This window comes from Malus domestica, chromosome 09 (assembly GCF_042453785.1).
Source record: "Malus domestica chromosome 09, GDT2T_hap1".
NCBI lineage: Eukaryota > Viridiplantae > Streptophyta > Magnoliopsida > Rosales > Rosaceae > Malus > Malus domestica.
This window is the reverse complement of record NC_091669.1, coordinates 29140396-29284574: the sequence shown is the minus strand read 5'-3', so window position 1 is coordinate 29284574 and position 144179 is coordinate 29140396. Positions and strand designations below refer to the sequence as shown.

General features: G+C 38.9%; 5 protein-coding genes, 1 long non-coding RNA gene and 2 pseudogenes across 8 annotated transcripts; 3 read left to right on the top strand and 5 right to left on the bottom strand.

Annotated features, from left to right (window-relative positions):
• The first annotated feature begins 16658 nt into the window (after positions 1 to 16658).
• On the top strand, positions 16659 to 21659 carry LOC103411731 (ketol-acid reductoisomerase, chloroplastic-like). The gene is made up of 10 exons (XM_029108488.2): positions 16659 to 17046; positions 17419 to 17511; positions 18197 to 18262; positions 18395 to 18535; positions 19172 to 19399; positions 19487 to 19604; positions 19704 to 19843; positions 19942 to 20109; positions 20263 to 20418; positions 21082 to 21659. The coding sequence occupies exons 1-10, from the start codon at positions 16759 to 16761 to the stop codon at positions 21445 to 21447; spliced, it is 1764 nt and encodes a 587-aa protein (XP_028964321.2). The 5' UTR covers positions 16659 to 16758; the 3' UTR covers positions 21448 to 21659.
• Positions 21660 to 22429: 770 nt separating this feature from the next.
• LOC103411732 (senescence-specific cysteine protease SAG39-like) lies at positions 22430 to 23551 on the bottom strand. Its single transcript, XM_008350364.4, has 2 exons — positions 23110 to 23551; positions 22430 to 23024 (listed from the first exon to the last, which is right to left on the bottom strand). The coding sequence occupies exons 1-2, from the start codon at positions 23549 to 23551 to the stop codon at positions 22432 to 22434; spliced, it is 1035 nt and encodes a 344-aa protein (XP_008348586.3). The 3' UTR covers positions 22430 to 22431.
• Positions 23552 to 59981: 36430 nt separating this feature from the next.
• LOC103444839 (senescence-specific cysteine protease SAG39-like) lies at positions 59982 to 61293 on the bottom strand. The gene is made up of 2 exons (XM_008383785.4): positions 60783 to 61293; positions 59982 to 60682 (listed from the first exon to the last, which is right to left on the bottom strand). Exons 1-2 carry the CDS (start codon positions 61219 to 61221, stop codon positions 60090 to 60092), a joined length of 1032 nt encoding a protein of 343 aa, XP_008382007.1. The 5' UTR covers positions 61222 to 61293; the 3' UTR covers positions 59982 to 60089.
• A 4666-nt stretch (positions 61294 to 65959) lies between these two features.
• LOC139187625 (senescence-specific cysteine protease SAG39-like) lies at positions 65960 to 70474 on the bottom strand (annotated as a pseudogene).
• Positions 70475 to 91556: 21082 nt separating this feature from the next.
• Positions 91557 to 92811, bottom strand: LOC103442059 (senescence-specific cysteine protease SAG39-like; annotated as a pseudogene). Its single transcript, XR_011571541.1, has 2 exons — positions 92389 to 92811; positions 91557 to 92294 (listed from the first exon to the last, which is right to left on the bottom strand). The product of XR_011571541.1 is annotated as a senescence-specific cysteine protease SAG39-like (transcript).
• Positions 92812 to 94299: 1488 nt separating this feature from the next.
• On the bottom strand, positions 94300 to 98698 carry LOC139198530 (uncharacterized). Its single transcript, XR_011584073.1, has 2 exons — positions 98522 to 98698; positions 94300 to 94658 (listed from the first exon to the last, which is right to left on the bottom strand). It is a non-coding gene; the product is annotated as an uncharacterized lncRNA (long non-coding RNA).
• Positions 98699 to 101054: 2356 nt separating this feature from the next.
• On the top strand, positions 101055 to 105017 carry LOC103442061 (inactive TPR repeat-containing thioredoxin TTL3-like). Its single transcript, XM_008380800.4, has 7 exons — positions 101055 to 102459; positions 103093 to 103288; positions 103379 to 103560; positions 103643 to 103976; positions 104082 to 104286; positions 104366 to 104472; positions 104618 to 105017. Exons 1-7 carry the CDS (start codon positions 101468 to 101470, stop codon positions 104768 to 104770), a joined length of 2169 nt encoding a protein of 722 aa, XP_008379022.3. The 5' UTR covers positions 101055 to 101467; the 3' UTR covers positions 104771 to 105017.
• Positions 105018 to 106432: 1415 nt separating this feature from the next.
• On the top strand, positions 106433 to 108065 carry LOC103442060 (uncharacterized). Of its 2 annotated transcripts, none has more exons than XM_029108487.2 (4): positions 106433 to 106699; positions 106827 to 106871; positions 107271 to 107701; positions 107839 to 108065. In XM_029108487.2, the coding sequence occupies exons 1-3, from the start codon at positions 106559 to 106561 to the stop codon at positions 107691 to 107693; spliced, it is 609 nt and encodes a 202-aa protein (XP_028964320.2). In that variant the 5' UTR covers positions 106433 to 106558; the 3' UTR covers positions 107694 to 107701; positions 107839 to 108065. The 2 variants fall into 2 exon arrangements, with proteins under 2 accessions (XP_028964320.2, XP_008379021.4); XM_008380799.4 differs by having other exon boundaries at positions 107836 to 108065.
• Positions 108066 to 144179: the final 36114 nt, after the last annotated feature.

Below are 144179 nucleotides of genomic sequence, written 5' to 3'. Positions count from 1 at the left end.
ATAGAAGAACATCATTTTCAGATTCGGCATTCCCAATGCGATAGTCACTGACAACGGGCGACAGTTTGACAATAATAAGTTCAGGATGTTCTGCTCTAAGTTCAACATCAACTTATGTTTTGCCTCCCCAGCTCATCCCCAGTCTAATGGACAAGTTGAAGTCATCAACAAAATAATCAAGCGAACTTTGAAAACCAGCTTGGACAAGGCTAAAGGTTGTTGGCCAGAATTTGTACCCCAAGTTCTTTGGTCATACCGCACTTCGTATCAGACATCAATAGGAGAAACCCCATTCTCATTTGCCTTTGGTACAGAGGCAGTTGTCCCAGTTGAGCTTGAGCAAGCAACGTTCCGAGTCCAGAACTACGTGCAAAGCAAAAATGACAAACAACTTACCCTCAACTTAGATCTAGTCGAGGAACACAGAAACCAGGCTCACTTGAGGAATGTCGCCTACAAGCAGCACATTTCCAACTACTATGACTCAAGGGTCAGACCTCGTTAAAGTGGGGGACTGGGTATTGAAGAAAAGATTACTCTGTGACAGAGTCCTAAGTGAAGGTACACTTAGTTCAAACTAGGATGGATCGTTTGAAGTTGTTGGCATCAGTGGCCCTGACTCCTATAAGCTTGGAAGCTCTGATGGCAAGACCCTTGGCCATCCATGGAATGCTGATCACTTGAAGTACTATTACAAGTAAAGTCACATTGTACAAGTGTTAAGCTTCAGCCGTTCGCTATCCTATGTAACGAAGACTATTTGGCATGAATTCAATAAAGAGGTGATTTAGACAACTCGATCCTAATCCTCTTACATTCCTAGCAATGAAACACTCGGGTTCAAAGCTTTAACATGAATGCTTCCAACATGAAACAAAGTCTAAGTATATGTCAACAAGACTATACAAATAAACGAACAGCTTCACAGTATATTCGTTCAATCATACATTCCAACACATTCGTACATAAGCCAACTGTGCTTTGAAAGGGTTCAACATATTTTGTGTCATTCGACACTTGCTACAATGTGCCTAGACACCTTGCCCTTATTCTCACCAACCAGGTGATGAAATGTGAATAAGGAACTCATCTTCATGCCACCAACCAGGTGATGAAATGTACAACCTGTACTTTCCTTCATGCCACCAACCAGGTGATGACATGTACAACCCTTACTCTAATATCATTTGGCAACTTGCCACTCATGCCACCAACCAGGTGAAGAAAGAACTCATTTTCATGCCACCAACCAAGTGATGAAATGTACAACCCGTACTCTCCTTCATGCCACCAACCAGGTGAAGAAGGAACTCATCTTCATGCCACCAACCAGGTGATGAAATGTACAACCCGTTCTCTCCTTCATGCCACCAACCAGGCGATGAAATGTACAACCCGTACTCTAATATCATTTGGCAACTTGCCATTCATGCCACCAACCAGGTAATGAAATGTACAACCCATACTCTCATTCATGCCACAAACCAGGTGATGAAATGTAGAACCCGTACTCTAATATCATTTGGCAACTTGCCACTCATGCCACCAACCAGGTGAAGAAGGAACTCATCTTCATGCCACCAACCAGGTGATGAAATGTACAACCTGTACTCTCTTTCATGCCACCAACCAGGTGATGAAATGTACAACCCGTACTCTAATATCATTTGGCAACTTGCCATTCATGCCACCAACCAGGGGAAGAAGGAACTCACCTTCGTACCACCAACCAAGTGATGAAAACAACTCACCATTCATTCCACCTACCAGAAGACGAGTGGTACAACTTGTACATGTGAACTCCTAGCATTCACAAATAATAAAAAACCCTCAAGTTTGACAACTTAACTAGAGGAGCACTTATGCCCAACAAGAGTTATAATCACCAACAAAGTCTTATTGCAAGCCAACAATAACTTCAGTGCATGGCATACGAAGATCAAGCTATTCATCCTTCTTGCATCTGCTTCAAACATTTCCCCTCTGTAACAATGCAAACACTACAACTCGTAGAAAGCTTCACACACTCTTGATCAAAACAGTGTGAAGCAAAACCAATTTATGGTGCCAACAAGAGCTTCATCAATAGAGGGCAACCACAATTCTCAAAAGCTTCACAAACTCTTGATCAAGATAGTGTTAGGCAAAACCAATTTATGGTGTCAACAAAAGCTTCATCAATGGAGGGCAACTGCAATTCTCAAACCTTCGAAGTAAATTCAATTTATATGGTTCATCAAAACTTCGACTACTACAAGGCGTGGCTTGCATCACGATCTCTTGCTCAACAGTGTGGAAGCAAATTTGTATATGTTGTCTCTCCCACATTTTCAAATTTCTAGTTTCCCAAAAAAAAAAAAAAAAAGGAAATTCAACAAAGCTTCATCAATGGAGGACAACTACAAATTCTCAAAAGCTTCACACTATCTTGATCAAGATAGTGTGAAGCAAAATCAATTCATGGTACCCAAAAAAAGCTTCAACTCCAAAGCTTCACCTACAAAGCTTCAACACAAAAGCTTCACCAACAAAAACTTCATCAATTCTCAAAAGCTTCACACTATCTTGATCAAGATAGTGTGAAGCAAAATCAATTCATGGTACCCAACAAAAGCTTTAACTCCAAAGCTTCACCTACAAAGCTTCAACTCCAAAGCTTCACCTACAAAAGCTTGACCCACAAAAGCTTGACCCACAAAAGGTTCAACTACAAAAGCTTGACCCACAAAAGCTTCACCTACAAAAGCTTGACCCACAAAAGCTTGACCCCACAAAACTTCACCCACAAAAGCTTCACCTACAAAACTTCAACACAAAAGCTTCACCCACAAAAGCTTGACCCATAAAAGCTTGACCCACAAAAGCTTGACCTACAAAAGCTTGACCCACAAAAGCTTCACTTACAAAAGCTTGACCCACAAAAGCTTCACCTACAAAACTTCAACACAAAAGCTTCACCTACAAAAGCTTCACACTGTCTTGATCAAAATAGTGTGAAGCAAAATCAATTCATGGTGCCCAACAAAGCTTCACCTACAAAGCTTCAACACCAAAACTTCACCTACAAAGCTTTAAAATATATATATATATTTTTTTTTTTTTTCGGAAATTCGAAAATTCAAAAATTCAAAAATTTGGAAATTCGAAAATTCAAAAATTCGAAAAATCGAAAAAAAAAAATCGAAAAAAAAATTTCGAAAAAAAAAAATGCCTAGGTCTCCTCTTCTTTGGGCCTAACAACTTTCATAACAAATATATATGAAGAAGGAGTTTTGGGCTACCACTTAGAAAGGAAATGCCTCATTCGTCAACTCGACCGACCAGAGACTTGGGGGACTCCTACCATATGCTACTGCACCTTGATACTCGAAAGTCTCACGACCACTTAGTGACTTGGATTTTTCAAGTCTCCAAACGAGAAGTTTTCTTCACTCGGGAAATTAAGGGAGCACAACCTCAACCTACATGCTTCACTCACAAAGCTTCAACATACAAGCTTCAACAAAAGGAAAAATTCAAAGAACTTAGTGAAGAGGGCCTTGGTGTATTTAACACAATACTTTGAAATGAAGCAAAGCTTGTTTATTGATATCTCCGATAAGTTACAAATATGTACATATACATGAATCAAAATAAACAAACAAGAGGGAGCCTTCACAAAGGTTGCTCAAGAGAAGTTTCCGCAATCGGCAGATGGTAGGAATAAAAGCACACCACAAAGTAGCACACAAATATCCTATTAATTTTCCTTATTAACACTAAAATTTGTCGATTGTAGCATATGAAAATAAGGGTCTTTCCCGCAGAAGATTGTTTTATCAAAATACTTAAAATGTCACAAAAACGGGGTGGCTGTCTCCACTGACCAGCCACCGAACAATAATTATTAGACTAACTTACACTTATCCAAATGCAACGAAATTTTATACACATAAACTAGACACACCAAGCTATGCTCACACAAATTTTTGGGATTTTTGGAGTTGATTAGCTATTTAAATTAAATCGGACAAAACAGGACCTCAACAAGTTTTAAATAATACCAATAGATTTTAATTCACAAGTTAAGAAAACGAGTTAGGGGGAATTGTTATCCACCACCAAATAATCATGCAAACATGTTATGTTTCATTCAAATTCCTTTTATTTCCGGATGAAGATGCTCAAGTTGGCTCAATGTTAGAACACAACCTATTACTCTTTCTTACGTAGTATGTTAAGAGAATGGCGTTTTCAACTTAACTTAGTTCCTAACATGCAATCTAGAATGGCGTGTTCATAGATTTAACAAGTAGAAATCATTAAGAATAAAAAGAGTTTAAGTCATCACAAGGCATCGTAAGTACTGGCGTTGTCTTACTTATCCTAAAAATCGGTTCACATGTTAACCACAATTAACAAGTGCTACTCTAGAACATATGTAGGTCCTCATTCAACAAGGGCAGGTAAACATATATTCATAGCATTAAAATCCTAGATATGCTCACTATGTATGCATCCATAGAAACACATAAAGAATTTATCAATGACATAAGTAGTGAAACAATTTTCATCCTTTCATAAAAGTCATTCAAACAAAATATCACAACAAACTTACAATCATATTCGGGGCTTCAAAACAGCCCCTAACCACTAAAAATTAGTTACACATTATTCTCAAATTAAACCAAAAGTAAAACATGGGTTTGAGAAGATAAAACCAAGAAAAGAAGATCTACCGTGCTTTTGTGTTTCTGCGCCCGTCAGCTCTCTGTCCCGTCTGCTCTCCTGCCTCTTCTTTCCCTCCGCACTCCTTTATTTTCTGCTCAGTCTCTCCCTATTAATTCTTCGCCTGGTTCCTGCACTCCTGACTTCCTTTTTTTCTCCTCCCTGTTTTTCTGCTTCTGTCGGTACGCCCTTCTCTGTCTCCCTGCTTCTCTGCCGTTTAGTTTTCTTATTATTCTTTGTTTTCTGCTCCCTGTCCTCCACTCTTTTTTTCTCTCTTATTTCCCTCTGTCAGTCCCTCACTCCTCTCTCTTTATTCCCCTGTCAGTCTCTCTTTTGGCATTTTTCTATTATTTTCTTTTTAGTCCTCCCTCCACTGTTTTTTTCTTTTATTATTTCTTTTGTTTTCCACTAAACCCGTGTGCCTTGAACAAATCATGCCATCCTCTTATTTTATTCCCTTATTCTTTTCTTTTGTTCCACTTCCTCTCTGTTTTCTTTATGCCGTGTCTCCCATTGTTTAGTGCTCATTTTATTCCTTTTCTTATTCCTGCTGTCCGTGTCTTTCTCTTTACCGTCCCATTTATTTCTGTTGCTCAGTGTCTCCCCCATTTTTGCTTGAAATTTATCCTAAAACAAATTTAACTGCACATTAACACAAGGTAAGGTAAAATGCCACAATTTTAACACAAAAACATCACAAAGATTTTAGAAATGGATGGTATAAATGCATGAAATATATGAGTGATCAGCAGAGCCTAGAAAGAGGAAGCACCAGAGGGTGATTATTCGAAGCCTCAGTACTAGGCAGAACCCCAAAAGGAGGAGGCACCGAAGGTTGGTCATTTGGAGCTTCATTACGCGGTACAGCCCCAGAAGACGAAGGCAATAAATGTCTTTGGAACAAACCCACAAACCTCTGATGATCAAGTAAAATCTGACCATCAGATTCCTGCAGCTGGTCGAGCTTCCTCTTCATGTTTGTAGCATAGCCATGTGCGAGCCTGTGCAACTGTTTATTCTCATGCTTGCGCCCTCTAATCTCCTGTTTGAGACTTATCACTTCAGCCGCCAATGATTCAACTTGGCAGGTTCGAGCAAATAGGCGTTGGACCATATTAGACACACAACCTGCACACTGAACATTGAGAGCCAGAGAATCCTTAACAACCAACCCATCAGACCGTTTGGAAAGTAGTCTGTTATCTTTAAGAGTGAGAAGGTTCCTGGCCACCACCGCAACGGTCATATCATTCTTTATCACAGAGTCCCCAACGGTAAGAGGACCAGTAAGAGATAAGAAGGATAGACGCCATATGTTGTCTTGAGAAGGCATTACTGCATCTTCACCAAAGTTCAAGTCAAAACGACGGTCGGATGGGCCAGACATTCTCAGAAATGATGAAGGAGAAATGAGGTGCAATAAATCTCTGAAGTAAGGGGAAAATTCCTACAAGCAATAACTCTCTGAATGTACTTCTTGCACACAATTGGTGCCCTTATAAAAGAAAGGGCAACAGGGTTGTTGGTTCAAAAATCGAAAAGGCACCATTCTCCAGATTTCGAAGAGGCACCACTTTCCACACGCAACATTAGCTCATCGGGTACCACAAATAACTTTGCCAAAGATCTCTGATAAAGTTTAAACACATAAATTTTGAAGATCCAGCTACCCTACTATTACCCACAAGGGTAAAGGAACAACACCTCTGCTTGATAACTAGAAAGTCTCAATGTGTGTCAACCTCCATGCTCTGTGGCAAGGCAGACTGGCAAAAATGCCTAACCTTTACTCACATTCGAGAAAACACTCTCAACAAGATTGCTTGCTTAAAAATCGAAGAGGCACCATTCTCCGAAACTCGAGAGCCAGACTCCCAACATGATTACTTTCTCAAAAATCGAAGAGACACTGTTATCCAAATCTCAAGAGTCAGACTCCCAACAGGATTGCTTTCTAAAAAATTGAAGAGGCACCGTTCTCTGAATCTCGAGAGCCAAATCCCCGACAGGATTGCTTGTTCGAAAACCGAAGATGCACAACTCTCCGAACTTCGAGAGCCAGATTTCCTTGGATAAAGCTTGTCTGCAATCTTCACAAACAACATCAGCTTTCCAGATACCACATACCACTTTTTCAAAGCGCTCTGACAAAGTTAAAACATGTGAAACTTGCAGCTCCCACTACATTGCTATAACCAAGAAGGGTAAAGGAATAGCATTATTACTTGCTCAAAAATCAAAGAGGCACCGCCCTCCGAATCTCGAAAGCCAGACTCCCAACAAGATTACTTTCTTAAAAATCGAAGAGGCACCGCTCTCCGAATCTCAAGAGCCAGACTCTCAACAAGATTGCTTTCTCAAAAATCGAAGAGGCATCATTTTTCGAATCTCGAGAGTTAGATCCCCGACAAGATTGCTTGTTCGAAAACCGAAGAGGCATCGCTTTCCGAACTTTGAGAGCCAGATTTCCTTAGATAAAGCTTGTCTGCAATCTTCACACGCAACATCAGCTTTCCAGATACCACATACCATTTTTCAAAGTGCTCTGACTAAGTTAAAACATGTGAAGCTTGCAGCTCCTACTACATTGCTACGACCAAGAAGGGTAAAGGAATAACATTACTACTTGTTGTTAGAGAGACTCTTATATATGTCGACCTCCATCCTCCACGGACAGGCAGACCTGCAAAAATGCTCAACCCTTCCTCATATCTGAGAGGGCACTCCCAACGAAGTCTATCAAAATACTCAGCTTCTTTTCCTCCCGATAATACCTTTGCAAACAAGCCACACTAGAGCAAGAGTATCTCATATCATCAGGGTTAAAAGCAAGAGTATCCCATATCATGCTTTTTCCCTGTCTTTTCCTTTGGCCTTATTCTTACATGCAAGACAAGGAGAAAGATAGCAATTAGTCAGCACTTGGAATAAAGCTTACAGTCAGAAGCTGACTGCCTGGAATCCCTTACCTGATTACTTACCTGGCATTGCTCTCGAGTACTCATCTTCAACATCTTATGCTTCTAGAGAAGATACCACATCTGCCTGAGGAATAGATAGGGCAAGTGAGAAGGATACAATGAAGCATGTGGAGACAAGCGTAACAGAACACGTGCCGATACATCCACTACTTTGTCAACATCAAAAGTATCCCATATCATCAGGGTCGAACGTACTTTAGATTTGATGGACTTGTTTTGATCCTCAAATTCTTGAGTCGGCCTTATCCTTTGGAGGAAACCAGAAAACCCTCCAGCCCAGTTCAAGAATAAGCCTGTGGAAAGTTACTTCTTCAAAAGCAAAAGTATCTCATATCATCTCTTCTCCATTTGCTTCTCCTTATCCTTGGTGCTATTTACGACACAAGGAGAAGGAGAACAATCAACCGGAAGCCAAAGTCGAACCTCCGATCTAGGTTACTTGCTTGGAAGTCTGATTACTTACCTTGTCTGTTACGTCTTTCGGCAAATCTCCTAGCTCGGCGACTTAGGGGACTTCTACTATAGGGTTTTGTATAGCACTTGACCAAGCCCGAAACTACAAGTAAGCTTCAAGTGAAATTGATACATTACCTTGTGCATCTTCATCGGTTAAAGATACCACTCCTGGATAGAGGAAAAGTACTTCCAGAGAAGATGTCACATCTACGTATGAGACAGATAAGGCAAGTGAAAATGATACCACACTTCGATACTTAGAAGTTTCGTGATTACTCAATGGCTTGGATCTTGCAAGTCCCCAACCGAGGAGCTTCCCTCACTCGGGAACTTAGGGGAGCACTGTTTGTACCATACTTGACCAATCCCGAAACTACTAAGCACCGTTCAACGTTATACCGTCAAGGACCCAGAAGAGTTTCCCTCAAACCAGGAGGCCAATCACAGCGCGACACGTGTCGACATCAGAAGCCAATCATAGCGCGACACGTGTCAACACCAAAAGCCAATCATAACACGACACGTGTCAATGTCAGAATGAAACTAGAAACTCTCTTCTATAAATAGAGATCATTCTCTCACAATATTTCCTAATGTCATTTGTACTAAATCATTTACTAGTACTCACAAAAGGAGAGCTTGAACCTATGTATTTATGTAAACCCTTCACAATTAATGAGAACTCCTCTACTCCGTGGACGTAGCCAATCTGGGTGAACCACGTACATATTGTGTTTGCTTCCCTTTCTCTATCCATTTACATACTTATCCACACTAGTGACCAGAGCAATCTAGCGAAGGTCACAAACTTAACATTTTCTGTTGTACCAAAGTCCTCACTGATTTTGTGCATCAACATATTTATTTTTTGCAGTGTAAAGGATACCCCCAAAATCCCTAATAACATACAGTTTTGAAACTTTGCATAATTACAAGTCTAAAAATTCAAAGTGATAGTGTTAGAAAAGTCTCCTTTACCCATTCTATAGTGATCAGTTAGCAGATTGGAAGGTTCGAGCCTTATTAAGTGCAGTTACGACAGACAGGCTATAGACACAGGGACATGGCCCCATAATCCGAAAATCTAATGAACCAATCGACTTCTAGAAAGCTTATGCAATTTAAGGGTTGTGGTTTATGAAATTCAAACCTGAGCTTTACGTCATTCAAGGGAATAATCAAAAGGGCGATCCAGAAATAAGCCGAGGGGTGGCTATGAACTCTGACCCTAAGTATGATTAATTCCATCATCAACCAACGTACTTAGTTAAGTACGTTTTGTGATACCATGTGTTTATGCAAGTTCGAATGAGGCATCCAGACTAGGAATCCTCAAGATGAGTTTTGTTCCAAATGAGCTTTGATACATAGAAATGCCTTAGCCAAGTTAACTAAATATAATTCGATCAGAAACGCTTAGGTCCGACGCATTGGGTTTGACAAAAGTATTTCGAACATATTTCTAATTCATATGTGAGCGACCAAGTCCCTAAAGTTCGTCTAAGAGTCATTAAGGATGAACCCACAATTTAGGCTAGAAGGAAAGCCCATTCCTAGTGACACTTTGCGATCTTTTAGTGAACGAATAAATAAAGAATGTTTATTTGAAGAGAAAGGAACTTATCAAAGTCAAAAAGTCGGAGGCCTTTCTAGACAAATTCCTTCACTTTCTTATCCTTAAACCGACCGATGCATAGTTCGGAGTAAAAGATTCTCATGGGCTTTGTACCCGATGTCGAAATAAGGTGGTATTCTATCACAATGATAATCTTTACAAGCACCAAGTTTGGGAGCTAATATTTCTTTGAAAATCAACGTTACCTAAGAAGCTTCGAGCTCTGTTCTGAGCCTACAAATCGTGTTTCACTCCGTCACTCATTACTATGAAGTTAAATTACTTTAGAAAGATTTGTCGGATTAAAGTCTTATTTTGTGATTAAGAAGCAAATGATGAAAAGTTTCAAGTGTTTTTTGTTATCAAAGTCCCATGATTAGGTCAAAACGAGTACAGTTTTTGGGGAAGACATGCCTTCATCTCTAGCATAATTGTTTTTTTCTTCTAAGGATGCTACTTTCTACTAGTAGTGGTACTTGTTTCAACTTGTTTGGCTCACTTTGAGAGAACACCAGGAGGGTTCCAATGAAGAAGAACTTGCCTAAAGACCTCAACATTTTCCTCCAGTTAAACTCATATGTAAAGATTGCGATGATGATCTCGCTTTTTGTTACGAAGCAAAATGTGGAGGCTAAGAAACCTATTAAAGGAAGCACGGTTTACTATTGAAAGGTTATGACTTATCCCTACTGCATTTGATATTTCTTGACATAGGTAAATAGAGGTGTGGAGATTAGGCATGAAAGCTGAAGCATGAAAGAAACAAGAAGGATCCATGCTGCAACTCAGAGGAAAGGATTTGAAAAAATAGGGCCAAGTTTGAGGTATTTAGAGAGGAGGTGCTAAGTGATCTCATTGTTGAATTTGGAACACCTCACCTTGAGATTTGTTTCTGCAGCCGATAGTGCAAAAGAGATGTCCCTTCTTTATTGTGCACAAGTAACATGACATCCCTCATCATTGCTATCTTCGTGCTGTAGTTTTTAAGACCACATGCCTGACAGACCATTTCTAAGATTAGGTAGAAAAATACACGATGCTCATGTTGGGTCATTAGTTCAATGGTGGATGCAGATGTAAAGCCATCAAAATCATATTGTTACTTAGCACAATAAGTTGGAGGGGTTGAAAATGTTGGATTCACAAAGAAAGATTGTCAAAATTTTTTGTATAGAAAGAAATCTGAAACTATAGAAGAAGCAATTGCACACAGTTTGTTTAATCATTTGGAGATGCCTTAAGCTTCGATACTACATTTTGAATTAACAATTACAATTTGATTTGTGCTGTATTTGTTGGAGTTAATCATCATTGGATGAATGTGATACTTAATTGTGCTTTTTTGTTATATGAAAACACTAAATCATTTGTTTGGTTATTTAAGACATTCTTAGAGTTGATGGGTAATAAACAATTGAAGAACATTTTCATTGATGAAGAACAAGCAATGGCAAATGCAATTGAGCAAGTGTTTACAGAGACGTGTCATCAGTTGTGTATTTGGCACATCGCACATACTGCTATAAAAAATATTTCTAGCCTTTATGCCAGTCCGAAGTTCAGAACACATTTCAACAAGGTGTTTGGTGGTTGCTAGAGTGTGCCATAATTTCAAGCTGATGAGATACTTTCTTTGCAAAAATGAAATCCACTCAAAGAGTTTAGAGTACAAAAATAATGTTTTCCATAAAATGTGTACAAAGACAACAAGTATTACTGAGTTTGTGCATCACTATGAAAAAAAAGCTAGAAGACATGCGTTTGACAGAGTTACAAGAAGATTTTCGCTGTAAACAAAGTATGCCTCGTCTCAAAGTAATGAGTGGAATTTTGTATCATGTAGATGAGATATACTAGGATTCATATAACTGACCCCACTTAGTGGGAAAAGGCTTTGTTGTTGTTGTAGATGAGGTGTACACTAATAAAATATTCAAGTTCTTGGAAATTGAGTACATGAGTTGTTTAACAATAAGGTTGAGAGAAGTTAGTAATGAAGACTGGGTTACCAGGGCCGACCCTGAGATTTCGGAGCTGCGAAATTTGAATTAAGACTAAGACCTTTAATAAGAAAAAGAGGACTCGAGCCAGTGACGAGATTTGAACCCACAACCTCACGTGAAATGGAACAAAGAAACACCACTCATTCTAAGATCAAACTTTGTTATATTAGTGCACAACATCATATATAACTTATATGTCTTGTATCACGTTAAAAAATTCAGGCACTTCAAAATTAAAGGCCCTGTGCGGTGCACCTTCTACACTCCCTCAGGGCCGGTCTCGGGATTACTGTCTATGAAGCAACCTAAGAAAGTCATAGAAGAGTGAACACAATTAAGTGTATCTCTCATACTTCCATGGTTTCATGCTCATGAAAAAATGTTTGAAGTTAAGGGTATATTGTGCCGTTATGCTTTGAGAGTTGTTTGATTCGAAATATTACATATCAACTCAATATGTATTAAAGAGATGGACCAAAACGGTCAAGGAAGGGGTGGTGTTGAGTAGTGACAGATGATTCGTCACCACAGAGAAATCTGAAATCTGCTCATTCATTATGTCTCAATCAATTGATGCATAAGGGAAATATTCTTTTCAGCTTAGCGTTAATGAGTGATTGGGCTGCTCATGTTGTTGATGAAAATTTATTAGAAGTAATGAAGTTGGTTGAAAAAGACATGAAAGCAAAGAAAGTCTCAAATAAGCTTAACAAAAAAAAAAAATAGCCTCTCTACTTTTGGAGAGCTAAAGTGGTAACCAAAAAGAGATTGAAGAGTGCTTTGGAAAAATTGAAGAAAGTGGCAAAAGTTAGACATACCTCTTAAGTGTCGCCACCTAATACTATAGTTTCTGGTAATACTCCTTCTATATGGCACACTTAATACTTTTTATCATGATTATGTTATATTATTATGTAATGAATATATGTACATAATAAAAAATCTACCACTATTAAAGAAGGAGATCTTGTCAAGCGCACTGAATCCATTGTGAATGTTCTATCAATGCTTCATCAAATATGACAACCTCATATCCATCGTTTCATGACTTCTATAATCAATTTTGTATTGAAACTTATATTTGGGGTTCTAAGTCACATTTTGTTTATTTGATTTATGTTAATGGCAGTGGACATCTTGAATAACACAACTTTAGCTCTTCTACTTCAAGCATGCTTAAAAAAATTGAGCAAATGCTGGAAACATAAAGTTCATTGGTTGAAGATGTATGAATTGAATGTATGATCCGGGATTTTTGCTTCTTATTTATATGATCTGGCTTGTTGACAATTAGTCAAAATAACTTTTAAATTCACTTTGGATATCAAGTTCGTTTAATAAATTTTGTTTCTCACAAGTTTAATTTCAAAAGTATTATCTATTGGTTCCAAACTCTTATTTCTCTTAGTTGGATCAAGAACTCTACAAGTTAAAGAAGGCAGCCATGCCATGCAACATAAATTGGAGGGAATATTTGGAAGAGAAAAAAAAGGGGGGAAATGCATAATAAAAAAGCCATTAGATTTAGGGATAACAATTCTAACCATTAAATCAAATAACCGTGGAAAATTGCCATAATAAATTAGATTTGGGTATGAAAATTTGGGTATATTTTGGATATGAGAAAAAACAGTGAATATTTTCGGTTATAGTTTTGGATATGGTTATAGGAGTCCGTAATCTGTATCCATCCCCGATATATAATATAATTTATCTATAATATAATAGTATTATATCTATATATGTGGACTCATTATTCACCAAACCCATTACCTTGAGAATACAAAAGTTGCATTGTGTGAGTTGCATTTTGTGGGAAAGTTCAAAAGTTTTGAATCAAAATTAATGAGAATTCAATGGTACCTAAAGGAGATATCAAATTTTAGCTAATATCATCAATGTTTAGCTTTAATTTTTATACTCCAAAGATTTGTTCTTTGAATCATTTTATATATCAAATATTTAACGACAAAATTAATATTTACTAAATTATAAAGCGTCAATTGAAGGAATATATTTTTTGTATTGACAAAGATGAATATATTCGTTTATCGATGGGGAATCAGTTACCCGATGAGTATGGTTATGGATAATATCCAATGATTAATTTGCATTTATGGATATAGTTAATTTACGTGGTTATGGGATGAATATAACATTCCGTCCCCGAACCGAACCGTTGACATCCCTAATTAGATTGATGTATATTAATTAGTGGGAATCTTAAATATAACAAAATAGGAAAAATTATATTTAAGACTTTCCACATTGCGATTTTTGAATGGATTGTAGTGCCACTCAGCAAAATCCAATGGCAAACCAAGATCCACACAAGTTTTTCTCACGAAGGAGAGGCAAGTGAGAGCATCCCCAATGGGGGCTTTATCCTCATTGAGGCTACCACATTTGTAGCTAAAATGAAAATTTTCATTCCTAATGAGTTGAAAAATGGGGCTACATCCACCACATAGGCTAGTAGCTTCAATCCTTAGGTAGCAAAAAGTTAGGCTATATTTAGCCCCAAAAAGTAGGGGACCCACACCAAATTGAGGGACCAATCTTGGTTTTTGGTTTGTTTTTAGTTTAGAAATGGGTGACCCCATTTTTAATTCCAAAATGTGATTTTAACGGTTTATTTTCAACAGTTTGTTTGATTAAGAAAACATATACAAACAATGACTATTTTTTGTGTGATTGATTAGAAAAAAAAAACGTAGTGCTTTGTATTTAATTTTCTAGATTAAAAAGTTCATAAAAAAGTGATGAAATTTAACATTGATAGTTTAGAGACCTAAACTGAATATATAAACAAAAAATATAACTAAATTGTGATAAGCTAATCCAATCCAATAGTTATTATGAAATGAAAATCTTGTTTGATTTCGGAGAGTGTGTTAATTAGAGAAATAAACCAACAGATAAGATTGAGATAAGATAATCAAATCCAATAGTTGTTATGAAATGAATTCTTATTTTGTATGATTTCATAGAAACAAACCAACGAATGAGATTGAGATAAGAGAGCTTACAATAATGCATAAGTGATGAAATCTTTGTCAGAATTTGAATTTTTTTAGGTTAAAAAGTTCATAAATTAAAATTTAAGATAACACGTCCAAAAATCAAGTTAAGAAAAATTAAGACAAAAATAAATTTACTGTAATCAAATTACTATATAAATAAGGGGTAAAAGACTGTTTACTACCCTCATGTTTCGTGGTTTTCAACATTTAGTACATCAAGTTTTTTTCGTCTCAGAGTCATACCTAAAGTGTAAATTTTGGGACAGTCTCATACATCCGTTAGTCAAACTGTTAAGTTTTTCGTTAACTGTGACGTGGCGCACTGACTGGGCGCCACGTGTCATCTATGTTTTTTTTTTCTTCTTCTTCTTTTCTTTTCTTTTCTTCTTCCTTCTCCTTCTTCTTCTTCCTCCGACTGCAACTTTCTTTTTTTTCTTTTTTTTTTTTTTTGCTTCTTCCTTCTCCTTCTTCCTTCCCCTTCTTCCTTCTTCTTCCTTCTCCTTCTTCTTCTTCTTCTTCTTCCTCCGAAATCTGGTGAAGTTTGTTTTTTTTTTCTTTCTTTCTTCTTCTTCCTTCTTCTTCCTTCTTCTTCCTCCGACTGCAATTTTTTCTTCCTCCTTCTCCTTCTTCCTTCCCCTTCTTCCTCATTCTTCTTCTTCTTCTTCCTCAAAAAAAAAAAAAAAAAAAAAACTTTCATCTTCCCCCAAATTCGGAGGAAGAAGAAGAAGAACGAAGAAGGGGAAGGAAGAAGGAGAAGAAGGGGAAGGAAGAAGGAGGAAGGAAGAAGGAGAAGAAGGAGGAAGAAAAAAAAAAAAACTGAATCTAGGCAAATTCGGAGGAAGAAGAAGAAGAAGAAGAAGAAGAAGAAGAAGAAGAAAGAAGAAAAAAAAAAGAAAAAAAAAGAAAAAAAAATGAAAAAACTGAATCTGGGTAGATTCGGAAGAAGAAGAAGAAGAAGAAGAAGAAGAAGAAGAAGAAGAAGAAGAAGAAGAAAAAAAAACAAAAAAAAAACACAAAACCAAAAAAAAGCTTCCCCAGATTCGGGAAGAAGAAGGAGAATGAGAAGGAAGAAGAAGGAAGAAGGAAGAAGGGGAAGAAAGGGAGGGAAGGAGGAAGGAGGAAGGAAGGAAGAAGGAGAAGGAGGAAGATAAAAAAAAAAAAAAAAAAAGAAAGTTGCAGTCGGAAGAAGAAGAAGAAGAAGAAGAAGAAGAAGAAGAAGAAGAAGAAGAAGAAGAAGAAGAAGAAGAAGAAGAAAGAAAGAAGAAAAGAAAAGAAAGAAAAAAAAAAATATGGATGACACGTGGCGCCCAGTCAGTGCGCCACGTCACAGTTAACGAAAAACTTAACAGTTTGACTAACGGATGTATGAGACTGTCCCAAAATTTACACTTTAGGTATGACTCTGAGACGAAAAAAACTTGATGTACTAAATGTTGAAAACCACGAAACATGAGGGTAATAAACAGTCTTTTACCCATAAATAAAATATATAGCCCCATATAGAGCCCGAAAGATGTATAGCCCTTCATTGAGAGATATTCATTTTTAGAGCCTCAAAGATTTATCGGAGCTCTAAATTGAGCTATATCCACTATTTTTCTAGCTCTATATAAAGCTCCTCATTGAAGATGCTATGAGGAAGGCAAATGAGAAACTAGTTGGCATATCCTCTTTTCCAAAAAAAGACAAAACCAATACGCTTTAACACAGTGACACTTTACCACAATGGTAAAAAGATGGTCAGCTCTTACATAATGACATGAGTTCAAACTCTGTTGATAACTAATTTAACAAAATCTACCATTTTACAAAAAAAAAAAAAAAAGAAAAGAAAAAAAAGAAAAAGAAAAAACGCTTAAGCATTCGGCGCACGTTAGCCACTTCCCACCAGAGCAACCTCGACCATAAAAAGGGGCTTAAACACTAACTCACACCCTCTGATTCTCTTTGCGCGCGTTTGCTCTGTGTTATCAATGGCGGCGGCAACTTCCTCTTTCTCTCCTGCCCTCTGCCCTGCTCCCCAATCATCGTCAACATCCAAAACCCATGTGGCTCCCTCCAGTCTAGGGTTTTCATCCGCCGTCTCCAAGTCCATCAACCCCCTGAGAGCCAAAGCTACCCGCGGCGGTAATGTCTCTGGCATTGGCTCAGCTCTCGGAGCATGCATGGTGTCAATGCCGTCCATTAAGTCCCCTCCTTCTCTCGATTTCGAGACCTCTGTTTTCACCAAGGAGAAGATCAACCTCGCTGGTCACGACGAGGTCTCGCTCTTACTCTCTGTCTATTTGTACAAACGCATTCCGATATTGCTCAGTTAATGTACTAATTGAGTTTATGGGTTTTGCTTGGATTTCGATAAATGGGTTTGGGAAAGAGAATGGGAAGCTCTTTATACTTATCATTAACTAACAAACAATAGAAAGGTAGGAAATGGAAGGCTAAACAAGGTAGTTAGGTTAAAGGAATGGAAAATGATGGAAAAGTGTTGAGCTGTTCTCCGCGGGTGTACGCAAATACATGTACATTGTATTTATTTGTTGTTATTATATGCATATTACTGATAATGAATGAGAAATGATTTCCATTTGGATTGTCTTATTGATTGTGTGTGTTGGGTTTGATGCCAACTGCAGTATATTGTGAGAGGAGGAAGGGATCTGTTCCATTTATTGCCTGATGCTTTCAAGGGTATTAAGCAAATTGGTGTTATTGGTTGGGGTTCTCAGGTGAATGAACTTCTCTCATATCTTTTATCTATTTGTTAAATGGTTGTATTTATTGAACATAATGATTAGTATTTGTGTCTGCATTGTTTCTTAGATTTTCGCATCATTTATGTATCCGTACGTTTCCTTGTGAAAACAAAACCAGAAGCACCTGCTTTAAATAATTGGGAGATTATCTGTCCTTTTAAACGAGTTGCAGAAAGAAATGCATGACTTATGGGTGTTGATTTCTTTTCTGTTTTCTTTTTTCTCTATGTCAATAGGTTACTTATGGTAATCCGGTATGAGTAAATTTATTTGCTTCAGGATCCTATATTACTAACACACTGAATCTGAATATTTGTATAAGCTTCTCTTCCCAATTTCTCATGGAGCACCATAATTAGGCCGGACAGTTGGAATAGTTTGTGAGTTGCACATGGGTTATTTGAACGACTGACAGTAAGGTACATGAGGTTTTGTTGTAATATTCTACTGCAGAGCGTGTGAGAATGTAGAAGTCTAGCTTGCAGACTATGCTCTAACATTGCTTCTTTCAAATAACCTTCTCTTTGGGAACAAGAGAGGGGATGTCTACATATCATAATTCTTTTCCATGCATTTTTCACTGTTGTAAAATGTGAATGTATTTTTCTGTCTCAGTCACTATATGTTATTTGGGTCTTTTAACCTATCTTCACCTCAGGGACCTGCTCAAGCTCAGAATCTAAGAGATTCTCTAGTTGAAGCAAAGTCTGACATTGTTGTCAAGGTAAATGCTTTCCTGTTTACACTAAAAAATGCATTAAAAAAAAAAAATTTAGTTACTGACTTATGTTTTCAGTGTGTTGCGGTTATCGTTTTCTTATACATACATATTATATAACCTTCCGTGACTTTACAGATTGGGCTTAGGAAGGGCTCCCGTTCTTGTGCTGAAGCTCGTGCAGCTGGTTTCACTGAGGAGAATGGGACTTTGGGTGATATATACGAAACAGTTTCAGGCAGTGATCTCGTGTTGCTGCTAATTTCTGATTCTGCGCAGGTCTGTTAATTGCACTTTTGGAAATTTTATTCCTTCTAATATTGGCTGTAACTTGTAGTTGCACAGGTGCCTCTGTTCTGTTCTGCTAAAATAATTTTTGGTCTGCTAATCCATTTATCATTTTAAACCATCTTTATCTTCTTGTCCCTGGGCACTGACTTGTTGTACTTACTAATAAGTCACTTAGGAAAATAGGTTAAGAAAGGCTGAAGTACTGATAATGCGATTACCCAGTTATATGGTTTTTTTTTTTTTTGATGTAATGTTGTCGACTGTATCTGCTGAAAGGTGTTGACATGGTGTTGATAATCAAGTGTTTTTAAGTTCTCTACCATGTGAGTACTTAACATGTCATTTGTTAGCATTAAACCAGAGTGTTATTAAGCTCAGTATAGTTGTCATCTCATAGATATCTTCATAATTATGCATGATTTTGTTTGCTGGTCAGAAATTATTTGATGCCGTGCTAATGTAAGTAGAGTTTGCTTGGTGAAGTTTTACTTTGTTGAGAATCAGGTCATATTACAGAAGTAATCTCTAATGGAACGAAGTCGTGGGTGTGTGGGTGAACGAGCCTGTTTTCTGGGTACCCTTAAAAGTATCTTTCTGAAAGGGTTGAACTGTCTCATGTTGCAGGCCGATAATTATGAGAAGGTATTTTCACACATGAAACCAAATAGTATACTTGGTCTTTCCCATGGGTTCCTTCTAGGGCATTTGCAGTCAGTGGGACTTGACTTTCCCAAGAACATCAGTGTAATTGCTGTATGTCCCAAGGGAATGGGTCCATCTGTAAGGAGGCTTTATGTCCAAGGCAAAGAGATAAATGGTGCGGGAATTAATTCCAGTTTTGCAGTCCACCAGGTCATCTCTCTCTCTCTCTCTCTCTACATATTTTCTGGCCTTAATATAACTGATATCCTGGATACTAAATGTTCTGTGTTTGTACAGGATGTTGATGGTAGAGCCACAGATGTGGCCCTGGGCTGGTCAGTTGCCCTTGGTTCTCCTTTCACATTTGCCACTACACTAGAGCAGGAATACAAAAGTGACATCTTTGGCGAACGAGGTATGTTTTATTTGCTACATCGTAACTTTCTCTCTTTTCTTTGCTTATGCTTTGAATCCAGTAAACTTCATATCTCATCTCTTCTTCTTTGCTTTGTAGGCATATTACTTGGTGCTGTTCATGGAATTGTGGAGTCACTATTTAGAAGGTACACTGAAAATGGAATGAGTGAGGATTTGGCTTATAAAAACACTGTTGAATGCATAACTGGAGTTGTGTCAAGGACCATCTCGACTAAGGTACTGCCCATGTATGGATTTCATTATTTGTAGTTTACATCTGTTTGTTCCTGTGCACATCCGTGCTTGTATATCAATTTAATTATTTTTCCCAACAGGGCATGTTAGAGATTTACAACTCTTTGTCTGAAGATGGCAAAAGGGAATTTGAGGCTGCTTATAGTGCCTCATTTTATCCATGCATGGACATCTTGTATGAATGCTATGAGGATGTTGCCAGTGGCAGCGAGATCCGCAGTGTTGTCTTGGCCGGTCGCCGCTTTTACGTATGTTCTCCATCTGTTTTCAATTGGTGAAATCCCTATTTTAATTATTGTTGTTTAGAAATACATGATTCTCAGTGTCATAGTACTTTGAATACTTTAAGTAAACAAATATTCATGTTATGCAAATTGATAATGAACATGCTTTGTTTACAGGAGAAGGAGGGTCTGCCTGCATTCCCAATGGGTAAAATTGATCAGACCCGCATGTGGAAAGTCGGTGAGCGTGTCCGATCAACAAGGCCAGCTGGTGATCTAGGCCCATTACACCCTTTCACTGCTGGTGTTTTTGTTGCCTTAATGATGGCGCAGGTATTAGCCTAACTCTTTAGAATGGGTGAGAATGTAACATTGCAAAAGATGAGATTACCTTCCAACAAGCAATCGTTCTGAGTTGCTTACAAATGAATGATACTTTCCTTTTGTTCTGATCTCAAAGTTCAGAAGATTATACATGTTCTCATACTAACTTGCCAAAATTAATAAGGTTTCATCGATTACTTTATATTGACACCAGACTAAGTTAATTAAACAGTCCGAATAGCAAGTGTGTGCCTATAAAATATTAGAAAATTGGCAACAAAAGATTGGTATATGAAAATATTTTGATGTTTTTACTTTTTGTCAGACTAAGATGCATATCAGCTCTAGACCATATAGTTAAGAATGTGGATTTCATAAAGGGTTATTATTCTGTGAATATATCTAGTCAAAATCATGAAACATCTACTTCAAACATCATGTATTTTAAGTTATCATCTATGAGAGGATCTGTGGTAGAAACGATGAACATGCATACTTAATGTTTCATAATGCAAATTGTAGGTTTCTTTCTTTCAATTGAAACTTCAGTTCCTTGGAACATAAATGCTGGGAATTTATTTTATTTTTTCCTAATAAGAAGTGAATGATTTTGTTAGTTAACTGGGGATAATTTCTTCTGCATGTGATTTTAACCGCTTTATGAATTTCCAGATCGAAGTCTTGAGGAAGAAAGGACATTCATATTCGGAGATCATTAATGAAAGTGTTATTGAGTCGGTGGATTCTTTGAATCCTTTTATGCATGCTCGGGGAGTTTCTTTCATGGTGGATAACTGTTCAACAACAGCTCGGTTGGGATCAAGGAAATGGGCTCCACGATTTGATTACATCCTTACTCAGCAGGCCTTAGTTTCTGTGGACAATGGTGCACCCATCAACCGAGACCTCATCAGCAACTTCATGTCAGATCCAGTGCATGGAGCCATCAAGTTATGCGCTGAACTGAGACCTACAGTTGACATTTCAGTGCCTGCTGATGCAGACTTTGTGCGACCAGAGTTGCGTCAGAGCAACTAAAACTCGAAGAACCTTCTGCCTGAGCTGGCCTACGAACTTCCATTTGGCTCCATATTTAAGGTGTGCTGTAGTTTTGCCTAGTTTAATCTGTTTTTACTTTACATGTGTACTTCAGCACATTGCAAGTTGTGTTTAACGCTGAATGTTGTATTATGATTTTGCGGGAGTAACAAGTAGCTAAACTAGTAATAATGTTTGCATTTTTGAGTCCATGTTACTGCTCATGGTGGTTCATTCAAAGGTCTGATGATTGGTTTATGGATGTAGTTTCAAAGGGAAAAGAAAGGGCACACTTACGCTTGTGCAGTTCTGAAATTGGTGGTTCGTTTGAGTATACAATCTGATACACAATAATATGACTTAAATGGTATGGGACATTGCCACAGTGGCATCCTGCCCAATAAAATAAAAAGACGTGTGTAAGTTTGTTCACATGTCCTTATTTCATTGATACGGAACTCTACGTGGCTGTATATCATGTGCCATGAAAGTTCTGCATCATCACTGATCTCATAACCAATAAGTGGAAACACAATGATCGATGGCTAGTCCACGTACTCCTTTAAAGACGCCACTTTTATAGGACATGAAATCTTCTCCTCCGGCATCAATGCAATCAGATACAAGTTGATTAGCAATAGCCTGGGGAAGGGCCTTGTCATTGCTTCCTGGCATGTCTTCATAGCCCTAGCCAGTTATATCGATGCGTGAGGGGCATGGCTGTTGCCGGTATGGTCAACACCGGTGTTGTAATTTGCCTCAGAGCTAATCTCATGATTTTGATTAATGAGATTCCTAGAAGCAGCCGAGATTCGGGATTTGGTAAAGGAAATGAATTGAAAAGAGCATGCACTTTATGTACTTAGTTCAAACAGAAGAAACCGAAGAAGATTTTCACAATATCGTATAATATTCATACAAATTGATACATATCTTACAGCCTACAACGCATATTATATAGTTAATTGTTGAGGGTAAAATTATCTAAGCTGTGGGGTAAGAGGCAGCCATAGCAATGCCACAAAGTCCTTCCGCTGCAGCAACATCTCTCTGCATTCTAATGTACCCAGCTTCACCCCATTCTGCACCCCATGAGTTCTTCACTAGCCAATACTTAGTCCCATCCTCACTCACGCCATAACCAACAGCGGTAACACCATGGTCAAGGCTCGTTCCACAGGTTCCGGTAAAGACACCACTTGAATAGAACTGGAAGTCGGAACCACTAGCATCAATGGCAACAGAAACAGGTTGATGAGCTACTGCGGCAAGAAGGTCCTTTTCACTGTTTGCAGGGACATCTTCAAAGCCAGTTATCTTGGCTGCATGGCTGGCTTCCTTCTTGGAATTACATGTACCATCAACGCCTTCATAGGGGTAATTAGCTTCTGTGCCAATCCCGTGGTTTTGTTGGATGAACTGGAAGGCATCGTCCATCAAGCCGCCCTCACATCCTTGGTCTTCACTAGCAGTGTCACAATCAACGAGCTCTTGCTCAGACAAAGAGATCAATGTCCCAGTTGTAAGCTGTGTAATTCCTTCCGTGGCGGCCACTGCTGAAAAAGCCCAGCAACATCCTGTACTTTGATATTGGAATTAAAAGTAGTTAGAATAAGTATCAAATAAAACCAGTTAATATAAATAAATAAAAAATATAACTACCGCATTGGCCTTGGTCCTTGACGGGGGTGACTGCTCCTTTCTTTCTCCAATCCATTGTTGCTGGTAATGATGCAGTCACATTTTCATATTTGAAAGAAGTTGTCTTCGTGGAGCACTCGTGTCCCTTGAATCCATTTCTTGAGACTTTGAACTCTTCATTTGTAAGGTCTGCAAATTGATTGACACTTAATTTGTAAGGTTTGTTTGCATCCTTATTAGAAGATTCTATAAACGCCACATTTTCCTTGAATATCTTGAAACGAGTTTCCTTCTCATTAACGTCGTTATATACACGACCATAACGAGTCAACCATTGCTCGTATCTCCCATATATCGATGCATCTTGTAGAGTGCGAGAAGTGGCTCCGGGTGACCAGGCCCCCAGCATGAGGATCAAGCTCAAGCACGTATACTTCCACGGCTGCAGGTTAATGAACCCCATGTTAGCTGGCTAGCTAGTGTACTGGAATGAAGCAGCAAAGTTTTGATTAAGTAAATGATATGAGCAGGTAATACTGAAATGGTAGACTGCTTGGGTTTATATGCTACTCCATCCAGGTACTACATAATGGCCTCTCGAGCTGTCGCCGTGCCACAAAAATTGATCTGCAATATACGTACGTGCCCTCGAATTTACGTTGATATGGACCTGTAAGATTAATATGTTAATCTTTAATATAATTTGGGTTTGATGCTTGATGAGTCCATATTATACCATATATTTTACTCTATTCTTGGTTATTTTAGTAGAATTTTGATACTTTGGCCCGAGCACAGTGATAAGTGAGCAAGGGTTGCTGTATCTCCATCAGCACCCGGATGTAGTGTTAAATGAGCAAGGGGGCCATAGAAACTTCTTTTCGAACGACTCCACTCAAAGTTGTTTGGGAGCATATGCTCATATCAACTTTACACAGGACACACAAAAGAAGTACTTTGATCCTATTAGACGGAGGATGGTGAAGAAGCTAGGACAGAAGGGTAGAGTTTAAGAGAGTAGAATGCATTTAGGAACGTGGAATATAGGAACCTTAACGGGAAAATCTATGGAAGTAGTGGAAGTTATGGTGAGGAGAAGGATAAATATTATGTGCCTACAAGAAACTAAGTGGGTTGGTCTTAAGGCAAAGGATCTAGAAAACTCAGGGTTTAAGCTTTGGTATTCGGGCACAAATAGAACGAGAAACGGTGTTGGCATCATTGTGGACAAGACCTTGACACAAGATGTTGTAGATGTCAAGAGAGTAGGAGATAGAATCATGGCAATCAAGATTGTAATAGGACAAGAACTCATCAATGTGATTAGTGCGTACGCACCTCAAGTAGGGTTGGATACGAGTTCGAAGGAGAAATTTTGGGAAGACCTTGGAGACTTGGTGCAAGGAATTGCTCAGACGAAGAAGTTATTTATAGGAGGAGATTTAAATGGACACGTGGGTAGGGAGACAGGCAACTATGGAGGTTTTCATGGTGGCCATGGTTTTGGGGAGAGAAATGAGGATGGGGAAGCTATCTTGGATTTTGCAATGGCATATGATCTCTTCTTAGCCAACACCTTCTTTAAGAAGAAAGAAGAACATGTGATCACCTACAAGAGTGGGTCGTCAAAAACACAAATAGATTTTCTTCTAATGAGGAAAGAGGATCGTATAACTTGTAAGGATTGCAAAGTTATACCGGGGGAGAGCTTGGCTAATCAACATCGCTTGTTGGTGATGGATGTACATATCAAAAGAGTGAGAAAAAAGAACAAGACTTGGAAGTGCCCAAAGACTAGATGGTGGAATCTAAAATGAGAAAAACAAGTCATTTTCAAAGAGCAAGTAATCACCAAGTGTGTGTGGGATAGAGAGGGGGAAGCTAGCCAAAGGTGGGATTCCATGGCTAGCTGTATCCGAAAAGTAGCAAAAGAGGTATTAGGAGAGTCCAAGGGCTTTGCCCCACACCAAAAGGAATCTTGGTGGTGGAATGAGGAGGTACAAACAAAGGTGAAGGCTAAGAAGGAATGTTGTAAAGCCTTATACAAGGATAGGACCGATGAAAATGGTGAAAGGTATAGAAGAGCGAAGCAAGAGGCGAAGAAAGCTGTGAGAGAAGCTAAGTTAGCGGCTTATGACGATATGTATAAGCGACTAGATACCAAAGAAGGAGAGTTGGATATCTATAAACTAGCCAGAGCAAGGGAAAAGAAGACAAGGGACCTAAACCAAGTGAGGGGCATCAAGGATGAGGATGGAAAGGTTCTTGCTACAGAGAACGCGGTCAAAGACAGATGGAGAGGTTATTTTCATAATCTTTTCAATGAAGGACATGAAAGGAGTACTCCTTTAGGGGAATTGAGTAACTCAGAAGAGTGTAGAAACTACTCATTTTATCGTCGAATCAGGAAGGAAAAAATGGTTGTAGCTTTGAAGAAGATGAAGCATAGAAAAGCAGTGGGCCCAGACGATATACCGATTGAAGTGTGGAAAGCCTTGGGAGAGACAGGTATAGCATGGCTCACTGACCTTTTCAATAGGATTTTGAAAACGAAGAAGATGCCAAACGAGTGGCGAAAGAGCACCTTGGTGCCTATTTACAAGAATAAGGGCGACGTACAAAATTGCATGAACTATAGGGGTATTAAGCTAATGAGTCATACAATGAAGCTTTGGGAGAGAGTCATTGAGCATAGATTGAGGCAAGAGACACGGGTTTCGGACAACCAATTCGGGTTCATGCCAGGGCGCTCAACCATGGAGGCAATCTATCTCTTACGAAGATTGATGGAAAGATATAGAGATGGGAAAAAGGATTTACACATGGTCTTTATAGATTTGGAAAAAGCGTATGATAGGGTCCCAAGAGACATTCTTTAGAGGATTTTAGAGAAGAAAGGAGTACGAGTAGCATATATCCAAGCTATAAAGGATATGTATGAAGGAGCAAAGACTGCCGTAAGAACTCATGAAGGACAAACCGAAAGCTTCTCCATAACTGTAGGATTACATCAAGGCTCATCCTTAAGTCCTTACCTTTTTGCGTTGGTAATGGATAAGTTAACAGGACATATTCAAGATGATATTCCTTGGTGTATGCTTTTCGCAGACGATATAGTGTTGATAGATGAAACTCAGGAAGGGGTAAATGCGAAGCTTAACCTTTGGAGAGAAGTGTTGGAATCTAAAGGTCTTCGCCTAAGCCGATCAAAGACAGAATATATGGAGTGCAAGTTCAGTGCAAATGGAGGCCAAAATGAGTTAGGGGTGAGGATCGGAGATTAGGAAATACCAAAGAGCGACCGTTTTCGCTACCTAGGATCTATATTGCAAAAGAACGGAGAATTAGATGGAGATCTCAACCATAGAATACAAGTTGGATGGATGAAGTGGAAGAGTGCATCCGACGTGTTGTGTGATCGTCGTATGCCACTGAAGCTTAAGGGAAAATTTTATAGGACGACAATAAGGCCGGCGATGCTGTATGGCACAGAATGTTGGGCGGTGAAGCATCAACACGTACACAAAATGGGTGTAGCGGAGATGAGGATGCTTCGTTGGATGTGTGGGCACACGAGAAAGGATAAGATTAGGAATGAGGATATCCGAGGTAAAGTAGGAGTAGCCGAAATTGAAGGAAAACTGAGAGAAAATCGGTTACAGTGGTTTGGACATGTGCAAAGAAGGCCTACTGACGCTCTGGTTAGAAGATGTGACTACGGGACAGAGGTTCAAGGCCGAAGGGGTAGAGGAAGACCTAGGAAAACTTTGGAAGAGACTCTAAGAAAAGACTTAGAGTACTTGGATCTAACGGAGGACATGACACAGGATCGAGCACAATGGCGTTCTAAGATTCATATAGCCGACCCAACTCAGTGACTTGGATTTTTCAAGTCTCCAATCGAGAAGTTTTCCCCACTCGGGAAATTAAGGGAACACTACCTCAACCTACATGCTCCACTCACAAAGCTTCAACATACAAGCTTCAACAAAAGAAAAATTCAAAGAACTTAGTAAAGAAGGCTTTGGTGTATATAACACAATACGTTGAAATGAAACAAAGCTTATTTATTGATATTTCTAAGAAATTACAAATATGTACATATACACAAGTCAAAATAAATAAACAAGAGGGAGCCTTCACAAAGGTTGCTTAGGAAAAGTCTCAGCAGTCGGCAGAGCCCCAGAAAGAGAAGGCACCGGAGGGGGATCATTCGGAGCCTCAGTACTGGACAGCACCCTAGAAGGAGGAGGCATCGGAGGTTGATCATTTGGAGCTTCATTACGCGGTACAGCCCCAGAAGACGAAGGCAATAAATGCCTTTGGAACAAACCCACAAACCTCTGATGACCATGTAAAATCTGACCATCAGATTCCTTCATCTGGTCAAGCTTCCTCTTCATGTTTGTAGCATAGTCATGTGCGAGCCGGTGCAACTGTTTATTCTCATGCTTGAGCCCTCTAATCTCCTGTTTGAGACTCATCACTTCAGCCTCCAATGATTCAACTTGGCGGGTTCGAGCAAATAGGCGTTGGGCCATATTAGACACAGAACCTGCACACTGAACACTGAGAGCCAGAGAATCCTTAACAGCCAACTCATCAAACCGTTTGGAAAGTAGTCTGTTATCTTTGGGAGTGAGAAGGTTCCTGGCCACCACCGCAACGGTCATATCATTCTTCATCACGGAATCCCCAACGGTAAGAGGACCAGTAGGGGATAAGATGGATGGGCGCCATATGTTGTCTAGAGAAGGCGTGGCTGCCTCTTCAACAAGGTTCAAGTCAAAACGACGGTCGGAGGGGCTAGACATTTTCAAAGGTGTTGAAGAGAAAAGAGGTCGGACAAATCAAGATCTTAGAAATGCAAGAAGGGAGCTTCTACTGGTGGAGATTCAAGTGTGCTTTGGAACTTAATACCAGCCTCTATAAAAATCTGCACTCGATGGAGCTTCAGAAATCGAAGAGGCGCCTGCTCAGAAATCGAAAAGGCGTTTGCTTTCTCAAAAGCTGGGCTGCTCAGAGACCACGAGGGCCGATCTCAGGAATCGAAGAGGCGTTTGCTTTCTCAAAAGCTGGGCTGCTCAAAGACCACGAAGGTCGATCGCAGAAATCGAAGAGGTGCTTGCTTTCTTAAAAGCTGGGCTGCTGAGAGACCACGAGGGCCGATCTCAGAAATCGAAGAGGTACCTACTTTTCAGCCTTGTCAGCACCTGTCACATGCACACTCAACTTTGCAGAAATTACGGGCATTTTGTCGAAGATTTCTAGTGAAGTAGAAAGCATGTGAATGTTATTGTTCAATCATTCACTTTCCACACGCAACATCAGCTCACGGGTACCACAGATAACTTTGCCAAAAATCTCTGACAAAGTTTAGACACGTGAAGCTTGCAGCTCCCATTACATCGCTATGACCAAGAAGGGTAAAAGAATAGCAAAGAAACAGCACTAACAAAGTTTAGACACATAAATTTTGAAGGTCTAGCTATCATATTATTACCCACAAGGGTAAAGGAACAGGACCACTGCTGGATAATTGGAAAGTCCATGTGGGTCAACCTTTGTGCTCCGTGGCAAGGTAGATTAGCAAACAGGCCTAACCTTTACTCACATTCGAGAAAACACTCCCAACAAGATTGCTTGCTTCAAGATCGAAGATGCACCGTCCTCCGAATCTCGAGAGCCAGACTCCTAACATGATTACTTTCTCAAAAAGCGACGAGACATCGCTCTCCGAATCTCGAGAGCCAGACTCCTAGCAGGATTACTTTCTAAAAAATCGAAGAGGCACCGTTCTCTGAATCTCGAGAGACAGATCCCCGACAGGATTGCTTGTTCGAAAACCGAAGAGGCACCGCTTTCTCAACTTCGAGAGCCCCTTAGATAAAGCTTGTCTGTAATCCTCACACCACTTTCTCAACTTCGAGAGCCAGATCTCCTTGGATAAAGCTTGTCTGTAATCTTCACACGTAACATCAGCTTTCCAGATATCACAGACCACTTTTTCAAAGCGCTCTGACAGAGTTAAAACACGTGAAGCTGGCAGCTCCCACTACCGCGCTATGACCAAGCAGGGTAAAAGAATAGTATTACTCCTTCTTGTTAGGGAGACTCCTATATATGCCGACCTCCATCCTCAACGGACAGGCAGACCTGCAAAAATGCTCAACCCTTCTTCATATCTGAGAGGGCACTCCCAACGAAGCCTCTCGAAATACTCAGCTTTCTTTCCCCCCGAGAATACCTCTGCAAACAAGCTACACCAGAGCAAGAATATCTCATATCATCAGGGTTAAAAGCAAGAGTATCCCATATCATGCTTTTTCCCTGTCTTTTCCTTTGGCCTTGTTCTTACCTGCTAGACAAGGAGAAAGAGAGCAATCAGTCAGCACTTGGAATCAAGCTTCCAGTCCGGAACTGACTGCCTGAAACCCCATTGCTCTCGAGTACTCATCTTCAACATCTTATGCTTCCCGAGAAGATACCACATCTGCCTGAGGAACAAATAGGGCAAGTGAGAAGGATACAAGGAAGCATGTGGAGACAAGCACAACAGAACACGTGCCGATACATCCACTACTTTGTCAACAGCAAAAGTATCCCATATCAGCAGGGTCGAACGTACTCTAGATTTGATGGACTTGTTTTGACCCTCAAATTCTTCAGTCGGCCTTATACTCTGGCGGAAACAAGAAAACCCTCCAGCCCAGTTCAAGAATAAGCCTGTGGAAAGTTACTTCTTCAAAAGCAAAAGTATCTCATATCACCTTTTCTCATTTTCTTCTCTTTATCCTTCATGCTACCTGCAAGATAAGGAGAAAGATAACAATCAGCCGGAACTTGAAATCAAACTTCTGATCTGGGACTAATTGCTTGGAGCTCTGATTGCTTACCTTGTCTGTCACCTCTTTCAGCAGATCCCCTAGCTCGGCGACTTGGGGGACTCCTACTACATGGTTTGTATCGCGCTTGACCAAGCCTGAAACTACAAGTAAGCGTCAAGTGAAATTGATACATTACCTTGTGCATCTACCTATGAGACAGATAAGGCAAGTGAAGACGATACCACACTTCGGTACTTAAAAGTTTCGTGATTACGAGATCATTCTTCCACAATATTTCCTAATGTCATTTGTACTAAATCATCCACTTGTACTCACTGACGGAGAGCTTGAACCTATATACTGTGTAAACCCTTCACAATTAATGAGAACTCCTTTACTCCGTGGACGTAGCCAATCTGGGTGAACCACGTACATCTTGTGTTTGCTTCCTGTCTACATCCATTTACATACTTATCCACACAATGAGCGGAGCAATCTAGCGAAGATCACAAACTTAATATTTAAGATGATATTCTTTGGTGTATGCTTTTCGCAAACGATATAGTGTTGATAGATGAAACGCAGGAAGGGGTAAACGCGAAGCTTAACCTTTGGAGAGAAGTGTTGGAATCTAAAGGTCTTCGCCTAAGCCGATTAAAGACAGAATATATGGAGTGCAAGTTCAGTGCAAACGGAGGCCAAAATGAGTTAGGGGTGAGGATCGGAGATTAGGAAATACCAAAGAGCGGCCGTTTTCGCTACCTAGGATCTATCTTGCAAAAGAACGGAGAATTTGATGGAGATCTCACCCATAGAATACAAGCTGGATGGATGAAGTGGAAAAGTGCATCCGGCGTGTTGTGTGACCGTCGTAGGCCACTGAAGCTCAAGGGAAAATTTTATAGGACGGCAATAAAGCCGACAATGCTGTATAGCATAGAATGTTGGGCGGTGAAGAATCAACACATAGGTGTAGTGGAGATGAGGATGCTTCGTTGGATGTGTGGGCACACGAGAAAGGATAAGATTAGGAATGAGGATATCCGAGATAAAGTAGGAGTAGCCGAAATTGAAGGAAAGAGGAGAGAAAATCGGTTAAGGTGGTTTGGACATGTGCAAAGAAGGCCTACTGACGCTCCGGTTCGAAGATGTGACCACGGGACAGAGGTTCAGGGCCGAAGGGGTAGAAGAAGACCTAGGAAAACTTTGGAAGAGACCCTAAGAAAAGACTTAGAGTACTTGGATCTAACGGAGGACATGACACAAAATCGAGCGCAATGGTGTTCTAGGATTCATATAGCCGACCCCACTTAGTGGGAAAAGGCTTTGTTGTTGTTGTTGTTAATGTATTTTCAATGTAGAATATTCGACTTCCTCTTAAGCAAAAAGTGCTCAAATGGATGAATTTTGGAATGATTCCAATTGGAGGATGTTCATGAGTCTTTCAAGATGATTGTGTCAAAATTCCAGATTGACGTTTTTAGACATTGTGGGTATTTTAGAGGTTAAGATGACATATTTTGAGAAAGATTCCTTCTGATGATTTGTTGGGGACGACTTAAGCTTTCAAAAGAGACATTTTGGGACTAAATCGGAGTTGATTTGGTCGGTCAAAAGTTTGATTTTATGAGAAGTCCGAATTTCATATTAAATAGGATTTTTTTAAAAGACCTTTTCTAAGTAGGATTTTTTTTTTGTAGTAGTATAAATAAGGCTATTTAGCCAATAGGGTGAGGGGAACGCATCAATTTGAAGAACTTAGCTAGGCTTTGACGATTTGTATTTCAAGCTGTTTTCTATCTTTTTTTCTATTTCAATAAAATTCCTTTTGTTTTATGGTTGTTCGTAACTAATTTCTGTTTGCTAGGGTGATGTCTTGAGCCTTAGCATGAATATGTTGTTTTTATTTAATTGCTTATGATATTATGCATGCATACTTTGAATTATTAATTATTGTGTTTAAACTGTCTTTTTATCTTAATGCTTAGCTACCATTACGATGTTTAGATAAGTAATCAGATGCAATTAAGTTGGAATGCCACCGGAGGATTGGGTATTGCTTCTTGTGATTGATAGTGGTAATTTCACTTAGGGCGAACGCCACGTCTTAAGGGTTGCATGTTTTTTCAAAAGGTTTTCACAAAGCGTAATGAGTCATGCATTTTTATATTTGATCTGAATGTCACAGATGGATTGCATGTTTGATATACGTTTTAACTTGAATGCCACAAGTAGAATATGCATAAGGAAGACCTAACCTTCAAAGTTGCATGTGTAATTCATAAGTAATTGGTAAAACTACATAGGATTATTAAGGTTGTTTGTACTATACTTGACCAATCCTGAAACTACTGAGCACCAGTCAACGTTATACCGTCAAGGACCCAGAAAAATTTCCCTCCAACCAGAAGGCCAATCATAGCGCGACACGTGTCGACATTAGAAGCCAATCATAGCACGACACCTGTCAACATCAAAAGCCAATCACAACACGACACGTGTCAATGTCAGAATGAAACTAGAAACTCTCTTCTATAAATAGAGATCATTCTCTCACAATATTTCCTAATGTCATTTGTACTAAATCATTCACTTGTACTCACTAAAGGAGAGCTTGAACCTATGTACTTGTGTAAACCCTTCACAATTAATGAGAACTCCTCTACTTCGCTAATCTGAGTGAACCACGTACATCTTGCGTTTGCTTCCCTATCTCTATCCATTTACATACTTATCCATACTAGTGACTGGAGCAATCTAGCGAAGATCACAAACTTAACACTTTCTGTTGTACCAAAGTCCTCACTGATTTTGTGCATCAACAAAGGTGATGGCGGAACCCTAGTGTCCTTTTATCATTTTCTTCTAAGATTGTTCCCTTTCAAATTGGTTTCTTTAATTGTTTTAATTTAAAATTCGTTTTTAATATTCTAGGTCATAAAATCAACATTTTCGAAACTTTGTTTTAAATAGTTAATTAAGAATTAGTTTAAATTCAAATTATTCAATCAATCCCTGTGGAAACGACCTTACTTGAGCTGCTACACCACGATAACTTTGTACTCTTATAAGTATTTTTAAGCATTTTTATCTCTACTTTTGCAGGTGGTAAAAATCCTATAAATGGTAAACCTTTTTCTTTTTGTGCGGTAATGGGTCCTTAATTAAACAACGAGGGATGTGAAAGGTTACAACTGAAATTGTAGTTATAGCAACAGCTTAACTTCCTAGAATTTGTCTGTTCGCCTTATCCCATACACTTCATTACACTTGTCTAACTAACTATTTAGTAAAGCCAATCCACATATGACACTTGGATATTCTAGGATGTCCTAGACTGAGATTGTTACAATGCTTGACAAACACAGGGCTGTATAATCCTTTGGTAAGTACATTTGCAACTTAACTCTCAGTAGGAATATAATGGACAATAAGATCCTTCTTTTGAACTCTTTCATGAACGAAGTGATAATCCGTGTCTAAATGCTTGATCCTTGAGTGAAACAAATGATTAGTACTTAGAACCAATCCAGATACGTTGTCACAATGTAAAGATGGTGGAAACTCCAGAAATTCATGCAAATCTTTCATAATTGATTTGATCCAACATATATTAGCATCGGAATTTGCCAAGGCTTTATAGTAGCCTCTGTAGAACTTCCAGAAATAGAAAATTGCTTCTTAGACTGCCAAGATATTGGATTTGTTCCAAGAAAAACTACATATATACCCAGTTATTGATCTCCTTGTGTTAATATCAGTTGCCCAATCAACATCTAAATAAGCTGATATATGAGTACCAGAAGAAGCTGAATATGTAATCCCACAACTCATTGTTCCTTTTAGATACCTAAGTATTCTTTTAACCAAGAACATGTGAGCATCAGTGGGATTTGTCATAAATTGACAAGCTACATTAACTGAATGAGCTATGTTTGGTCTTGTAAATTGTTAAGTATTGTACTGTTCCAGCTAAACTCCTACAAAAGTTACGATCATGTAATGGTTCCCCTTTAGACATAAGAAGTTGTGTATGAGGTTTTGCTAGTGAAGGTGCTGGTTTACATGTCTCTATATCTACCTTTTTGAGCAACTCTTTTACATACTTGGCTTGGCTGACAAACAAATCTCCATTTTCTCTATATTCCATTTGTAGACCCAAGAAATATGTCAATCTGCCAATATCTTTTAAATCAAAGATCTCACTGAGTTGTGTTATGATTGTCTGAACTTTAGTTGAATTTGAACATGTCAATATCATATCATCTACATAAAGAAGTAGAATGATAATATCAACCCCATCATGTTTTATAAATAGGCTTGTATCAGATTGAGAGACAACATATCCTGAAGAAGGAGAAACACCTGTAAACTTTGAGTTTCAAGTTCTTGGAGCTTGTTTAAGTCCATATAAGGACTTTACCAACCTATATGCATTATATGGACATTTCTAATCAACAAAGTCTTGTGGTTGTTTCATGAATATCTCTTCCTGCAACTCACTATGTAAAAAGGCATTCTTGATGTCAAGTTGTCTGAGTTCCCACTTGTGACAAGTTGCAAGTACAAGAATGAGCCTTATTGTAGTATGCCTACCCATTGGATTGAATGTCTCTGAATAATCCAATCCATGTTTCTGTGTATACCCCTGAGCTACTAAGCGACCTTTGTGTCTTGCAACACTACCATCTAGGTTATTTTTAACCTTATATACCCATTTACTTCCAACAACAGATCTATCTCTAGGTAGAGGAACCAAAGTCCATGTCCCCTGTGTTTTTAATGCATAATACTCTTCTTGCATTGCTTGCTACTAATTGGAATTAGATGCTGCACATTTGAAACTCTTAGGTTCTTCACAATCCACAATCTCAGCCAAGAATGAAAAACCAGCACAACTTATATACTCATCATCAAATTGGAGTGACTGCAACTTAGGTAATTTAGCATAACAAGAAGAATAATATCTTCTACTTATAACACCTAATTACAATCTAGTTCTCATGTTATGCTCCTTGGAATTTTCAGAATTTGAAACATTATTAAACTTCTCACCATAAGAAGCTGAGATTGGAAGTAATACCTTGAGCTTTGCAAGATCTAGGACAGGCAACAAGGGTTGGGATTGATCTTGTACATGAGTAGATGAACATGAGAGTAGTGTTTCAAATTCCTGGCTTTGATCTTGTATTGAACTCGATGTACTTGTAGACCTTACTGAGTTATCAGAAGTAAAGCTATCATGATCTAGTACTGAATGATCCAATGTACCATTTTATATATTATTATTTATTTATCTTCTTTGTGGTTGAATATGAGCAATAATTGGAGATGATGTTGAAGATATACACTGAGACATAACAGATGCTGTTGAGAACCAAGCTTTGCAGGAAATAATGACTCATCATGAAAAATATGCCTTCAGAGTATAAGTTTCTTAGACTGTAAGTTATAACAGAGTGCACCTTTGTACCCTGAAGCATATTCCAGAAATATACATATAGATGTTCTAGATTGGAATGTGATGTCATTGTAATGTTTAAGATAAGGATATATAGCTGAACCAAATATTTTCAAGTCTTTCAACACTGGATGCTTATCAAACAATGCATAGAAAGGTGAATTCAATATGCAAGGCTTTACTAGGCATTCGATTGATTAGATACACAACATGAGCACATGAATGGAACCAAAATTCATGTGTCAATCCTGCAACATTCATCAATATAATTGTAGTCTCAACTATATGGTGATGTCTTCTTTCAACTAAACCATTCTGCTGAGGTGTATAAGAGCATGAAATTCAATGTATCATTCCTTTATCTTGCAAGAATTCTTTAAAAAAAGTGCTTGTAAATTCACCACCTCCATCAGACTGTAGAGATTTTATATTGATTCCAAATTGCATTTTAACATACTTGTAGAACTTAACAAAAATGGAGAAAACCTCTGATTTATTGAAAAGTGGAAATAACCACACAAATCTTGTACAATCATCCACAAAACCAACATAGTTTCTGTATCCTTCTATAGACTTTACAGAGGAAGGACCCGATACATCTGAGTGTATTCTATCAAATAGTAAAACATACCTAGATAAGTCAATAGGGAAAGGCTTTCTAGCTATTTTTCCATGGATACAATCTAAACATATTGAGTGACTATCATCTATAGAAGCAGAAATTTGAGATTTAGCTAGCATGACTGACATTATTTTATTAGTTGGATGCCCCTATTTGTAGTGCCACACTGAAGACTTCACCATTTGTCCCACCAAAGCACTTGAACGTTGTCTTGGAGATGCAGGAATCTAAAATAGTTGTTGAGGTCTACTCTTTCCTTTGTACAAGATCACCCTTGTCACTTTGTCCTGCACAAAGAAGGTAGTGTCATCATAGATAAACCAATAGTTATTATCTCCACATAGTTGTTGCACTGACATAAGATTGATTATGATTGATGGAACATGCAATACTTTCTTTAAAACTAGTGAATGTGATGGTGTTGTAACAACTGTTGAACCAATATTCTTAAAAGGCAAACCTTGACCATTGCCTATTTTTATCTTCTCAAAACCTTCAAATGATGTCACTTGATTCAGGCTTGCAAGATCAAATGTCATATGGTGTGAAGCTCCTATATCCAAGATCCAAGATGGTTGATTTGAATATGATGTTGATCCTTAAGCTGAAAAACCATGCATTGGATGAGAAACCTGATAAGGAATCTCAGACACATGAATTTGCTATGGAGGAACCTGATATGTGTAATGTGAAGAAAAGTTGGATGAACTTAGAATAACTGGAGGAGGTTGATTTTGAAAGGTATGAGCTATAAATGGTGAAGGTCCAGAAGACTGATATGAATAATTGCCTCCATGAAAGCATTCTAGAGCTATGTGCCCTCTTTTGTCACAACTTTGACATTCAGTGTTATATCCCTATAGAGGTCTTTGAGAATTTTTGAAGAAACAGTTTGAACCAATGTGCCTCCTTTGTTGACATATTTGACACTCTGGTTGTTGATTAGTCCTTGAATCAGTGTTCCCAGACCATTTATTCCGCCTATAATTATTGGAACCTTTTCCTTTATATCCAGACTTAAAGTTGCTACCCTATCTGTTAATTACTGTCGATGCAAATTTTCACCGTCTTCAGTCTTGACGAAAATGCACCTACAAAACAATTAACACCTTTGATCAAGGACCTAATGTAACATCCCACATCGCCTAGGGGAGTGGATCCTGCAAGCCTTATATGTATATTCCCATCTCTACCTAGCATGAGGCCTTTTGGGGGCTCACTAGCCTTGGGTTCCATCGGAACTCCGAAGTTAAGCGAGTTTGTGCGAGAGCAATCCTATGATAGGTGACCCATTGGGAAGTTCTCGTGTGAGTTCCCAGAAAGAAAACCGTGAGGGCATAGTCGGGGCCCAAAGCAGACAATATAGTGCTACGGTGGAGTTGAGCCCAGGATGTGACAATTTGGTATCAGAGCTAATCTCTGGCCATAAATGTGCCAACGAGGACGTCGGGCCCTTAAGGGGGGTGGATTGTAACATCCCACATCGCCCAGGGGAGTGGATCTTATAAGCCTTATATGTATATTCCTATCTCTACCTAGCACGAGGCCTTTTGGGAGCACACTAGCTTCAGGTTCCATCAGAACTCCAAAGTTAAGCTAGTTTGCACGAGAGCAATCCCATGATGGGTGACCCATTGGGAAGTTCTCGTGTGAGTCCCCAAAAATAAAACTGTGAGGGCATGATCAGGGACCAAAGCGGACAACATCATGCTATGATGGAGTCGAGCTCCGGATGTGGTGGGGGCATGGGCCGGGATGTGACACCTAAGCCTCACGCGCCCACAAGGTGGGGGTGAGGGGGTTAAGCCATTGGATCTCCGATGCCTAAGTCAGTTTCTCTAAGAGAGTAAAGTGTTTTAGGGCTTTTTAGGGTTAGCAACAAATTTTTGAAATTTGGTAGAATATGGGGTATTTATAGGGATAGGGACGGCCATAGTGTTAGGGTTTTACCCTACACATGACGGCATCCTATTGACCAAGGTTTATGAAGAAATATTCTCAAGTTATTAAATAGGAAATAATATCTTGAGATAATGGAGTAATTATCCCTAATTGATTTAAATTGGGATTACTTAGATTGGAGTCAATCTTTAATTGGGAATGTATTAAAGATAAGATTTGGGTAATTAATCCTTATCTTTAATGCTTTGACTTTTCCTTGCCAAGGGCAGGTGAGCTGTGGGCAGTTGTATTCAGTTGCTGAGACCTTCAGAGGTGCGAACTGCGCGTGGGAGCATCTGAGAAGCCTGCCCATTTATTGAGGGCAATCTTGTCTTTCTTCAGCAAAAGTCCACGTGTCGCCTCTAGAATTTTTGGGATTATTTTAGGCTCCACAAATGCCACCACACCTACCACCATACCTACTGGGCTGCACGTGGGAAAAAGGTAGTAGGTGTAAAAATCCCAAGTTGTTTGGGCTTGCAAAGTTGTTTCCCAATTTGAACTTGATCTCTTTCTTGATTTGGAGATAGACCTCTTCTAGGAAAAGGAAACCAATTACCCCTAATACCTATTTAATTAGACCTTAAGTAGGGGATTTACTTTTCCCATGCTGTGTCTTTTCCAATAGGTGATCTGCTTCATCAAATGCACTCTTGCTCAGTGCTCCCCAAATGCAATTCGTGCGATGGTGGGGTTCTTCAACTTGAGTAGGTTCTTTGATCTTAGCTTGACCATAAATGAGTTATGGTACTTCTTTGAAATTGGCCACAAGGAAGGTGTGGGGCAGCTGAGATGTCGCCATAGGCTGCTCGATGCCCCTGCAAAGGTGATCATGTGTGGGCGAGGGACACCTTGGATGTAAGTGGAGAGTAGGAGTTTGACTCTTCTCCTAAGCTGCATGTTCTGACTATTTTTATCAGTGGTAAGTGAACTGCTTCATTCTTGGCCTGCTTGAATTTTTGTTGAGCTGCTCCATGACATCAGTTTACTGATCGTCTTTTTTACTTTGTGTGATTTGGAATTCGGCTCAACATCGAGAACTTCGGTGAATATGAAGAAAGTGCACATTGCCTTGGGCATTCCTGCTGAGTACCGTGAGTGGCGCTGGTTGCTCAGTCTTCTTCATTCAGAGAATGGTGGGTTGCCTCCAAATGAAGAGATAAAGCAGATAAAGGATGAGGCGCTTGTTCGTTCGATCGCTACTGTAGAGGTTGCTTCCAATAAGGGTGGAAAGAAGTGATCTTCCTTACCTGTTTGTGAGCCTTCAGTCGGGAATAAGCTAAGAACATCTTCTGCTGCTCATGGGGGCTCGTCTACTTCTGAGAAGCTTGACATTGATTTGACTTCGCCAAATGGGATGAAAAAGTCCATTGAGTCTGAGCCTGTGAAACCTGTTGTTCCAAAGATGGCTATGACCATTGCTGGGAGGATTGCTCAACAGAAAGGTTCGGTGATGCACCTGGTGTCTGGGTTCGTGTCAAAGCGCGCATTGGGAGCTAAGTAAGGCTCAGCTTCTAAGAGGATTGCCGCTATAAAGAGCAAGAAGGTGGATTATGCTACAAAGGTGGCGCCTGGGCTTGTTCCTCATTCTGCTGCGACTGGTTCATCTGCTGATAAAGGGAAATCTGCTAGCACGGGCAGTTATGAAAAATCCATTGAGTCTAAGGTTGGAGAGTTTCTCGAGGTTTATGCGCTGCTGAAGGCTGACCTGCTTGAGGATGTTGATGCATGCGCCAAGTTCGTTGATAGTGTTGGGAAAGTTGTCATTCGCTCAGACTCTTTTGCGAAGCATCCTACTTACTCGAGGAGGTCCTCCTTGATTGCTACAATGCATAAGATTTGATCTTGGTAGCTAAGTGAATACATGTTGATCAGGGTGCTGTCAAGTGTGCTAAGAAGGCTGAAGTGGTGTTGATGGCTTAGCTTCACTCGGCTGCTGAAAAGAACGAGAAGCTTGAATTTAAACTCACCATTTTGAAGGGTTTGATGTCTCTGCCCCCATTTCTATGCAATTGGAGACCACTCATTAGGAGGTCGCCCACTTGAAGGCTAAGCTTAATGCGACTCAGGCGATGGTGGAAGTTGCAGATAAGGAAGTCGGTCGTGTTTCACTGATGGTCAAATACCTTAAGCATGTTAATTCGAAACTATGAACTGCTTGCTTTGCCAAAGATGATGAGCTTGTCTTCATGCATGATGAAGTGTCTCGTCTCAAGGATGTTGCCAGTAAGCTTGAGTCCAAAGAAGTGGATCTGCAAGGTGTGATGTCCGCTATCGAGAACCTGAAAAAGGAACTGGATAAGTTGCTGGGTGTTTACACTGGGCTTGCTGAGGAGAATGTGCAGCTGAAGGCGTGGCAATTGAGGGACCAGTGGCTGTGCAAGCTGTCAATGAGTAGTCTTTTTGTTTAGACATGGGAACTTTTTAATTTTCCTTTTTGTTCTACTTTATTTGATCTTTGCTGGCCTTCGAACCGGTTTATCAATTTGCTAGAAAGTTAATAAACAACTTTCCTTGCTTTGCTTTATCCTTCTATTTTGCCATATCTTTTGCAAAACTTTATCCTAGGACTATCGGCTGGATGAGCTGCCTCAATGAAGCAGTCGATCCCATGTTGTCACTTAGTTTTTAATTTCAGGTTCGGGGCTTATGGAGCTTTACCTGCAAAAGGAAAACATGCAAGATTTCTAACTTATAGTGCCGACAGTCGAACTTGTTGCCTCCGTAGGAAGCAGGCGAGTCAGCGTAGCTACTATAATCGTGAATCTTGGCTTTAGTGGCTTCATAAGCTTTAGCCCTCCTAAGGCGTGTTGTGAAGTTTTTAACTTATAGAGCCAAGGACCGGACACTTGCTTCTCATAAAAACCAGAGGAAATCTGCGTAGCTGCTATAGTTGTACTTCGACTTTAGGCTTCTCAAGCTTTGGCCATTTTGGGGCTTGTTGCAAAGTTTTTAACTTATATAGCTGGCGGCCATACCCTTGCTTTTCATAGAAAGTAGAGCAAATCTACGTAGCTGCTATAGTCGTATTTCTGCTTTAGCTCTTACGAAACTTAAGCCCTAGACTGTTGGCCGGAAGCACTGCTTTTAAATAAGCAGACAGGTCTGTGTAGTCATAACAGGTGTAAATCTCGGCTTACGGATTACCTTGGGCTGCCAACCATTGGGTGATCGGCTGGGCGTCTTACTTACTAAAGCAGAAGACCCACGTGACCACTTCAGGCATTGTACCTGGCTCTCAGAGGCGTTTTAGGCATAAGGTGTATGCAAAATTGTGACTCAGATGCCATATCCTTCCGAGTTGTAACTTGATTCCTCAAGTCGCTTAACTAGTATTGCAACATTTTAAAACTAAGCTATGTCTATGAAGACTTGCACGTCGAGGATGGACCATCTAGTCACGCAAATTCTTTCATGGGTAGGAATCCTGCACTTAGTGTCTCTCCTGGTTAGAAACCCAGGATCCTGCGGAATTGAACCCTTCAGTCGGCTAAGTCTCTTTTAGGAGAAGGACTATTGTGGCCAATTCTAGGAGTCGTCCGGCTCAGGTAGTCGCTGCATTCAGCGAAAACTGAGCAGTCGTACAACCCATCCACTTCTAGATATTTCAGATTAGTTTACCCTTTCCTAATTGGAAAGTGATGTGAAAATTATACAACACTCAAATTAAAACCCTATGATTGTAGTATATGTAAGTAGGGATCATTTTAGACCGGGGATTGGAAGGGATGCTAATCTACTCAATTTAAACTTTAAAACACTAAACTAGACTCAAAAACAGAAAACTCTCTTATGACTCAAAACTAACCAAACTAGCTCAAAACAGCAAAACTAAGTTAAAAAGACTCAAAACAGACTCTAGAGAGTGATTTAAACGAATTTAAGACTATGAAGACTCAAAACACTAAATTGGACAGATTTAAATACTTTTCTAACTAATCTAACACACTTAATAAAAGGGGGGAATGATTTGAACTAAATTAATTAAATTGAACAGATTGCAAAACTAAATCAAACTAGGTATGAAATCAGGTGAATTGAATGGTGAAATAGGCTAGTTAGAGGGTCTTTCTCCACATATGAACATATGCAACATAAATCAATTTCCGGTATTGTTTCTTTAAACCATGAATGACAATGCCCCAAATTAATCGTGAATGCACAAATTAATTCTCAGATTTCCCTAAATTCATTGAATTGAATGGACAAAGCATCGCAACCAAATTATTCTTCTCAAGTTTCCTATATGAACAACATGATAGTAACTATGAACTGCATGATACATTCAAAGATCATTAAGTTCCATGGAAATCATAAGCATTGACAAGGCTATCGTAACTATAAACTGCATGATACTCTAGCCAAGGATCTACTTAACACGATTGTGACTAGCAATCTCCACTACTTTTAATTATAAGTTCCTAACGATTAGGTGAAAGTCCCTTATAATTTAGCATCAGATTCATGTATGCAAACTAAGTGTGCACCCTTAATCAACAAACAAGAATAAGTTCTCAAATAGATAAGTAAATCACATTCATGTTTTACAAAACAATAACTGAAGGTAATCAATTCATATTAAACATATGTCCATGACTTCGAATTCACCTCTAACTAATAAGAAAATTAGTTACACATGTTCATAACAATTGAAAAGCAATCTGAAATAAACATTGAAACTAAAACGAGGGAAGAAAGAACTCTTAAAACTCCCAAGGATGCAGGTGGCTTGCGCACAAGGTCCTTGCTCCAATGGAAGGCACGGCAATGGCTTCTTCTTCTCCAGAGTTGCAGCAAAAGGTTGTGGAATGGTGTGGATTGTGGCTGAGAGGGTTTTAGAATTATATGGGGGGGTTGGTCGAATTTGTGGCTTAAATTATATATTTATAGGGTAGGGTTTGGCCGAATTTCTGGAGGAAAAGGCTTAGGGTTTTTGCATAAGGCTTGGCCCAATCCAAAGGGGGAAATAACTAGGGTTTCTAAAAGAGTTTGGGGCGCCACTTTTGTAGGGCTTCTAGAAAGAGTGTGTTATGGTTGATTTCTGACCTTCTAGAAGAGTTTGGGGCGCCATCTTTCTAGGGCTTCTGGAAAGGTGGGTGCAGCACATGTATAAGAGAAGATATAGGCATTCTAGAAGGGTTTTAGGTCCCCTTGCAGCTAATTACTCATCTTCCAAGTCTTGAATTAATTTCTCCATCTCTTTAGCACACTACTCGCTTCATTTGATCTTCAAAAAATGTCAATTCCTTGTGCTCCACATGCATGCAATCCATTCCAGCACAAAATTGCTCTAAAATGCTTCAAAATGCACTTTCTTGCCAACTTTGCCAATTAGACCTACAAACAAACGAAAATAGCTTAAATCACTATAATAAACACAAACTAACTATGAAAATGCAAGAAAACAAGCTAACTAAGTCGCATAAATATGCTCCTTTCAGAAAGCACATGCCATGTCTACAAGGGCAGGGCGTCTTCTGCTTGTCACAGGGATGGTCAGCTTGTTTATGCATTCGGCCTAGGCTTGTGAATAATTCCTTCAATCTTCATTGAAAATAGAGAAATTTATTAACTTGGCTAGTAGGTAGTAATGGCATAACAACAGATAATCCTCGGCATGTGAGGTCCTGTTCGTCGAGCCGTTTGAGTATTCAAACTTTATTTGTCATTCCACTGCTTTTCAATTTCTTTGTCGCTCATAGTGGTGAGGGTGTAGCTGCTATTTCCACCTACTCGGCTGATCTTGTACGAACCTTCCTAGATATGAGCCATGTTTTTTTAGCCTTCCCAACGAGCGATGATTAAGGCTTTTCTAAGGACTAAGTCTCCTGGTTGGAATTGTCGGATCTTCACTCTCTTATTGTAGCTGGAGATGAGCTGTTGTTGATAGGCTGCAATGCGGGTGATAACCTTCTCACGCTCTTTCTCTGCCAAGTCTAAGTTTATGGCTATCTTCTTCTCATTCTGCTCCAAATTCAATAGTACAGTGTTGATGCTTGGCACCATGATATTGGGAGAGCCATACTCTAGGGAGAATGGAGTCTCGCCAGTTACTTGATTTTTGGTGGTGCGATATGCCCACAGAACACCGGGGAGTTCGTCTGCCCACTTGCCCTTCTTGTTTGAGAAAGACTTCTTGAGGCAGTTAAGGATGGTCTTGGTGGACGTCTCGGCCTACCCATTGCCTTGCGGATACTAGGGCGTGGACATGTGCTGCTTGATACCATATTTTTCGAATAACTCTGTCGAGTCTTTACCCACAAGTTGAGGACCATTGTTGGTGACGATGGAGTGCAGGATGTCGAAATGGTAGATGATGTTGTTTTATATGAAGCGTTCTATGTTCGTCTGGGTAGTTGTATTCATGTGTTCAGCTTCGATCCATTTGGTGAAGTAGTCGGTAGCTACGATCATCATGCCTCTGCTTCTAGTGGCAGGCGACATTGGTCCTACCAGGTCAATCGTCCACTGCATAAATTCCCAAGAGCTCGTATGTGGGTGAAGTTCGCTAGCAGGTAGTGTAGGCACTGGCATAAAGTGCTGGCAGTTGTCGCACCTTTATACATACTCTTTGGCGTCTTGATGCATGGTTGGCCAGTAGTAGCCAACGCTAAGAGCTTTTTATGCCAGAAAGCAGCCTCCAAAGTGGTTTCCACAGACGCCTTCGTGGATTGAGCTAAGTTTCTTCTGGTCGTCAAGAGGCGATAGACAGCGGAGATGTAGTCCTGAGAATGATCTGTGAACGAGCATATCGTTCCCCATGTTGGAAATGTGCCCTAAAACCAATCATATGATGATACTTTACGGACATTTCACATGTTAAACTAATCTAGTTTAATATCAAGGGCATAGATTATTGTTTTAAGCCGTCTCATATAAATGTTATATGCTTAAACGACGAGTCCAAGGAATATGTAATTAGGAGAATGTAATTTAAAGAAGTTAGATTCATGAGACCATTCTCTTTCGTATACATATCCTAAACGTTCCTGATCATAGGATTGCCAATTGGGCATTGACAGGCCGTTAAGATCAGTATGTTCTATGTCTTCTCTTAGTGAGAGTGACTGGTCTCGAGTCATTGGTGTAACTGACACCAAGACAAGTACGTAGGTGCTCAATAAGGAATGAGTTCACTGAACACGATCAACGAAGAGTTCTCATACTCATGTCACATGAGAACTCATGGTTGGGATAATGCAAAGTAGTTCGTTGACCTGAGGCATCATAATTGTCTTGTGGTTAGGTCCTTGATCTTTGATTATGTCAAAGTCACTCCATTCGCGGGTGTCCACGGCATAGTTGGGGTTAAGCCATTTAGCCATGGAGGCAAGTGAATGCGCAACAAGGGATCTCTAACCTTCAAACCGTTTGAGGGAGAATACTCTATGATATGATTAAGAATCTCTAGCCAGAGTATGAATGAGATTTATGAAGTCATTCCAAATCACATTCAAGGTAATCATATAAGTAAATGAATCACATTGGATAGTAAACATGAATAAACTATCAAACCAAACAATGTGGTTAAGAGTATTGTATTAGAGAAAGACCGTATTGCATTGTAATCCTAAACTGAATAGGTTCTCCACCTCTTTTGATTAGCTTGGGTAACCATGACATACTGCTAGGTGTCACTTATGGTTTGTGGAAGCCCTAAACGTGTGTAAACACTAAAGGGAGAATTGAAAGTAAGTTTCAATTCACAATCGATTTGAAAGAGTTCTAATCGCCCACTGCCTCGTTAAAAGGAACCTAATAGATCGTACACCGTGTAAAGTAGAGATTGAAGAAACGACGGAGATGAGTAAGGATAATTAAATGGTTTAATTATTTATTTATGGCAAGGATTAATTAATATGTTAATTAATCAAACGAATAAAGTTCGTTAAAAGACCACGAGTTAGTTTTGGGCCTCAAGGCCCAATGGGCTTCGAACGTCAAGCCCATTGACTTAAGTTGTATGACAACTTAATGACAAATAATTCACAAAGGCCTAAAAAGCCCAATGAAACCCTATGGCCGGCCATATTGATATATGAGTGGGTTTTGGACTTAATTACAAGTTTGCCACTCCAATGAATGTAGGTATAAATATGACTTTATAGCCAAAATTCATTTAGGGTTTCTTTTGGAGAAAAGATGAGAACACAAGCTCTCTTTTCTATCTAAAGAGGCCGGCCACCCTAGAAGAATTGAGCTAGCAATCTTACTTCCTCTAGGTCACTCATTTCTTCATCAATCTTTCCTTGGTGTGGAGACTTAGAGGTTTTCAACTTTGAGAACTTGGAGAAACCAATTCTTCCATCCAAATCCATGGAGATAAGAAGCAAGGAATGAATGCCCTATCTCTTGGGTGATTATCCTTTGCTTATGCAAAGAGGAATCAACAAAGATATAAATTTCTCAACTCACTTTGTTTTGAGTTGAGTCTTGGTTCACCTAACTACTAGGCTTTGAATTTCATGGGTAATGTTTTGTTTTGAGTGCATGCAAGCATGATTCCGCCTTTAATTGTTAATTGCATGCTATATAGATGTTGCTCAAATGAACATGTTTTTCACAAAATTTCCTTCTCCCCATGTAGTAGCGTGCTGCCTTCATATGGAGCTTTCTAGACTCCATTCTATCTACGAGGAGCATTCCATTGACTATGTATTCGATGATAGGATCTTGCCAACTCAAAGTTGTGTTGATCTACGCCACCTCGACTTCTGGTTCCTTATCTATGCTTAATTTTTCTAAATACTCAACTATGATGAAGCACCTGAGCTGATGGTCTAAGGCAGAGCCTAGACCTGCTAGTGCGTCTGTGTGGGCATTTTATGCTTGTGGAAACAGAATAAGTGTGTACGCTTGCAATGTCACTAGCTGCTCTCGTACCTTCTTGAGGTATTGGGTCATCCTTAGATGTTTCGCTGCGTACTTCCCTGAGGTTTGGTTGGTGATTAGTTAGGAATCGAAATAAATCGTGAGCTTCTTCACCACTAGGTCTTTTGCCAATCGGAGACCTGCTAGTAGGGCTCCATACTTTGCTTTGTTGTTTGACGCCTTGAAGCTTAGAATGATCACATGCTCAAGCATCGAACCATCTAGGGTAGTAAGAATTAAGGCTGATCACGATCCCTGGTAGTTAGATGATCCATTGATGTGCAGACGCCATAAATCTCCTGCAGGTGGGGCTAGTGCAGCTACAGCGTACTATGCTGCCTCCGGGGCACTTTCAGGCTGTGTTACTGCATCCTTCAGGCTTGGGGTGAATTCTGCTACGAAGTCCGCCAAGGCCTGGGCCTTTATTACCATGTGGGGTTGGTATGCTAAGCTGTATTGGCCAAGTTTCAACACCCACTTCATCACTCGTTAAAAAGCATCTGGACTATGCAAAACTGATCACAGTGGGCACTGGGTCATGACGATGACCGGATTCCCTTGAAAGTAAGGTCTGAGCTCTCAAGCTGCAACAACTAGCGCCAAAATTAGCTTTTCAGTCTTCGGGTATCTAGTTTCCACATCGAGAAGAGCGTTGGATGTATAGAATACAGGCAGTTAGGTCCCTAGCTTTTCTCGTATGAGGGCAAAGCTCACTGCTACTTCTAATACCTCCACATACATATATAGGTTCTCCGTTGCTTCCGGCTTGGAAAGTAGTAGAGGTGATGTCAGGTACTACTTTGGTCTTGAAACACTTTCTTGCACCCGTTGTTCCATTTATCTTCCTATGCCATTTTCATTGCCTTGAAGAAAGGCTTGCATCAGATGGTGGATCGTAAGAGGAAACGATTGAGTGCAGCTGATCGTCTGGTTAGACTTTGGATCTCCTTCAGAGTTATAGGAGACTTCATGTCCAGGATTGCTCTGATCTGCCTTGGGTGAGCTTCGATTCCTCGCTGGGTTACAAGGTACCCTAAGAATTTGCCTGAGAAGATGACAAAAGTGCAATTGGCTGTGTTGAGCTTCATTTTGTACTCTCGGAGGATGTCAAAAGTCTACCAAGTTGCTGATGTGGTATGACCGCTGCTTGCCTTTCACCATGATGTCGTTGACGTAGACTTCTATGGTTACTCCGATTTGTTTCTTGAACATCATGTTTATGAGCCGCTGGTAGGTTGCTCATGTGTTCTTGAAGCCAAACGGCATGACCTTGTAGCAGTATGTGCCTTGCTCGATCACGAATGTGGTTTTCTCCTTGTCAGGCTCGTGCATGACAATCTGATTGTAGCCTGAGTATGCATCTAAGAAGCTGAGCAGCTAGTTCCTGGATGTTGAGTCAACGAGCAAGTCAATTCAGGGAACTAGGGAGTTGTTTTTAGGGCATGCCTTGTTGAGGTTAGTGTAATCCACACATACTCTCCATTTGCCCTTGTTTTTTTTTTCTTTATTAGAATGATGTTTGCCAGCCATGCTGAGTACGGCACTTCTTCAATGAATCCAGTCTCCAGTAACATGTTGATCTCTGCCTTGATAATCGCTACTCACTCGAGTGTGAAATGACACCTTTTCTGGATCATAAGTTTGATAGTAGGATCGATGTGCAGCTTATGGCAAGCTACTGTTGGATCATACGGGGCATGTCAGAGGGTGACCATGCGAAAACGTCATGATTTTTCCTAAGGAAAACGGTGAGTTCTTCCTTCTTGATGCGAAAATTATCTTAACACACAAATTTAACCCTCTTTTGACAATTGTAGTACAAGTATAAGTAGGGATCGTTCTGGACCGGTGATTAGGTGGGCTTGCTAATAACCTCTAAATTGACTTAAAAACATAAAACTAAACTTAAAAACACTTAACAAGACTCGCAAGACTCACAAGACTCAAAGCAAACTTAAATTACTCAAAACAGCTTAAAACAACCAAATAAACTTAAACTAGACACTAGGAATGACTTTGGATGAAAATTGACTTTTACTTGAATCAAAACACTTAAAAACACAAACTAAAACAGATTTGAAACGCTTTGAAACAAGAAACTAAAAGGGGGGTTTTGATTTGGATGAAGTTGAAACAAACAAACAAGTATGAAAAACTAGACAAATTGTAAAACGAATGTGAGAAATAAGATGATGGATGGGATAGCTAGAGACTTTTTCTCCACACATGACATGTATGCAAATAACTCGATTTCCAGTTACTACTTCATTGAATTATGAACGACAATGCTCTAAATTAACCGTGACATCACTAGTTAACTCTCATATTTTCCTTGTTTTATTGGATTGGATGACATCATTCGACAACCCAAAACATTCTTCTAAAGTTCCCTACATGACATCATAATAAAGATACAATCAAAGATCATTACGTTTAATGAAAATCATAAGCATTGACAAAGCATTGACAAAGCACTTGCAACTATGACATAATGTCACTCATGCTAGGAATTAAACTTAACGCGATCGTTTATAAGCGACCTTCACTACATGTGAATATAAGTTTGTAACGATTATGTGAAACTTCCTTATATTCTAGCAATGGATTTATGCATGCCAATTAAGTGTCGACCCTTAATTAACAAATACAAATAAGTTATCAATCAAATAATTAAGCCAATTGCATTCACGATTCAAGAGTTCATAACTGGAATTTATCAAATTATATTGCACACATAATCATGGCTTTGAAATCACCCCTAGCCAAGAGGGGTTTAGCCACTCATATTTACAACAAAACGAAAGGAAATGAATTTAAACATTAGAAAAAGAAAGAAAACACCTAAATGCTCCAACGATCCAAGTTGGACAGCAAGCACGTCCAAGCACTTCTTCCCTTCCTTTGCTACGGCACAAGGTGTTGGTGAGTGTTTGAAGGTTTGTTTATATGGAGGAATTGATGTGAAGATGAATGGATGTGTTTGGATGAAGGTTGTGTTGAAATAGGAGTGAATGATATAACCAAATATGTACTCCATTTATGTTACACACACTTCCTTTTATAGAGGAAGTGCATGGCAATGAAGGGGGACATGGAGTGGTGTAGCAATTGAGTGCAATAATTCAATGTAATGATGCATGAATCTGAAATGATGGAGGGAACAAGGAATGGTGTAGCAATTGAGTGCAATGATTCAATGTAATGATGCATGAAATCTGAAATGATGGAGGGAACAAGGAATGGTGTAGCAATTGAGTGCAATGATTCAATGTAATGATGCATGAAATTTGAAATAATAAAGGGGACAAGGGGTGGAAAGGTGAGTAAGTGGTGAATCAATGAGTGCAAGGAGGTGAAAGGATATTGTGCACATGGTAAACAAAGGAAAGGAAGTGGAATGATGCAACAAATGAGTCAATGGAGGGAACATGGATGATGATGCACGGCATAAGAATCCGAAGCGAGTGCAATGGTGGTGCACGGCAATGATGGAAAGGTGAATGGTGGAGTGACACCCCTTTGTGGCTGAGCTCTTTGTCATTTTTACATTAATTCTTCTTTCTCTTTAACACATTCCTAGCCTCTTTAGTCTTCAATTTTGTCCATCCACCTTGCTCCATGCATGTGCTATTCATTCCTAGCCCAAAACTGCTCCAAAATCCACCAAAATGCATTTTATTGCTTTATAAGGCCTATAGACCTACAAACACACGAAAATAGCTTAAAATACATAATTAACTAAGAAATAACAACATAAATGCATGAGAACAAGCTAACTCAGTCGCATAAATATGCTCCTATCACTTCTCCATCGAGCTTAAACGTGAGCCAATCCTAGCCGTTTTTTTTTTTCTGGTAGGGGTTAAGAATGATGTTCTCAACGTCCTCTTCGGATTTCCATCCTGATTCATCTTTCAAGGCATTGTCGACCTTGACGCCATCTTCTTGACCTGCCTGCTGTAATAGTTATTTGGCGAAGGTAGAGTCATCTTTCTACACTTCAGCTGCTATTGCTGGGATGAAAGACTTATTCTCTGACTCTTTGGGAACTTGTACAATGTATCTCCAAGACATAGGCTGGTCGCCTTTGATCTCTCCGACTGCTCCTTCCGGGATGCAAAATCGAATTTTCTGATACTCGATCTATGTCACAACTCTAATCTTCACTAGCCAAGGTCGGCCTAATATCCTATTATAGAGAGATGGGTCACTGAGGATTATAAAGGTCTACGATGAGATAATCGAAGGACTGGTTACGTCGAGTGTGGTGGTGCCAATGACAGTTAAGGTGAGTCCATTGAATCCGGTCAAGACCTCTGCTTTGCGTTTGATCGTGCTTTCCTAGTCCATTTTCTGGATGACTGATAATTGTAGGATATTGACGGAGCTGCTGTTGTCCACCATAACTCTGTCAACGATAGCATGGGCCAGTTAAACAGAAATCACCAAGGCGTCGTTGTGGGGAAAGTTTAGTCCATCAGCGTCCTACTCGGTGAAACCGACGATTGGTCCATGTACAGCATCTTCGGCTTGAACCTAAAAGATCGACCTCGCCTTCTGGATCTTCTTTTTCTTAGAACTGTTAGTGGCCCCCAGATGCTCGGATTCGACAAATATTTTGTTGATTTGGATCGTCTTGGCTAAGGGTTTGACATTAGCATCTATTTCTCGCCTTGGCTGGCCAGCTAGCTTGTCGACATACTGATTACACTTTCCTTCCTTCATGACCATCTTAAAATACTTCGTCCATGTGGTGTAGTCGTTGGTTGTGTGCCCGGGGCTTCTATGGAATGTGTAATACTTTGTTTGGTCCATCTTGGAGATGTCCCCTCTTATATGTAGCGGTGGCTTGAACCATGGCTTGTCCTTGAGGTTGTGAAGGATTTGGTTGATCGATATTGAGAACTTGGTGTACGTCTTGATGTCATGCCTCCCTTCGTAGGGGATCAATCCCAGTGTCTTCTTCCTGGCTTATTTTTTCGTTGAGCGGTTTGTCGCTCGCCTTCTTCTGAATTGGCTCTGCATCCTTGCATGGCTGCTTAGGTGACTTATGGGAACGTTTGGCCTCATCCCAAAGGGAGTGCTTTTCTACCAAAGCATAAGAGTCTACCAAGGTCAAGTTCTTGGGCATGTTGGCCTACTGGTTTGTCTTTTCTTCTTGATATGTGATTTTCCTTTTTTACGTAATCCTTTGGATTTTTTTTCTTTTTTTTTTTTTTTTGTAGCTTGTCTTGTAGGTTTCTACCTTTTAGGTTTTATATTATAGGGGTTTGGTCCTATGTCCACACTTTTTTATCTTGTATTTTCTTTTTCAAGAGGGGTAAGGTGTATGTCCCCCCTCCCCCCGCCCCTCTTTTCTTGTATTTCTTTTTTCAAGAGGGGTAAAGTGTATGTCCCCCCTCCCCCCGCAACTAGGTGTAACTTCTTTTTTCCATATCAATAAATTTCCCTCGTACCATCGAGGTTCTCCAATATATATATTGCAGTCATATTTAGAATAGGAATGTGATTGTGCAAATCCTAGTAGATATGAGAATGTATCTTATATCCCTATTAGGAGTTGATTACCTATTAAATGTTGTAATCCTAAAGGGAAAGGTTTTTACCTATCCTACTACTATAAATAAAGGCACAATGGGGTGATACAAACACACCTCGCAATTAAATCACTATCTCCTCTCTCTAATTGCCGTCGGCCCCCTCTCTCTATAAACCCTAAAGATCTTTCAATCAAATAGGCTTACAACACGTTATCAGCACGCTCTTGCCAGAAGCTGATGAATTGATGGATCGTAGGAGAAGGCTATCATCCACTAAATTCAAAGGCTTATATTTGTTTTATGCTAATCAAGTACACTTAAAATAAAAGAAGATATTTGAAATGTCCACGAAGCATGAAAACATTCCCATGATGCATGAACCTCTCTATGTTTATATTTTCCTTATGATATATTTATATTCTATATGTTCATATATTTGTTTCATGCATTACACAATTATATTTGCAATGTAGAATTTGTGAGTCAATGTATATAAAATAAATTAGAAGTAAATCTAAGGTTTGTAAACCACATGACAGCACCTTTGGGTTTGCTACACTGACCTAGACAACTCAGGCCTTCGGCCTACTTAGATCTCTAGGGCCCAAAGTCCCTTAAACCTATCTAAGAAAACCTGCAGCCCTTTCTTGGCCTATTGTCCCATGGTTTGAGCCTGCCTGTAGTAGCTTATAGCCCATTGGGTTGTGTCATGCACCCCAACTTGCTGTGTTAAAGCCTGCCCCGACCTAGACCCTGCCTCGACTGGGCTCCCCATGCGAACCCCAAGCTAGCATTTTGCTGGGTTTGCTCCCATGCCTAAATGCCAGTAGCCATTGCTATTGGGCTCCCAAACTTGGCCCATGACCTGAAGACCACCTTGAAGGCTGCTTTTGCAACTGTACCCAACTCGAGCTCTTTTGCTCGCGGCACCCAGCCCAAATTTTTGGGCTATGGTATTTTCAACCCAATACTATTATTTTAGTCTTATTTTGCTTCTACGATCAACTCTGTTTGGTCCCGATCTATTGAATTAATTAAAAGTGACCTACAGTCCATTAATCTGATAATGAATCCAAAATTATTGACTTGAAGATCACTTTTGGACATTAATGATTCAATACCTTATTTTTATACTTTGAATCGTTGACATACTTTCGTAGTAATGAAGCTCTCACACTTGAGTTCCCAAAGAAACTCAAACCCACTATATTTAAATTATTATATTGCATTCTGTGTTTCTTATAGGAACCTCTCCTTATGAACTAATTGTTCATAAAAACTAAATTGAACCTGTAGTTTCAAATTTAGTGCCTTTGAAACTTGAAGTTTTCATTCAAAACATACCATATGAAACTTGTAGTTTTGATGCATAAATTAAACCAATACATGTTTATATAACCTGTATGTTTAACAATATATGTCTATGGCTTACCATATGACTAATCACGTTTTCTTTCCCTCCGTTTTAGGACATGCCAAACTTGAACAAGCTCAATTTCTCCGCTCTAGAAGTCTTCAGAAGAAACTATCTGAAGTGGGTTCAAGATGTGAAGCTCCATCTGACTGCAAAGGGTATTAGAGTCACCATTGGGGCACGTATCGATAACAAACTTATTGATGAAGCTTAGAAGGCTACTGCAATGATCTTCATTTGAAGACACATCCATGATGCACTATAGACCAAGTACCTTGCTGAGGAGGACCCACGCACCCTCTGGCTTGCTCTGGCCAACTGTTTCAATCACCAGAAAGACATATACTTGCCTGAAGCAAGATACGACTGGCAGCACCTTGGCTTCTAGGACCTTAAGTCCATGAATAAATACAACTTTGAAGTTTGTAGAATTCGTTCACTGTTGAAATTCTGCAAAGTTGAACTAACCGAATCCGAATCAGATATCCTAGAGAAGACCTATTCGACCTTCCATGCCACCAATATTATCCTGCAGCAACAATATAAGGCACATAAATTCACCAAGTTTTCGTATTTGATCTTTATTTTACTTCTCGCTGAAAGGCAGAACCAGCTTTTGATGAAGAATCATTAAGCTCAACCCACTGGCTCAAACACCGTGCCTGAAGCGCATAAAACCAATTCTAGCAGCCACAAACGACAAAAGAATCGTCGTGGCCATGGCAATGGGCGGCAAGCCCAACCACGGGCCCAAGGTTAACAGAGCACCACACCAAATGGAGGAAATATGATCCAGCAGCGTCCACCACTTGCCCCTAAGGCCCCAAACTTTAAGAATAAGGGCAAAGTTCTCATTCAGCCTACTTCTACTGAACTGGACATATGCTACCGATGTTGATCAAGGGATCATTGGTCACGCATATGCCGAGCTTCCCTTGAGGCTATTGCCAAGTATCATTCCCGTCGTGAATCTAACTTTGCACATATGGATCATCCGGAAGATGCTACTACATCAATGGAGATATCAAATTTTCAGGATGCATCAACTTCTATGGATGCATAAATTAGACATGTTTTTAGGGTGTTTACCCCTAGTGGCCGAACCCACTAGGAGTGGCCGGCCCTTCCCCCCTTAATTTTCTAGGTTTATGGTTTAATTTTGAACAATTTTTCTATGTATTTGGAATAATTTGTTTGATTTTGGTTTGTTTTGAATTATGGATTCTTATTTTGAATGGATATTATTTTCTTGAATTGCTTAATTGAATGAATGGACATATATTTATGCATGTGACCAATTCAATCAATTTATTTCTAGGTATGTCTAGTGGGGAAGTTAGTTGTCTGACAGATAATGCAACCACGCACACCATCTTGCATGAACGACACTATTTTACTAACTTAATACCCAAGAAAGCTCCTTTGACAACTCTCTCAGGCCCATCCAACCTGATTGAAGGATACAGAAAGGCCTATATCATATTGTCCAGTGGTATTATCTTATCCATTAAGGAAGCACTCTATTCTCCACGTTCCAGAAGAATGTTGCTGAGTTTTAGAGATATTTGAGATAATCAATATCATATTGAAACCACTAAAGACAATGGTTCTAAATTTCTTTGTATCACTTTGTACAAATATGGCCAGAAGTGTATTCATGAGAAGTTAGAACATCTACCGAGTGGGTTGTACATCACAACCATTCGCGGCATAGAAGCCCACAGTGTGGCCGGCCCTATGCCTAAGTTTCAGGACAGTTTGTTGCTTTGGCATGACCATTTGGGACATCCTAGACGTGGCATAATGCGCTGCATCCTCAAATCATCTTATGGGCATTAGTTACCTCCCTATGTTGCACTCCTGCCATGAAAAGCGTGTTCTTTAAGGAAGTTGAATACTCAAGCCTCACATACAAAGATTATTCACGACCCCCCTAAGTATCTTTAGAGGATTCAAAGGGACATTTGTAGACATATCTAACCAACATGAGAACCATTTAAATACTTTATGGTGTTGGTTGATTCATCGACACGATGGTCACATGTTTGCCTATTGTCCACATGCAACGCTGCATTTGCTAAACTCTTAGCTCAAATCATTATGCTAAAGGCTCACCACTCTGATTATTCGATTAAGTCTATACGAATGGATAACGCTAGAGAGTTTACATTACAGACTTTTGACTATTATTGCATGTCAGTAGAGATTGATGTGGAACATCCTGTACCCCATGTTCACACCCAAAATAGCCTGGCAGAAGCTTTCCTAAATCACCTTCAATTGATAGCTTGGACTTTGGTTATGAGAACCAAACTGCCGATATCTGCCTGGGGCTATGCAATATCGCACACATCTATGTTGGTTCGCTTGAGGCCCACGGCTACTCAACCACATTCATCGTTATAGTTAGTCACTAGATACAAGCTTGACATCTCCCATTTACAAGTGTTTAGGTGCGCCATTTATGTGCCAATATTGCCGCCACTACGTACCAAAATGGGTCCTCAGAGAAAAATGGGAATTTGTCAGTTATGATTCGCCATTAATTGTTCGCTACTTAGAACCCTTGACAGGAGATATCTTTACTGCACATTTTATGGATTGTCACTTTAATGAGACAGTCTTCCTGTTGTTAGGGGGAGATAAGTATGCTAACATTCCCGTAGAACACCGCGAATTGTCGTGGTATGCTCCCGCTATGTCTCATTTAGATCCCCGTACTGCCCAGTCTGAAACTGAGGTGTGACGAATTATAGATCTTCAGAGGATTACTCAAAGCATGCCAGATGCTTTTAATGATCTAGTAAGGGTAACAAGATCACATATACCCGCTGCAAATGCACCTGCAAGGATAGATGTACCCCGCATAAGTCCACAACTTGCCTGGGAAGGCCAAACCATCCCTGAAGGTGAGGAGGTCGCACCTTCCACACGGTAAGGTACATTGGCGACTAGCCAATCATCTATTCTAACCCTGAAGCATGGCAGACCCCTTGGTTCAAAAGATTCACAACCCCGGAAAAGGAAAATGGCACTAACTAGTAACCCTAGTTTGAATCTGAACATCACTTACTCATCTGTTCCAACGCATAAGGTTATTCTAGACTATAGTGATGCTTCAGATGAAACATGCTGGTCTACCAAGAATCGGGAGATTTTGGTCCACTAAGCAATATTGGATGAGGTTTGGAATAGGAATGAGATGATCATCGACGATGCATTTGCGTACTCAATAGCTACTGACATCATGCTTAGCAATGACATTGAACCATATTCCATCGATGAATGCCAATGTAAAATCGATTGATCAAACTGGAAACAAGCAATCAAAGTCAAACCCGATTCGCTCGCGAAACGTAAAGTGTTTGGACCTATCATTCCTACACCACAGCCTATTGGTTATAAGTGGGTTTTCGTGAGGAAGCGTAATCAGAAGAATGAAATAGTGTGATACAAAGCATGCCTCATAATGCAAGGCTTCTCTCATCGCTTTGGGATTGATTATGAGGAGATATATTCCCCCGTAATGGACATTATAATGTTCCACTACCTAATTAGTTTGGTAGTTTCTAAAAAACTGAATATGCAACTTATGGACGTGGTAACTGCATATCTCTATGGGGATCTAGATACGGAAATATACATGAAAGTTCGAAAATGACTTCCATTGACTGGTTCAAAATAGTTCTAGACCACGGAACATTCTCTCAATTAGGTTGAAGAGGTCACTCTACGAATTGAAACAATCCGGACGGATGTGGTATAACCGTCTGAGTGAATATTTGACAAGTCAAGGTTATGTGAACAACGAATTATGCCCATGCATGGTCATAAAGAAGTCACATTCTAGATTTGCAATCGTTGCAATTTATGTCAATGACATATACCTCATCAGGACTCCTGCAGAGATTGAGGAAATTGTTGCACACTTGAAATCAGAATTTGAGATGAAGGATCTTAGGAAAACTCGATATTGTCTCGGCCTAGAGATCGAGCATTGTTCGGATGGAATCCTAGTACATCAATCGAACTACAACCAAAAGGTGTTGCGACGTTTTAATGAGGATAAAGCAAAGCCTTCGAGTACACCCATCGTCGTTCGGACTCTAGATGCTAAACAAGATCCCTTTAGTCTAAAGGAGGATGAGGAAAAGATTTTGGAACCCAAAGTTCCTTACCTAAGTGCAATTGGGGCTTTATTGTACTTGGCTCAATGCACTAGACCCGACATCTCCTTCGCTGTTAATCTTTTGGCAAGATACAACAATGAGCCTACACACAGGCACTGGAATGGTGTTAAAGACATTTTCCACTACCTCAAGGGTACGACGAATTTGGGCTTGTTCTATACCCACGAATCTTCGAGTGTTGCCGTCCCTTATGGTCCTCAGATTGATTTCACCTTGTTGGTTACACAGATGCTGGATATCTGTCTGACCCACATAGGTCACGTTCTCAAATGGGCTATGTCTTTACCATTGGAGACACCGCTATATCTTGGAGGTCTACCAAGCAAACACTAGTTGCGACTTCATCGTACCATGCTAAGATTCTCGCCCTACATGAAGCATTGCGTGAATGCTTTTAGTTGAGAAAAGTTATGGAACATATTCGAAGCACTAGTGGTCTTACATTAGTCGTTGACCTTCCTACGACGATCTTTGAAGACAATGTAGCATGTATCGAGCAGTTAAAGAAGGGATACATCAAGGGAGACAACACCAAGCACATTGTGCCGAAGTTCTTTTACTCACACCAGCAACAGCATCATCAGAACATTGAAGTCAAGCAAATCCGTTCCCAGGACAACTTGGCCGATCTCTTCACCAAGTCATTGCCCAAGTCTACTTGCAGAAGCTCGTCCAAGGAATCGGCATAGGTAAATTATCTTAGTTAAATCGCTTGTAATTCTCTTATTTAGAAGTTATATCAAACTAAGGGGGAGTATCTAGAAGCATGCTCACTTGATCTTAATGTACTCTTTTTCCTATGATTAGAAGCATTTTTCCCACTGGGTCTTTGCTACCTAATGAGGTTTTAATGAGGCACCCATCCTGGGATGATCATACTCTGTTGAGTTCACTACTTTTGTCCTGTTTGACGTTTGTTTTAGACATTATGCATACTTCTCAATTTTCTCATTAGTCTATGGGTTTTCTCCAAACCCTTGGGTTTTACCATAGCAAGATTTTGTGAGTTTTACTACAAATGCATACTTTCTTAAATTTGAGACTCGCTTTCATCCGTTATGCCGATGACTTCATCAACTATTCTACCTTATCTACTGAAGATCTGATGCAATGGTTTGTTGAGTATTTACACACTCAAGAGGGAGTGTTGCAATCATATTTGTAATAGGAATGTGATTGTGCAAATCCTAATAGATATGGGAATGTATCTTATATTCCTATTAGGAGTTGATTACCTATTAAATATTGTAATCTTAAGGGGAAAGGTTTTTACCTATCCTACTACTATAAATAAAGGCACAATGGGGTGATACAAACACACCTCACAATTAAATCACTTTTTCCTCTCTCTAAACCCTATAGATCGTTCAATCAAATAGGCCTACAACATATATGTATGTGTGTGTGTGTGTGTACATATAAAGGGAATAGTCGACAGTGCTCTAAGTCAAGCCATTGCGAATAACAAATTGAAGCGATGAAATCATAGCAAGGAATCCTAACTAGGTAGCTATTCTATCATGTACGTAAACAAAGATTTGATAACACAATTCAGTGATGTTACGGTCATTAAAAAATTACTCCATAATGGCATGATTGTTGTACAACGGAAAAGCGTGTAATGAAATAAAAATGATTGGATTAGAGCATCCACAATAGACTCTACAAAGTACAAATGTGGAGACCCAAAATTGTGACTTCACAAAAATTGGTGGATTTATCTTGTGGATTGGTATTCATCTTCAACACACTGCATTTTAAGTTCAAACTCTCTCCGTCCTTGTAATTTAGATGAATTTGAATGCCTAGTGTACGGTTGCCCAAAATCCGTCTAGAATATTGCGATTGCTGGGATTCTTTAAATGATAAGAATAAACCATCACGCTGATCGGACCGGAATGATTTAATTAGCTGTTAACAGTTTATTAATTAAAAAGATGCATGGAAAGCTGTTTACCATTTTGATAGGAAAGTCTACGCTTTTACGATATAAAGTTCAATAGAATGGCTAGTTCTTTCAGCCAATACACATAGATCTTACAAGTATTTTACACATTGGAGTTTCTTATATCTCATAGTACCAACAACGCATAAATATAGTAGGCATATTGATTTATTGTTGATGGTAAAATTAACTAAGCTGTGGGGTAAGAGGCAGCCATAGCAATGCCACAAAGTCCTTCTCCCGCAGCAACATCTCTCTGCATTCTTATGTATCCAGCTTCACCCCATTCCGTACCCCATGAGTTCTTCACTAGCCAATACTTAGTCCCATCCTCGCTCACGCCATAACCAACAGCGGTAACACCATGGTCAAGGCTCGTTCCACAGGTCCCGGTAAAGACACCACTAGAATAGAACTGGAAGTCAGAACCACTAGCATCAATGGCAACAGAAACAGGTTGGTGAGCTACTGCGGTAAGAAGGGCCTTTTCACTGTTTGCAGGGACATCTTCAAAGCCAGTTATCTTGGCTGCACGGCTGGCTTCCTTCTTGGCGTTACATGTACCATCAACGCCGTCGTAAGGGTAATTAGCTTCTGTGCTAATCCCGCGATTTTGTTGGATGAACTGGAAGGCATCATCCATCAAGCCGCCCTCACATCCTTGGTCTTCACCAGCGGTGTCACAATCAACGAGCTCTTGCTCAGACAAAGAGATCAATTTCCCAGTTGTAAGCTGTGTAATTCCTTCCGTGGCGGCCACTGCTGAAAAAGCCCAACAGCATCCTGTATTTTGATATTGGATCTAAAAGTAGTTAGAACAAGTATCAAACAAAACCATTTAATATGAACAAATAAAAAATAAGCTAGACGTTTATATAACTACCGCATTGGCCTTGGTCCTTGATGGGGGTTACAGCTCCTTTCTTTCTCCAATCCATTGTTGCTGGTAATGATGCAGTCAAATTTTCATATTTGAAAGAAGTCTTCGTGGAGCACTCGTGTCCCTTGAATCCATTTCTTGAGGCTTTGAACTCTTCATTTGTAAGGTCTGCAAATTGATTGACACTTAATCTGTAAGGTTTGTTGGCATCCTTATTAGAAGATTCTATAAACGCCACATTTTCCTTAAATATCTTGAAACGAGTCTCCTTCTCATTAACGTCGTTATATACGCGACCATAACGAGTCAACCATTGCTCGTATCTCCCATACATCGATGCATCTTGTAGAGTGCGAGAAGTGGCTCCGGATGACCAGGCCCCCAGCATGAGGATCAAGCTCAAGCACATATATTTCCACGGCTGCAGGTTAATGAACCCCATGTTAGCTAGCTAGCTAGTGTACTGGAATGAAGCAGCTAAGTTTTGATTAAGTAAATGATATGAGCAGGTAATACTGAAATGGTACGCTGCTTGGATTTATATACTAGTCGATCCAGGTACTACATAATGGCCTCTCGATGGATCTATCGCCGTGCCCCAAAAATTGATTTGCAATATACGTATACGTGCCCTAGAATGTATGTTGATATGGACCTGTAAGATTATATGTTAATCTTTAATATAATTTGGGTTTGACGCTAAACCTTTATCTTTTTGTGTGGTAATGTTGATATGGGTCTTAACTTTAAGATTGTATGTTGATATGGGTCCTTAACTAAACAACAAGGGATAATACTAATACAATTAATTATGTCTTATAATTCAGAAGGCGTTCATTACGGTTTTGTAATCTTCGAAGTTTCAAAATTTCTGATGTATGGAAAACCCTGGCATAGATTATTTTATTGCTCAATTGGTTCGTGCATTGGTTTGAGCATGAATGATAGTCTCACTCACTCTTCCATATTATAACATGCATGTGTTTGGCTAGAGTTTATACTTCTAAGGGTTCATTTGCTGACCAATTCGTTTCCATTTTTTATTTTCACTTCTTTTTCAAATTGAAAACTAAAAGCATATTTGACAACTACTTTAAATACTAAACACCAAAAAGCGAAATCTACCCTTTTTTAAGTTTTAAAAAATTCTGAATTTCAGTTTATTGTTTTTGTTTTTTTATTGGAATCTTAATGAAACACTCCTAGTACTATCCATTTATACCTTTATTTTATCATTTTGATTAAAACTAAAATTTTTAAGGACTTTTCATTAGTTTTTTTTTTTTCTCAGTTTCTATTTTATGTTTTATAAAAAATTAATAGTATTTACTGGACAAACTTTAAAAAACTAAACAGTTAAATGGTTATTAAACCGACAATTAATGTACATGACATGTATGCACCAAAAGCTCTTGGGGCATCAGGAACCACGTTCCTTGAAGAGAAAGAAATGTAATACAATTAGTTTACAAATACTTGCATAACAAGGAATCCTAACTAAGAGGGTATTCTCCCCAACGACAACCGGGAAGAGACAATTTTGGCCAGAATACGAACAAGTGATACTTGTACAGTCCTTTTGGTGAGAATTTTAGCTGGATAATCGTCAGATGGTATGTAATAAACTTGATGAGAACCCAAATGGATCCGCTCACAAACAAAATGATATTCAAACTTAATATGTGTAGTGTGGGCACATATGAAACATCAAATTGGCAGTCACGTAAGCGTTGCTTAGGTTATTAGAATACAATAATATTGACATAAACTTGGGAAAATCATGGAAGACAACGCAGGGTATAAGAACAAGCACCAGCGCGATATTACTCGAACAAATGAAAATGATACGATTAGAGCATCTACAGTGGACTCTACAAATGTGGAGACCAAAATTTGTAACTTCACAAAAACTAGTGGATTTCTCTTGTCGATTGGTCTTCATCATCATTCGAATTAGACTATCTCCCTCCCTTCCTGTAATTTAGATGAATTTGAATCGCCCTAGTGTGCGGTTGCTCAAAATCCGTCTAGAATATTGCAATCCCTAGGATTCTTTAAATGATAACAATTGTTGTGCTAGAATAGCACCAAACCAATTGGGAACCAACTCAAGCTAACCCACAGGAAATATATCAAATGAAATGCAAGAATGTAATATAAAAGACACCAAGATTTTAATGAGGTTCCTTAATAGTCAGTGTAATTGGAGTACGTCATGTCCTTGGAGCAATAGGAGCTCACCCAATAATCCACTATCAACCAAATGGGAGTTTACAAAGTGTTGGCAATCTCACAACCCAAAACCCCAATACACTCACTAACTCTCACTCACCAAAGAAACAAATAGATAAGAGAATATAGTGAATAATTTCCTCTCTATACAAAGCTCAAAGCTAATACGCAAATACAACTTTGATTGAGTGAGTACTAACAAAGAAAGAAAATCACCCTTCTTTCTTCTCTTCAAATGGAAGCTACAGCACCTTTTTGTCTTCTTTTCTGCTGCTAAAAAACAAAGGCAGCTGCTGCTACCAATTAAAACCCTAGCCACACCCGTGGCTTTTCAAAATGGGCTAAATAAAAGGCCCACTTAATGGGCTAGTGAGATTAACTTAAGGCCCAATGTAATTTGGCCATAAATCCAACAATCTCCACCTTGGCCAAATTCCGAAAGCGCCATGATGAACCAAACCAACATAATCAACAATCAACACAAAACCACTTTAGAAAGTAGCAAGAGAATAACTCAAGCCTAGCCAAAATGCTCCAAAGCTCCTATTGCTTAACTCCTTCTTTATATAGGTAAAATGTGAGCCAAGTTTAAGCAATGAACAAACTTGGCTACACCAACAACCTTTGTCAACATATCAACAGGGTTGTCTTTAGTTGGAATCTTCTGGAGAATGATATCCCGTTCACCAACAACTTCACGAACAAAGTGATAATGCACATCTATGTGCTTGGTCCTCACATGATGAACCTGATACTTAGCCAAATAAATGGCACTCTGACTATCACAATGCACTTCCACCTGTTTCTAATCAACCCCCAAATCTCTAATCAGTCCATGTATCCAAATGGCCTCCTTTATAGCTTCGGCAACAACCATATATTCAGCATCTGTAGCGGACAAGGCAACAGAAGACTGCAAAATGGACCTCCAACAAATTGGCCCTTTAGCCATAGTAAACACATAGCTTGTAGTAGACTTCTTTTTATCCAAATCATCTGCATAATCTGAAAGCATAACCAACTGCAAAGTGACCAATACCAGAGCCATCCCTCTCAAAGCATAAACCAACATCTCGAGTACCATGGAGATACCTTAATATCCAATTAGCTACATGCCAATGCTCTTTACCAGGATTATGCATATATCGACTCTCCATACCAACTGCATGAGCAATATCCGGTCTAGAGCATACCATTACGTACATCAAACTACCAACCAAATTTGCATATGGTATATTTTTCATTTGCAGCTTCTCCTTATCAGTTTTATACATTGTAGAGAATACAATTTAAAATGAGGAGACAAAGGAGTACTAACCAGTTTGGTTGAATCATGAACTCCAAACTTCCGAATCAACTTCTCAGGGTATTGTCTTTGATTCAAGCATACCAAACCCTTTTCTCTATCTCTAATGATCTCCATGCCAAGGATCTTCAACCTAGGACAATCTTTCTTCCAATGGCCTTTATTATGACAAAAAGCACATTCATCCCTTTCCAAACTTTCTCTACCTTTAGAAGTTCCTCTAGGTCGAGAAAGTGATTTTTTCTTACAAGAAAAAGATCTCCTCTGATGACCTACCTCTAACAACCAAAGCCTCAAAGGTACTATCATGATTTTTATCTCTATGCCTCATTTCATAATTCATTAAGCCAATTGACACATCTTCAAATTTCACAGTTTCTTTACCATGCATAATAGTGGTAACAAAATGCTCATAAGAGTCCGGCAAAGAATTCAACAATATTAAGGTTTTATCTTCATCCTTAATATCCTCATCTAAATTCATCAAATCAGCAACCAACTTATTAAAAGTATCAAGGTGTCTAATCATTTTTGTACCTTCTTTATATTGGAAACGGTAGAGCTTTTTCTTTAAGTGTAGCCAGTTCTCTGCACTCTTCGTCATGTACTTGTCTTCTAATTTTTGACACAACACATTTTCCAATGTCTCCCGCATCACAAAATACTTCTGAGTTTTTGCAAGGCACAACCGAATTGTAAAGCAAGCCCACAAATTTAATTTCTCCCATTCTGACTTCGACATAGCTTCCGACTTATCTCCCAAAGCGGCAAGCAGATCTTGTTGAGCCAACACATCCTTTACCTCACATTGCCACATCCCGAAGTTGTTTGTGCCATCAAATTTTTCCACTTCAAACTTCTCATTTTGCACCGTAGTTCTTGCAAACCCAGAGCTGCTTCCAAAATGATTCTCATCTTGCCCATCTGACATCTTTAGCAACTAGACAATACCCAAGAGCAACCAATGCTCTGATACCAATTGTTGTGCTAGCACCAAACCAATTGGAACCAACTCAAGCTAAACCATAGGAAATATATCAAATGAAATGCAAGAACATAATATAAAAGACACCAAGATTTTAACGAGGTTCCTCAATAGCCAGTGTAACTGGAGTACGTCCTCAGAGCAGTAGAAGCTCACCTAATGGGAGTTGCGCACCCTTGATTGAGTAAGTACTAACAAAGAAAGAAAATCATCTTTCTTTCCTCTCTTCAAATGGGAGTTGCGCACCCTTTTTTCTTCTTTTCTGTCGCTAAAAAACAAAGGCAACTGCTACTGCTGCCAATTAAAACCCTAGCCACACCCGTGGCTTTTCAAATGGGCTAAATAAAAAGCCCACTTAATGGGCTAATGAGATTAACTTAAGGCCCAATGTAATTTGGCCACAAATTCAATAAAGAATAAACTGCCACACTGATCTTACCCGAATGATTTAGTTAGCTATTAACAATTTATAAAAGGATGGAAAAATGGCCAGTTCTTGCAACCAAATAATTCGGGTAAGATCAATAAAATGGCTAGTTCTTGCAACCAAAATACGTAGATCTTACAAGTATTTTACATAGGAGTTTCTTAGATCTCATAGTGCCTACAACGCATATATATAGTAGGCATTGATTTAATTGTTTATGGTAAAATTAACTAAGCTGTGGGGTAAGAGGCAGCCATAGCAATGCCATAAAGTCCTTCCGCCGCAGCAACATCTCTCTGCATTCTTATGTACCCAGCTTCACCCCATTTTGCACCCCATGAGTTCTTCACTAGCCAATACTTAGTCTCATCCTCACTCACGCCAGAACCAACAGCGGTAACACCATGGTCAAGGCTCGTTCCACAGGTTCCCGTAAAGACACCACTTGAATAGAATTAGAAGTCGAAACCACTAGGATCAATGGCAACATAAACAAGTTGATGAGCTATTGCGGCAAGAAGGGCATTTTCACTGTTTGTAAGGACATCTGCAAAGCCAGTTATCTTTGCTACACAGATGGCTTCCTTCTTAGCGTTACATGTACCATCAACGCCATCGTAAGGGTAATTAGCTTCTGTGCTAATCCCGAGATTTTGTTGGAGGAAGTGGAAGGTATCGTCCATCAAGCCACCATCACATCATTGGTCTTCACCAGCAGTGTCACAATCAACGAGCTCTTGCTCAGACAAAGACATCAATTTCCCAGTTATAAGTTGTGTAATTCCTTTCGTGGCAGCCACTTCTAAAAAAGCCCAACAACATCCTGTATATTGATATTGGACTTAAAAGTTAGAATAAGTATGAAACAAAACCATTTAACATAAATAAATAAAAAATAAGCTAGATGTTTATATAACTACCGCATTGGCCTTGGTCCTTGACAGGGGTTACTAATCCTTTCTTTCTCCAATCCATTATTGTTGGTAATGATGTAGTCACATTTTCATATTTGAAAGAAGTCTTCGTGGAGCACTCGTGTCCCTTGAATCCATTTCTTGAGGCTTTGAACTCTTCATTTGTAAGGTCTGCAAATTGATTAACACTCAATTTGTAAGGTTTGTTTACATCCTTATTAGAAGATTCTATAAACGCCACATTTTCCTTGAATATATTGAAATGAGTCTCCTTCTCATTAATTAATGTCGTTATATACACGACCATAACGAGCCAACCATTACTCATGTCTCTCGTACATCGATGCATCTTGTAGGGTGTGAAAAGTGGCTCCAGATGACTAGGTCCCCAGCATGAGGATCAAGCTGAAACACATATATCTCCACGGCTACAGGTTAATGAACCCCATGTTAGGTAGCTAGCTAGTGTACTGGAATAAAGCATCTAAGTTTTGATTAACTAAATGATATGAGCAGGTATTACTGAAATGGTAAACTGCTAGAGAATTTATATACTAGTCCACCCAGGTCCTACATAATGGCTTTTATAGCTATCGCCGTGCTCGAAAATTTGGTCTGCAATATACGTACGTGCCCTAGAATGTATGTTGATATGGACCTATAAGATTAATATGTTAATCTTTAATATAGTTTAGGTTTGATGCTAAACCTTTATCTTTTTGTGTGGTAATGGGTCTTTAGTTAAACAACGAGGGATAATACTATTACACTTAATTATGTCTTATAATTCAAAAGGTATTGATTACGGTTTTGTAATCATTGTGTTCGGGCAAAGATTTCTCTGGAGAAGGATCCTATGACCTCAGCACAGTTTCCCAAAGGATTGGCACTTTGAATGTGTAGTCGAGCTCTTGCTTGTTGATGTGCTACAAAAAGATGGCAAAATTAGTTCTAAAAAGTGCCTTTGTAGGGCCTTAGGTGTAGGCCTTGAGGCTCGCAATCAAAATTAACTAAGTGCTAGGCGTGCCACTGCTATCTCAGTATAACAGATGTAGAACAAGAGTGTTTTTAGTTGATTACTTACGCCCCAAGTTACTCGGACTTCTTTTTATCAAGGGATTGTCGTGGATGGATTAAGTCCACTTTAACTTCTTTTTCTTACCTTGTAAACAAAGACTTTTAGTTCATAGTCTTGTATGTTCAAATGAAGGGAGTCCATGCCCCTTTAAGCCTTTTGCTTGGTTCTTGATTGATTTTAATGATAACATATCCATTAAACTAACCAGATCCAGATGCAAATGGAACTCTTACAATAGGAAAACTGATTGAAATAACTAGAATACATACTGGAGAATGCATTAAGTAATAAATCTACAAATTTAGAAAACAAACAAATAGCATCAGGCAAGATTTCACCTTGTCTGTCAAGGTTGAACCTCTTGCAATCACTTCTCTTTGAATTAACAAGGGTTTATATGCTAAAAAGGGATGGATGGTGAACAATTTTACACAAGGGAATCGATACTACGCCACTAAGGGAGATAGCAGAGCTTTAAACTGGACAAGAGATAGCTTGTCGCTAAAAATGACTGAATCTGGGTTAATTTCAGCTTTTGGATACAAATCTGGCTTGAGAGCAGAGTTTGTATGTTTGTTAGATTGGTTGAGTATCCTTGTCTCTGGGGCCTCTTCTGCCTTTTATAAGCCAATTAGCCTGACTGTTGTGACTTTGCTCTTGCCCAAAAGCATCTAAAGGGTAATGAGTCATCAGCTTTTTACTTGGAATGCCACTAGAAAGTGTTCTTTGAATGGTAGTAGGTTAGTCTTCATCACTTTTTATTTCAATGGTAAGCACATGGCTTGTATCTTGACTGAGAAAGCTTCACTTTGCCTTTGGGCTTAGTGTTGGGCTTCGGGCAAGTCCCTTTTAGTTGGCATCAAAAGACGCTAAGGCCTCGTTTGGCACGCCGTATAAGACCACCGGATAGTATTAATAGTACGAAACAAATGTTTGGTGAACTTCGTATTAAATAAGCACCGGATTATTTAATCCGGGCCCACTCATTTTATACTCCTCCCACCCGCTTATTTATCCCAACCAAAACCTCCGTATAATTTAGTCGGGTCATCTCTCTCGCTCACTTCGTCCCCCTCTCTCTCGCAGCACTCTCCTGGCTCACTTCGTCCCCCTCCTTCGTCCCCCCATTGCTCCGCCGCTCCTTCCTTCCCCAATAACACCGACCCCCGAACCTCCACATCTCCTCCGCCGCTCCCAGCAACCCAACTCTTTCTTTCTGCAGAATTCTCAGAACTCGAGCTGCAAAACGCTAACTTTTCGAATTGGGTTTCTCTAGGAATTGTAGAGAATTATAGGACTGGAGATGTTTTATGAGTTTTTAGCTTAATTGTTCCCTGATTTTGTTGATGGATTTGGGCGATTTGGGGGTGGGACGGAGAGATTTGGGACAACTTTGTGGCTGCTGGGTTCTTCTTGCATTTGACAACTTTGTTTTTTTCTATTCTTTTTCTTTTCCAGTAATCATCAAACTGGGTTTTGGGGGGGGGGGGGTGCAGAGAGATCTACGACTGAGAGAGAGGGAGGGAGTTTGGGGGGTGCAGAGAGATTTGCGGAAAAAAAAAGATGATTTCAATTTTTTTTAATTTTATTTTAAATTTGATTTCTCTTATCCGGTATAATACCAAACACAGTATAAATAATACGATCATTAATCCGATACTGCACCAAACGCCCGATTAATTTAGTCAGTACTATCCGATGACTATTTATCCTATCCGACAGAAATAGTCAGTACAGTCCGAGCTACCAAACGAGGCCTAATAATGATTAAATAGCCATCGCATTCATTTACTCGGGACTTGCACCATTTAAAGCAGTCATTGGTTAACTAAAACCCTTGCACTAACCCACGAATTTGATCGTTAATTAACCACTTACTATATAATCCTCACTTAAACTCCTCAACAAAGTATCTCAAAACTTTCATAAACTTCTCTTGTTCTTCATTTCTTGCCCCTTAATTCTGATTTTCTTCCCATCTTCTCCTCAAAATCATCCAATGACACCCAAAGTTGCTCAAACTCAATCTCTCTGCGACACTGGTGAGGGAATCACTATCATGCACCGCTTGCTCAACGGCCTTCATCGCCCTTGGGCAGGCCTGCATACTGAACTCTTTTTCGATGAGGGAGAAGTACATTCCTTGGGGCCTGCATGGATTTCTCAGGTCCCTTTAGCTGTAGAAAACAATATGCCCAAGGAAAATTGGTATACTCTCAACCCATTTCGATCTAAGTCGGGCATTTCGTCTTCTAAATGGTCAAATCATTGTCGTGGCTTCCCACTCATGAAGGATGAGGCATGGACATAATGGGTCAATGAGCTCGAGCCCACCTTCAAGCAGAAGTGGATGAACAATGGAATTTATAAGATGATAATGCTCTCTAAGACCACGTTCATTGCCAAGCCCAAGCTACTGACAACTGCACTCCTCTTCTGGAACTCAGGCACCAACACTTTTGACTTTAAGATGGGCCGCATGTCTCTTACCATCCTTGACATAGTGCAAGTCTTCGAGCTAAGGCCCTTAGGCAGGGTCGTAGATGTTACCCATGATTGGGCATTGGTTTCTACAGTATCCTCAGAAAAATGCACTACGTCCAACTTTTGTTTCAAGACTTCTATGGCATTGAGAAGTAGCTGAGCAGCCTTAATCATACCAGTAGATTCCACTTCTGTTTCAAAACTTCTATAGCTTCTGCTTTCTTGATCACTTCATCATCATAGGTGTATGCTTCGAGATCAACTACCATGACCTTGTTGGTTTTAGGATCAATGCCAAAGACTTTGGTAGGACTTGTGGAAGAAGGCTCTGCTATAGAGGCAAAGATTACAGAGGTGTCTTCTGAAATTGAGAATGAAAATACCCTCCCAAGTCAGACTCCATTTCCCAAAGCCTCTAACTTGAGCTCCTAAAGGCATAATTGCTTTCCATACTAACTCTCCTTCCTTGAAGATCTTTAATTTTACCTTCTTGTTGTATGTTTGAGTAACAACCCTCTTCCTTTCTTGAATTTTATCTAGAGTTTTAATTTGGGCTACATCTAGATCTTCAACTCCTTGACACATAGCCTGAATGTATTCTTCACTGTGTAACCCAAATTGGTTTTGAATCCTAACATAACTCACATTAATCTTCATATGGAGTACAGCATCATGCCCGAAGGTTAAGGCATAAGGAGTAGTTTCATTTTCTGCCCTCTTGAAGTTATGTAAGCCCACAAAGTCTCTCCTAATTTCTTATGCCACTTCTCTGGAGTATCTGTCACCATTCTTTTAATAATGTTCACCAAGATGTTGTTGCTGGCTTCTGCTTGACCATTTAATTGGGGGTAGTAAGGACTAGACTTAACCATCTTTATCTTGAACTTACTTGCAAACTCCTCTACTTCATTTGAAATAAAAGATGGTCCGCGGTTGTTCTTATCAGCTCCTAATCACTCGAGAATCCCAATACTAGGATTATAAAAGCTGGCTTCTACTACATTGGCAGTGAAAAGAAATGGTCATGACTCGGCCTTCACCATCTCCTAAAATCCTGGTCCCACGACTCCTTCCTCATGGTAAACTGCTACTTGTTGGTGTAAGGTGGAAGGCACAAAGAGACTCTGATGAATCCAATCTCAGCCTAGAAAAGCTTCATATGTGGAAGTATTATCCACAACGAAGAAGGCTAGCATGATTAGCTTAGAGCCCAAGTCAACCTCCAAGGGCAATATCTCATAAGTTATAGTGATGGTTCCAGAGAAACTGGAAACTATTAGATCCGTAGGGATGAGATCCTCCTCACTTCTACACACATTTTTCATCTACTTATATATGGTAACACATTGACCGCAGCTCTTTCATCAATCAATACCCTCTTGAAGGCATTCCTTCCAGATGAGCAATTACATAAATAAGTTTAAAATGGATGGCTAGGGTCAAACTCGGGCGACTGAAGACCATTATATCTGAGTACACTCTCTCATGCTCTTTTTTTTTTTTAGCTCGGGTAAACCTATTCAGCTCGACTCCTCTTTTCCCACTTCTTCAACACTAACATGTGCCATTATAGGTTTTGTTACCAAGTAATCATCCTTTATGGTGGCAGGTTAATCATGTTTGGGACAAAACATGGCAGATAAAACAAATGTCATGTTTACATGGAAGTTACTAGGTTCAAGTAAGTCCTCTTCTTGCCCTCAATATGGTCCATGAATTCATCTAACCAGGCCTGTGATTCTTTTGGCAATATCAGCTCTAACAACCTTTCTTCCCGAGTTATGCCAAAGTTCTATGCCTGCACTAGGTTCTCACAGAGAGTATCAATCAGCAACGGTGGGGGCATTCTTCTCTCAGGCGAGATAGTTCCAAAACATATTGGCTCCTAGCTCTATCTTAGTGTTGGTATCATTATCATGTCCTCTTGAGCTCTCCTTAGGATTCTGTACTTCCTAGGGTGATGGCTTTGTGGCACATGGTCTTCTTCCCCATCAGTCTTTCTATTTTCTTTTTCTACCTCATTTTTGCTTGTCCAATGAAGTTGATTTCTTCCCCTATGAGGTACTTTCTCAAACTTTACATTTTCAGAGGTTTCTGAGGTAGTGGAGACTTTTAATGAGTTCATGTAGGCTTTGTACTGCCTCTGAACTCTCATGGGCAGAATCTTTCTTGGTCAATAGGGATATAATGCTCTTTGTTTTTCCCTTCATTCTGACATCATTGTAAATTGGTTGGGGAGGCCTTACATCCACCCATTTTAGTATTTTGGCTTCTCTTTCCTCCACCTCTTCAGAGGCTTCATAATTTCTGAATACCTCTTATAAGCCCTTTGGTTGATAATCTCCTCCTAACTTTTGGAAAACATTTCTGGAGGTCTCTTTCTCAACTGCATGCATGATACTTTTGTGGGCTTCTTATTCCTTTTTCTCCTTTCTTCTGATCAATTCTTAATCAATAATGGCTCCTGATGCTAGTACTTCTAACTCACATTCGCCCTGGCACTTAATACACAACACCAGTCCTTTAACTATGGCTGATTTGGGTTTCTCAGGCAGCTTGATAGTTCATTCTATTGGTTTGTCAACTTGCCTCCTTTTTTTTCATTTCCCAAGTAGTTTTCCCTTTCCCTTTTTCTGCCCAAGTCAATTTGATCATGTTTATTAGGGCTTCTGGGAAGGGATTCGTGTCAATCATCATATTGGCTTGTGGTTTTTCCAACAGCAAGTTTCCCTTCACTATGAGGTCTTGTATCCAATCTTTGAACTAGACACAATTGGTTATGGAGTGATTGAAGGTATAGTGCAGCTTGCAATACTTTTTTCTTCTTAGCTTTTTTTGCTTAGGCTTCTTTTTAGTGTTGTCAGGCATGATCACTCTTGCCCACACCAACTCTTCATAGATCTCTGAGGCCTTGGTTAAATCAAAATAATAACTCTGGCATTTAGGGGGTTTCGTAGGAATAAATCCGCCATCATTCATCACCACTTTCTGATCCTTTACTGGTTGGATTAACCCATTCACTATTAAAGGTTTGAATGGGGTAGTCATCTCTACCCCACACATGTCCATCCCTTCTCTACCATGGCCATCATTTTGTTCTGGCTCAGCTCCTTCAAACTCCACTTGGTGAATTACAGCTTTATTTTGTAAAAATGAGGAGCCTTAGATAAGTGTCATACTTTGTGGCAGCAATTACCAACTCTTGTAACTCATTGAACTATACTTCATAAAAAAATTTCCTCATAGGTAGCCTCAAAACCTTCTGAGCAATGGATATGAGTTAGGCATGATTGATAAGGAATTGGCACTTCATTCTTATCCTTCTGAACCTCATCATGAAGTTTTATGTAGACTCAAGTTCGTATTGCTTCACCTTCACTAAATCATTGATAGACATCTCGGGCTATATCCTATAAAACTGCTCATAGAAAGCCATCTTCATTTGCCCCTAGTTAGCACTAGAATTGGTGGGCAACAGAGAATACCATTGAGATGCTAGGCCAACCAATGAGTTCCCAATCAATCTTAACTTATAATTAGGATTGTCTTCGAATGCCACGCAATGGTTGGAGAACTTGAAGATGTCATCTCTAAAGGATACACTACCATCCTCCCTACTAAAAGTGGGAAACGCGGGCATCTTGAAGTTGTGTGGAAAAGGATTCTACTCATCAATATACTCCGGGTATGGCTTTTGGTAAGGTCATTTTTTCCACTGAATTCTCCGATTAACTAGGGCATCCCATACTTCTTTCTTTCTTGCCCGCTCTGCCCCTACTACCTAGTGAAAATAATAGGGGGTCGGGGTCGGGCAACTTCGCTTCTAGGATCTCATCCAACACTAGCTAACTAGCTTCAGATCCTCCCTTGTTTTTTCCTTTATCTCTATTTTCCTCAAGCAAAGGAAATAAAGGGATAACTGGTTCTTTCTTAGGACTAGCCTCTCTTATCACTTCCCTAGCATAACCATTTTTTGGAGTAGAGTACTCCAAATCTAATCTTCTTTGCAAATTCCCTATTAAAGAACAAAGTCTGCTTACTTCTCCTCTGGTTTCCAGAGTGATCTTCTCCATACTTTTCAACACTTGTACCATGGTGGCTTGCAAATCTTCATTGGTCACCTTTCCTCCTGACTTCTCAAATAAAGTTAGGCTCTCTAGAATATATGGTTTTTGCAGGGAAGGAAAATCCTCTAGATGTTTTGTCATGCTCGATCTTGGTAGACATTGGGGTGGCTCGTATTCTATTTTCCACCTGAAGGTTTTCTCCTTCCTCATTTTTCAAGACTAATGAATCCCACCGGGTATGCCAAAACTATGTTCGAGCAAAGATTTCTCTAGAGAATGATCCTCGGACCTTAGTACAGCTCCTCAAGGGATTGGCACTTTGGATGTGTAGTCAAGCTCTTGCTTGTTGATGTGCTTCAAGAAGAGAACAAAATTAGTTCTAAAAGGTGCCTTTGTGGGGCCTTAGTTGTAGGCCTTAAGGCTCACAATCAAAAATAACTAAATGCTAGGCGTGCCACTGTTATCTCAGTATAACAGATGTAGAACGAGAGTGTTTTTAGTTGATTACTTGTGCCCCAAGTTACTCGGACTTCTTGTTATCAAAGGATTGTCATAGATGGATTAAGTCCACATTACGTTCTTTTTCTTTCCTTATAAACAAGGACTTTTAGTTCATAGTCATGTATGTTCAAATGAAGGGAGTCCAGGCCCCTTTAAGCCTTTTGCTTGGTTCTTGATTGATTTTAATGATAACATATCCATTAAACTAACCAGATCTAGATGTAAATGGAACTCTTAAAATAGGAAAACTGATTGAAATAACTTGAATACATACTGGAGAATGCATTAAGTAATAGATCTACAAATTTAGAAAACAAACAAAGAGCGTTAGGCAAGATTTCACCTTGTCTGTCAAGGTTGAACCTCTTGCAATCACTTCTCTTTGAATTAACAGGGTTTATATGCTAAAAAGGGATGGATGGTAAATAAGTTTACACAAGGGAATCGATACTACGCCACTAAAAGAGATAGCAAAGCTTTAAAATGGACAAGAGATAGCTTGTCGTTAAAAATGACTAAATCTGGGTGGATTTCAGCTTTTGAATGCAAATATGACTTGAGAGCAGAGTTTGTATGTTTGTTTGTTTGATCGATTAAGTGTCCTTGTCTCCAGGGCCTCTTCTGCCTTTTACAGGCCAATTACCCCGACTACTATGACTTTGCTCTTGCCCGAAAGCATCTGAAGGGTAGTGAGTCATCAACTTTTTACTTGGAATGCCACTAGAAAGTGTTATTTGGCTGGTAGTAGGTTAGTCTTCATCACTTGTCATTTCAATGGTAAGCATGTGGCTTCTATCTTAGCTGAGAAGGCTTCTCTTTTCCTTTGGGCTTGGTGCTAGGCTTTGGGCAAGTCCCCTTTTAGTTGGCATCCTTGGGCTTTCCTACATCTAGGTCCAATGCTCAAATATTAACCCAAACACTTTGAAGTTCCAAAATTTCTTATATATGGAAAACCCTAGCTTAGATTATTTTATTCCGCATTTGGTTCATGCATTGGTGCTGATCAAATTCTGTATGGAAAAAAAAATATAAGGGGCACCACAACCAACCCTCTAATACTTCAATTCACATTCCTTAGTTATATTTTGGTGTTGAAGTCACATTTGAAAGTTTAAGCATGATAGTCTTACTCATTCTTCCATATTATAACATGTATGTGTTTGGCTAGAGTTTATACTTTTAATGGTTCATTTTAGACCTAGCATTCGTGTCGTGTTTCTCATGTTCGTGTCATACCCGACAGCTTAATAGGTTGTGTCGTGTAACACCATTAAAATAGACGGGTAATATGACCCGAACTAGAATCAACCTGTTAATATTATCAGGTAATATGACCCAACCCCGTTACTCGTTAATAAAAATATATTTAAATCAATAAATAATGAAAATGAAAAACATAATTTGACGCGTTAAAAAGTTGATCTTCCCCAACAGCCTCTGTAATTGCACTTTGTTGGTGGGGGAAGGTGATTCCATTATAACCCAAGCTTTGTTATTATCTATCTCCACTCATCTCTGATGAACTAGGAATCCTAAAAAGTTGCCTGATCTAACCCCAAAGGCACATTTCTTAGGATTCATCTTCAACCTATGGGTCATCATTCTCAATAAGGCTTATTTGAGGTCTTCTAGGTGTTGATCTTCAATTTTAGACTTTACCACAATATTATCAATGTATACCTCCATGTTATGCCTAATTAAATCATGAAAAATAACATTCATTGCCCTTTGATAGGTAGCACCAGTATTTTTCAGCCCAAATGGCATGACCACGTATTCATATGCTCCTATATGTCCTGGGCATCTAAATGTTATCTTACGTATATCTTCTTTAGCCATTTTTATCTGATTATATCCAGCATTCCCATCCATAAAAGATAAAACATTATGTTTTACAATCGCATGGATAGGTCAGCCATGGGCATTGGGTATTCATCTTTAGAAGTTGCCTCATTAATGTTTCTATAGTCAACACAACATCGAATGGCATTAATTATAGCTTTTAATACAGGTACAATGTTGGCCAACCACTCCACATACTTTGTAGGCCTAATAAATCCTGCCTTTACTAACTTTTCAATCTCTTCTTTGACTTTTCCTTCTATTTCCTTCGACATTCTTCTTGGTGCTTGCTTCATAGGTCTGTAGCCATCTTTGATAGGCATTCTGTGCTCCACTAAACTAGGGTCCAATCCATGCATCTCTGTGTAATGTCATGCAAAACAATCTTTGAATTCATGCAAAAGGTCAACTATCTTTGCCCGATCTCCAACCTCCAACAAGCCACTGAGTTGTATTAGCCTTGGATCCTCCTCAATCCCGAAATTAATGGTTTCCAAGGGGTCTTGTACTTCTAGTGCTGGTTTACCAAGCTTTGTACACAAAAATTCTAATAACTTAGAGGCCTTGGGCTCATCCTCTAGCCAGTCTAAGTCATATATACATTCTGCCATATGAATGGCTGCTTCCACTTCTTCTCCTAAAATCTCTTTTCCTTCTCTGTCTTAAGTGCTCGAAGTTCCTTCTCCCTACTTTGCCACCTCATTGGCTGAGCTTTCTTTAATCTCTCTTCGTTCTCTCCCATACTTCAACAGTCTTTTAATTAAGGACCTGACTGCAACCACTCCGTCCTTTCTTTTTTGGTCTACCATCATTGGTATTGGTGAGTTAGGATAATATAAGGTATGTCTCATTCCTCCTTAGTAAGAGAAGTCTTTACCCTAGGAGCTTCTAGGCCGTCACCTTGGCAGGGTGGCCGTTCTTATCAGCACCTAAATATTGTAAGATCCCAACATTGGGATTGTAAAAATTTGCTTCTGCAACATTGGCTTTGAGGGGACATGGTCACGATTCGGCGTCCAGTATCTCCTAAAATCTAGGCTCCTCAGTTCTTACCTTATGGTAGACATCAACTTGTTTGTGCAAAATAGATGGCAAAGACAGACTCTGGTGGATCTAATCTCTCCCCAGCAATGCCCCATAGGTGGAGCTAATGTCCACCACAAACAATGCCAACATGATTTTCTTAGATCCCAAGTAGGAGCACATTAATTGCTACCCTTCCATATATCAACACCTTTTTAAAAGGGATTTCCGCCAGATGAGCTGTCATATATATGGGCTTCAGATGGTTTTCTAAAGCTAGACTTAGCTTGCTAAACACCATTTTGTCATAATAAACCTTCTCAGGCTCCTTTCGTGCAAGGTCGAGCCAGTCCGCCAAGCTTAATCCCTATTTCCCAACCTCGTCAACGTTCACACCTGCCATCATTGATTCTGGTACCAAATAGTCATCTTTCATTGCTGCTGGTTGATCCAGTTCTACACAGAACATAGTTGATAAGACATAGGTCATGTTCACATGGAAGTTGCTTGGTCCAGGCACTTCTTCTTTTTTTCTTCTCCAATCTGACACATAAATTAATCCATCCATGTCTAGGCATCCCTGGTTAGCATCAACTCAGGAACTTCCTCCTCTTCTGCTATATCAAAGTTATGCAACTGCCTTGGGATTTCATAGGGAGCATCTTCTAGTAAATGTAAAGGTATCCCCCTTTCAGGGGAGATAGTTCCAAAATAAATAGGCTCTGGATTCCACCCTGGTGTAGGCATCATCACCACACTATCTTGAGCTCTTCACAACACCCTATACTTCCTTATATAAGGGTTTTGAGGTATATGATATCCTTCACCTTCAGCTTTACTATTAGTTTTCTCTATCTCTTTCTTACTTCTCCACTGGAGTTGTCTTCTTCCTCATTGGGTGACCTTCTCGAACTTAAGATTTTCAGAAGCTTATAAAATGGCAAGGATTTTTAATGAGTTCATATGAGCTTTATGCTATCTTTGAACCCTCCTTATCATGGATACCCTCATCTCTCTAATAAGTCTCTTATCTTTCCCTACTATGTACGAGTTGGGCTTAATCTCTTTTAGTAACTAGGGGAATTAGGCTTATGGTTCCCTCCCACCATCCTTGTCTCATGTTGCTGTGATAACTTGGCTGGGGAGGTTTCATATCCACCCACCTTGGCAAATTTGCTTCCTTATCTTCAGCTTCTTCAGAGGCTTCATAGTTTCTGAACACCTCATATAAGCCATTAGGCTCTGAATCTCTTCTCAATCTCTGGAACATATTTTTAATGGTTTCTTTCTAAGCAGCCCGACTAATACATCTACTGGTATCTCACTCATCTATCTCTGTTCTTCTTACCAACTTCCGATCAATAATGGCGCCCGATGCTGGCACCTCGAGTTCACACTCACATTGACATTTACTGCATAAAACCACTCCTTTGACCACAGTTGCTTAGGGTCTATCGGTTAACCTTCTAACACTTTCTAATGGCCTAACAGCTTACCTTCTCTCTCCCCTCTCATCCGAGGAAGCCTATCATTTTCCTTTCTAAACCCAATTAACGTTGATCATGTTGATTGAGGCTTCAAGGAATGGATATGTGCCAATCATCATATAGGCTTGAGGTTTCTCTAATAACAGTTTTCCCTTAACTATGAGGTCTTAGATCCAATCTCTGAACTGCACACAATTAGCTATGGAACGATTGAAGGTGTATTGAACCTTGTAGTACTTCTTTCCTTTAAGCTCTTCAGGTTTGGGCATCTTCTTGGTGCTGTTGGGCAAGATTACTCTAGCCCTCACTAGTACCTCATAAATGTCTACTGCCTTGGTTAGATCAAAGGAATATGCCTGGTATTTTGGGGGCATCATAGGCAAAAAAACCTTCATCATTCATCACGATCTTCTGGTCCTTAATAGGCTAGACCAATCCTTTCACCATTAAAGGTTTGAAAGGAATGGTCATCTCTGCTGCACATAACTCAATCCCTTCTCCCAAACTACTATCATTTTCTCCCGGCTCTAGGCCTTCAAACTCTAATTGGTGTATTGGGGCTTTGTTCCTATATAAATGAGGCACTTTAGATGAGTGCTTCACTTGCTGTTCCTCTGTCAGCAACTTCTCATACTTAGTAGATGGGATCACCAATTCTTGAAGCTCGTTAAACTGCACATCATAAAACTTCTTTCTCAAATATGGCTTTAGAGCCTTCTGGGCAATGGCTATGAACTGAGCATGGTTGATTAGGAACTAGCATCTCATCCTGGTTTTTCTAAATCTCATCATGAAATCCTCCGTAGACTTATGTTCATACTGCTCTACCTCCACCAGATCATTGATGGTCATCTCTGGTTCCACCCTATAGAACTGCTCATGGAAGGCCATCGTTATCTGCCCCCAATTGGCAATGAAATTAAGGGGTAACAGAGAATACCATTGGGAGGCCAAGCCTATTAATGAATTTCCAAAAAGTCTCAACTTATAATTGGGGTTGTCCTCTAATGCTACATAATAATTTGAAAACTTGGAAATGTGGTCTCTAGAAGACACATTATAGTCTTCCCCACTAAAAATTGAGAATGCAGACATCTTGATGTCAAAAGGGAAATGATTCAGCTTATCAATGTATTCATGATAAGGCTTCTGGTATGTTATCCTGAACATAGGGCAAGCCTGTGACTGAGCATTCTGGACCATCATCCTTCTTAGTTTTGCCAAATCATTTCTGAGTTACTAGTTAGCCATGTTATTATGTAGGGTGTAAGAAGTGCTTCGCTTCGGGCTACAGTCAATGCCCAAGAAAGCTTCCTTCTATGGTTCTGACTAGCTTCATCTAAATTCTCTTCCTTTGTTAGCCAACGATGGTGGTCTATAAGGGAGAGGTTTGCCCGCAGCTATGGATAAACCTTTTCTGCTTGTCTCTTCTACTGGATTGGTTACCTCCATCTTCACTCTTTCCTGCTCAATCTGCCTCATTCCATCTAGTGGAAGTAATAGAGGATCAGGCAAGCTTGTCTCTTGGAATTATTCTTTCTCGGGTTGACTTGTTCCAACCTTTTCTTCTTCTTCCCCTTATTCTTTTTTTCTTCGAGTAAAAGGAACAAAGAAATCACTGGTCCCTTTTCAAGGATTACTTCCCTGATTACTTCCTCAATATAGTTATCATTCAGTGTAGAGTATTCTAACTCCAGTTTTCTCTGTAGAGTTCCTATTAAGGAACATAGTCTACTAACCTCTCCTCTAGTCTCCAGAGAGATTTTCTCCATACTTCTTAGCATTTGCACCATATTGGCTTACACGTTTTCATTGGTGACTTTTCCACCTAACTTTTCAGAAGAAGTCGGGCTCTCTAGATCGTAGGGCCTCTTAGTAAGGGAAAATATTTCGGGTGATCTGTCATACTAGCTTCTGTTGGACAAGGGGGTTGCCCAAACTCTACTTTCCACCTGAATGTTTGTTTCTTCCTTATTCTTGACATACAAGATATCAATGAGGTCCCACCGAGCGTGCCAAAACTATGTTCGAGCTGGATTCTAGATCTGGTCCCTCACACAACTCCACTGGGCTCTAGCTCTTTCTTGCCTGTCGAGCTCTGCTTGGTGTGCTGCAATACAAGTTTATTGTTAGTTTGAAATGTGCCTTTATGGGGCATTTGGTTTAAGCCTTGTGGCTCACAATCCAAACTAACAAGGATATGAGTATGCCACTGTTATCTTTGTATAAAAGATTGTTGAATAGGTGTGAATTAGGTTGGTTACTTGCGCCACAAGTTATTTAGACTTCTTATATATCAAATGATTGTCACAGATGGGTTAAGTCTGTATAAGGTTCTTTTCTTGCCTTGTAAACAAGGACTTTTCATTCATAACATTGTATGTCCAAAATGAAAGGGGTTCAGGGCCCTCTCAACCATTTCCTTAATCAAAGTTTGCTTTAATGAAAATAGGTTCATTAACTTATCCAGATTTGATTGCAGATGAAACTTTTAAGTGGAAAACAGTTGAAAATGATTTTAAACCATGAAGGAAAATGCACTAAATAATAGATCTACTATATATAAGTACAAACAAAAGAGACTTGGAAAAGATTTAACCTTGTCGAGCAAGGTTCAACTTTTTGCAACCACTTCTCTTTGTGCTTACAGGGGTTTGTATACTCTGGGGGATGAAAAGTAAAAGGGTTTTACCAGAGGGAATCGATACTACAACATTAAGGGAAGGTAGCAAAGCTTCTAAGCTTGACAAAAGATGACTTTCTATAAGGGAACTACAGTTAAAAATGACAGGATCTGGACAAGGTTTAGCTTGACAAAAGACGACTTTCAATAAGGGAACTACAGTTAAAAAGGACAGGATCTGGACAAAGTTTAGCTTTCTGGTTTCTTGCTTGTTTGAGAGCAAATTGGATGTCTTTTGATTAATTAGTTGAGTATCTTTGTCTCTAGTGTCCCTCTCTGCTTTTATAGACAATTTGGCCCGACTGTCCAAGTTTTGCCTTTAGCTGATAGCTTTCGGAGGGCAGTGAGTCATCACATATTTACTCATCCATGCCTTGAAAAGTGCTTTTTGGCTGGTGGTGAGGTGTCATTTGATGTCCATCACTTCAAACATAGACATGGTCTATGCCTTTGTTGAAAAAGCTTCCAATTCTTCTCGGGCCTATCAACTTGTCTGAGCCCAGTCTTCTCTTTGCTTTTGCATCTTTAGGCCTCCACCATCACAAAGCCCAGTGTCAAATATAAACCCAAATAGAACCTTTCCTAATAATCATTCTGGATTCAGCAATGCTCCTCCATATGTATGATGCATTCTTCCTCACCAGTGCCTGTAAGAAATCGATGGTAGTTAAATATCTCGCCTTAAATACTCTTACCGCAAGTGACGAGGGATGGTGAATAAACCTCCAACCTTGTTTAGCAAGTAACAATTTAAAGGCATATAAGTCTTTAAATCTTGGCCCCCCTTTACTTTTAGGTATGCATAATTGTCTCCAATTAACCCAATGAATTCTTCTTTGACCTACCTCACGCCCCCATCAAAACTAGGCAACCATGTGGTTTAAATCATCACATAGCATTTTGGGAAGCAGGAATGTTTGCATTGTATAGAGTGGCACGGCTTAAGCCACCGTTTTAATCAAAATTTCCTTTCCAACACTACCCATGAATTTTTTACTGTGTAGCACTTTTGAAGATTTAAATTGAATCTAAACTACATATTAATAGAATTTTTATTGTCAACCAAAACTCTATGAAATTATCATTCTAAACTTCTAATTAAAACTAAACATAAATAAGAAATATAGGTAGTAATGTAATTTTATACAACCAAATTTTTGCTTTTTTTTTAACTTCACCTACATGTAATTTTTACATATCCCTAATTAAAAAATAAAACTCTCTCCCTTTTCTCCCCACTCGCATGCTCTCTCTCACTCTCTTCCTCTCTCCTTCCATTTTAAAAATAAAAATAAATAAAAAATTACACACATTTTGTGTGTGCCCATATGCTAGTATCTAATTAAGCCATGCTTTATCAAAGATATGCGTGAATGTGGGGATTGAAAGCATATCGTGTCAATGGCATATAGGGTAAAATAAACAAACTTTAAACCCCACTTTGTAGTCTACATGGCAAGTCAAGGCGTGTTTTAGTGATGTTATTCTCACCCCAATGTCTTATCTTCCCACCAACCTTTTAATGAATTTTTTAATTACAAATTTGTCAATTTACAAAAAGACTGATAAGGACATTAATTAATTATCTTGTTTTGCTTAATTAAAAAAAAAGGTTGGGCATGGAAGGCAATTTGTCTACCTTAAACCCTTAACTCATATTTTCATCTCCTTTCATTCAGAGAAAGTAAAAAAATAGTAATGGACTTAGAAGATGACTTTTTCATTGAACAAGTAGAAGATGACGCTTCTACGAAAGAGGTAGAAGATTATATTTCCATTGAAAATGTAGAAGAATAATTTATGTGTAGGTCATTTGAATTTGTTCATCATATTTTTAAATTTGTCGCTGTCGAATTCTTTTGAATTTGGATACCTATGTCGTTTCCATTTGAATTTGCAAAGTGGTTTTCATTTACATATTATTTGTTATATTTTTAATAGACAATTTTATAATTTCATATGTATGTATATATTAAAGGTTATTTTGGGAATCATAGTGGGTGGGAAATTAGCATTTTAATTTTTTAACTTTTTAAGGTGGGTGTTTTTAAGGTGGGTGGGATTATAACATGGGTGAGAAAATAAGACAATGGGGTAGGTCTAGTAGCTCTCTTTAACAATAGTAATGGATTTTTTTTTTTTTTGCCAAATTACCATTCCACCCGAATTATCAATCGTACCATACCAATTTTGTACCAATTTTTTTGTGCCAATTAATAATGACATGTATTGTACCGAACCAAAATTTTATGGTACTGTCATAGTATTCAATAACATTACCAATAATATTAACGTATCGTACCAAAAAATATAAATCTATATTATATTATATAACTTATATTTATTATAATAATATATATAATATTTCAATAATATTAAAAGGGATTCAACTTTAATTCTTGTTCTAAATGCTACTAATATATTTTATTTGCTTGTAATGTAGGCTTGACACAAGCTCAACCTCAATATTTTATAAGTCAATGCCTCCTCCAAATGCTTCTACATATCAAACTTGAAGAATTGATCGATGAATTTTTTTTTTTTTTTTTTTTTTTTTGAAGTTTAGATCCACTTCCAATTTTCATTTGGTTTGAAATTTTAACTTCTATTTGGATTGTAAACTTAACTTCTATTTGATTTGGTTTGTAAATTCTATTTGAATTGTACCCTTAATTTCCATCATGAATCTTGATGCATCATTTGACTTATTGAATGATGAATGATGAATGATTGATGAATTTAGGCTACAATATATGAGATAAAGACACACAAAAAAGAGCTTGCCCTGGAATTGGGTTGAAAAAAAAATATCATATTTTAGCTCAAAAAAGTGGCTCAAAACCAAGTGATAGTTACCATTATCATACGATGTCAACCGAACTATTTGGCATATCAAAATTTAGTATACCAAAAGTTTGGCACAATAATGGTAATAAATTTTGTCAAACCAAAAACTTGGTACAAAAATCAGTATGGGAGTTTTGATATGGTAACCACACCGAACCCAATTTTATTTAACAATTTGGACAGCAACTTTGATATGTGTCTGGATTAGATCCAACAGATTGTAATGGGATAGGACCGGAATTCAAAAGCCCCATTAAAGAAATGTACAATGTGATCTCCAGGAGGGGTCTTGAGTCTCTTGACTTTGAATATTTAAACAGGGTTGGAGCCCAAAAAAGCCTATTACAAACTGAGAAGTGACCCACAATTATATATACGGAAACAACAACAACAACAACAACAACAACAAAGCCTTTTCCCACTAAGTGGGGTCGGCTATATGAATCCTAGAACGCCATTGCGCTCGATTTTGTGTCATGTCCTCCGTTAGATCCAAGTACTCTAAGCCTTTTCTTAGAGTCTCTTCCAAAGTTTTCCTAGGTCTTCCTTTACCCCTTCGGCCCTGAACCTCTGTCCCGTAGTCACATCTTCGAACCGGAGCGTCAGTCGGCCTTCTTTGCACATGTCCAAATCACCGGAACCGATTTTCTCTCATCTTTCCTTCAATTTCGGCTACTCCTACTTTACCTCGGATATCCTCATTCTCAATCTTATCCTTTCTCGTGTGCCCACACATCCCACGAAGCATCCTCATCTCTGCTACACCCATTTTGTGTACGTGTTGATGTTTCACCGCCCAACATTCTGTGCCATACAACATCGCTGGCCTTATTGCCGTCTTATAAAATTTTCCCTTGAGCTTCAGTGGCCTACGACGGTCACACAATATGCTGGATGCACTCTTACACTTCATCCATCCAGCTCGTATTCTATGGTTGAGATCTCCATCTAATTCTCCGTTCTCTTGTAAGATAGATCCTAGGTAGCGAAAACGGTCGCTTTTTGTGATCTTCGCTAAATTGCTCCGGTCATTAGTGTGGATAAGTATATAAATGGATAGAGATAGGAAAGCAAACACAAGATGTACGTGGTTCACCCAGATTGGCTATGTCCACGGAATAGAAGAGTTCTCATTAATTGTGAAGGGTTTACACAAGTACATAGGTTCAAGCTCTCCTTTAGTGAGTACAAGTGAATGATTTAGTACAAATGACATTAGAGTACAAATGACATTAGGAAATATTGTGGGAGAATGATCTCGTAATCACGAAACTTCTAAGTATCAGAGTGTGGTATCATCTTGACTTGCCTTATCTGTCTCATAGGTAGATGTGGCAGCTTCTCTGGAAGTACTCTTCCTCCATCCAGGGGTGGTATCTTTAACTGGTGGAGATGCACAAGGTAATGTATCAATTTCACTTGAAGCTTACTTGTAGTTTCAGGCTTGGTCAAGCGCGATACAAACCATGTAGTAGGAGTCCCCCAAGTCGCCGAGCTAGGGGATTTGCTGAAAGAGGTGACAGACAAGGTAAGCAATCAGAGCTCCGGCTGATTGTTCACCTTCTCCCCATCTTGCAGCAGCATGAAGGATAAAGAGAAGAAAAATGAGAAGAGATGATATGGGATACTTTTGCTTTTGAAGAAGTAACTTTCCACAGGCTTATTCTTGAACTGAGCTGGAGGGTTTTCTGGTTTCCTCCAGAGTATAAGGCCGACTGAAGAATTTGAGGGTCAAAACAAGTCCATCAAATCTAGAGTACGTTCGACCCTGCTGATATGGGATACTTTTGCTTTTGACAAAGTAATGGATGGATCGGCACGTGTGCTGTTACGCTTGTCTCCACATGCTTCCTTGTATCCTTCGCACTTGCCCTATCTGTTCCTCAAGCAGATGCGGTATCTTCCCTGGCAACATAAGATGTTGAAGATGAGTACTCGAGAGCAATGCCAGGTAAGTAATCAGGTAAGGGGTTCCAGGCTGTCAGTTCCTGGCTGGGAGCTTGATTTCAAGTGCTGACTGATTGCTCTCTTTCTCCTTGTCTTGCAGGTAAAAACAAGGCCAAACGAAAAGACAGGGAAAAAGCATGATATGGGATACTCTTGCTTTTAACCCTGATGATATGAGATATTCTTGCTCTAGTATAGCTTGTTTGCAGAGGTATTATTGGGGGGAAAGAAAGCTGAATATTTCGAAAGGCTTCGTTGGGAGTGCCCTCTCAGATATGAGGAAGGGTTGAGCATTTTTGCAGGTCTGCCTGTCCGTTGGGGATGGAGGTCGACATATATAGGAGTCTCCCTAACAACAAGTAGTAATGCTATTCCTTTACCCTGCTTGGTCATAGCACGGTAGTGGGAGCTGCCAGCTTCACATGTTTTAACTCTGTCAGAGCACTTTGAAAAAGTGGTATGTGGTATCTGGCTCTCGAGATTCGGAGAACGATGCTTCTTCGATTTTTGAGAAAGCAATCATGGTGGGGGTCTGGCTCTCGAGATTCGGGGAGCAGTGTCTCTTCGATTTTTGAGAAAGTAATCATGCTGGGAGTCTGGCTTTCGAGATTCGGAAGGCGGTGCCTCTTCGATTTTGGAGTAAGCAATCTTGTTGGGAGTGTTTTCTCGGATGTGAGTAAAGGTTGGGCATGTTTGCTAGTCTACCTTGCCACGAAGCACGGAGGTTGACACACAGGGACTTTCCAATTATCCAGCAGTGGTACTATTCCTTTACCCTTGTGGGTAATAATATGGTAGCTAGACCTTCAAAATTTATGTGTCTAAACTTTGTTAGTGCTGTTTCTTTGCTATTCTTTTACCTTTCTTGGTCAGAGCGATGTAGTGGGAGCTGCAAGCTTCACGTGCTCAACTTTGGCAGAGACTTTGACAAAGTTATCTGTGGTACCCATGAGCTATTGTTGCGTGTGGGAAGTGGGTGATTGAACAGTAAGATTCATGTGCTTTCTACTTCACCAGAAGTCTTCGACAGAATGCCCATAATTTCCGCAAAGCTGAGTGTGCGTGTGACAGGTGCTGACAAGGCTAGAAAAGAAGGTGCCTCTTCGATTTCTGAGATCGGCCCTCGTGGTCTCTGAGCAGCCCAGCTTTTGAGAAAGCGAGCGCCTCTTCGATTTTTGAGAAAGCAATCATGCTGGGGGTCTGGCTCTCGAGATTCGGGGAGCAGTGTCTCTTCGATTTTTGAGAAAGTAATCATGTTGGGAGTCTGGCTCTCGAGATTCGGAGGGCGGTGCCTCTTCGATTTTGGAGCAAGCAATCTTGTTGGGAGTGTTTTCTCGAATGTGAGTAAAGGTTGGGCATGTTTGCTAGTCTACCTTGCCACGAAGCACAGAGGTTGACACACAGGGACTTTCCAATTATCCAGCAATGGTACTGTTCCTTTACCCTCTCTTCGATTTTTGAGAAAGTAGTCATGTTGGGAGTCTGGCTCTCGAGATTCGGAGGACGGTGCCTCTTCGATTTTGGAGCAAGCAATCTTATTGGGAGTGTTTTCTCGAATGTGAGTAAAGGTTGGGCATGTTTGCTAGTCTACCTTGCCACGAGGCACAGAGGTTGACACACAGGGACTTTCCAATTATCCAACAGTGGTACTGTTCCTTTACCCTTGTGGGTAATAATATGGTAGATAGACCTTCAAAATTTATGGGTCTAAACTTTGTTAGTGCTGTTTCTTTGCTATTCTTTTACCCTTCTTGGTCAGAGCGATGTAGTGAGAGCTGCAAGCTTCACGTGCTCAACTTTGGCAGAGAACTTTGGCAAAGTTATCTGTGGTACCCATGAGCTATTGCTGCGTGTGGGAAGTGGGTGATTGGACAGTAAGATTCATGTGTTTTCTACTTCCCCAGAAGTCTTCGACAGAATACCCATAATTTCCGCAAAGCTGAGTGTGCGTGTGACAGGTGCTGACAAGGCTGGAAAAGTAGGTGCCTCTTCGATTTCTGAGATCGGCCCTCGTGGTCTCTGAGGAGCCCAGCTTTTGAGGAAGCGAGCGCCTCTTCGATTTCTGAGATCGGCTTTCGTGGTCTTTGAGCAGCCCAACTTTTGAGAAAGCAAACACCTCTTCGATTTATGAGATCAACCCTCGTGGTCTCTAAGCAGCCCGGCTTTTGAGAAAGCAAACGCCTCTTCGATTTCTGAGCAGGCGCCTCTTCGATGTCTGAAGCTCCGTCGAGTGCAGCTTTTTATAGGGCTGGCATTAAGTTCCAAAGCACACTTGAATCTCCACCAGTAGAAGCTCCATTCTTGCACTTCTAAGATCTTGATTTGTCCGACCTCTTCTCTCTTCAATACCTTTGAAAATGTCTGGCCCCTCCGACCGTCGTTTTGACTTGAACCTTGTTGAAGAGGCAGCCCCGCCTTCTCCAGACAACATATGGCGCCCATCCTTCGTCTCCCCTACTGGTCCTCTTACCGTTGGGGATTCCGTGATGAAGAATGATATGACCGCTGCGGTGGTGGCCAGGAACCTTCTCACTCCCAAAGATAACAGACTACTTTCCAAACGGTCTGATGAGTTAGCTGTTAAGGATTCACTGGCTCTCAGTGTTCAGTGTGCAGGTTCTGTGTCTAATATGGCCCAACGCCTATTTGCTCGAACCCGCCAAGTTGAATCATTGGCGGCCGAAGTGATGAGTCTCAAACAGGAGATTAGAGGGCTCAAGCATGAGAATAAACAGTTGCACCGGCTCGCACATGACTATGCTACAAACATGAAGAGGAAGCTTGACCAGATGAAGGAAACTGATGGTCAGGTTTTACTTGATCATCAGAGATTTGTGGGTTTGTTCCAAAGGCATTTCTTGCCTTCGTCTTCTGGGGCTGTACCGCGTAATGAAGCTCCAAATGATCAACCTCTGATACCTCCTCCTTCTAGGGTTCTGTCCAGTACTGAGGCTCCGAATGATCCCCCTCCGATGCCTTCTCTTTCTGGGGCTCTACCGACTGCTGAGACTTCTCCTAAGCAACCTTTGTGAAGGCTCCATCTTGTTTGTTTATTTTGACTCATGTATATGTACATATTTGTAGCTTATCGGGGATATCAATAAATAAGTTTTCCTTCATTTCAACGTATTGTGTTAAATACACCAAAGCCTTCTTCGCTAAGTTCTTTGAATTTTCTTTTGTTGAAGCTTGTATGTTGAAGCTTTCTGAGTGGAGCATGTAGGTTGGGGTAGTGTTCCCTTAATTTTTCGAGTGAGGAAAACTTCTCGGTTGGAGACTTGGAAAATCCAAGTCACTGAGTGGGATCGGCTATATGAATCTTAGAACGCCATTGTGCTCGGTCCTGTGTCATGTCCTTCGTTAGATCCAAGTACTCTAAGTCTTTTCTTAGAGTCTCTTCTAAAGTTTTCCTAGGTCTTCCTCTACCCCTTCGGCCCTGAACCTCTGTCCCATAGTCGCATCTTCTAATCGGAGCGTCAGTAGGCCTTCTTTGCACATGTCCAAACCACCGTAACCGATTTTCTCTCATCTTTCCTTCAATTTCGGCTACTCCTACTTTACCCCGGATATCCTCATTCCTAATCTTATCCTTTCTCGTGTGCCCACACATCCAACGAAGCATCCTCATCTCCGCTACACCCATTTTGTGTACGTGTTGATGCTTCACCGCCCAACATTCTGTGCCATACAGCATCGCCGGCCTTATTGCCGTCCTATAAAATTTTCCCTTGAGCTTCAGTGGCATACGGCGGTCACACAACACGCCAGATGCACTCTTCCACTTCATCCATCCAGCTTGTATTCTATGGTTGAGATCTCCATCTAATTCTCCGTTCTTTTGCAAGATAGATCCTAGGTAACGAAAACGGTCGCTCTTTGGTATTTCTTGATCTCCGATCCTCACCCCTAACTCGTTTTGGCCTCCATCTGCACTGAACTTGCACTCCATATATTCTGTCTTTGATCGGCTTAGGCGAAGACCTTTAGATTCCAACACTTCTCTCCAAAGGTTAAGCTTTGCATTTACCCCTTCCTGAGTTTCATCTATCAACACTATATCGTCTGCGAAAAGCATACACCAAGGAATATCATCTTGAATATGTCCTGTTAACTCATCCATTACCAACGCAAAAAGGTAAGGACTTAATCATTTTCATAAGGATTCGACGTGATCATGGAGTGCCGGCTGTCGACTACCTGACGCCCTCCCCCTCCTCCTTTATCCGGGCTTGGGACCGGCAATGTAAAATTACATAGGCGGAGTTAATTATATATACGGAAAAAACAAGAAAATTCCAAAATTTATCAATCAAAACTACATCTAAAGTTCATCAGTAAACACACACGCTTATCAACCCAAACAATAAAATTTCACAAGAACTCGTCCAACCCACAACATATTATAAAAAATTAGAGCAAGTTGAGCAAGCCATCTAGTAATACTTGGTCCCAACCAACATCTCTTTGCATTCTAATGCGATCGATTTTGTGATTTGCATGATATAGGAGATATGCACATTTAAGATATATGCAAATATATACGTTTGATTGATAGGAATCGTTCCAAGTTTCAGGTTCACTTTTAAAGATCATCCGGACAATAACTCAGTTGAAACCGGATTCTTTATAACAACGAAAAGAGATTTTATTTGAATCTGACGACTGTATATTTGTCTGCATGATAGAAGAAGACCAAACAATTATCGATTTGCACGAGTCTTCACAGTGGATAATCAACAGATTGGAATGCATGATCACCAAATAGAGGTTGTTCGCATGTATTGGATCTAACTGTTTAGATCTATATGCTTAACTAAAACAGACGAAACTGAAGAAGGTTTTCACAAGATGGCTAGTTTTCCTTACGGCCAATCTTATAAGTATTTTACACATACAAGTTGATACGTATGATACAGCCTACCAGGCATATAAATAGTAGGCATTGGTTTCACTGTTGATGGTAAAATTAAGGGTTCTTTAGATATAGACCCTTGTAACTCTTATTTCCTCTATAAAAACTCACCTAATTATAAACATTCAAATAAAACCCAAATTTAAAAGTGATTGCCATGTAGGAAAGTGTGGCGTAGGTCTGTATGCGGCAGACTGTGGGGTAAGATGCAGACAGCAATTCCACAAAGTCCTTCGGCTTCTGCAACATCTCTTTGCATCCTAATGTACCCCTCTTCATCCCATTCTGCACCCCATGAGTTCTTCACTAACCAATACTTAGTCCCATCCTCACTCAGGCCATAACCAACAGCGGTAACACCATGGTCAAGGCTCGTTCCACAAGTTCCGGTAAAGACACCACTTGAATAGAACTGGAAGTCGGAACCACTAGCATCAATAGCAACGGAAACAGGTTGATGAGCAACTGCAGCAAGAAGGGCCTTTTCACTGTTTGCAGGGACATCTTCAAAGCCAGTTATCTTGGCTGCATGGCTTGCTTCCTTCTTGGTGTTACATGTACCTTCAACGCCGTTGTAGGGGTAATTAGCTTCTGTGCTAATCCCGTGATTTTTTTGGATGAACTGGAAGGCGTCGTCCATCAAGCCACCCTCACATCCCTGGTCTTCACCAGCGGTATCACAATCAACAAGCTCTTGCTCAGACAAAGAGATCAATTTCCCAGTTGTAAGCTGTGTTATTCCTTCAGTGGTGGCCACTGCTGAAAAGGCCCAACAGCTACCTGTATTTGATTGGAATTAAAGTAGTTAGAATAAAGTATCAAATCAAACCAGTTAATATGAATAAATAAATAAGCTAGACGTTTATATAACTACCGCATTGGCCTTGGTCCTTGATGGGGGTTACTGCTCCTTTCTCTCTCCAGTCCATTGTTGCTGGTAATGATGCAGTCACATTTTCATACTTGAAAGAAGTTGTCTTCGTGGAGCATTCATGTCCGTTGAATCCATTTCTTGAGGCTTTGAACTCTTCATTTGTAAGGTCTGCAAACTGATTGATACTTTGTAAGGTTTGTTTGTATCCTTATTAGAAGATTCTATAAACGCCACACTCTCCTTGAATATCTTGAAAGGAGTTTCCTTCTCATTAATGTCATTATATACGCAACCATAACGAATCAACCATTGCTCGTATCTCCCATACATAGATGCATCTTGCAGAGTACGAGAAGTGGCTTCAGAAGACCAAGCCCCCAAGGTGAGGATCAAGCTAAGGCACATATATTTCCACAGCTTCATGTTAAGGAACTCCATGGGTAGCTTGCTAGTGTACTAGAAGCAAGCTGGCTTATGATAATGTTAAGGGTATATGAGCAGAAATACTGAAATGGTAGATTGCTCCGTTATTTATATACTAATTCAGGCGGTACAGAATGGCGTTTTTGCTATTTCAGTTCCCCAACAAATGATGAGTAGCATCGTATGCGCCTTAGAAAATATTTGATATGGAATGGACCTGTAAGATTATTAATGGTAAATTGACCTTTGATTTAATTTGAATTTGGGCCTTATGCTGTACGTTTGTCCTTGTGTGCATAATATACTTGTTTAAAATGGATTCTGAAATGTACGTGTGAATCTTCAACCCTGTGGGATGTACTTTACTTGATTAATTATTTCAGAAAATAGTTGTCTAAGATTTTTCAACAATTTGAGAAGAGATGTGCTATTTACACACTCATTTTCACTTCTCACATGCACTTTTAATTTTCGGCCGTCGGATCGAATGAAATGAAGAAAATCGAATGATAGAAATTAATAAAGAGTGTGTGAGAAGTAAAGAGAATTATATGCACCTCAAGGACCATAGTTTTGTTGCTGTCGAAGAAATCAAATTATGTAGTTGTTTGTTTCTCTATTACGTTTCGTAAACTCACAGGAAAAGAAAAGAATGTTAGAATGGCCTCAAATCTATGAAGTTGGACAAAAACAAGTAGGAGATGTATGTGGCCACTATGAATTTAAATAAAAATATGGATGTTAACTAGCATATTTTATCCAAATGAAAGTAAAAAATGGAGAAGTTGTTAAGAAACGTATCCCTTTTGATCCCCATAAAAAAATGATAAGATACAGAGGTACAAGTTTTCTTTCACTTCTTCATCTTCTAGTAAATTAACTTGGACAATATATGCAAATTAACAAATATATTTTTATTTGACATTCTTTGAATTTAGTGGGTTATTCCAATCCTACTTGGGTGTTTTAGTTACTCTACTATTACTTAAAATTTAATTGCATCATGTCATTGAAAGTGTAACCCCATCTGCAATTGCAGGAATCCCATTTAGCATTGGAGTGGAACAACATTTATGATATATGCACAAATGTGTCTGTAACGGTTTTGTTTTCTTCCATTAAGAACATTTGTGTTGTCCAAACACAGCAATCTCAATGTAAATATGGAGGAGCGGCGATGAGGAAAACGACGGGGATTGAAGTTTGAGGACGAGGAGCGGCAAAGGCAAACGAACACGACTCGAGTGAGGACTCAAGTGATGTGGACGAGGAGAGGAAGAACACGCTTAGGGTTAACTAGGTCTGACAAACGAATCGTGTTTGTCGTGTTTTGTGTTGCGTTCGTGTAATACTTGTTATCATAATGAGTCGTGTGGTATCACACTCATTATCTTAACGAGTTCTTAACAAGTCAGGTTACTTTAACCAATATGTAAAATGACCCGACCCATTAAGAAAAAAAAAATTCTTAAATTTGCACATACCACATTACCACATAAATATTATTTCAAAATATAAAAACACATTTGTCATCAAGTACTTCATCTACACTCCAAAATAAGAGCTTAATAAAAAAGCACCAATACACTACTAATCTACTACAAAATATCAAATGTGCAAGGATATGCAAAATGAATGAGTTTTTCTTTTCAAAGTTGTGAAGCCTTTCTCAGAAGTTAAAACCTTGTCAATGAAACTCAAAGCTTGCATGTTATTTCTTTTACAAAATCCTTCAATTCTCATCGATCATCATGAGGAAATTGTATTGGAACTTCGGCTTGATCTATTGCCTTCAAGAGTTATGTTGATGATGTTTTTAGTAATGTTTTCCACATCAGAACTCTCTTCTGCATAAATTAAGTATAAAAAAATCAAACATTATTATGAGAAGTTTACCAAAATAATTATGAACAGAAATAAAACAATAGTACTCTACCATATAAAAATATATTACCTCATTTTTTCCAAATTTTCTAAATTTAATTTAATAAATATATAATATCAGATATATAATTATATATATTATATAATTATTATGTATTTTTAGGGGCAAAAAATTATTAAATTAATATTTTTCTTATCATGTATCGGGTTATCCACATGTATACCCAGACCAACCCGTTATCTTACCATGTGCTTATCGCGTTATCTGATAATGACTCGATTCATTATCGTGTCGACCCAATAACTTGTTAATTTCATATCATGTCGTATCGGATTAATGGGTCTTGTCAGAAATTACCAAGTCTAGGGTTAACCTAACTGTAAAACGACTCTCTCTTGGGTTTAAGTTATATCGGTTATGTTCAATTCAGTTTTCGAAACCACTAAAACCGAAATTGAACCAATAGTTTTTTGTTCAGTTCAATTTCTTTAGCTTCAGGTTTTTTATTTTATCAGTTTTGTTTCTTCTTTTAACAAACAATAGTATCTACACAAAAGGGGAGGGGTGGGTTTAACCTCACAATGTGCTAGCAATAATGTGGTTCAAATTCGTATTTGGTTAGAATCAAACCTAAAACCTCTCACTAACAAATAAAAATAAATATCACTAGACCATATTACTAAATGACTAGTTTTGGTTTGTTACCAATGGTTTGTTTATGTATTTTTTTTTTTTTTCAATTTTTGGGTTTTCCAACTCACCCATATCTCTAGCAACGCTGTAAGCATATTTATTAAGAGATAAATATTACCATAAATGGAGGAGGGAGGTGATTTATTGAGCCTTCTATGTAGTGTTCAGATTTAGGGTTTATCCTTATTTATGTGGGACCTAGTTTTTCTTGTCTTGTTTTGTTTCGAGTCAGACCAAGACATGCATTGTGCACCGCACGACGCATACAATATTTCATATGAGAATTATTGACGGTACATAATGGGCTGTGATGCAGTGTTAAGGCATGGGTACTTGGGTAATTTCACTCATTGAAGGGTTTATGTCATCCAACTGTCTCACAAGTACGGCACACATTGGCCATATATGATATATGGGTGTGTTAAAATACTAATTAGGGTAATACATAATACACGTAAGCTCATGATGAGCAACACAACAATGAAAGTTCTCCAACATCTCCGTCCAAAATATTCACTTGTAAATGAGGGGTTATAGATTTAAATTTTATAGATGACGAATTCGATATCAAATTAAGTTATTCATTATTTGGTTTAACTGAATTCCTCTCTCCTTTTAGTATAACACTAGCATCTTGTCACATGCATACCCAATTGCCTTTTTTATATTAGATTATGTCTTTTAATTTTTTTTTATTAAAAAATTATTCAAAAAAAAATGAAGCAAAACCATGAAACCATCTACTAATGTGGGAGTTTTTTTTTTTTAATTAAAGTTTGAAATTTAAAATTCATTCAAAATTAAAATGTGGTGAATTACTTTAAATTCTTATGGTTCAATTGTAATTTTGAAGGACAATTTTGGTATTTTGAATGTTTCACCTTTTTATCATTCTCACTTTATATATTTGTACTAAAAAAAAAGACGGGCAAATTTAAAACGTACAATTTACATTTTATATTTCACTTTACACATTTAAGAAATGTAAATATTGAGTTCTACTTTATGTGAGAGGTGTAAATTTAGAATTTTATCTTTTTACTAGTGAAGCTCACCTCCTAAAGATATAAATATATAGTTTTATTTTAATGATCTAAACCGTCTATATTTTAGTACATTGTTTATAGATCATCCTTGCAAAAAATTAGACAAATTCAAAACTCTTAAGACATCTATTTGTGGTGAATAAAATAGATGGATACGATTTTACAAAGAAACACTAAAATGAATCCAAAGTTTATATGGTTTCAGAATTGAGTAGTTTTTGGCAGATGTAATATTTGAGGCAAGACATAAAAGATAGACAGCTAAATCATAGAAAGCGTGTGTTAAATTGAGTGGTTTTTGGCAGATGTACATTACGAGTGGGGCCACAAAAATGAGTGTTAAAAGCGTGTGTCCTCAAATCCTAATCATTTACATATACTCCTTATGGTGCACATTCAGTAACTCTTTTCAACGATCTAAACTATCTATATGATTTGAGATTTTTGTTCTTACATGATCTGCACGTAACATGAGATTTAACAATTCTATTGATATTTGTAATTTTGCGATTATCAATCTGCTCAACGAAGTACTTGAAATCTACTCATTGTTTTCCAATTAGTCATGTGACAATGTCAAATTTTTTCTTGCTCCGGTACATGTCTATCTTATTCAAATAATATTTACCGGACCACTTTTAAATAGAAATCAGTTAAAACCAACCATCATTATTTATGATTGGTGCAAATCTGAGACCCAAGCAACAAAGATTTAAAAAAAAAAAAAAAGACATCGTATATTCTCATCAACAAGAATTCGTAGCAAACAATCCTTTCACTAATCCACGTAGGATAGACATCTTAGTTAGAGCTTGTTTTTACATCCAAATTTTGTAACCGTGACATTATACTTTGGATTTAAATCTCAATTGGAGGTAGTCTAATATGGAGAAAGGATTGCAATATACCCCATGAAATAGATTATAACGAGTTATCTTTGACATTTAAGTATTTATTTCAATCATGACTAAACCATGACCCCTCCATAATTTGTTGACAGTTCAACAAATTCAGTCCAATTACCTTTAAATTACAAGTAGCCGCATCTATTAAAGAAGAGATAATCAGGTACAAGTCCTAAACGGAGTGAACTATTGAGTTTAATCCGAGACATTTTGGTTACCAGTTTAGGTCCTCTAATTTTTATTCCAAGTGAGCAAACTTTCTATTTCGTGACAATAAGTCCTCCTTCTAAAGATGAGTTTTAATAGTATTTGTCATTTAGTACCATGGTAAGAAGAATTTTTCTTCACTTGAAAATGAAAAGTCTTAGGTTTGAATCTCGTTGATGGCGAATTCGATACCAAATTAGACTTTTATTGTGTGGTTTTGCCAAACTCTCTCTTCCCTTAATATAAAAATACCAATGTGCTCAAAGAAAAAAATATAATATTTCTCAAATATCTATCATATACCCTCGAGTTGTACGGGGGTCCAAAACGGTAAAGTAAATGAGTTGTTACCCATGAATTTTTTATTATGCAGCACCTTTAAATATTTAAATTGAATTTTTCTAATTAAACCATGCGGTATCAAAGATATGCTGAATGTGGGGCTTGAAAGCATATTTCACGCATATCGGGTCAATGGCATATTGGGTAAAATAAACAAACTTTAACCCCACTTTGTAGTCTACATGGTAAGGCATTAAAAAAAATTTAAACTTTAACAAAAAAACTTCTGATACTATTCATTTTAACAAAAAATCATATTTTTACATTAAAAAATCAATAGAAGCGGAATTCAAAAGTCTATTAAAGAAATGTATAATATGATCTCCAGGACGGGTCTTGAGTTTTTTGGTGCATGAAGTGAACAATTAAAATGTGAATTTTTCAATGTATGAATATATATTAAATAAAATATTTAAACAGGAATCTAAAAAAAAAAATTCTAATTACAAACTGAGTAAGTGACACAATTATATATACGGAAAAAACAAGAAAACTCAAATTTTATCAATCAAAACTACATATAAAGTTCATCTGTAAACACACACGATTATCAACCCAAACAATCAAATTTCATAAAAACTCGTTCTACCCACACCATATAATAAAAATTTAGAGCAAGTTGAGCAACCCACCTGGAGAATGGAGATTGAGTGTGGTTAATGGTCGGTGCCTCGGCGGTGAGGTCCTTTGCAGTTAGGAGCCTCGGAGGAGTGGGGTCGGCGCCTCGACAGAGTGAGGTTTCGGACTTTTGGACGGCGCCTTGGTGTCGGCGGAGAGGTGAGAGGTCCTTCATAGTTTGCATGCCAAGCGCTGTGTCGCTAACGCGAAGAACTTATAGGTCTCTCTATCTTGGACTTTGTAAAGGACAAAATAAAAATTAATTACACATCTCTTTAAGCTATCTATCTACTAGGGTGAACTGTTAATTTAGTTTCTGAATTATTATCTGAGTGAAAATTAGGTCCTCTAAAATATTTTTTCAGAAAAATTAGTACTTGAATTATAAAATTTTGCCAATCACATCCCTGATATTAGATTCGAAGCTACTATATTCAATTTTATGTCAATTTAGGTCACGTTATTTTCATGTGATACACATTGGAAGGTAGAATGATAATTTTTAATAAAGAAATAGTGTATGAAATTAACTTCGGACGGTAAATTAGACGTTAGATTCACGACTATATGAAATGTTAAGGGCTTATGGGCGAGAAAATACGGTATTACACTTTAAAGTGTGTCAAGTGACTTAAGTTGACGAAAAATTGGATAAAATAATTTTGAACATAATAGGAGGGATGAAATTAGTAATTTTTAATGAATTTAGGTACTTATTTTACCAAAATAACCTTGAGACCCACCGGGCCAAAATATATATATATATATATATATATATATTTAAGACAATATTCAAATAAGAGATTTAAAAATTCTAATTTTTTTAAGAAAACTAATGAAAAAGGCTTGAAAACTTTGAGTTTTAACGATAAGGATAAAAGAAAGGGTAAAGTGAATAGTACTAAGATTGACTTTTTAGTGTAAAAATGTGGTTTTTCGTTAAAGTGAACAGTACCGGGAGATTTTCGTGTAAGTTCCCAATTTTTTTTCCTATAAATACTTACACCATTTCTCTCATCATTTTCACCATTTCATACTATCTTACCTTATTTTATTTCAATTCTTCACATTCAATTCACCTCATACACTGTCACAACCCGTCCTGAAATAAATTTTTTGATGGTGTGAATTGTCTAAAATACCCTTGGACGTTGAGATGTGTTTGTGTGATATGTTTTTGGTTGTGGTCCAATTCCTAATTTTCCTAGACTTTTGGAACTATTTAGGATTTAGGTTTTATTTTTGGTCGGTTGCAAATTGGACCACACACACTCACACACCTACCCATCCCGTTGACTCTCTCTTTCCCCTTCTCTCGGCTTCCATCTATTGTCGGTATAAGTTGTACAGTCACCCTTTGAACTCAGCGTTCAAACCACGGATTGACATCGAGGAGGTTGTTTTTGTGTTCCTTGTGAGCTTAGAAACACATCCATACCTTTAGTTCGACGTGAGAACTCGTAAAACCCAAGAACCCAGAATCTCATATTTTGAGTACTATTCATGCACTCGTAATCGTGAAGTTTTCAAGGAGTTTTAAGGTTATAGTGAGCCTTAAAACATCATCACGAAGCTCAAGGAGTAATTTTGAAGTGATTTAGACGTCGGGAAGCCCAGGTTTAGCAAGTTGCAGGTTTGGCCGAAATATCGAAGTTTTTCAGGCGACTTTCTGTTGGTTTTAGGTCCCCAAAGTGGTATGAATATGTTCTTCGAATTTTGGTTAAGAATTGAAGGAGATATGAAGGTTTGATTATTTTTCCCGTTCTGGTGATCGCAGCGGTGACTAGTGTCGGACTCTGGCGAACCAAGAAAGAAAGAGGAGAATATTTCGTCAAAGTTAACAGAATATTCTAACATCGTCAGGTAAACATAACGGCATATTCTGATTTTTAACGGAATATTTCCTAACGTCGTTAGGGAATCGGTTTGGTGTGCCAAGCACATGTCTGCGTGTGGGTCGCGTGTCTGGCAGTGCCTTCGCCGGCGCGTGAGGGCGCGTGGGGTCATGAAAAACTTTTCTAAAATACCTCATTTGAGCATTGTATGAGAAGTTATTTCCTAGTTTTGTGTATATGCTTTAAATAACGTTTATTCAGTTATTTCGCATATAGATGAGACCTATCCTGAGGACGAGCGCCATCAATCGAGACTCGGGGGCTACGACCCTTCGACATATTAGTGAGTGGGCTTTTGATTTTCCGTATATACCTATATACTTGAGATTTTTCCCAGAAAATGAATTATTTATTATGTCACTAATCACGGGTTTGAGTCGATTCTACAATATTTTTTTTTTCTGATTTGGATGAAATTTTGTAAAAGTTATCTAAGAAGGTAGATCCAAAAAATTAACGTTTCAGATGATAAAAGTGGTTAGCGCCGTGTTATGTTACTATCTAGTTACCTATCTAGTTACCGTTTAAGTTTTTTTGTATGTAAATTATAAATATAGAGAAAGAGGCAGGTAGCTATGGATACAATTGAGACAAGGATAATAAATGGTCTAATCCAATTTTAGTTAATAAAATTAAAAAGGAATCATTTTTCATACTTTGTTTGGCAAGAAATCTAATTCACAAAAAAATAGAAGATAAAACCAAAAATAAAAAATTAATTTCTATTTACCTTTTGTTTCAATTGATTAAAGGAAAGGGGGGAAATGTCTCTCATTCAGTCATTCTTTGCTTGCTCCTTTTAACATCACGGGATCCCCATCCCCATCCCCATCCCCTTCTTTTCTCTCTTCTTTCTTTTATTTCTTCCATTTCCTCCACCTCCTCCTCCTTCATCTCCTCCTCCCTACAGCCGCCGCAAGCCAACCTCTCCACATTTTCTTATCACTCCCTTCCTTTTGCTTCTTTCAACAAAGAGCATTGAAATTCAAAACAACAAAAGCAAGAAAGCTCACAGAATTCACAAACTCTGTTTTGTTCTGGGGAAGCTTTAGGCACTGAGCAAAAATGCCCCACACCAGTGCCAAATCTCTGCAAGAAATGGGCTTTGATTCCCTCACGAACCGATTCCGTGACTCACTGAGTTACAACGACACCACTACCATCACCAACGACCACAGCAACAAGCCAGATGTCAAACAGCTCGATCTGGGTTCGCCAGTCTCGCCATTGATGACTCGGAGTTCAGCCAATGGCTGCAATGGACTCGGCCACAGCGGTGGGGCAGCAGTAACCAGTTCAAGCTGCAGTTCAGGTACTTCTTCTGGTTCAGTTTCGAGCAAAACCAGCAATACCCAGCTGGGCAGAAGATCGGATTCCAAACCCAACAACCACTCCGGCGAGCTCTCGGTTTCGTCCGAAACAAGCCCGAGAGCCTCCGAGGCGGTCCGATCCGGTACGACGCCGAGGAATTGGAAGCCGGTTCACCGGAGATCGGTGTCTGCTGGACCCCCATTGATCTACTCTGGTGCAAGCTTCAATACCAGCTTCAGTACTAATGCGAGTAGTAATACTAATACAGCAACTTCATCTTCTTCTGCTTCAATGGCGTCGACCACCACTGTTTTTCCGAGTGGCAACATTTGCCCATCTGGGAAAATCGCCAAGTCTGGATTGGTCTGTAGAGGAATCAACAAGACCGATGTTTTGGGGTCTGGCGGTGGCAACTATGGCCACGGCAGCATAGTCAGAGGAGGCGGTGGGGGTGCGAATGGCGGCGAGTCTGCGATGGCAAAGAGGGCAACTGGGAACTCTGATCCAGAGGAGGTAAAGAAATCTGCTAATGAGCTTTATAGAAGAGGCCAGTTTCTTGAGGCATTGGCATTGTATGATCGTGCCATATCCTTGTCTCCGGACAATGCTGCCTACCGGAGTAACCGTGCCGCAGCGTTAACAGCGCTGGGGAGACTTCTGGAGGCAGTGAGGGAGTGTGAGGAGGCTGTCAGGTTGGACCCTGGTTATGGGAGGGCGCATCAGCGCTTGGGTTCTCTTTATCTTCGGTGAGTAGTGTTGAAAACTGAGACTTTAATCAATCGAAAGTAGGTTTTTCGCAATTTTATTTACGATGTCTTATTTGTTTGTACGATTGTGCAACTTTTATAGTAAACATGTTTTTTTTACATTGCTGGAATGTGATTGGTCCGTTTGTTTAGATTTCACATGAATTGTGCTAAAGTGTGTTTCTTATTGGTTTGTTGGTATCTCTGATGTGTCAATGGTTTGTGTTACCTCAAGCTTTCGCTTCCATTTTCTATTATTTGAATTGGTAGACAAGTACTTCTGATATCAACATTGTGTTCTGTGTTGCTGGCAACCTGAATGGTTTTTGGAACATTGTTCTATGTTGTGTTCTTTTTATCTTTCTGCGCGTTTGAGTACAGATTTGTAGTATTTTTGTTGCTATATCTCGACTTTGAGTCTTTTTAGAGCTTGTAACTGAAATATTTATGGCTAATTTATTTGCATAGAGTTTATAGTTTTAGTGGCCCTCCATTTGCATCTGGGATTCTTATAAGTTTTCCGAAGTTTTCAGTTATGTTGGTCCACTATCTATCTTGCATCATACTCTGAAGTGAACATTTCGAATTCATTCAGCGTCATCTCAGTTAATCCATAACTTGGAAATTTTACAGTTTTGGGCTAGTTGAAAATGCCTACCATCACCTCTGTATTCCTGGGCAACGGCCGGATCAGTCTGAGTTGCAGAAGTTGAAGTCATTGGAGAAGCATCTGAAACAATGTGAAGATGCCCGTAAGCTTGGCGATTGGAAAAGTGTGCTAAGGGAATCTGAGGCAGCCATAGCAACTGGAGCAGAGTCCTCTCCTCAGGTATAACACAGATCAAGTTCTCTTAATTTTCTGATTGATGTGGAACAAAATTTTTCAAATCGTTTAAAACTAATTAGAATTAAAACACAGCTTGTTGCTTGTAAAGTTGAAGCTCTACTGAAGCTACATCAGCTCGAAGATGCAGAATCTAGCCTAGCAGATATACCCAAGTTTGAAAATTACCCTCCTTACTTGCAAACCAAACTCTTTGGCATGCTTGTTGAAGCTTATGTTCTGTATGTCAGAGCCCAGGTTGAGATGGCATTAGGAAGGTAAGAACTGAAGTTTCAAACTTACGTAACACACCAGCCATTGTTTTTAGAGTGAGCTAGAAGGATAATAGGTTTTTTGCAGGTTTGAGAATGCAGTAGCAGCGGTAGGGAAGGCAGGACTGATTGACTACAGTAATGTTGAAGTAATGAGGGTTTCGAATAAAGTGAAGAAGGTTGCAAATGCTCGTTCTCAGGGTAAAGATCTTTTTAGCTCTGGAAGATTTGATGAAGCCTGCTCTGCTTATGGGGAGGGCCTCAAATATGATAGTTCCAACTCTGTTCTCTATTGCAATAGAGCAGTTTGTCGGTCCAAGCTCGGACAATGGGAACAGTCTGTTGAAGACTGCAACCAAGCCCTAAAGATTCAACCTAATTACATCAAAGCTCTTCTTCGAAGGGCTGCCTCAAATGCAAAGGTACGTTGTCCTTCTTATGTGCATGTGGGTGGGAGCTCATTCTTTGAATTTGTTATTTGTTGATTTATATGTGACTGTTGGTGTCTTTTCTCCCCAAATTTATAGCTTGAACGATGGGCAGAGGCAGTGAGAGATTATGAGGCCTTAAGGAGGGACCTTCCTGGAGACAATGAGGTTGCTGAGTCTCTACACCGGGCACGAGTTGCATTAAACAAGTCTCGTGGAGAGGAATTTCATAATGTGAAGTTTGATGGTGAAGTGGAAGAAGTCTCTAGTTTGGATAAATTTAAAGCTGCGATATCATCACCCGGTAAGCTTCATCCATTTTTAATTCTTAGTAGTTAATTAAAATCCAAGTCTATTGTATAACTGAAGATTTGAAATTTCAGGTGTTTCCGTCGTCCATTTCAAAGTTGAATCCAACGAACAATGCGCAGAAATATCGCCATTCATAAATATGCTTTGTGTTCGATATCCATATGTTCACTTTTTTAAGGTAGTTAAATGATTCACTGTGTTCCTACCGTTTCGGATGAGATTTATTTTACCATTTTTGCATTGATCGTGTATTTCATAATGCAGTAGGAGAATTACCTTATACGGGAGGATCTACGATTAAATACTTTGTTGTTTGATTGAAGGTGGACGTAGAGGAGAGCTTATCCGTGGCAAAAGCGGAGAGCATAAGAACCGTTCCAGCGTTTAAAATTTACAAAAATGGAGAAAAGGTGAGGGAGATGGTCCGTCCAACCCATCAATTCCTGGAAGAATCGGTGAGAAGCTGCAATCTCTAGCAGGAATGGCGAAACATCTCAGGTCTGGTCCGTTGGCCCGCGTATATGTGTATGGTAACTCTCCTAGTATTTACCATGTTTATTCATATTTCCTGTTCCTACTACAAGGAATACCATTTTTACCTGCGACATACATAATCAGTTACTCAATTGTTTCAGAACCTGCAGACAGAAATAGCTCTGCCGTTACTTCCTGTTACTCTACATTTGGGGATTATATACGTAATATTCTTCTTCTTCTTTTTTATATTAATTTTCTCTCTCTAGATTTATTTTTCCCTGCCTTTGGATTCCATGTGTTTGGTTGTCCTTTTACAGTTTTTTTATTATTATTTTTTATTTCCCCAAAATGCCAGCCTGTGTCACTTCCTGATTTTGAGCAAAAGTGGATAGTTTTGATTATAATGTCTCCCTCTCTCTCTCCTCTGGTAGAGAGAGAGCATGTTGGGTGGTGGGTGGCATTGTGTAAGATCATTGTTGCATAAACATTTTACCTTATTAGGGTCGTTATCGGATGGTTAATCCCATACAAAATAACACGACTCGTTAACAAATTAGGTTGTTATCTGGTCACTTGTTAAAAATCCGTTAAGATAATGAGTTTGACACCGGTTAAGATAACGAATATGACACAAAAACGATACGAAAATGATAAACACAATTAGTCCTTTCAGTTATCCCGACAGCCCTTGCCTCCGTCCCCGGCCCATCTCTTCCTCTTTCTTTTTCTCCTTCCACTTGCTCTTCCTCTTTCGTACACTCTCGTGGCTGGGAGACCCAAGGTGTGCGTTGTAGTTAACTGTTCGATCCGCATGTATCCGAGAAACCCGATTTCGATCATACCCGCGAGCGAGCGGAAGAACTCCTCCAGGGAGTCTGTTTGTCAAGGATAGAACGTGCCAATTCCATGCCTTATCCATGCCGTCACTTCACAATGCCTCCTTCCTTCTCTGCCATATCATATGGCCCATATGGTATGTGTGCTTGCTTAATAACTTAATTATTTTGTTGCCGATAATCCATCTATGTACCTACTTTTTACGTTCAAAACCAAGCATGAATGGAACAAATTAGGATATGGTGGAAACCAATGTATGTGCTTCATACTTCAACTTACCAGATTATTATCGCTCTACGAAAGGGAACATTACTCCACATTGCATATAGATATACTTGTGCTTATGTTATGGGCTGTCATGATGCTGACACCACCATCTTCATTGCCCACAAAGAATAACTAGAGGCTTTACTAGCCCAAAATTGACGAATAAGGAAATCACATGAACAGAAAAAACAAGTTTCTTAAAAGCCTATTTGAATTTTTAACCCTCTTTTTTTTTGTTACGAGACTTCCCAATCTTCAATTTTGTTTTCCATTTTATTTGTGAATTTTTATCTTTTCATCTTTTTGCCTTTTTGGAGTTATTTTAGTATCCAAGTAAGCAAATAAGTGGGACCCATTGTTGCCACTTGTATTTTAACGAAAAAAATAAGTGGGACTTAACGAATAAAACATTTTCAAAAAATTGGATACTTGTTTCGAATGTTTAAAAATGTTAACATCAACTTAGAATAACACTAAAAGGCTAGGGGGTTTAGGGCACTTAATCCTAAATTATAATGAGAAAATCAAATAGAAAGAGTGTAAATATAAATAAAAAAGAAAAAGAAAAGAGAAAAAAAACAAGTTAGTTGATAAACCAACCGCATATATAAACAGAAGAGTAGCCAGTACGCAGTAATAAAAGAGCAGAAAAAAAAATCCCAGAGAGAGGGAGCAGAGCGAAAATGGAGATGTCGAGTGCGAGTGCGAGTGGGAGAAAAAGGAAGACGACGAGTTTCCAGAGAGAAAAGATGTTTCTAGAAGATTACCTTCTCCTCATTCAGTCCAACTCCCACCTCCATCTCACCGTCGCTCATCTCAATCAGGTCCCTCTTCTTCTTCTTCTTCATCATAGATCATCTAGTTTTAAATTAGTAATTTATTCACATTTTTCTTTCAATTTATTTCTAAACTGTTTGATTCGAGCTCCTTTCCGAAATTTTGGTTTTGCAGATCATTGGCATGCACGGATACAAGAAGATTTACAAAGTTCCCAAGGTGAAATTTCAATTTCCTCCATATTCTTAGCTTCTGTTTGGTTCCTGAGAAAATCTTAAAATTAATCTACTATTGTTATGTTGGTCGGTTATATTTTAAATGTCATGAATCATGATGATTTCTTCTCTGGGCTGTTTAGCTAGTTTAATTTTTAATTTTTTCCCATTTTTTGTTGAAATTTGCTTCAATCCTTTGGCCGGTTTTTCTCACACTTTCTCGGTAACAAACAAGTCCTAATCCATCGCATTCCCTTCTTTTTTTCTAACATTTTTCATATTTATTTGAAATCTGGTTCGAATTCCTGGCCCCTTTTATTCTCTCTCTCTTTCTCGGTAACCAAACAAGTCCTAATCCATCTCATTTCCTCCTCTCTTTTGTTCCCATTTTTCAACTCTTAAGAAACGTTTTAGCGACGCCGTGAGTTCGCTGTCGCTTGTCGATCCGGCTCGCTCTACGCTCAAAGACTACATCTCGCCGTTTGTGATCACCACCCTGGAGGACGTCGTCGCTGACCTCGCCGACCTCAACTGGAAGGAGTGCTGCGTCACCTCCGTTGAAACCCTAAGCTCGTGGAAACACACAACCTCCGCTCCTGCTGCTCTTGCGAGTCCCGGCCTCGACCTCGTCCAATACTCCCAGCTTCAACAATCAACGCCGTTGGCCCTTGATTCCAGACTCTACGGCGTCGTTTCGGCTCCTAACTCTGCTTCCGAGACCGCTCCTCCAGCGAAGAAACTGGTGACGAAGAGGAGGAGGAAGCGATCGCCGATAGCCGCCGGTTTCGCTCGTGCTCTGGACTCTTTTTCGTACGGATCGTGCTGATGTCACAGGTACTGAATTTTCGCGACTCACTCTTTGTGCGCGGGCGCGCCGTTTGTTTACTGTATTTTATTTTTTATTTTCAAATTCGGATATTCTGTTTTTTTTTTTTAATAATTTTTTGTTTCGGTTGTTTTTTTCGCAGCAGACTTACGTGTTGGCGGGAGTTGGGCACTCGTTTGGTAGAGCTATGATATTTTTGAAAGGTAAGGGATATTTCTGGAATTTCGCTCAGACAGTGGTACAATTGTGTTTGTGAAGAAGTGTTAAGGGTGTTTCGGGCTTTTTATATTTGTTGCTTTGTAGTTGGTAGTGGTAATTGCTAATTGGTTAAGTGAATCCAAATCTATGCGTCTCGTGGTTTCCTTTTTATAAGTAGGATTGACTAATGCACGTTTTTGTTTTATAGTAATGGATGTTTTAGAATGTACTAGAAAATAAGTCCGTGCGTTACGGCAGGAACCACTGTTTCAGTTATAACTGCATAAATAAGACATATTTAACATGAATAAATTTAACAATCATAAATGAACAGAGGGACACATGAGAATGCGGTCGATAAGTTAAGCAGCTTGGCTTTTACATGCATTCAACTAAGCTAACATGTAAAGACATTGCACAATTAGTAGGAAGAAACTGAATGTTCTTGATCACAAAGACATGGTTGCCCAAAAAATTTTGTTTCCATAAGAAACAGAAGAAACAAAAACATGCAGTTCACACACATTGTGTAGTTTAGATGGCAAAATATTTGCCCTTTAGGGCAGACACCTATTCCAGCACTTAATAAAAAAACATAGAAAGTGTTTAGTACTTGTTCAAGTAGCTAATTTTTCAAGCACAAATGTTCAAAGTAAAAAATATGCAGAAGCTCTGTTTCTCTATGAAATAGAAGAAATAGAAGTAACATGCAGTTCACACATATTTTGTCCCTGCAGTTAAGATGACAAAATATATGTCCTATAGGCTAGATACCTGTTTTAGCAATTACCAAAAAACAGAAAAAGTGTTCCGTTCTTGTTCGAGCAGCTAAGTTGTCAAGCACAAATGTTCAAACCTAAAAAGGTGGTAAGAACGGAATCATACCCTCAAATGCACCAATACAGATAACACGCGCTAATGCCCATTCATACAAACTGCAGGCCAAGATGTGCAAAAAACATTTGCATATTCCTTGAAGGAAAATTTCTAGGCCTTTGTTATATTATGTATTAAGGAGAACCAAACTATATCCCTCAACACTAAATTTGTTGGACTCACAATCCCCTTGCAAGGGTTGTAAAACTCAAAAGCTTATTGTCCAAAACCAAAACAATTTGTACCATTTACATGCATGTGCAACATATGGCTTACACTGGAAAAACGTTTAAAATCAAATAGAAATTTGTAAATCATGTAAAGATTTTGTTTTACATTTTTATAATCAAGTAGCAAGTAAAATTACAAACTTTCAGCAACCTGAGAGCAGAAATTAAGATGTTGAGATATCCCGAAACATACAACATACTGTATGGACCGTCTTTTCTTGTCTTTCTCAATTTCTCTCGCTACAACCTCATTCATCATTCAATGAATTCAGATTTCAGATATAACTAGACAGATGAAGCCTTATTGACTCTAATCCTCACTAACCAACAAAGCTTAAATGCTACTATTTTGCTCAAATTAAATAAATTGTACCCCTATCCCCCATTTTCCACGCAATTCACCACCTAAACAATGCAACAAAAAACCAAAAGAAAAGATAAAAATTGTTACCTATGGTTAAATTTATTTACAATGAAAGATGTTTTGGTTTTTTGAAAAAAGTTTTACATGAAAAGTATAAAATGGGTGAATCAAGCTCTTGGAGCTCTTTGAACCACTTTATGACCCTAATTGGTACGATTGAAAATGAAGAGTAATCAAACTTCATTAGCCTAATTGAAACAAATTAAATACCATATTGAAAATGCATTAAAAGTTGAGAATATGCTTTATAAAGGCACACCTCAACAGTCTTAAGAATTTTGTTCCAACTATAGTCTATCGTTCATTTTCAAAATGAAACATCTCCATGTACCAAGTAAATGATAACATAAAGTATCATTTTCAATCGACAGAATTTTGTAATCGAACCCATATATATATATATATATATGCATGGAGAAAAATCATTTATTTCCCTAGTACTAACAAAATTAGTAGTGTATATATGTAATACACACACACACACACACACACACACACACACACACACACTTTTGGATTTGGAGGAGGAAGCAACCATACCCTGAATATATCCAAGGCTAATGTAAGACTTGACTTGTTTGTGTACTCTTCGCAGGCCACATAGTTGCAATTTCAAATTATATTATTAACTCTCAAAACTAATGATATGAAAATGCTTAATCATGTTTTAATTGACTTAATCTGCTTACTTGTTACATTCAGGGTGGTTATCGTCGCTCCAACCGACAGGGTTAACCACCTTGGTCATGCTGGTGTAGGCATACACCATTTGGGGTCTGCCTTTTCAAGCCCTGCCCAAATATGTGTCACTGCCTGCCTCATTAATTATATGTTACATTGTTAGTCACAAAGAATCAAAAGTTCAAAACCATGACTTGTAGACAAACAAAAAGATTAACTACACATATCTTAGTTAATCCACCCAAACTATGTTTTGAGAGGGGGAAGGGGAACAATCATGTGGAATTTATAGTTTATATGGTGAGACTCGCATAATCTACTCTATCATTGTCGTTCCTATATATTCCTCATAAATTATATTAAAATTATGGGGAAAAGAAATAACATGCATACATGAAATAAAATTGTATCACAATAGAATTATATTATGAACAAAATAAGGATATTGTGTTTACCTATTGTTTTTCTGCGGGGAAAGAAGTCTGGTTTTCCTTTTTTTCTGGCAATTTTATAGGATGTCATCAAATTTTTGCACGTTTGTCTCTGTGAAATGTAAATTAGATAAGAGTTTGATTAAACATATGAAAAAAATATTGTTTAGTATGGTGTAAACACAAAATTACACGTGTGTAGCAGTTGGGATAGCAAAAGCTTTACAAATGAGATTGCAATTGAAGGTTAAACCCCTCAGTCGTCATATGCGTTCACAAAATGTAAACTGATTGGTATGTTTAAGCAGTGATGATGATACTTTTGGTCTAGCATAGTTGGCAATATGTGTAGTACATGTATTACCCTAATTTTATCTTAATTATTAATCATTATAAGACTAAAATCTCTCCTCAAGCTTGTAAAGAAGCTTGAGTTTAAACTCATTTTCCTACTTTGAACAATACTTTACCCAGATACCTCAAATAATCGGAATCATACAAAAACCAAGCATCCTAGTAGCTAGCTAGTACATGAAATCACTGATTATATTAAAAATATTAGGAAATTTTTTAGATACGAAAAAACACAAATAAAGTTTGAAAAATCACTTACTGAATGCCCAAGATAGAGATCCTTATTTCCAGTAACCCTTCCAATCTTGGCTAGCCATCTTCCATGTTGATGATGTCTGCTACACAGAGAAGAAACAAAACAAAGAGATTTTAGAGATTTTTATTTGGTATATATATTATTTCTCATCGATATTTTATCTAAATTATTAAATAAAATTATGAATAGCTAATAAGACCTTCTAATTCTTCTGTACATTGAAGCCCCTCTTGAGAATCCATTACTTTTCCTGTAAAGATCGCATTATGTTAGTAATCGATTAACATTTAAACGTTGTTGTATATATAAATCCACTGAATGCATGATTAGTAGCATGAATTAAAACAATAGTAACCAAGACTACAACTCCTACTCAAAAGGTAAATTCTTTTTCCAAATGAAAACTGTGTTTGGTGGGCTGGAGGAATACAAAAACTTAAACTTTTTGAAAGCATAGAAATAGAGAGAAGATACAATTGGAAGTAAAGTTTGAAATCTTACCGAGGAGCTTTAAAAGAAGCACAAAATTATTAGCTGATCATTTTGCACTTTGGTGAATGGTATTAGTAGCATTGCTTTTCTGTTTAACAAAAGTACAAATCTTATCAACAAAATTATGAGGCGTCTATTAAAGATTCATTATAGTATTAGTGTAAGTAGTTAATTTGTAAATTTGTTACATATGAGATAATTTATAATGGTAAGAAACAAAGGAATAGATGATGTTTGTACCATACTTGACCAATCTCGAAACTACTGAGCACCGGTCAACGTTATACCGTCAAGGATCAAGAAGAGTTTCCCTCCAACCAAGAGGCCAATCACAGCGTGACATGTGTCGACATCAGAAGCCAATCATAGCGCGACACGTGTCAACATCAGAAGCCAATCACAACACGACACATGTCAATGTCAGAATGAAACTAGAAACTCTCTTCTATAAATAGAGGTCATTCTCTCACAATATTTCCTAATGTCATTGTACTAAATCATTCACTAGTACTCACTAAAGGAGAGCTTGAACCTATGTACTTGTGTAAACCCTTCACAATTAATGAGAACTCCTCTACTTCGTGGACGTAGCCAATCTGGGTCAACCACGTACATCTTGTGTTTGCTTCCCTGTCCCTATCCATTTACATATTTATCCACACTAGTGACAGGAGCAATCTAGCGAAGGTCACAAACTTGACACTTTCTGTTGTACCAAAGTCCTCACTGATTTTGTGCATCAACATTTGGCGCCGTTTGTGGGAACGACACTTATTCCCACTCTTTTCAGCTTTGCCAAGCTTTCCACCATTCATACACTTTTTTTTGACCAGGCATCCCTCTCCAACATGGGGAGCGAAGGAAGCCACATCACACAGAATGACACCCCTCTTGCACCTAGTGCGAAGCAACGAAAGAAGGAAGGAAAGAGGGTTGCTCTTCAAGCTAAAGTCGATGAGATAGAAGCTCAAAACAACAAGATAGCAATGAAGAATGAGGTCCTCCAGAAGCAGTATGAGAAGCTCTTTGAGACGCTCCACGAAACTAGGCGTACTCAAACACGCGAGCTCGTTGCCCCTGTGGACATCAACTATCATTTGGGTGCCCCCTAACACAGAGGGTCACCTCCCTTTGACATGGGTATCCCTGATGAGGAGCGAGCTAATCATCAAAACATTGATCAACATGAGACTTCTCTCAACCCAAATGCTTCGACCTGAAGTAGAAAAAGTGGATGAAGACACCTCCTTGCAGAAGGGTTGGAAGGATTGAAAGCCGTTTATCGTGACTGTCGAGACTTCCTAAAGCAACGTCGAGAGAATCCCCTCCACATATGCTCGAAGATCAATGACCCAAGGGTTTCTGAAAGACTCGGTCCCCTCCTACGACCTAGGCCAGTTGCCAATCTAGGGAAGAAACGACAGGTCTCAGAGGAACATGAACGTACGGGGGACTTTGAGGTATTCCGACAGACTCACCTTAGAAGTCAGTACGGCGAGTCCAAGAAAAAACCACACGCCCTTGCTTAAACTTTCCTACTTCAAAGAGGCGATGGAGATTTACGAAAGAAAATTCCAGTGGTACATGACTCCACTAAGGACCCCCTTGTCCTACAACTCTTTGAGGAAGTAAACAAGTTGAAGGCCAAACGTCAGGTCGAGATACCTGACTAGAACCAACCCAGGCCTGGCCCTCTCACAAGAAGGATCCTCGACACCCCATTCAAGCGAAGACAAAACAAAAGCTTGGTTTACAACTCTATACTGGAAAGAATGACCCAATTGAACACCTTAACCTCTTTGAGTCCACCATGGCATATCGAATGCACACCGACGAAGAGTGATGTCTTCTCTTCCCCTTCACCATCTCTAGCGGAGCTCTAAACTGGTATTGCCGTCTTCCACCTGAGACAGTAGACTCATTTGAGGAATTGAGGAAACTGTTTGTCTCTTAACACATCTTCCAGACCGATCACTTGAATTCTGTAGATGACTTGTACACTATTCGCCAGAAGCCGAACGAGTACTACGAGAGTATGCCGGTCGCTTCAGCCATAAGTATTCTCGCAGCATTGAGGCAGATGACAAGACCGCCCTCAAGGCCTTCATGGAAGGCCTACGTGATTGTTTCTTCAAGTACATGATCAATGCCAACACTTGGAAGACTTACTCTGAGGCAAGGAAGAAAATATCGGTAATATCGGTAGTCCGAAAACACGGAAATATCGATGGAAATATTGGGATAATATCGATATCGATAAAAATTACATGGAAACCACGGAAATTGTAAGAAAAACTTGGAAATTTTTATTGAAACTTTGCAGGATGTTTATTTAGTCAATTATCTATTAGTTTATCACAAAACATTGGAAGGAAATACATTGCATGATGGATTTAACATTATCAAGTTGATTATATAGCGAGCTGACAAATATTGTGAGTGTAGAAAATATGTAGTAATTAATGAAAGAAGTCTAAACACACCATAATCATTTATATATAATGAATTAATACAATATTTTACACTTTATACATTGCATGGTAAGATACATGAGTGACTTAGTACCACATAGAGTTCTTATGAGGTTCAAAATTTTGACTATCTTCATCATCTCTATGTGTAGAGTGAGTGTATTGTGAAGAGTAGTTATCAAATGATAAATCCCCAAAATAATTTTGCATGTAATTGTTAACATGCCACCCATATGGATCTGAGATTGGTTGACCTTGTCCATAAGCAAAATCATTTGAAGATTGAGTCTCGGATTGTTTCCATGAGTCGCTCGATTCCATTCCAACAGGAATGGGATATAAAGGGTAGGGAAATGGTTGGTTATGAGTATTACCATAGTTACTACTTCCCACTCCAACAGAGTCTGAAGTTCTAGATAACGAGTCATCTTCTTGACTTGACAAAATCCCCTTGCCTCTTTTTCTACGAGTATAGTCCTTCCCTATGGCACCAATTCCTGGTCCTGCCCGCCTACTGCCATGGTCATCATCCTGTGTTGCATGCGTGAAGTTTGCCTCACCAGTGAAGGGGCTCATAAATCCGGGAGGTGGTCCATAATAGTTTCCATATCCACCACCACTACCTCTAGCTCCATTACCTCCAGCTCCACTATGTCCTTCATCATTCCTACCTTCGGTGGTAGGTGAGTCTCCTGATCTTGTACTAGAGCTATCATTAGTATCAGCACGATGTTGTGGTTGTGTAGGATTGGAAGAAGGTGGAATTCCAGTGTTTCTTGGTCTTGGGCGCAAAAGTTCTTCCAAAGAGTCAGCGCTGCTAGATCCCACCTCCTCCTCTAATACTCTTTCTACATTTATCCCTTCATTACGTGCTTTTTCAGCAACTCTGGGAACTGGGTTGCCTTCATCATCATCTAAATGAAGAGGTCAGATCCATTGAAAAATTTGGTTACCCTCTGTATCATCATCTTCACCAACAATATCAAACACATCTAGTGGGTCACCACGGTCGACATGATCTATTTCTGCTTCCTTATCTCGAATTTAAAGCTTCATGTTGTAGTAGTAATAAACTAATTTTTCCAAGCTACTATGAGCCAACTTATTTCTTTACTTTGTGTGTATGAGTGCAAATGTGCTCCAATTTCTTTCACAAGCAGATGAGGAAGCTGTTTGTGATAATACTTTGATTGCTAACTTTCTCACAGTTGGTGCATCGGTCCCATACATGATCCACCATTCAGCTACAATGAAAAACAATGTTGATAAGCCTAATAACTCCAACAAATTCTATTATAAACTTATAGTGAAATATGTTTATACTCACTAGGAGACATATTTGTTCGAGCAGCAACTGATGTTGGTTCTCCAAAAGTTCGTCTTGCATCTTTAAACCATGTTAGCTAAATTCAATAAATCGTGTTAGTTTAATCCAACAAAGTAATTATTATAATTTAAGTAATTGTGTACCTCATTTCCAAATTGGCCAACTGCTGGTGATGCATGGTCTAATTTAGAGTATACATTATGTACAACACGTATAAGGTTACCATCATCTCCAACACCGGGTCTGTATTGGTATCGGGGATTCAAATAATATGTTGTTCAAAGAAACACATACTCTAATAAGAGAAATAATACTTATGCAACTAAAGAAATGAATTGCAAATTATGACATAATTTATACCTGCTGCATGCAAATCGTGGTATAATGTTTTATACCATCGGTCTTCAATTATCTTTATGACCCACCTTGCACCATGTTTTCTTTCCAATTCATCATTCACTACACGCATCAACTCATATACTGCCCCCATAGTAGGATACACTTCTGTGTCAACGATCCGTAAAACTTTGTAAAGAGGTTCAAACACTTGGCACACATGTTCTGATTGAGTCCAAAAAGCATGATCAAGCACTATACTTTCCACCATACGACCTGTATTTGAGCGGCTCAAATTGTGGTTGGCCCAATCGTCACTAGTGAATAGTTGCTTCAACCCTACTTTCTTCTTGAGTAGGCTGTCTAATGCAATATAGTTGGTGGCGAATCGAGTGGTAGCTGGACGAATAATTTCTCCTTTGCAAAATTCATGCATCTTTGCCAACAACCAACCGTGATTGTAAATATAATTTGTGATCGTTCTAGCTCTTTTGACCACAGTAGCAACATTCTTTCTCTTCCCCATTGCCTCAAACATGAGATCAATACAATGTGCTGCACATGATGTCCAAAACACATTATGATGCTTCATTAACTTTTTTTTAGCTTTGACAAATGCAGAACAGTTGTCGGTCACGACTTGGACAACAGTATGCTCTCCCACCTCCATGATTACATCCCTCAATAATTTGTAAATATACTTGTAGTTCTTTATATGGTCTGAAGCAATACCAGACTTCAAAAAAATTGTCTTTCCCTTGGAGTATGCCATGAAGTTTATGATAGACAATCTGGTCGGGCTGGTCCATCTGTCACACATGATTGTGCAACCATTAGTTTCCCACTTTGACCTCAACTTGTTAACATACTCGCCAATGTCTTTATACTCCATATCCAAGTATTTGTTTCTTATCTCATAGGGAGTGGGAGGTTGTACTCTAACACCGGCCTGTTGACATCCCACTACCATATTTTTGAAATGATGTGATGATGCCTTCGCAGCAGGGACATTTTCATAGATAAAGAACTTGCTAATTAGACGCTCCATTCCCTCCTTCACATTACCTCCAGTGAAATAACTCCAAACACTCTTTTGACGTGCTTTGGATGACTTATATAAACTTGGGGCTATTGGTGGTGTTGGTTGTGATTCTCTAAGACTGCCTCCCCGTCTCATTTGTGCACCACCACTTGTCCCGGAACCTTGTGCTCTATTAGGAATTTTATGAAGGTGTTCTCTTTCCCATGCTGACTGTTTGGAGGCACGTAATGCTTGTTTCAAACTGCGCCGTTCTTCAGGTCCTATGTCATCATCAAATTCGTCCTCATCGTCATCATCATCATTGTCAATCGCTTGGCCATAGACTTCTCCCCATAGCCCAGCTCGAATATTTTCCATTCCTTGTGTTATCTTTTCCTTCTGCTGTTTTTTATTTTTTAATAATGTGCTGATGAATGCCTTCACTTCTGGGGGGACATTATCGCATCGTTGGACATTTTTTGCTGGATCTAATCCACTAAGATGGTACTTAAGTCGTGTCACTCTGCCACTCTTCATTACCCGACCACAATATTTGAAAATTGTGCCATGTTTGTTTCCGTCTATTGGGTATCCATGTTCCCAAGTTGGATCACGTTTAGTAGCTCCACTGGACATCGTAAACGTACCTACATTTATTTTTCATGAAAATTAGACAAATATTTTTTGGCCAACAAATATAGTAGTGATGACGGTTATATAAGAGAACCTAAATAATAAAGTTATTCTACAGAAGAATTAAATACGAAGTAAAGAAAACGATTGTAAAAATTTAAGTAATTAAAAAAATAATATGGAATAATAAAACCTAATATTAATGAATAATAATCCAATTTGATAAAAAAATAATCCTAATATAAAACATAGTGATGAATAATAATCCAATTTGATAATAAAAAAAACCCTAATATTAATGAATAATAATCCAATTTGATAAAAAAAATAACCCTAATATAAAACATAGTGATGAATAAAAATCCAATTCTTCAGGTCCAATTTAATAATAATCCAATTTAATGAATAATCCAATTTGATAATAAAAAAAACCTAATATTAATGAATAATAATCCAATTTGATAAAAAAAATAATCCTAATATAAAACATAGTGATGAATAATAATCCAATTTGATAATAATCCAATTTAATAATAATCCAATTTAATGAATAGTCCAATTTGATAATAAGCCAATTTAATGAATAATCCAATTTAATGAATAGTCCAATTTGATAATAAGCCAATTTAATGAATAATAATCCAATTTGATAATAATCTAATTTAATGAATAATAATCCAATTTGATAATAAAAAAACCTAATATTAATGAATAATAATCCAATTTGATAATAAAACCTAATATTAATAAAATAATAAATATCATTAAACATCTTAAAATTATCCTAGGGAATAATTATACAACATTACTTAATTACTTAAAAAAATTAACATGTAATTGTTAACATTACTTAATTACTTACAAAAATTAACATGCAAGTATTAATTACTTAAAAAAATTAGCATACGAGTCCACACAAATTTATTTGTTGTTGTATAAATTACAATAATATAAATATAAGTTTGTAAACTTACCTTAAATATGGAACCCTTTGTGTTCAAGCTTTGGAATGGATCTGGAATGGCTTTGAAAATGGTAAGGGAAATAAAATAATAAATAACATTAAACATATTAAAATTATCCTAGGGAATAATTATACAACATTACTTAATTACTTAAAAAAATTAACATGTAATTGTTAACATTACTTAATTACTTACAAAAACTAACATGCAAGTATTAATTACTTAAAAAAATTTAACATGTAATTGTTAACATTACTTAATTACTTAGAAAAACTAACATGCAAGTATTAATTACTTAAAAAAATTAATATACGAGTCCACACAAATTTTTTTGTTGTTGTATAAATTACAATAATATAAATATAAGTTTGAAAACTTACTTTAAATATGGAACCCTTTGTGTTCAACCTCTGGAATGGATCTGGAATGACTTTGAAAGGGGTAAGGGAAGAAGAAGAAATGAAAATGCTCTGAATGGCTTTAATACTCCACCTCTTGAAAGAATATCACAATGGCAGCTTTGAAAAGGGTAAGGGAAGAAGAAGAAACGAAAATGCGCTGAATGGCTCTGATACTCCACCTTTTCAAAGAATATCGGCACACGGTTTTGAACGAAACCACCATCCATGGTTTGAAAAGAATACAAGTTATAATTGTAAAAGTGGTCTGAAATTGTCAAAATAATTGTAAAAGTTGTCAGGAATCCTGAGTGAGTCATGTGTCCTCCTGACAGGAGGAACCCATACACACACACAACGCACGCAACCACACACGCACACAACGCACGCACACAAACATCACACACGCAGACACGACCTCTGTCTCTCTCTTTCTCGATCCTTCTCGATCTCTCTTCTCCCTTCTCCCACACACACACACACACAGATCTTTCGATCTCTCTTCTCCCTTCTCCCACACACACACCATGGCCTTCTGCTCCTCCCTCTCCTTTCTCTCTGCACCGAGACCCACATACACCTCTCATTTCTCTCTGCACCGAGACTCACACACACACCACGGCCTTCTGCTCATCCCTCTCATTTCTTTATGCACCGATACCCACTTACACCTCTCATTTCTCTTTGCACCGAGACCCACATGCACACCATCGCACCTGCTCCGGCGAGTTCCTTCAATTTCTCCGGTTAGGTAAGCTTCGGGTTTTCCTTTTTATGTTCTAGATTGAAGCTTAGATGTGAAATTGAAGTTCTATCTCGTCTTTTTGCAAGGTTTTTGGGATGAAATCGACTCGGGAATAGGCACACCCATCTCCGGCGAGGCCGTGGGTGTCGAAGAACTTTCCGAACACCTCCGGCCGTTTCACGGCAAACGGACGTTATAAAAACGTTCCTCTCGTCTTCTATTTCATGTTCATACCTAGATCGGAGTCTAGGGGGTTGTTTTACAGTCGGTCGGAGCTGTAGAAGCTCCGGCGTTTGTCTCCGACTTGCACAGTTTTGAAATTTCGCGATAATATCGTGAAATTTGGACGAAAACCCCTTGGATACCACTTAAAATATCGGATTGGGGAAAAACCGATAATATCGGCGATATATCACCGATATTATCGATTTTTTCTTCCATGCTCTGAGGTGATGGCACAGGCTTACAACAACGCCTCCGTCGAAGCAAGGACATACCAAGGGAACCCCCATATGGTTAACCCCTATCAACAAATGGGAAGTGGAAGTCAAGTTCTACCAAGTGAGGAGATATTGGCCATTCAAACACCCATTGCATCATCTCCTGCCTCATTTAGCTACTCGCTAAGTCACCAAACGTATCTGTTTCTAGGTAAGAGGAAATATTTTTACTCTCAGCAAGCTCATTACAATAAGAGGGATAAAAGTTCATATCAAGACAACCAAGGGTGAACGTACCGTCAACTATTATGACTATGGGGCCAAGCCTCACTCTTTCAAAGTGGAAGACTAGGTACTGAAGGAAATGCTATTATAAGAAGGCATACACATTACAAATGTTTTGACTCTCAACCGCTTGAGATCTTTTGTCACACAAGCCATTTGACAAATATTTAAAGAAGAGGAAATTCAGACAACTTCTTCCGAATCTTTTGCGTTCCTAGCACTGGAACACTTGGTCTACGCTGACCTACCCTTATACTCCAACTCAGAGCTTCAACATGTGTACTTTGACACAAAGTATGTGATACTAAGTGTTACAACCAACATGGTTCACATATAAAAAGCATGGATCCCTTCATGCATAGCAAAACATTCATAAGCATCACTCATATCAATCAACATAAACATTATACATTTCAACACATTCATACATAAACATCATACATTCTAACACATTCATACATAAACATCATACATTCCAATACATCTATACATAAGCCAACTGTGCTTCGAAATGGTTCAACATACTTTATGTCTTCGACACTTGCTACAATGTGCCTCGACACTTTACCGTTATTCTCACCAACCAGGTGATGAAATGTGAAGAAGGAAGTCATCTTCATGCCACCAACCAGGTGATGAAATGTATAACCCATACTCTCCTTCATGCCACCAACCAGGTGATGAAATGTACAACCTGTACTCTCATTCAAGCCACCAACCAAGTGATGAAATGTACAACCCGTACTCTAATATCATTTGGCAACTTGCCACTCATGCCACCAACCAGGTGAAGAAGGAACTCATCTTCGTGCCACCAACCAGTGATGAAATGTATAACCCGTACTCTCCTTCATGCCACTAACTAGGTGATGAAATGTACAACCCGTACTCTAATATCATTTGGCAACTTGCCATTCATGCCACTAACCAGGTGAAGAAGGAACTCATCTTCATGCCACCAACCAGGTGATGAAATGTACAACCCTTACTCTCCTTCATGCCACCAACCAGGTGATGAAATGTACAACCAGTACTCTAATATCATTTGGCAACTTGCCACTCATGCCACCAACCAGATGAAGAAGGAACTCATCTTCATGCCACCAACCAGGTGATGAAATGTACAACCTGTACTCTAATATCATTTGGTAACTTGCCATTCATGCCACCAACCAGGTGAAGAAGGAACTCATCCTCGTGCCACCAACCAGGTGATGAAATGTGATGAAATGTGATGAAGGAACTCACCTTCGTACCACCAACCAAGTGATGAAAGCAACTCACCATTCATTCCACCTACCAAAAGACGAGTGGTACAACTTGTACATATGAACTCCTAGCATTCACAAATAATATAAAACCCTCAAGTTTGACAACTCAACTAGGGGAACACTTATGCCCAACAAGAGTTATAGTCACCAACAAAGTCTTATTGCAAGCCAACAACAACTTAAGTGCATGGCATACGAAGATCAAGCTATTCAGCCCTATTACATCTGCTTCAGACATTTCCCCTCTGTAACAATGCAAACACTACAACTCGTAGAAAGCTTCACACACTCTTGATCAAGAAAGTGTGAAGCAAAACCAATTTATGGTGCTAACAAGAGCTTCATCAATGGAGGGCAACCATAATTCTCAAAAGCTTCACACACTCTTGATCAAGACAGTGTGAAGAAACACCAATTTATGGTGCCAACAAAAGCTTCATCAATGGAGGGCAACCACAATTCTCAAAAGCTTCACACACTCTTGATCAAGACAGTGTGAAGCAAAACCAATTTTATGGTGCCAACAACCACAATTCTCAAAAGCTTCACACACTCTTGATCAAGACAGTGTGAAGCAAAACCAATTTATGGTGCCAACAAGAGCTTCATCAATGGAGGGCAACCACAATTCTCAAAAGCTTCACATACTCTTGATCAAGACAGTGTGAAGCAAAACCAATTTTATGGTGCCAACAAGAGCTTCATCAATGGAGGGCAACCACAATTCTCAAAAGCTTCACACACTTTTGATCAAGACAGTGTGAAGCAAAACCAATTTATGATGCCAACAAAAGCTTCATCAATGGAGGGCAACCACAATTCTCAAAAGCTTCACACACTCTTGATCAAGACAGTGTGAAGCAAAACCAATTTATGGTGCCAACAAAAGCCTCATCAAAGGAGTTCAACCACAATTATCAAAAGCTTCACACACTCTTGATCAAGACAGTGTGAAGCAAAACCAAGTTATGGTGCCAACAAAAGTTTCATCAATGAAGGGCAATTACAACTCGTAGAAAGCTTCACATACTCTTGATCAAGACTGTTCGAAGCAAATTCAATTTATATGGTTCATCCAAACCTTCGACTACTACAAGGTGTGGCTTGCATCACAATCTCTTGCTCAACAGTGTGGAAGCAAAATTTGTATATGTTGTCTCTCCCACATTTTCAAATTTCTAATTTTCCCAAAAAAAAAAGAGAAAAAAAGAAAGAAAATTGGGAAATTCAACAAAGTTTCACCACAAAAGCTTCACCAACAAAAGCTTCATTAATGGATGACAACTACAAATTCTCAAAAGTTTCACACTATTTTGATCAAGATACCCAACAAAGCTTCACCAACAAAAGCTTCACCAACAAAAGCTTCACCAACAAAGCTTCACCTACAAGGCTTCAACTCCAAAGCTTCACCTACAAAAGCTTCACCTACAAAAACTTCACCCTCAATAGCTTCACCAACAAAAGCTTCACCCACCAAGTTTCACCCACAAAAGCTTCACCCGTCACAAAAGCTTCACCCATAAAAGCTTCACCGACAAAAGCTTCACCCACTACAAAAGCTTTACCCACTACCAAAGCTTCACCCATAAAAGCTTCACCAACAAAAGCTTCACTCACAAAAGCTTCACCCACAAAAGCTTCCCCCACCACAAAAGCTTCCCCCACAACAAAAGCTTCACCCACAAAAGCTTCAGAATTTGTATAAGTATTCTTTATAATTATATAATTTTTTTAATTTTTTAAAATGGAAATTTTTATACCATTTTTCAAGCAATAGCTTTCTCTGTTTCCTAGAATAGAATTGTTGCAGAATGCGACACGGCCGTAGGGAAGGCATTGATAGAAATTGGCCCTTCCCCCACCACAAAAGCTTCACCAACAAAAGCTTCACCCACCACAAAAGCTTCACCTACAAAGCTTCAACACAAAAGCTTCACAGTATCTTGATCAAGATAGTGTGAAGCAAAATCAATTCATGGTACCCAACAAAGCTTCAACCTCAAAGCTTCACCTACAAAGCTTCACCTATAAAGCTTAAAATATATATATATATATATATATATTTTTTCTTTCAGAAATTCGAAAACTCAAAAAAAAAAAAAAATTCAAAAATTAAAAAAAAAAAAAATTGCCTAGGCCTCATCTTCTTCCGGCCCAACAACTTTCATAACAAATATATATGAAGGAGGAGTTTTGAGCTACCACTTAGAAAGGAAAATGGTGAAGTTTTGTTACTTTGGAAACTTAGCTACTAGCAAGACACCTCATTCGTCAACTCCCTCGACTGGAGACTTGGGGGACTCCTACCATATGCTACTGCAACTTGATACTCGGAAGTCTCACGACCACTCAGTGACTTGGATTTTTTCAAGTCTCCAACCAAGAAGTTTTCCTCACTTGGGAAATTAAGGGAGCACTACCTCAACCTACATGTTTCACTCACAAAGCTTCAACATACAAGCTTCAATAAAAGCAAAAATTCAAAGAACTTAGTGAAGAAGGCATTGGTGTATTTAACACAATACGTTGAAATGAAGCAAAGCTTGTTTATTGATATCTCTGATAAGTTAAAAATATGTACATATACATGAATCAAAATAAACAAACAAGAAGGAGCCTTCACAAAGGTTGCTCAGGAGAAGTCTTAGCAGTCGGCAGAGCCCCAGAAAGAGGAGGCACCAGAGGGTGATTATTTGGAGCCTCAGTACTAGGCAGAACAACAGAAGCAGGAGGCACTGAAGGTTGATCATTTGAAGCTTCATTACGCGGAACAGCCCCAACAGACGAAGGCAATAAATGCATTTGGAACAAACCCACAAACCTCTGATGGTCAAGTAAAATTTGACCATCAGATTCCTGCAGCTGGTCGAGCTTCCTCTTCATGTTTGTAACATAGTCATGTGCGAGCATGTGCAACTATTTATTCTCATGCTTGAGCCCTATGATCTCCTGTTTGAGACTTTTCAGCTCAGCCGCCAATGATTCAACTTGGCGAGTTCGAGCAAATAGGTGTTGGGTCATATTAGACACAAAACCTGCACACTGAACACTGAGAGCTAGAGAATCCTTAACAGCCAACTCATCAGACCGTTTGGAAAGTAGTCTGGTATCTTTGGGAGTGAGAAGGTTCCTGGCCACCACCGCAGCGGTCATATTATTCTTCATCATAGAGTCCCCAATGGTAAGAGGACCAGTATGGGATAAGAAGGATGGGCGCCATATGTTGTCTTGAGAAGGCATGGCTGCCTCTTCACCAAAGTTCAAGTCAGAATGACGGTCCGATGGGCCAGACATTCTCAGAAATGATGAAGGAGAAATGAGGTGCAATAAATCTCTGAAGTAAGGGGAAAATTCCTACAAGCAATAACTCTCTGAATGTACTTCTTGCACATAATTGGTGCCCTTATAAAAGAAAGGGCAACATGACCGTTGGTTCAAAAATCGAAGAGGCACCACTCTCCAGATTCTGAAGAGGCACCACTTTCCACACGCAACATCAGCTCATCGGGTACCACAGTTAACTTTGCCAAAGATCTCTGACAAAGTTTAGACACATAAATTTTGAAGGTCCAGCTACCCTACTATTACCCACAAGGGTAAAGGAACAACACCACTGCTTGATAACTAGAAAGTCCCAATGTGTGTCAACCTCCGTGCTCCGTGACAAGGTAGACTGACAAAAATGCCCAACCTTTACTCACATTCAAGAAAACACTCCTAACAAGATTGCTTGCTCAAAAATTGAAGAGGCACCGCTCTCCAAATCTCGAGAGCCAGACTTCCAATAGAATTACGTGCTAAAAAATCGAAGAAGCACCGCCCTCCGAATCTCGAGAGCTAGACTCTCAACAAGATTACTTTCTCAAAAATCGAAGAGACACTGTTATCCGAATCTCAAGAGTCAGACTCCCAACATGATTGCTTTCTCAAAAATTGAAGAGGCACCGTTATCTGAATCTCGAGAGCTAGATCCCTGACAAGATTACTTGTTTGAAAACCAAAGAGGCACCATTCTCCGAACTTCAATAGCTAGATTTCCTTGGATAAAGCTTGTCTGCAATCTTCACACGCAACATCAGCTTTCCAGATACCATAGACCACTTTTTCAAAGTAGTCTGATAAAGTTAAAACACGTGAAACTTGCAGCTCCTACTACATTGCTATGACCAAGAAGGGTAAAGAAATAGCACTACTACTTGTTGTTAGGGAGACTCCTATATATGTCGACCTCCATTCTCCACAGCCAGGCATACCTGCAAATAAAAAAAATGCTCAACTTTTCTTCACATCCGAGAGGGCACTTTCAGCAGAGTCTCTCGAAATACTCAGTTTATTTTCCCCCCGTTAATACATCTGCAAACAAGCCACACCAGAGCAAGAGTATCTCATATCATCAGGGTCAAAAGCAAGAGTATCTCATATCATTCTTTTTCCCTGTCTTTTCCTTTGGCTTTGTTCTTACCTACAAGATAAGGAGAAAGAGAGCAATCAGTCAGCACTTGGAATCAACCTTCCAGTCAGGAACTGACTGCCTGGAACCCCTTGCCTGATTACTTACCTGACATTGCTCTCGAGTACTCATCTTCAACATTTTATGCTTCCAGAAAAGATACCACATCTACCTGAGGAACATATAGGGCAAGTGAGAAGGATACAAGGAAGCATGTGGAGACAAGCGTAATAGAACACGTGCCGATACATCCACTACTTTGTCAACGGTAAAAGTATCTCATATCATTAGGGTCGAATGTACTCTAGATTTGATGAACTTGTTTTGACCCTCAAATTCTTGAGTCGGCCTTATACTCAGGAGGAAACCAGCAAACCCTTCATCCTAGTTCAAGAATAAGCCTGTGGAAAGTTACCTCTTCAAAACCAAAAGTATCTCACATCATCTCTTCTCCATTTGCTTCTCCTTATCCTTGTTGCTATTTACGACACAAGGAGAAAGAGAACAATCAACCAAAAGCTGAAGTCGAACCTTCGATCCAGGTTGCTTGCTTAGAAGTCTGATTGCTTACCTTGTCTGTTACCTCATTCGGCAAATCTCCTAGCTCGACGACTTGGGGGACTCCTACTATAGGGTTTGTATCGCACTTGACCAAGCTCAAAATTATAAGTAAGCTTTAAGTGAAATTGATACATTACCTTGTGCATTTTCATCGGCTAAAGATACCACTCTTAGATAAAGGAAAAGTACTTCTAGAGAAGATGCCACATTTACATATGAGATAGATAAGGCAAGTGAAAATGATACCATACTTCGGTACTTAGAAGTTTCGTGATTACTCAATGGCTTAATTCTTACAAGTCCCCAACCGAGGAGCTTCCCTCACTTGGGAACTTAAGGGAGCACTGTTTGTACCATACTTGACCAATCCTGAAACTACTGAGCACCGGTCAATGTTATGCCGTCAAGGACCCAAAAGAGTTTCCTTCCAACCAGGAGGCCAATCACAGCGTGACACGTGTCGACATCAGAAGCCAATCATAGCGCGACACGTGTCAACATCAGAAGCCAATAACAACACGACACGTGTCAATGTCAGAATGAAACTAGAAACTATCTTCTATAAATAGAGATCATTCTCTCACAACATTTCCTAATGTCATTACTCACTAAAGGAGAGCTTGAACCTATGTACTTGTGTAAACCCTTCACAATTAATGAGAACTCTTCTACTTTGTGGACGTAGCCAATCTGGGTGAACCACGTACATCTTGTGTTTGCTTCCATGTCCCTATCCATTTACATATTTATCCACACTAGTGACTAGAGCAATCTTATATTTGTTGTCCCGTCCTTTGATCCTTTTATAATAAACAATCAGAAACTTCTATCAATAACTTTTCCAATGCAGGTAGTAAAATGGAAAAATTAGAACTCCCAAATTATATTGTTGTATAATTTTGAATAATACCTATGTGCAACACTTCATGTAAAAGTCATTTTTCCTCATACATTTGACAAACTTGCAAACAATTAGTCCAACCACTTGGTATCTTTGAAGATGCTGCACAGTAAGAGTGCAATCCTAAAAATCACAAACATGCAAAATTCGAATCAAATCTGTAAGTCGTTTAGCATTTTATTCATAAATGACTAACATAATACACACAAAAAAATTACTTGAAATTGCAACTGTCCTAGTAGCAAATGAACCAAGTTAATCTAAATAAAAAACAAACCCCATTAACTAAAGGTTCTCACTTCTCACTGTACAAAAAATGACAAGGGGGAACCAGTCCTAACTTTTTTGAGACCCCAACAAAAAGTTGCAAACTTTCAACAGCTAAATAATGAATATTAAAATCAAAAGTCTCATGAGGCATTTCCTTTAAAGATTCCCAGTTCTTAACCCACCAATATGTTAGGCAACACGCTGATAAGATCCAACTGGTATATATGATATACGACCTTTACCATGAAAATGGTTTGTTCCACTTCTTTTCTCCAATTCCCAAATCTATAGATACGACCGTAATAAAACATACATGGCCCTCAAACAGTGCAACCCCCTAGCAATCTAACAAAGAGAGATTTATGTCAAAAGAAAAAAAGAAAAAAAGAAAAAAAGCTTTAAATGCGAGTTGTTTTGTGTGGTTTTCATTTTCTCTTCTTCTCTTACGGACTAAGCATACACCTATCCATCCATCTTCCCTTTATGTATAAATCTATTTACTCACACATATATTCACACACACATCTACATACACATATATTTATATACAAGGACAACATTGAGTTCAATCAAAATCTATAGTCCTAACAATGTACTTAACACATTAGAAACATAAATCCAATGTAGCTTCAAATGTCATGTTGTTTTGTTGCCATCTTAATTGTTGCTTTGGAAAAGCAAACATAGAGCAATAAAAGATAAGTTTCTCATATGCCCAAGTACAATTTTCCTTCCCTTCAGGTGCCTTAATTTGTAAGGCAAGCCTTTATAATAATAAAAAAAGAGGTATTCAGAACTGCTTTACAATTCTATCATGTTCCAGTTACAACTTCCTATAATTATTGTAAAAGTATTAGAGAAAAAGCATTCTCATGTGCACTCAGAGAGTCAGAGTCCTAGTCCAAGTAAAGCCATAAAGAACATTGTATATTAATATGAACATAGTCATTGGCCAATATCAATTTAATCAAAATTTTTTGTGTCAACAATGTCAGGAACAAAAATCAAAAGAAATCATCATAGAAGTTGTACCCTGATGAGTAGATTTTATATTATATATTTTACCCTATTCTTAGTATATTTTGGTTAATATTTTGGAAGAATTTTGATACTTTGAATTATATTTTCAATATAGGACTTTCGACTTCCTCTGGAGCAAAACAGGGACAAATGGACGAATTTTGGAGTAATTCCAGTTGAAGGACGTTTGTGAGTTACTTAGCTTGAACGTGTCAAAATCTAGGATTTTTCCACCAAGCGGTTATTTTCTGGCGATAAAATAAAGGAGCGATGTGCAGTGTTGGAAAATGACTTTTTTGGGCTTAAATTGCATTTTTGGAGCCCAAGATGACCTCAGATGGGTTCGTGGCCTTCTGGAGAAGTGTTCAGAATATTCCAAACATTAAATCCAGCTATTTTGAGCCAGTTTTGGAGAAGATTATGGGTCCAAAACGTGGCTGTTCAGATTTTAAGCGAATTTTACCATTTAATTTAGGGTTATGTTTCCTATTTTATTTGATTATTAATTTTAGTTTCCTAGGGGGAATAAAGGACCTGTTTTTAGGGTTTGTGTGGGGGCTTAGCAGATATATTGCTTGGCCATCTACAGTTTTTTTGTACGCTTTTCTTTTATGCAACTTTGGAGACAGAGAGATTTGTTAGGGTTTTGGAGACTTTTTACTTGAAGGTGCTTTCAATCCTTTTCTTGAATATATTTTCTATGATTCTAATTATGAATATGCGTAACTAATTCCTTTTGCTAGGGCAAAGCCTTGAGCCTTAGCATGAATATGTGATTTTTATTTAATTGCTTATGATTGATTGCATGCATACTTTGAATTGTTAATCACCGGGATAAAAACTATCTAATTGTCTTAATGCCTGATCACCATTAGGATCTTCAGAAAAGTAATTTGATGCAATTTTTGTCGGAAGGTTCCCTGAAATTGACGCTGGCTTCTTATGATTAATAATTGTAATTTTACTTAGGATGAATACCACGTCTTAAGGGTTACATGGTTTTTCAAAGGATTTTCATAAATCATAATGAGTCTTTCATGTTCAGATTTGATCCGAACGTCCGGATGGGTTGCATGTTAGATATACATTCTATGTTGGAGGTTCCAAGTAGAATATGAATTAGGAAAATCTAATCTTCAAAGTGGCATGTGTAGATCATAAGTAATTAGTAAAAATTCATAGGATTGCTAGGTGATGGTGGAACCCTAGTGTTTTCTTAATTTGATTCTTCCAAAACTGTTTTCTTTTTCCCCCAATTTTAATATTGCAGATTGTCTTATTTTTTTTAATTAAATTCGTTTTTTAATTTAAGTAGGCTATAAAATAAATCATCTCAATTTCTACTTTACAATAATTAATTGGAATTTAGTTTGTTTCGAATTATTTAATAATCCATGTGAAGAACGACCTTGCGAGATCCGTTTATATTACAACAACCTTGTGATTCTTGCAAGTATTATAGAAGTTTTTATCCCATTCACATGAGTAGTAAAATCCTATCATACCCCTTTGTAAAATGAACATAACAAAGTTCAGAATCCCAGAGAATTATAGCATTGAACAATTTAGGCAACAGAGGGGCTGAACCAGTGACAGTGAAAGCATACCATTAGTGTTTTTCCATAAGGAAGAATAAAAATAAGCAAATCATACCATAGAGCCTTCGAGAGGTCATTTCTTTTCACATCAGAGTTCTCATCGTTCAGCTGAACAATGCATAGAAGGGAAAAAAACAACATATCACACACCAATGTAATCAAAGAGTCTAAGATTGTAAAAATAGAATGGAAACATAATGGAAGCAGCAGCCCACAAATCATTTAAGAAACAGGGGCAGAGCAAGCAGACATTCAAATAGAACCCTTATTATCTGTTGACTAGGGCAACCAAACAAAACCCAACCAATCTACTCAAATTACAAATAGGAGCTCTTGTTTTAGGTGATTTGTTGGTTTTTATTTGGAAGCCAAATCAGCTGGGAATTTGAGAAAAATGAAAAACCCAAAGCTAAATAAATCCAAAAACAGCAATCCACAATGAAAGTGAAAAACTTGGGGAGATGAAATATCAAAAACCCACCTAATTCAAAACCTAAGTAAAACCCTCAATTAAACCCCAACTACAAACCTGAATTAAACCTTCAATTAAACTCCAAATTAAACTATTAATAAAACCCAAATTAAATCATCAATCAGGAAAGATAAAACTACAAAACGGGGTTTAAGAGGTGTGCCTGTAATGAGTGAGTGAGTCAGTGGGCGAGTGATGCTATGACTGTGAGAGATTGAGAAGAACATAGAGATGGGATTGAAGAAGATCAAGGATTTGCAGCAATGGCGCTGAGATCCCTATTCTTCCCTTTCCTTCTCTTACTGTCGCTTTGTCTCTGTCTCCCTCCCTCTCCCTCTCTTATCTCTATCTCTATCTTCATCAGCATGGCCTCCTAATTGCAAAACCCTCAGCAAGTGATCCTTACTCCTCCATCTCCCACTCTCTCTTTCGCGCTGTCTCCCTCTCCCTCGAATTGTACACCCCTTTGTGACTCTGTCTGCCTGCAAGCCCCATGCCTTCCTCTTACCAAATCCCTATCTCTCTCCCTCTGTGTCTTTCTTCTCTCTCTACTCACTTGGTCTCTCTCTCCCGATGGTATGGTCTCACCGAGTCCTACTACAGCTTAGAAAGAAAGGAAATGAAAGTCTCTAACCCACCTAACTCGTTCGAAACCCTACAGACTAAAATGACCATCATACCCCTGCCTTTCCATGATCATCAACACGCGGCATGAAGATAGCCTCGTAAATAAAGTGAAATTTGGCTCTAAAGACTATTCATTTGTACAGTGCAATTGAAAAGCCTTTTTTAGACTAAAGTAGTGAGAGAGAAATTGCAATCTATCAAATTCTCAGCAGGATTTGATTACATTAGTAGTATAGAAAGAATGACTTATATGGTACGAGTACACCGTTATGTGACATTTCGTACCAATAAAATAATGATGTGTATGTTTTTATACATAATATTTTATTGGCACAAAACATACGTAGGTGTACACGTGTCATGTAAATTGTTCTCCAATAAAAGTGAAGAGTAACATTTTCAATCACCTGAGGTATAACTTAGGAGTCATTTATTCGCATTTCTTGCAAATCCATTTCAATTGAATCCAATTGACTTTAGACGAAAGTCCAATCCAATCGACTATAGCCATTTATTTAATAAGAACCTTGTTCTAACCTTCAACGCATGACATGGTAACTGTATTTGTATTCATTCACAACAATATAGTTTTTTTTTCTAACAACCTGCCTTGCACAATTAGTCTGATATATCTATATATATATATATATATCCCTCTCAGACTTGCAAGCTAAGCTTTTACAACAATAACCACCTCAACTAATCTTTGTAATCTCGTGACAAGTGTCAAACATTTAACAAGAGTCATTTGAGCTAGTAGAATCATACTCTTACACACTAATTTGTTTAACCATTTCTGGTATCCTATCATTACCCCACCCATAGAAACAGACCTTGTCCTCAAGGTTGAAAACTGGGAAATTGATGCTTGAAATCTTCATAATCTTCCCAAGTCGCATCTTCCTTGCAATGATGTTGCCACTGAACAAGAACTTCAGGAACTTGAGAGTTGCCATTGCTGACTACACGATGCTAAAGAATAGCTAATGAGGATGCTTGCAATAGGCCATCATTAGTAACATCCGGAAGTAAAGTAGTAGGAGTCACACCAATACCTAGTTGCTTTTTCAAACGAGACACATGGAAGACAATATGTAGTTTGGAATGAGTAGGAAGTTTGATTTTGTAAGAAACTTGGCCAATCTTCTCTAACACCTCTAATGGCCCATAAAACTTTAGTTGCAGTTTGTGAAATGGATGACGAGCCAATGGCTGACAGTGGTAATGAACAAGTCTGAGGTAAACCATGTCACCTATTTCAAAAGTGCGCTCGATATGATGCTTATTAGCCTGGTGCTTCATATGAACTTGAGTAGTCTCCAAATTGGTCTTGAGTTGAGATAAGATGTGTGATTTGGTTTGCAAACATCTATTGACTGTATCAAGCCTGGTGGTACCAGATTCATACATTAGAATAACAAGAGGAGGTTGGCCATAAATAATTTCATATGGTGTGAGTTTCGAAGAAGAATGATATAAAGTATTGTAACTCCATTCAGCCCATGATAACCATTGAAGCCACTTTTTAGGTTGAAGACTGCAAAAGCAGCGCAAGTAAGTTTCCAGACACCTATTGATAACCTCAGTTTGTTCATCAGGTTGAGGATGGTAGCCGGAACTTAAACACAACTTGGATCCTTGTAAGCTGAAGAATTCCTTCCAAAAAGCGCTGAGAAATACAGGGTCTCGATCACTAACAATTGTAGTCGGCATACCATGTAACTTGACAATATTATCCATAAAAATTTGGGCAACCGAGTGGGTTGTGTAGGGATGAGACATGGCCACAAAATGTGAGTATTTTGATAATCGATCAACCACCATGAAAATGATAGTCTTCCCTTTGCAAGTTGGCAAGTCGACAATAGAATCCATAGATATATCTGTCCAAACGGTCTAAGGAATAGGAAGAGGATTTAAAAGACCCGGAGAAGCCAAGGTTTCATGTTTGTTTTGTTGGCACACCTAACATTCAACAATCAGTCTTCGAATATCAGTTTTCATACCTTGACAATAGAAAGAACGAGAAATCCTCTTATAAGTTTTTAGAAAACCTGAGTGGCTAGCCATAGGTGTACTATGATGTTCATGAAATATTTTTTCCCTCCAAGTAATAATAGGACTCAACATAATTTTGCCCTTATGCTTGAGAAAACCATTATCATAATGATATTTAAAAGGAGACATAGTCGCGCCATCAGGAGACATTGAGAAATCCTTGATTTTGGAAGTAATCTAAGGATCCTATTCCATTTCCCTAAGCAAGTCATCTGACCAACCCATGTAAGGGTAAGATATGGTAGATAATTGAGCCTCAAAATGCAACCTAGACAATGCATCAACAACTTGATCTTTAGTACCCTGCTTAAATTGTATCTCATAATCAAAGCCCAACATTTTAGAAATCCACTTTTGTTAGAACGGAGTATGGGCTCGATTTGCAGGAAATACCTCAGGCTATGATGGTATGTTCTTATAATAAAATGGTTGCCTTGAAGATAAGTTTGCCACTTTTTAATGGCATGAACCCACTGTTCTAAAAATCTCCACCTAGTGCCGCCTAGGCCCCACCTAGGCGCTAGGCCCCAGCCCACTGCCCCGATTAATGCCTAGGCCCCAGCCCACCGCCTAGACCACCTAGGCACCTGCCTAGACCCGCCTAGGTTGCAACTCACTTAGACAGAAAATACATAACTTTCATTTTGCATTTTGTTTTTCTCCAATAAAGTGTAAGAGACTTGTTGCATACTTGAATGAACAAACATTATATCCTTATTTCACATGTTTTCATTATGTTCCAATACTTCATGATATATATGCATTCTATTTTGTAGTTTATGATGAAATTATATATATTTCAAGTATAAGCAGACACTTATTTACATGAAATATGATAGATTTACTTAAATCCGCCTAGTCTGCCTAGGAGCCCACCCAGGCCCCACCTAGCCGCCTAGGCGCTAGGTCCCAGCCCGCCGCCCGACTAGCGCCTAGCGACTTTCAGAACCTTGCATGAACCACTGCAAGCATTTCCCTTTCGTAAGCAGACATAGCTTAAGCTCGAAGACCAAAAAATTTACTTGTAAAGGCTATAGGTCTACCTTCTTGTTGTAAAACGATACCAATACTAGTCTTCGAGGCATTTGTCTCAATAATAAAGGGCTTGGAAAAATCTGGAAGAACTAGAACTGTTAGAGATAACATCACCTCCTTAAGCTTATTGAAGGCATCTATAAGCTCGGAATTCCAGTGGAAGGCATCCTTTTTAGTCAAAGAAGTTAATGGGCCACAAATTCTTCCATAACCTGGTATAAACTTTCGGTAATACCTAGTTAAACCCAAAAATCCTTTCAAAGCTTTAATTGAAGCAGGTATAGGCCAATCTTGAATGACTCAGAGTTTTGAAGGGTTTGCTGCAACTCCCTTCATAGATACCACATGCCCTTAGTACTCTATCTGTGATTTACAAAAATCACATTTTGATTTCTTAACAAACAACTTATGATGCTGCAGTACTTGAAAATCTATAGTGAGATGTAGCATATGATCCTCCTAAGTATAATTGTAAACCAAAATATCATAAAAAAATACCAAAACAAATTGACTAAAAAAATGTCGAAATAGCTCATTCATTAAGCTTTGAAAGGTTGCTAGAGCATTTGTGAGTCCAAACGGCATCACAAGGAACTCATAATGTCCATTATGAGTTTTGAATGCTATTTTTTCAATATCTACAGGATGAACTCGAATCTGATGATAACCAGCCCTTAAATCCAACTTGGAGAAAATCTGAGCACCGAATAGTTCATCCAACAATTCATCAATTAAGGGAATGAGATATTGATCTTTGATAGTCAACAAATTCAATGCTCGATAGTCCATACACATCCTCCAACTATTATCATTCTTCTTAACTAACAAAACATAGGAAGAAAAAGGACTATTACTGGCTTGAATGAAACCAGAATCTAATAACTCTTAAACACATTTCTCAATCTTAGACTTTTGCATAGGATTATGTCGATAAGGTCTTGAACGAGGTGGTTTACTTCCTTCCAAAAGTGGGATCTTATGGTCATGAGATCGTGATGGAGGTAAAGTGGTGGGTGACTGGAAGAGTGATTCAAACTGAGACAATAAATCATCCAATTCAGCTTGTTGAATGCTAGATAAATCTCCCACTGTAGTCACTTCTGTATCCAGAGAAATGAGATACAAGATTACTCCAAAAGAACCTTGATTCAACAGCATTTCTACTTGACAAGCTGTTACTGACCTTGGTGCAGAAGGAGGATAAGTATCTAAGTAATAATGTTGTTGGCCCAATGAAAACTCTATTTTTAACTTCTCAAAATCCCATAGAATGGGTCCTAAGGTTCTCAACCATTGAGCTTCCAAAACAAAATCACAGCCACCTAGTTGCAACATATATAAATTCGAGATGTATTCATAATCTTGGATATGTAGTTTGACCTGAGAACAACACCCCATACTTGAAAATGTACCCCCATTAGCGATCATGACATCAAATTTCTTAAGTGGATCTATTTTCTAGCCCAATTTCTTTGCCAAGGCAAAGTTTATGAACTTGTGAGAGATTCCCGAGTTGAAAAGAATCACTGTAGAACAATGCTTAATAGACCTTGGGACTTTCATAGTCAGAATACTATCAAAAGCAGAGACATCATACACAACACAAGCAGTAAAGTGAGCATTCAACAATTCATCATCCTCATCTAACACAGGATCAAAATCAAGGATCTCCTTAGATCTATCAGACAAATTAAGTAACAAAAGTTGTTGGTTTTGGCAAACATGTCCTTTAAACCATTTCACAGGACAATAATCACAGAGACCCTTTTTTTCTGGCATTCCCTAATTTCCTCAAATGTCACCTTTTTAACATTGCTTTGCTTAGGAAAATTAACAGAAGAAGAATTGGGAGTACCTGGATCCATATGGACTGGTGTAACCCTACTGCCAACCGAATTGTGCCAAGAAAAAATTGGGGCTTTAGAGAAGGGTCGAACCTTAGAATCCGCAAGTTTGGCATCTGCTTGTAAGGCAATAGCCTGAGTCTCATAAACATCCAATGGTCGCAGAAGCTTCACATCGTGATGGAGCTCCGGCTTCAATCTCTCGATGAAACAACTCTTAAGCATCGATGGAGCAATCTCATGGGTTCGATTAGCCAAACGTCTGAACTCTATTATATAATCTTTAACCAACCCAGTTTGTTTCAATTAAACCAAGGCTTCAGAGAAATCCTCAAATTCCAAAAGGCCGAACTCATGATAGAAAATTTTAACAAAATCAGGCTAATGGGGAAAATTCTTGAGACAATTTCGCCTTTGTAACAATTGAAGAGCTTTACAGTCCAAATGAAAGGATTCCAATTGAACCTTGCTATCATCGGGGACTGAAAAATAGTCAAAAAAATGTTCGGCCTTGTAAACCCAAGCTAAGGGATCGTCACCTTTAACAAATCTTGGAAATTCAAGCTTGATTAGCGGTTGACGAAACTAAAATTGAGAATCTTGATGGCAGAATTGTTGATCTTGGCGCTAGAATGGAAGATTGGGATCAAGATTTTGATCACTGAAGGTTTCTTCCCAATCAATGGGATTGCCCCCCAATTCCGACGGACCCACACAATCAACACGATCACGGCCCTGTTCTTCCATAGTAACAAAACGAGATTCGACTAACGAGAGAGTAGTATCGATTGACGCCATGAATTTGGTCATTTGTGCCGCGAGATTCTGGACCGATTCTTTAATTTTGGAGTTTGAAGCTTCAAGGGTGGTGACCTGAGCATCCATCTTTGTGGCACGACTGGTTGCTCTCGGCATATGCAAGGAAAACGTGGGATCGTATAATTGGCTGATATCAGTAATTAGAACTTTGTTCTAACCTTCAACGCATGACATGGAAACTGTATTTGTATTCATTCACAACAATATAGTTTTTCTCTAACAACCTACCTTGCACAATTAGTTTGATATATATCCCTCTTAGACTTGCAAGCTAGGCTTTTACAACAATAACCACCTCAACTAATCTATCTAATCTTGTGACAAGTGTCAAACATTTAACAAGGGTCCTTTGAGCTAGTAGAATCATACTCCTACACACTAATTTGTTTAACCATTTATGGTATCCTATCATTATTACCCTCAAGTTTCTTGCATTCTAGCAAAGTGCTCTCAGATTTTGTCGAGGTTAATACTCCATGATCCATATCTCAACTCGCATTGCATTTGTCTCATTTTATTGGTCGGTTGAGTAAAAGGAAAGGCTTATTCTTTGATACATATAAAATTCTGTGGAAAGTCGTATGTACGGTTTGGAAGGAGATCTTTTATATCTTTTGAGATCTACCCTACAATATGGGGAGCTTAGCCTTAGTAGAAGTGGGTAACGATATTGGGTGGACGGTCTATCCGCCCTTAAGTGGATTGAACTAATCCATTGATACAAATAGTTCATGGAAGAAAATTTAGTTATCTAGGCCTTGGAGGATTGACAGGGCAAACTGCTAGCTTTCGTATACGAGATATCCACAGAACTCGAACTTAATCCCACTCTCTTTCAAACAAAAATATCGCCACTTAACATTATGAAACTCGAATTTAATCTAACTTTTTTTCTCAAACAAAAATATCGCCACTTAACATTATATAACTCAATATCCTCAATTCCATCCTAATTTGGTAGTATTCCATCTACTATACTATCAAAATGAAGGGTAATATAGTAATTGTGTCCTAGTTGGCATTGTTGCACATTAAACTGTATCCAACCAGAAGCTGCCGCGTGAGCTTTCTTTCCACGTCAAGACCAAAGAGTCTTTATATTCACTTCTTCACCTGCATTTTCCCAGCAATCAAACTCCCACTCACTTTTCCCAAACTTTTTCTAGCCAAATTGCCATGGCTAATGTTTGGGAAAGAGACAAACCCATGAGATCCATTTTCTTCCTCTTTCTCTCCAACACTGCAACTCTCGTCCACATCTTCTTCTTCCTCTTCCTCGCATTGCACCCTTCCTCCACCCCCTCCGCTCCCACAGCCATAAACCCAACTATCAGAATTGATCTTCCTTTCTTTCGGATGCCGCCGTTCAATGACGATTCATACCTCAAGTCTTAATTCTGAGACAATCTCATACATTCGTTAACTTTTTTATCAGAACCTCTGTTAATTGATGATGTGACGTCACGTGGATAATGATTAGACATCACGCATCAAGTTGAGCCCATGTGGATATTTAAAAATTAAAAATTAATAAAAAAAAACCTTAAGCATTTCTCTTCCCTTTTTCATGTTGACTCATTTATCCCTCCCACTAGGGGTAAGCAAACAGGTCCTGGACCCGCGGGTCGGGGCGGGTACCCATGATTTAGGGCGGGTCCTAAATTTCAAAACATAAAACGAGGCGGGGCGGGGCGGGTATATGAAATTAGCGGGGCGGGACGGTTCTAGAAATAGGAGGGAATGGGCCCCCGGCCCGGCTCGTTTCTAGGAAGGAATAATTGGTTTTATTATCCTCATATCAGCCCATCCCTCCCTCAGTCACTCAGTTTTCCTTTTCCCAACTCGATCTCTTATCCCGACTCGCTTTCACTGTCCCAGCTTCGTCTGCTGCCGTCAGCATCAGCTCCGTCTATCGCCTCCATCATCAAACCTCGATCCAGGGAAATTGAAATCCTCTCTCCTTTTTTTCATTCAATTTATAGCGAATTTCTTTGTTTTATGTGGCTTTAATTTTTGAATGCATGCAATGAATTAGGATGAGGAATGCAATCATGGTCGATGATCAGGAGCTCCTTGATTTCTAATGTAACCTTAAACCATTGTTGTTGTGTCTCTCTCTCACTCACACTATCGAAATCAGTCTCTCTCTCTGTCAAACTCGAAGGGACGAACGACGAAGTCGAACAACTCGAAACGACGAATAAATCATCTCCTCCATCTGACTCAGACTCATATTTGCAGCGCAGTCGAGCTCTGTTGATAGTTCTCTTCAGTTTTAAGGTATTATGTTTTAGGGATTTAGGATTTAAAATTAAATTAAGGTTTTCTAGATTTAGAGATTTTGTTGGGTTTTGAAATCTTGACCTCTGTTATGTTCCAATTTCAAATCTTTTGTTCAAATGATTTGGGTGAAGGTGGTCGAAATATGGGATTAAGCATCAGCTGGTATCGGTTTGGGAATTTAACCATTGTTAAAATCGGTGCTGATGTGCACATTTGGGAATTTAACAATCTGTGCTCCTTGAGAACTCTAATTTCAATGATTTGGGATTATATTAATATGTGTTAATGTGCACATTTGTGCTTCAATACTTCTGTAAGTGTAATATGTGTTGTTGTGCACTGCAGTGCAGCGACATGCTGCAACCCCATTTTATAGTGATGTATTAAAAAAAAAAAAGAGTTGGACTCGTGGACCCGCCCCGAATCGGCTCGTTTGAAACGGTGATCGGATGATATTTATATATATTTTTACTTCGAATTCACTCGTCTTTTCTTAGTTAGTTCCTTATATTTTTAAGCTATTTACGTTATTTTTGTGTTTATAGGATTTGTTATGCAAAGAAAATAAAAATAGAACAAGTGAAATTTTATGTAATAAATTCGTCAAAAGCAAATTTAAATTACAATTTTGCTAATCCATTGTGACGCTAAATGATAAACCAATATTTAAACTATACATTTCATCCTTTTATAATTCTTTTCTTGTCTAATTTAGTTGGAAGCTTTAAGTATTTATGATACTTTTGATATATTGTGTTTGTAGGAGTAACATGATCAAAAGAACTTATTTTTCTACTATGTGGGGCTGCTAGAAACTAAATGAAAATAAAAGGAGACAGCTAAGAGGGAATGAGTAAGCTGCCCTTGCAGCTTTGAAAAGTCAAAAGGAAATGGCATAAAAAAATAACAAAAGGAGACGTGGGCGGAAAGAGCTGCCTGGCAGCTTTGAACAGCAATAAAAATAGAAGAGGGCAGCGTGGGGAAGAAAACAGCTGCCTAGCAGCGTGAGCAAGGCAGAGTCGCAGCAAGGCTGCCAGAGACGAAAAGGGGGATTGACAGCAAGCAGAAAAGAGGAGCGGAAAAGAGTAACGTGGTATGCGCAGAGAGAAGTGGACGGACAGCGCGGAGAAGAATAAAAAAAAAAGGGAAATATAAATGAACTGGAAAGCAGAAGGCGCATAAAAAAAGATATATAGAAGAGAGGGCAGAGAGCAGTGGGGAGGAGGTGATTGTGGAAGGGGAATTTTGGTGGAAGGCAGAGGGCTGCCCTTTGGGCAGCGTGAAGCTGCGGAGAGAAGGGAAGGGGGAAGCTGCCCTTTGGCAGCGAGGTCAGACAGCACAGGAAAACAGAAAGAAGGAGGGCAGCTCGCAGACGTAGAGAGGACAGGAGGTCAGCATGAAAATGCAGTTCAGAGTTCATGCAGTTCAGAGTCCAAGCAGCAGATCCTTTCTTTCGGTTTAATCTTTCCAAACTCCTATTTTTTTATTTCTATTTTTAATAATGTGTAATTAAATTTATTTTGGCTAGAGGTTAATTCAAAGTCATGGATATATTTGTAATATGAATTGATTACCTTCGGTTGTGATTTCATAAGTTGTGATTTCAATTTACTTATCCGTTCGTATAAAAACTGATTTGTGTATGTTGGTTGAGAGTGCACGCTTAATTTACATGCATGAATTTGATGCTAGAATATAAGTGAATTTCACCTAATCGTTATGAACTTATTTTCACAAGTAGTAAAGGTTGCTAGTCACAATCACGTTAAGTAAATTCTTGGCAAGAGTATCATGCTTTTCATAGTTACGAATGCCTCGTCAATGCTTATAGTTTTCACAAAGTTTAATGATCTTTGATTGTATCTCTATTGTGCTTTTCACGTAGGGGACTTTTGAAGAATGTTTTGAATTGTTGTATGCGTTTTCCCGTCCAATTCAATAACTTAAGGAAAACTTGAAGATTAAAAAAGTGCTGTTCACGGTTAATCTGGAGTATTGAAATTCACAATTTATTGAAAGAACAACTGGAAATCATTTTGTATGCAAGTATAACATGTGTGGAGAAGAACCCTCTAGCTAGTCCGTCATTTATCTTTTCATTTTAATTTCATGTTTTTGTAAATTCTGTAATTTAATTAAGTTTAATTTACTTTTCATCAAAACCAAACACCCATCCATTGTTAAATTATATTATTTAGTTAGTTTTCTTTATTGTTAGTCTTTTAATTTAATTTCCGTCCATTTCAGTTCCTAGTGTTTAATTTGATTGTTTTCATTATTTTGAGTCATTCTAAGTGTGTTTCGAGTTATTAGAGTTTTTAGCCTAGTTTTGTGTCCTTGAGTCTTGTTTAATATTTTTAATAGATTAGCAATCCCTCCTAATCCCCGGCCTAGAACGATACCCTACTTACATCTATACTACAATTGTCAAAAAGAGGGTTTAATTTGTGTGCTTATATATTTCGCATCAAATTTTGGCGCCGTTGCCGGGGATTAGTAACTTTGCTAATCCTTTTATTTTTGTTTTTGTTATGTTTATATTGGTGTTTGTGTATTTTACTTTTGATATTTGATTTATTTTTCTTTCTTTGATTTTAGGTTCAAATGGAGCCGAGGGAAATTTAAAGGAAAGATGCGTCCGGCTAAAGACGTTAAATCAAGCGCTTCTTGGGAGGCAACCCAAACATTCAACGAAGGGAGACTTTGGAATCGCTAACCCAATCAGATTTGCATTTTTACACCCTTATCTTTACTGCTTTCATTTTGTTTTGTTTAGTTAGTTGTGTTATTTGTTTGATTTATGTGAGTTTGTGTTATTTAGTTTAAGTATGGGGGAAGGTTAACCAAAGTCTTTCTATTTTAATTTACATAAAAAAAAAAAAAAAAAAAATTAAAAAAAAAATGATATAATAAATAAAAAAAAAAAAAAAGACAAAATTTAAAATTAATGATAAAAAAAAATAAAAAAAAAAAAAATTACATAAAAAAAATAAAAAAAAAAAAAAAAAATTTAAAAAAAAATTAAAAAAAAATTAAAAAAAAAAAAAAAAAAAGTACAAATATTTTACAATGATGTAAACTAATAGTATTCATTGGTCGGGTGGTGCTTCAGTAGTAGGCGGGGCCACGGAAGGAGGAGGCGGCAGAGGTTGATCAGTTGGAGCTTCACTACGCGGTGCCGCTCCAGAAGACGAAGGCAGATGTTGTTGGAACAAACCCACAAACCTCCGATGATCAAGTAAAATTTGACCATCGGTGTCCTACATCTGGTCAATCTTCCTCTTCATGCTGGTAGCATAGCTGTGTGCGAGCTTGTGCAATTCCTTATTCTCATGCTTGAGCCCTTTAATCTCTTGCTTGAGACTCTGTATTTCAGCCACCAAGGATTCAACGTGACGGGTTCGGGCATATAGGCGTTGGGCCATGTTGGATACGGAACCCGCACACTGCACACTGAGAGCCAGAGACTCCTTGACCGCCAATTCATCAGACCGCCTTGCGAGCAGTCTGTTATCTCTGGGAGTGACAAGGTTTCGGGCCACCACCGCAGCTGTCATATCATTTTTTATCACCGAATCCCCCACGGTAAGGGGACCGGTAGGGGATATGAAGGATGGCCGCCATATGTTGTCTGGTGAAGGCGGAGCTGCCTCTTCACCAATGTTCAAGTCAAAACGACGATCAGAAGGGCCAGACATTTTTCAGAGGTGGTAAAGAAAGAAGAGAGTCGGAATGATCAAGATTAAACAAGTGCAAGAAGGGAGTGTTTACAGGAGGGTACTCAAGTGTGTTGTGGAACAAAATTAACGCCTCTATAAAAAGAAGAAATCAAAGAGGCGCTCCTCAGAGAAGCGTCCTCTCGCAAATCGAAGAGTCGGGGCTCCGTTCTCAAAAGCCGGATTCTTTTCTCAAAAGAGGAGTTTCCGTTCTCAAAAGCCGGATTCTTTTCTCAAAAGCCGGATTCTTTTCTCAAAAGAGGCGTTCATTTCTTAAAAGTTGGGCTTGCTCAGAAACCACGAGCCGAACCCCGGATTTCGCAAGATCAATTCGTCCAGACGTGTTGTCACCCGTCACACGCAAACTCAGCTCTGCGAAAATCACGGGCAGTCTGTCGAAGTGCCGATTCCAACCATCTGTCTCTCTCAGCCTAGTCAGCACTTGTCACATGCAACTGGCAGCTTTGCGGAAATTACGGGCAGCTTTGTCAGAAAGCGCGTAATTTGTATTCTTCACCCATCCACCGGCTGCCGACACTAAGTGAGAGAACAGTTCCGGTTGTGAAGACAAGTCCTATAAATTTCTACCTTCGCCTTCCACAACAAAAGCACACTCTCTCAGCACACCCTCTCAACACTTCTTCATCTCCGAAAATGCATTCCCAAAGAATCCTCTCGAGTCACTCTGTGTTCCTCATTCCTTGGGATACTCCTGCGAACAACCCATTCAAAGCAAAAGTATTTCATATCATAAAGGTTGAAAGCAAGAGTATCTCATATCATGCTTTCTCCATGTCCTTCTCCTTGTCTTTGTTTTCCGACAAGGAGAAAGAGAGCAATCAGCCAGCATTTGGTATCAATCTTCCGATCTGGAGCCAACTGCCTGGAACCCTTTCCTGATTGCTTACCTAGCCTTGCTCTCGAGTACTCATCTTCATCATTTTATGCTTTCTCTTCGTCTACCACATCTGCCTGGGGGACAGTAAGGGAAGTGA

Excerpts from the sequence above, each read along its gene's own strand:
- LOC103411731 (XM_029108488.2), top strand. The coding sequence starts at position 16,759 with ATGGCGGCGGCAACTTCCTCTTTCTCTCCTGCCCTCTGCCCTGCTCCC. Across the intron at positions 17,512-18,196 it reads TTATTGGTTGGGGTTCTCAG|GGACCTGCTCAAGCTCAGAA; the intron begins GTGAATGAACTT and ends TCTTCACCTCAG. Across the intron at positions 20,419-21,081 it reads TTGCCTTAATGATGGCGCAG|ATCGAAGTCTTGAGGAAGAA; the intron begins GTATTAGCCTAA and ends ATGAATTTCCAG.
- LOC103442060 (XM_029108487.2), top strand. The coding sequence starts at position 106,559 with ATGGAGATGTCGAGTGCGAGTGCGAGTGGGAGAAAAAGGAAGACGACG. Across the intron at positions 106,700-106,826 it reads CCGTCGCTCATCTCAATCAG|ATCATTGGCATGCACGGATA; the intron begins GTCCCTCTTCTT and ends TTGGTTTTGCAG. Across the intron at positions 106,872-107,270 it reads AGATTTACAAAGTTCCCAAG|AAACGTTTTAGCGACGCCGT; the intron begins GTGAAATTTCAA and ends TCAACTCTTAAG.
- LOC103411732 (XM_008350364.4), bottom strand. The coding sequence starts at position 23,551 with ATGGGGTTCATTAACCTGCAGCCGTGGAAGTATACGTGCTTGAGCTTG. Across the intron at positions 23,025-23,109 it reads CAAGGACCAAGGCCAATGCG|GATGTTGCTGGGCTTTTTCA; the intron begins GTAGTTATATTT and ends ATCAAAGTACAG.
- LOC103442061 (XM_008380800.4), top strand. The coding sequence starts at position 101,468 with ATGCCCCACACCAGTGCCAAATCTCTGCAAGAAATGGGCTTTGATTCC. Across the intron at positions 103,561-103,642 it reads GTTGAGATGGCATTAGGAAG|GTTTGAGAATGCAGTAGCAG; the intron begins GTAAGAACTGAA and ends GGTTTTTTGCAG. Across the intron at positions 104,287-104,365 it reads AGCTGCGATATCATCACCCG|GTGTTTCCGTCGTCCATTTC; the intron begins GTAAGCTTCATC and ends TTGAAATTTCAG.
- LOC103444839 (XM_008383785.4), bottom strand. The coding sequence starts at position 61,221 with ATGGGGTTCATTAACCTGCAGCCGTGGAAATATATGTGCTTGAGCTTG. Across the intron at positions 60,683-60,782 it reads CAAGGACCAAGGCCAATGCG|GATGCTGTTGGGCTTTTTCA; the intron begins GTAGTTATATAA and ends ATCAAAATACAG.